Source organism: Euleptes europaea, chromosome 8 (assembly GCF_029931775.1).
Source record: "Euleptes europaea isolate rEulEur1 chromosome 8, rEulEur1.hap1, whole genome shotgun sequence".
Lineage (NCBI taxonomy): Eukaryota > Metazoa > Chordata > Lepidosauria > Squamata > Sphaerodactylidae > Euleptes > Euleptes europaea.
The window spans coordinates 25,930,809-26,033,855 of NC_079319.1; the positions used below are offsets into that span (position 1 = coordinate 25,930,809).

At 43.8% G+C, this 103,047-nt stretch overlaps 2 protein-coding genes and 2 non-coding genes across 4 annotated transcripts; 3 read left to right on the top strand and 1 right to left on the bottom strand.

The window, feature by feature from the left end:
- The first annotated feature begins 14,139 nt into the window (after positions 1 to 14,139).
- Positions 14,140 to 18,675, top strand: RPL30 (ribosomal protein L30). Its single transcript, XM_056854462.1, has 4 exons — positions 14,140 to 14,191; positions 16,359 to 16,504; positions 17,391 to 17,521; positions 18,599 to 18,675. The coding sequence occupies exons 1-4, from the start codon at positions 14,171 to 14,173 to the stop codon at positions 18,646 to 18,648; spliced, it is 348 nt and encodes a 115-aa protein (XP_056710440.1). The 5' UTR covers positions 14,140 to 14,170; the 3' UTR covers positions 18,649 to 18,675.
- On the top strand, positions 18,280 to 18,414 carry LOC130482206 (small nucleolar RNA SNORA72). Its single transcript, XR_008933497.1, has one exon. It is a non-coding gene; the product is annotated as a small nucleolar RNA SNORA72 (small nucleolar RNA).
- A 5,138-nt stretch (positions 18,676 to 23,813) lies between the features above and the next one.
- MATN2 (matrilin 2) lies at positions 23,814 to 82,891 on the bottom strand. Its single transcript, XM_056854885.1, has 18 exons — positions 82,779 to 82,891; positions 75,525 to 76,094; positions 74,804 to 74,926; positions 66,564 to 66,686; positions 54,456 to 54,578; positions 52,382 to 52,504; positions 50,287 to 50,409; positions 45,732 to 45,854; positions 44,280 to 44,402; positions 43,159 to 43,281; positions 41,545 to 41,667; positions 40,205 to 40,327; positions 39,303 to 39,425; positions 35,314 to 35,727; positions 29,612 to 29,764; positions 28,285 to 28,338; positions 27,038 to 27,148; positions 23,814 to 23,956 (listed from the first exon to the last, which is right to left on the bottom strand). Exons 1-18 carry the CDS (start codon positions 82,882 to 82,884, stop codon positions 23,814 to 23,816), a joined length of 2,904 nt encoding a protein of 967 aa, XP_056710863.1. The 5' UTR covers positions 82,885 to 82,891.
- Positions 33,060 to 33,128, top strand: TRNAA-AGC (transfer RNA alanine (anticodon AGC)). The gene has a single exon. It is a non-coding gene; the product is annotated as a tRNA-Ala (tRNA).
- Positions 82,892 to 103,047: the final 20,156 nt, after the last annotated feature.

The following is a 103,047-nucleotide window of genomic DNA, read 5'->3' on the forward strand; positions in this document are numbered from 1 at the left end:
AGTATTTCCCAAGTTTATTTTTCAGGAGAAGGGGGACCTCTTCTAAGAAGAGTTGGTCTGCAACATCCCGATTGCTTGGCCTCCACTATAAGCAGCTCCGGTAACTTTTATACAGTGATGGTCGTTTATTTTCATTGCTGTTGCACCTGCCGATTAATTGCAGGACCACTAAGGCTTTCACATGTTAGGTGCCCCAGTCCCCTACAACTGTCCGGGGGGGGGGGGGCTTTGCAGTATTTTAAAAATCAGTAATTGACAAATTGCTATAGCCCGGGATCAAGGCCCCATTAAACTCACTGGGTAACCTTGAGATCCTCATACGTTTGTTGTAAAGAAAAAAGGGGGGGCACTATTTACACTACAGCCAGCGTGGTGTAGCGGTTAAGAGCAGTGGACTCTAATCTGGAGAACCGGGTTCGATTCCCCACTCCTCCACATGAAGCCTGCTGGGTGACCTTGAGCCAGTCACAGTTCTCTCAGAACTCTCTCAGTCCACGTGGAGGCAGGCAACGGCAAACCACCTCCGAACGTCTCTTGCTTCAAAACCCTACAGGGTCGCCATAAGTCAGCTGTGATTTGACGGCACACACACACTATTTACACTACCCTGAGCGCCACTGGAAAGCGGGAAGAACAAAAATGTAATAGGTAGGATAACACTGTGTGTGTGTTAAGTGCCATCAAGTCACTTCCGACTCATGGCAACCCTATGAATCAATGTCCTCCAAAATGTCCTATCTTTGACAGCCTTTAACGCTATCTTGGCCACTTTCTGACAAAGGTCATCTACAAAAATGACCAAATGATTATCTGCAGTAATAGCAGGATAGTAGTGGATACATGGAGGAAAACCATGCTGAACACCAGCAAAGTCTGAAATGTAGAACAGGAGCCATGTAAAGGCTGCAGTGTTTCATTTTTCACTTTCCCATGGCATCATTTTATAAAGTTTGCAGATGACAGCAAATGTCTCATGGAGTGACATTAAATCAGAAGAGCTATTTCACACAGGAAGCACAGGCTTAGACTCTAATCAGACAAATACTTCAATCATGCAGCTGTATGGACCTCATGAAAATAAGCCAATATCTATGTAAGAAAATTACATCAACAATTTTTTTAAAGTCTTAAAATTTTGTTCTCCTAATGCTAAGATTGTAGAAGTGATAGTTATTGCAATATACACATAAAAGCACAGATTGAGACATAATCCTGCTGAATCATGCGTGTTGCAAAAAATTACCAGTTAGGCAGAAAGGCCAGTTAATAAAGGCATACATACACCCACCACGTAAGAAGGAACACTGAAACATACCTGAGATTATAGTTGTTGGAACACATAAATGAGAAAACTACATACAAGGCTATGTACAAGCTTGGGAAAAGCTAAAATTTTGTCCCAACAGTTTCTTGGTGATTAAATCCATTTGTGTGTGCGCGCTTGTGCACAACCTGCATACAATAACAACTGTCTTCAGTCCTATGCACACATCCATCGAAGAGAGTACCACTGGAAGTTACTGCCTGGGATAAGGATGAATGTTTCAGAACTGGTGGGGAGGGGCCGTGGCTCAGTGGTAGAGCATCTGCTTGGTGTGCAGAAGGTCCCAGGTTCAATCCTGGACATCTCCAGTTAAAGGGACTAGGCAAGTAGGTGATGTGAAAGACCTCCGCCTGAGACCCTGGAGAGCAGCTGCCGGTCTGAGTAGACAATACTGACTTGATGGACCAAGGGTCTAATTCAGTATAAGGCAGCTTCATGTGTTCAACTTCGGGAACAAGCCTTGACCTCAGATACTGGGAAGTAGGGCTTTCCTCTTCCCCCTCTGTCAGCCTTGGAAATAATAAACCAGGGGAATGGGGGGGGGGAGGACAAAAATAATAACGTCCTTGTACCAGCAGCTTGTGGTCTAGAAATAGCCTGCTAGGGCTTGTCCAAGGACCACAAGGCCAATAGCAAGAGAAAACAATAAACAAAGAGAGCCAGCGTGGTGTAGTGGTTAAGAGCGGTGGTTTGGAGCGGTGGACTCTGATCTGGAGAACCGGGTTTGATTCCCCACTCCTCCACATAAGGGGTGGAGGCTAATATGGTGAACTGGATTTGTTTCCCCCACTCCTCCACATGAAGCCAGCTGGGTGACCTTGGGCTAGTCACTCTCTCTCATTCCCACCTACCTCAAAGGGTGTCTGTTGTGGGGAGGGGAAGGGAAGGGAAGGTGATTGTAAGCCAGTTTGAGTCTCCCTTAAGTGGTAGAGAAAGTCGGCATATAAAAACCAATTCTTCTTCTTCAAACAGGACAGCCAGCTGCAAAGCACTATTACGTTTAACATCCCTGTGCATTGTGTGTGTGTGTAAAGTGCCGTCAAGTCGCAGCCGACTTATGGTGACCCCTTTTGGGGTTTTCATGACAAGAGACTTACAGAGGTGGTTTGCCAGTGCCTTCCTCTGCACAGCAACCCTGGTATTACAGGAGGGAATTTCCGTTAGTGCAGTTTGTCATGCAGGACTGACAAGAGACTGCACCTGCAGAAATTCTCTCCTTCATTAAGAGTTATGGAATGTCTGGCCCTGCTTCACAACCTGGAAATAACACTCCTCTGGAAGGGGAGTCAACGTGGCTAAGTGTTGGGTTAGGACTCAGGAGTCCCAGGTTCAAATATCCACCCTGCCATGAAACTTGGGGGGGGGGGACTTGAGCCAGTCTTCTAGCTCAGCCTAGCCTACCACACAGGGCTGCTATAAAGAGAAATCATGGAATCATAGAATCGAATCATAGAGTTGGAAGGGACCACCAGGGTCATCTAGTCCAACCCCCTGCACAATGCAGGAAATTCACAACTACCTCCCCCCCACACCCCCAGTGACCCCTACTCCATGCCCAGAAGATGCCCAAGGTGCCCTCCCTCTCATCCTCTGCCTAAGGTCACAGAATCAGCATTGCTGACAGATGGCCATCTAGCCTCTGCTTAAAAACCTCCAGGGAAGGAGAGCAAACCTCCAGGGAAGGAGAGCTCACCACCTCCCAAGAAAGCCTGCTCCACTGAGGAACCGCTCTAACTGTTAGGAAATCCTTCCTAATGTCTAGACGGAAACTCTTTTGAAGAACAAGGCAAGCAAACCTGAACTCCTTAAAAACACACACCATGCGAGCCAACCTGAACTCCTTAGAAGAAAATTCACAGTGGGTAGCCGTGTTAGTCTGCCTGCAGTAGTAGAAATGGGCAAGAGTCTTTAAGGTGCTACTTAAAGTCTTTAAGGTGCTACTGGACTCTTGCCCTTTTCTACTTCTTTAGAAGAAAGGTAAGGAAATAAGTTATAACATTCTTCCCTAAGCCCTATTGGCCATTTATGCATAGGAGGTTTTGCCGCTCCTTAGATGCACATTTCCCCCAACCGAATTCTCAGAACCCGGCATGGGGGGGGGGGGGCTTATTTTCCAGTTCCGAGAATTTGGATGGGGGAAAACGTGCATCTAGAGAGCGGCAAATCCAAGGCAAAACCTCCCGCGAATAAACGGCCATGTAATCGGTACAGCACGGACGCGGGGTGGGGAGTCCGCGCTGCACCCCTGGGCGCAAACGCACGGTGGCTTGAGCCGCCTTTCTTCCCTGTTCCAGCCGGGGTTCAGCCAGGATCGAACGCACGGCCGTGCGTTCGATCCTGGCTGAACCCCGGCTGGAACAGGGAAGAAAGGCGGCTCAAGCCACCGTGCGTTTGCGCCCAGCGAAGAAGAAGAAGAGCCCCGGCCAGGAGGGCGCTCACCGCATTTCTGCAGCCCGTTGGCGTCGGGGGACATGGGGCTCGGCCGGCCGCCGTCCTTGACTTGGGTCTGGGCGCTGCTCGAGCACCCCATGGCGCCGCGAGGGCCAAACCCGCGCTCGCGGCTGGGCGAAGACCTTCCCCGGCGAGCGCGCCCACTCCGCGCTGCGGCTGGCGCGAGGCGAGTGCGCGCAGGTGCGGTGCCTCTCCTGTCCTCTCCTCTGCCCGCCGGGCGCTGAGCTGGAGGGAGGAGGGAAGGCAGCCCCGGCTGGGCTGCGCGTGCCGCGGGACCTCCCTGGCCTCGCGCTGGAATGTTTACCCGCCGGCGCGCGCGGTTGCCATAAGAACGGCGCGGGCAGGGGGAGAGGGAGAGGTTCCACCGCAAACTTTTGGCATTCTTTGCCGGCGGCGCAGGCGCGGCAGGGGTGGGCCGCTGAGATGGATGGATGGATGCATGCATGCATGGGTAGGTGGGTGCGTGGGTGGGAAGGCGGGCCAGACAGCCGCAACCCTCTTACCCAACGCCGCGCGTTTACTTTGGGCTTCGCGTTGGTTATAGGGCAAAAAACAAACGAGAGGTTGGCCTTGGATTTGCTGCTCTCTATTTTTTTTTTAAATAATTTTTATTATTATTTTCTCATTTTATACATCCTTTCCCCATAAGACTTAACAATATAAGATTAACTCTCTAAAAATGTCTAATCTAAAAAAAATAACAAAGCGTCAATGACTTCCCCTCGCTCTCTTCTGCCCATAATTAAATTGTATATACTTTTGCTAACAGTTTAATCCCCCTACTCAATTGCTTTATAAGTATTTTATTATCTACGTGATAGGCCTGTAATCCTCCTTATGTTTTCATATACCAAATAAGTGTGAGGAATTAAATCAAAGAGTAACCTTTAAATTAACCCATCAAGAAATATTTTTCACAATAAATTTGCTGCTCTCTAGATGCACATTTTCCCCATCTTTATTCTCAAAACTGCATGGGGGGTTATTTTTGGGTTTTGAGACTTTGGCTGGGGGAATTGCGCACTTAGGCCATTTATTCCTGGAAGGTTTTGCATTGGATTTGCCACTCTTTAGATGCACTTTCCCCCCCATCCATATTCTCAAAACTCACCAATAAGCCGCCATGCAGAGTTTTGAGAATTCAGATGGGGAAAATGTGCATCTAGAGAGTGACAAATCCAATGCAAAACCTTCCATAAATAAATGGCCTTAGAGAGTCCAGACGAAGACACCGCAAAGGCTTTATTCCACAACAACCTGCTTCTTTACCGATAACATTCTTTGCACCAGAGTGTGCCTGCCTATAACCTGCCCGAATGAACAGAAGGCATGTCCAGTTCCAATTTTAATGGCCATGATTTTCTAACTTTCCATGCAACCCGTTTTAAAATGATTGCCGCCCAAAGCAGTGGGGAGTGGGGACTGATAATAAGCAAGAGAGACGCATATATTGCCCCAACCTGTTTGTAAAGTAAACAGCTTTAAAATGGGGGGGGGGTGTCTTCTGCTATATTAGGTAGCACACAAGGAGGGTTGCCAACCTCCAGGTAGTTAGCAATCAACAGCAGCACGCAGGCTCAAAAAAGTTTGAAAATCATTCAAACGTCAAGCAAAGTGTTCAAATATCCAACACGAGCAAAAGCAATAGTTCAAAGCAACCAGCATAAACCAACAGTTCTATAAATGTGAAATTTATCCTGCTATTACAACTGATCTCCAGCCGATAGAGATCAGTTCACCTGGAGAAAATGGCCGCTTTGGCAATTGGACTCTATGGCATTGACGTCCTGCCCCTCCCCAAACCCCGCTCTCCTCAGGCTCCGCCCCCAACCCCCCATTTTTATATGCTGACTTTAGCAACTGTTTAACTACAGGCAAAGCATTATTTGCACCATATGGCTGGATTGGTATGAAGCGTCCAGGATGCTAGCTGGTGGACAACAAGTTAAGTGTACAACTATAACAGCCATTTGTATTCTAGAAGCCTCTTTTCTAACCCACAAAGAAGCACACACACACACACACACAATGCTTAACACATATAAGAACTTCAAACCTAACATATTAATATAAACAAAGAAATCCTCAAAAAAAACTTCAAAAAACAAAATACTGTTACCACAGCAAATTATGTTAGGCCACTTGGGGAGATTTTAGTAGTAAAAGCTGCTACATCATTTCTGTTGCCTAATATGAATTCGAAAGATTGTGCCATAGGCCAGAATGGTTTTCTGAGAACAGAAGGATGAGAATCAACCAAAAACAAGTCTCAGAAGACAGAGGGTTTTTGAATGTCAGCAGCACAACTAGTATCTTAAAGTTGCAGGAGTACTGTGCTGGTAACAGTATATGTTGCCATTGGGCCAAAAGGGAAACCACGATTAGGGCAGATGCACAGTCTACAACAAGGATTGTAGCACAAAAGCATATGTTTGAACTGCTATTTGGATTGGACCGTGAGCTTCCAGCTCACATCTTACATTATGTGTGTGAGTTCACAACTCCTATGAGTGAAGAAAGCTTTTGAAATAAGCTTTCCAAAATAATAACACAAGCAAGGTTGCCAAGAGGTAACCTGGAAAAAAAGGAGCCTTGTCCCTTTAACAGAGGCTTAATGGGTGGGAATGAGAAGAAAAGTTGGTTTTTATATGCCAACGTTCTCTCCTTTTTTAAGGAGAATCAAACCGACTTAAAATCACCTTCCCCTCCTCTCCCCAGAACAGACACCTTGTGAGGTAGGTGGGACTGAGAGAGTGCTCAGAGAACTGTGACTAGTCCAAGGTCACCCAGCTGGCTTCATGTGTAGGAGTGGAGAATCCAACCTGGTTCACCAGATTAGAGTCCACCGCTCTTAACCACTACACCACACTGAGCAGCTGGATCTTTTAATGGCATGGAGGTAAATAAAACTGCTTGGGAAATAACATCCCATTAAAAATAAGGTCATGGGGGGAATGCAGTTGGCAATTCTGTCTGTGAGCAAACGATGCACCAGTCTTCTCTTGAAAGCAATGGGAAAGGTGATACCTTATGTAAGACTATAATGAGAATATGGAGAGGTCGCAAGACCTGGGTGAAGCAGAGCCATTGCTAGCCAGTGACCACCCAGATACATCAATGGTCTGGCTTGCTAGAAGGCTCCTTTGTAGGTTAAAACCTACACAAGCCCAGGACCTGTTCTGAGTAAGGTGGACTTGCACAAAACATTTTAACACATTCAATCCGATTATTTCCCCCCCAGATGCTACTGAACAACCTCATGTTATCACATTGAGAAAACATGCTATGCTAAAGCATCCTTGTCTAATTTTTGCCCCATCTCCTTTGCACCCAGTATCATTTTAGATAACAGACGGACATGACCCCCACTGTGAAGCAATATTACACAGAGAGGAAATAACCCAGTAGTTACTTCATACCAGTCAAAAGGCAAGCAAAAGCAAGAGAGGCTGTGACTGGAAAAGCAGCAGCTAAAAAAAATGGAGCTGAGATTTTGGGCAGTAGTGATATAAATGGGATTGAGGAGGTGTTAAATTGACTGGCATAGTGCAACCTATTGAAGGTGGCTTCTGCGATTGGGATTAGGGTTGCCAACCACCAGAAAATGGCTGCTTTGGCAATTGGACTCTATGGCATTGAAGTCCCTCCCCTCCCCAAACCCCGTCCTCCTCAGGCTCCACCCCAAAAACCTCCCGCCGGTGGCAAAGAAGGACCTGGCAACCCTAATTGGGATGCTGTTTACTTGATTTATACCCCACCCATCACCCCATCATTCTCCTCTCCATCTTATCATCACAACAAATCGATGAAGTAGATTAGGTTGAGGGTGCAAGACTGGAGCAAGGTCACCCAGCAAGCTTCCGTGGCAGAGTGCACATTTGAACTCAGGTCTCCCAGATCTTAGTCTGACACTTTTAGCCCAACACTCCCAGCTCCTAGTCCGACAGCAACCAACTGGGATGCTGTTGCTCCTTACAACACTAATTAAGGGAAGGGCAGACATTTACAAGACCTGTTACTGGAGGAATGGGGGGGGGGGTGTTCTAAAGAATGCGCTCTGATAAAATACATAATCTTTTTTGCAAGGCAGAAATACCCATAATGTCAGCTCGACTTTGTAAGCATGTTCAGGTTATGCTCTAATAGACAATTCCAATTCAGGATTTTCTCTACTGTCCAGCTGACAGCAGCCCTTTCTCTGCTGTTTTTTTTTTTAAACCTGTTCTTTGATTGGGTGGCTGAATGACAAGAAATGTGAGTGCCTATTCAGCAAATGCCTGCCTCATTAGTGTCCAAAATTCTTCATTGTGCTGGCTTTGGAACAATGAAGTGAACTTGTTTTCCTGACAATAAATGAATAGGACAGTGCATGGCCCAGGGAAAATTGGATGAGCATGTTTACACATGCTTTAAATATGATTGTTATCATAAAGCTCAGACTGCCGCTTTGAATAACCATCGAAAGGAAACTAATAGACGAGGATGCCCGAACAGCATTCTAAAAAAGCTCTCTGAGGTGTGTGTTGGCGAAAAACGTTCAAAAGGATTAACATTTCTGCCAGGTCTTAGTTCGTGCCAAAACAGCCTTGGAAGGTTTTAGAATATAGTTTAAAAATTAGAATGTTCACATTGATCAAATATAGCTGAACTAAATGGGCCTCTTAATTCTAACCACAGCATCTCTAACCATACAACGTTTTTAAGTTTGCTTTTCATATTTGGGGGAAAAATAGCTGCAGGATCTAGTGCAGACCAAGCACTCCTGACCTCTAGCCATGGGCATTTCTTTGTGGGGGTGGGGGTGTTCTGTCCCCATACTGCTTCAAGGTATCCCCTGGTTTCTGCACACATTTTTGTGCCATTAGTTTTCACTTTTGATTTTTTGTTCCCCCCCAAGGTTTTCCTGGTTCTTTTGAGACCACTTTTACCATGAATTTTCTGGAAGCTGATTTTGAGTCACTTTTTTCCTCATGCATAGTTGGTTTTCTTTGTCCCGTAGACTCCCAGCAACTTCCAGCCCATTTTTCGATGACTGGACTTTTGTCATTGCCAAACCACTCCCTCTATTCCCCCCTCCCTGAAGACAAGTAGTTTTGTTTTCAATTTTCTTTTTACAATTACAACCCTTGTATCATTGTATCAATATACCATTGTTATGATAGGTCAAGCTGATTCTCTGAATTCCAAGCTTTCGGTGTTTTTTTAAGTCAGCCTCTTCCCTTTCTCTAATGGAGATAGGCCTTTTCCCTTATATCACCACAAATGAAAGGGCTAGAGAAAAAATAAAGTTGGGAATTCAGAGAACCTTCTAAACCTATCATTACAACAATATATCGCTATAACAATATTTTTGGGGCATTTTTTAAATGCAAAAATTTAAAAGGGGGGAGGGGCTACTTCTGGAGCCAGAAAAAAGTGGCAGTTTCACATGCAGATCATAAACAGATGTGTTGCAGAGCTGATCCCTTTTTAGACTTCCCCATGAAGACACTCCTCAATATCCAGCTGCAGACCCCAGCCCAGCAGATGTGTCAGTGGAGTCCACCTGCTGTTTCTCTTCATCCCTAAGCATGTGTTCATTTTCAGTCTTTTTATAACTTCAGACATTATAGCGATACGAGCATGTGCAAAAAATAAGTGTGTGAGTGTGCTGTGACACCCTCCCTTGAAAATCCTGATTATTTAAGGCACGTGCAGAAGAAAACTGACTCTATAACTGAAAATGCAGAGGGAGGGCAGATGTGCAGAAGAACAATAACCAAACTTATTCCAATGCTTGTAAATTGACTGCCAAGAAAATCAGCAGTAAGTCGAGCGTGTGGAAAAAAACTCATAGTTAAGAGATTAGAAACAAGCCATTTGTGCAATCTGATTTCAGCCAAGGTCATTGTTAGCCTTCCTCATTAGGGTGGATGTAACATATCAATGTGGGGTTAGATGCCCCCCAACCAGTTTGCATTAGAGGGGGAATGATAATATCATTGCTAGGGATGATCTGGCCCTACCCCTGCTATCCCTGGAGAGCCCATTGTAGTGGTTAAGAGTGTCGGGCTAGTATCTGGGAAACCTGGCTTTGAATCCCCAGTTGAGCCACAGAAGCTCACTGGGTGATCTTGGGCCAGTCAAACTCTCAGCCTAACCTACCTCACAGGGATGTTGTGAGGATAAAATGAAAGGAGAGGAAAATGATGTAAGCTGCCTTGGGTCCCCATTGGAAAGAAAGGCAGGGTACAAATGAAGTAAATAATTAAAAACATGATCTGTAAAAGCAGTTTAAACATCTTGCCAAGTTCATAGATGCCTGCAAGCATAGTTCAAAAAGCTACATACTGGCCTCCTGGTAATAAGGAACCTAACAGCTCGACTACATCTATACCACCTGTATTCAGCAGAAACAAGTTAATTTTATTTATGCTGCTTGATGCATTACTTAATTTCTAAAATGGGTCAACTCTGCTTTAATTTCTAAAATGGGTCAACTCTTTGTGTGTGTGTGTGTGTGTGTGTGTGTGTGTGTGTGTATATATATATATACACATCTATCCATTAATACATAAGGTCCAATTTAAATGTGAGGCAGGCAGCCCATTTCTGAAGGGTGAGGTGAATCTGTTGAGGGGGAAAAAGGATTTTTATAAATTAAATTAAAAAGGGGGAAATGCCCCACAGCGAACAGCGAGGCTTCGCCACCCAAAAAGGTGGGGCAGCTCTGCTGCCACTCAAGGGGGTGTTCCCTAAAAGCAGCTCAAACCCGAGGAATGCACACACACCCCATCAGCAATGCCCAGATGCCAGCATGTTTGCCCCTGCACTGGCATAGGTGCTACCTTAATCCATGATAAGGTGGCACCGATACCAGTGCGGAGTCACACCGGCTCATAAGGATCTTCGCTCCCCCCCCCCTTCGGGAATGGGCTCAAAGAACTTCACAGTGTCTTTGCATAGATCAGGGTGTTGTCTAAACTGCACTGCAACTTTTGCAAAGTAGCTACACGTGCTTAGCTTGCACACTCGAGATTCATAGCACTGTGAGGAATCCCCATTGAGATGCACATCTCCCCAGCCCTTGCAGCATTCAATATAAATCCACCAGTTTTATGGATATCTACTTTATGCATCTGGTAAACACCGGCGGACAAAAGCTTATGCTGGAATAAATTTAGTTAGTCTGTTTTATTTTCCCACAGGGCTGAGACACTTATTGGATGACTATTCACAGCCTAATGTACCTCACAGGGCTGTTGTGGAAAAAAAATGGTATTACCATGAACGTATGCTACCCTAAGCTCCTTGGCAAAACTATGATAAAGCAAGAGACCAATGGAATAGTACCTGACCTGCCACAATAGCTCTTACTTTCAAGAGTAAATTATCTCAAAAGTAAATGAAACATTTTGTGTGGAAGAGTAAAATGGGCCTCAAATTCTTATTCGGGAGGAAAAAAGTATTTCTCAGTGTTAGAAGTTTGAAAGGTTGCCTGCTTTAAGGTATGTAAGGCACTGGTGGTGAGAAGTGTTGTCAAGTTGCAGCCAACTTATGGCAACTCCTTAGGGTTTTCAAGGCAAGAGGCTTACAGAGGCAGATTGCCATTGCCTGCCTCTATGTAGCAACCCTGGACTTCCTTGGTGGTCTCCCATCCAAGTACTATCCATGGCCAACCCTGCTTAGGTTCTGAGATCAGGCTAGCCTGGGCAATCCAGGTCAGGACATGTAAGACACTATACAGTACACATCTGGAAAATTTAAGAGCCAGTAATACCCATAGAATAGAATGGATATCTACAGGCCTTGAGTAGAGCTCCCTCTTTAGGTGCCAAAATGGAAAATGTTTCTATAACATGTTAACAGAAGGGAGACATTTCAATTAATGCATATTTCATGTCAGTTTCAAAATAACTTGATTACAGCTGTCATGTCTTCACAAAGGAAGGCATTCTGCACATGCTTGGGGTTGAGGTCCTGTTTTGGAATAGAGTGTACCTTAGGCACTTGGCCTAAGGTAGCAGAATTTTGGTAAAGGATACCACTCCGGAGAGGCAGCCTGTTAGATTGCAATAGCCAAAACAAGAGAGTCTTGTGGTATCATATAAATGCAGAAGCATCTGTGAGCCAGAACCCACTTCTACAATGTGTAAAGTGTTTAGCATTTAGTTAGCAAATACACACACATACGGCTACAGACAGAAGACAGGCAGGAAGAGGACGCTATTACCTAACCAACTGTGCTTCTTCCTTCTACAAACAGAAATCCAGCACAGCCACTAAAGTTAAATGTACGATTCTCCCTACTGTGCTATTTACAGGTAACTTTTTAATGCCCATAATTTGTAACTGAAATCTGCCACTTATTTGTTTCCAATAGTTTAATGCCGTCTTTCTACCCAAATAGGGTCCTCAGGTAACAAACATGAAAACATTTGAACATTAAAACAGCCTTTAAAATAATATATATACAGGGGTCCTCAACCTTTTCGAGCTTGGGCCCCCCTTTGGAACTCTGACACAAGTGTGGTGGGTGCAGCAGCCACTAAATGGCTGCCAGAAAATGGTATAGAAAATACAGCAATAGCAGGATCCAAGCAGCTATGAAACACAGGAGGTATGTGGGTGAAACGCAAATAGTTAAATTCAGATTTAATCAAGAAAAAAACCACTAGTTATACTTAGGGCGCTTTCACACATGCCGAATAATCCACTTTCAACGCACTTTGCAGCTGGATTTGCCGTTTATGCGTGGGAGGTTTTGCCTTGGATTTGTCACCCTTTACATGCACATTTTCCCCATCCAAATTCTCAAAACTCAACAAGAAGCCCCCATGCAGTTTTGAGAATTCAGATGGGGGAAATGTTCACCTAGAAAGCAGAAAATCCAAGGCAAAACCTCCCACGCATAAATGGCAAAATCCACTCGCAAACAATCATCAAAGTGGATTATTTGGCATGTGTGAAAGTGCCCACTAATTAACACCTGTAACGAGCAAAGGTAAATGAGTCAACACTTATACTAAAAAAGACAACTTATTTAAGGCTCTAGTCCGCAAAAGCCTACAATGGAATAAAATAATCGTATTGGTTCTCATAGGTTATCTGGGTTGTGTAACCGTGGTCTTGGTATTTTCTTTCCTGACGTTTCGCCAGCAGCTGTGGCAGGCTGGAAAGAAACGTCAGGAAAGAAGATACCAAGACCACGGTTACACAGCCCGGATAACCTACAAGAACCAATGAACTCTGAATGTGAAAGCCTTCGACAATAAAATAATGGTAGTTTTGTCGAAGGCTTTCATGGTCAGAGTACATTGGTTCTTGTAGGTTATCCGGGCTGTGTGACCGTGGTCTTGGTATTTTCTTTCCTGACGTTTCGCCAGCAGCTGTGGCAGGCATCTTCAGACTTTGATTCATAGGGTCGGCCATGAGTCAGAAGCAGCTTGACAGCACTTCACACACACAACACACAGCTTTGTGGCCACTTGGAGGAAACCACCATATGCAGAGCAGAAGGCGACTGAGAAAGCCCACCCGTTCTCGATCACGTTATTATTCCGCCTCTCTGTAAGGGTTTTGCAGCGGTGATGACCAATCCCCGCTCCCGTCCTCCCTCTATGTGTGTGTGTTAAGTGCCGTCAAGTCGCTTTCAACTCATGGCGACCCTTATGAATGAAAGTCCTCCAAAATGTCCTATCTTTGACAGCCTTGCTCAGATCTTGCAAATTGAAGGCTGTGGCTTCCTTTATTGAGTCCATCCATCTCTTGTTGGGTCTTCCTCTTTTCCTGCTGCCCTCAACTTTTCCTAGCAGGACTGTCTTTTCCAGTGACTCTTGTCTTCTCATAATGTGACCCACCCAAATACAATAGCCTCAGTTTAGTCATTTTAGCTTCTAGGGTCAGTTCAGGCTTGATTAGATCTAGAACCCACTGATTTGTTTTTTTGGCCGTACACGGTATCCGTAACACTCTCCTCCAACACCACATTTCAAAGGAATCTATTTTCTTCCCATCAGCTTTCTTCACTGTCCAGCTTTCACACCCATACATAGTAATAGCACGAATTAATCTAGTTTGGTCTAGCCTCCCTCTATGCATACCCACTATCTCTAGTGCGCATGCTCACCGCAATGGACCTTTCCGAAAGGGAGGGGCGGGGTTTCTCCTCTCGCGAGCGCAGCCGTTCGCCGTGGCGAAGCCGCGTGGTTAGGCGCGCTGCACTGTGGGAGCTCCTTCCTTTCCTCGTTGCCCGGCCATCTTGGAGGCTCCTCTCTGGTGAGCGGGTCTCGGGGAGTGAGGGGAGGGGAGCGGGGCCCGTGCGGGCGCGGGACGGTCAGGCCGCGGTTCGATGCCGTGTTTAACCCCCTTTCCTCCTTTCCCCAGGTAACGGCGGGCCCGACGTGAGCCGCAAGGATGGTGGCCGCCAAGAAGACGGTGAGTGGAGGAGGCCCGGGCGGAGCGTGGCGGAGCGTTTCGCGAGGAGAAGCTGCTCGAAAGCAGCTTTTTCTGCCTAAGGGGCGTCTTGTGGTTGGGGCTCCTGGAGGAGGGGCTGTGGCTCAGTGGTAGAGCATCTGCTTGGCAGGCAGAAGGTGCCAGGTTCAATCCCCTGCATCTCCAGTTACAGAGACCTGGCAAGTAGGCGATGTGAAAGACCCCTGCCTGAGACCCTGGAGAGCCATAGGGAGGGGCTGTGGCTCAGTGGTAGAGCATCCGCTTGGCAGGCAGAAGGTCCCAGGTTCAATCCCCGGCATCTCCAATTACAGAGACCTGGCAAGTAGGTGATGTGAAAGACCGCCCCCCCCGCCTAAGACCCTGGAGAGCCATAGGGAGGGGCTGTGGCTCAGTGGTAGAGCATCCGCTTGGCATGCAGAAGGTCCCAGGTTCAATCCCTGGCATCTATAGTTAAAGGGAGTAGGCGATGGGAAAGACCCCTGCCTGAGACCCTGGAGAGCCATAGGGAGGGGCTGTGGCTCAGTGGTAGAGTATCCGCTTGGCATGCAGAAGGTCCCAGGTTCAATCCCTGGCATCTATAGTTAAAGGGACTAGGCGAGTAGGTGATGGGAAAGACCCCATGTGTGAGTCTGGGAGTCTCTGGGCGGATCAGCTGGCGGGTCGTTAGTAAGAACAGAACATCGTGCCCAAAAGACCAGGACACCAGGCTAAAAAGGTGGATTAGACGAATTCATGGAGACAAGGTCCACCAATAGTTGTAAAGCCATGGCGACTAAAAGGGGCCTTCGTGAACAGAGGCTGCATCGGGGGAAGGCCTTGGCCGCTGTGCCCTGGTTGTGGCCGCCCAAAGCAGATGTGTGAAGTGTGTGCTCAGTTGTATTCATATCGGTGTGGCGTGATGCAAGTCAAGATGCTGTGACTTGTAAAAAGCAGACTATGAAATATGAGGTCAGGACAACCAAGAGGTTGAGTCTTATGGTGTTTAGTTGTGAAAAGGAAATAGCACAGTCTTCATGTAGGGCTGGTTTGTGGTATCTCCTTGACAATGCACAATTTTGCAGCCTCTAGAGTTGAAGAATGTTTGCAGTGACGTTATATATATATAAAAGGACTAATGAAATATTCAATGGACAGAAACATTGGATTACTCTTTTGAGCTCAATTTTGGTACTTGATCAGGGAAGGTGTTATCTATATGTATGCATGAGCGTCCTTTCCCCCTCGCATGTGAAAGATTGTGTTTTGAAAGTCCTTAGGCATGTTCTGCCCTTTACTGAGAAGTATCTGTAAGAAGCACAGTCCTGCTTGTTAGGCAGATGGCACTATTCACTCAGTTATGGTCACGTTGTCATGATATAGACGTATGGTTGCAGTCTTAAGCATGTAAGAAACTTTTAATTTAAAATGGCCTTTCAGTTAATTTCAGGTTAAGGTATAAAGTAGATAAATGTGTTCTGGGGTTTTCATTTTAGAAAGCAGAGTATTGTGACCGGGCAGAGAACATAATTAATGTCTGGATTTGGATAATTGGGGTTCATAATTGCCTTAAATATTTCTGCATATGGTATTTGGCAACAACTAGTTCTGAGAACTAAAGAGTGTTTTTCAGTTGGGGTGCAGCTTTGGATTTTTACTGTATACTTATCTTTCTAAAACCAGACTTTGTGACTATGTTCAAACAACTCTTGAGGTTTTTAAACAAAATGGGGAGGTGATTTTAAAAGTTCATATGTGAACTAATTCTCATAGTTATAAAATATATTAAAAATGCATGATAGAATAATGTAATTCTAAGTTTACAAAGTGTTAGAATATTGAGGTGCTGTGGCTCATTTGTAGGACCTCTGCTTAGGATGTAGAAATTCCCAGGTTCAACCCCTAGTATCTCCAGCTAAAGGATCAGGTAGTAGGTGATGTGAAAAAACTCTACCTGATACCCTGGAGAGATGCCGCTGGTCATATTGCTGATAGTCCAGTGGTCTGATTCAGTATAACAGTTTTGTGCGTGTGCATGAGGCCAAACAATTAGACTCCAGGAAAGTTAAGCAGTCTTGCTTGTTATTAAAGGTATTCTTTAATATATACAAATGCACTGTAAAATGCTGAAATAATTTTTGATCCCTGTAATTTTCTTCATGTCTTCTTATAGAAAAAGTCCTTAGAGTCCATCAACTCTAGGCTTCAGCTGGTTATGAAAAGTGGTAAATATGTACTAGGGTACAAACAGACTCTGAAAATGATCCGGCAGGGCAAAGCCAAGTTGGTCATCCTTGCCAACAACTGTCCCGCTCTGAGGTAAGTGAGCATTTATTGAAAACAGACTTTTTGTAAGTTCAGCAGGCATGTTGTTTATTATGGTATAGTGATTCATTAAAATAAGAGAACTTACTGTATGGTTGAAACAGGATTTCTTAATATTCAGTATAACCACTCATTTTAAAAAAGATGAGCTGGTTCAAAATTTTGTACTACCAAGTTAAATATGCTTAACGTATCTAGGTTAGAAGCCATATTAATGTAGCAGAGATAGAGTGATCTATACTACACAAAAGTAATGGTTAGGCAACAATCTTTGGCAATTAAATCTCAAAGTGTATCTTGTATTCTTAAGTCTAATTCTAAAGAACAGGGCTCCTCAGATTTTCCTTTCCAAATTCTCATCAGTCACTGCTTTCCCAGTTTACAAGGAATGCTTCAGTCTGAGTGAATTAATGGGAACATTTTCCTTGTTTAGAGCTCATGGAGCCCCAGTACATCAAAACTAACATAATGTTTTTTTGCAACTTAGTACCTCAGTATCTGTTTGGCAGAAGATTGCTTGTACTAGAAGAGGTCATTAACATTTATAAAAGATGCTTATGCATAACATCTCTTTTAAAAGGAGTTAAATTTTTTCTTTGACAGGGCTGTCAAAGATAGGACATTTTGGAGGCCTTTCATTCATAGGGTCGCCATGAGTCGGAAGCGACTTGACGGCACTTAATACACACACACACACACTTTTTTTCTAGGTGAATAGAATGGTCTGTACCATAAAGTGATGCTGTTAAAAGTTGCAGGGATGTATCACTAAAGCTTCCCACCTAATTACTACGTTTGTGCCTCGGAAGCCAGGTTTCCAGCATGTAGAACAGATTCATGATTAAGCCAGTATGAATTTCATATGTGTTTAAATTCACAGAAAATCAGAAATTGAGTACTACGCTATGTTGGCCAAAACTGGCGTGCACCACTACAGCGGCAACAACATTGAATTGGGTACAGCTTGTGGAAAGTACTACAGAGTATGTACACTGGCCATCATTGACCCAGGTATGTAGACTGCCTTTTAAACTATACTTATTTTATTTTCTGTTTATTTGCATTATTTATAGTCTGCTTTTCTCACTGAGACTCAAGGCAGATTTCACTGTGTATCTTGGTCATCTCACTGATGTTCTCTGAGAGTGGTACTGATTTCAGAATTAATATCTTGACCCCTTTCAAGTCAGTAGGTAGCAAAAGTAACAGCACAGTTGTTGAATGTGTTTTAGCTTAGATTCAGCAACATGGCCATAGATCACTCATAGATCTCATTGGCTCTTGCGATACACTGAAATCGGCCCTGTGATTTCTGAAGATGTGACTTGCAGTTAACTAGTGTTTGATTTAGCTGCCCATCTAAATTGAGTAAATAAAAAGCAAAATAAAATGGCTACAAGACTTCAATACATTTCTGATCTATTCAGGAGAAATTGATTTCCTTCTAAGTGCCTCATATGAACTAGATACTTTAGGAAACACGTTTTTTAAAAATCAGTGTAGCGTTGTCTGCTCTAATAAAAATCTGAAGGGGCATTCTGGATCGAGTGCCTGGCTTCTATAATTCTGGGTAGTTCTAAAATGAATCACCTGGTAAACTTAGTTAAAACACTTGCTCTCATTATTGCCTAGAGGTTCATTGGAAGTCACTTGACAGGGAAATGAAGTCATAAGTTTTTCCTAAAGCATTTCTGAAAGTTTATATTTTGCTATTCATAGGCCGTTACACTCCAACTAGGATTCTCATTGTGATACCTGGAAAAGCATAAATGCGAATATATTCTCGCTGTCCTGATCGTCCAGTGGTCAGGGCAGGCTAGACGTTCGCTATAGCAACACTATGCAGTGTGTCCCCAGGGCTAGTTTGTATCCCTAGCTCTGGTTTTTAACTGCTAGTGACATTCTGGAATAATATATGCTAATTGGGAGTCTATAAATGTTTTGCAACATCAAAGGAAAATGTAAAACAAGTGGAACTCGTGTAGTGTGGGTTACCCTTTAAGAGAAAGGATTTAAATATATACAGGTAAAGAAATCTTTGTACCAACTTTCTTGATGTTAAAATGCGGATTTTTTCTCTCTCAACAGGTGATTCTGACATCATTAGAAGCATGCCAGAACAAACCAGTGAGAAGTAAAATTGCAGAACTTTCATTTTTTGTGTAATAAAACCTGGTTACAAATCTACTACTAGCATGAGCTTTCATAAAATGGATACAAAGTGACACCTTAAAAAATTGAAGTAAGAGTACTTGATCTATTTGGAACTAGTTGTCAGAAATACACTGCTAAAATGCCTGAAACTGGTACATTTTATTGTAGCTTAATCTTGGTTTATATTACTTGAAATTCTGCAATATTCTTTTTGAGATATGGCAACTAGAACTTTACACAGTATTCCAAGTGAGGCTGCACCACTGATCTATACAGGGGCATTATAATATCAGCCATTATCTTTTCAGTCCCTTTCTTAATAATTCCTAGCATTGAGTTTGATTTTTTTATGACCGCCACATTAGGTTGACATTTTTATGAAGCGTTCTTCTACAACCCCACAATAGCTTTCAATATCAGTCTCAGCCACTTCAGACTCCACCAACATGTACTTACAATTTTTTTGTTTCAATATTCATAACCTTACACTTACTCATGTTGAATTTCATGCCACGTTGTTGCCACTCTCCCGGTTTGGTGAGATCCTTCTGTAGCTCTTCACAATCTGCCTTGGTTTTTACCATCCTGAGTAATTGTCGTGGTGCAGGCGAGGAGCGAGGGCTGTAAGCTGTAAGCGTAGTCTGGGGAACAGTTCAAGGTCATTCACGGTGAAGGCAGAGTCCGAGATATCAATACAGGCAAGGGAAGTCCAAGGTGTTAGAGCCAGTCCAAGAAGTCAGGATACCAGGAATCCAAAGGATAGCAGCGAAACAAGGCCGGTACACCAGGAGGTTGGTGACAAGTTGTTTGCACAACAGCCAAGCCTAACTGATGGCTTAAATCCCTTCCCCTGCTGCTGTAGCAGAGCCAGCTGATGCTGATGAGGCTGAGTTCACAGGTGGTGCTTCAGCCCTGCTCTTCCTCATCACTGCTACTGGGGAGGTTCCTGTGTAAAGCCTTCAGTCTAGCACTCTGCCGTCTCTGCTGCATTGCCAGACGAACCTGTTTTCTGCTCCAGTGGCCTTGGCAAGGCCTCTGGAGACACTGCATGTTGCAAGGTGTCAGGTCCAACTGGAGTCCTTGAGCTGGCAGGCTGCAGGCATGGTGAGTCATCTCCTGACTTTGGCTGATCCTCTATTCTGGCCTCTACTTCCTCTTCGTCAGAGGAGGTCTCTGCAGGCTGACTCATGACAGTAATTTAGTATCATCTGCATACCTGGCTACTACACTGCTCGCTCCTGGTCCTAATACTGATCCTTGCAGGACCCTACTGCTCTTCCTCCATTGCTGTCTGCTGCTTGCCATTTTACCAATTTTTAATGCATAAGAGGACTTGTCCTATGATTGCTAAGCTTAATCGTGAGGTACCTTTTGGAGTATGTGATGTCTACCAGATCACCCTTATCCACATGCTTGTTAACCTACTCCAAGAACTCTAGAAGGCTGGAGTGATCGACAGGTTAGGTTCCGCCTCTCCCTATGAGCAACCAATGGGAGCTGATGGAATGTTGGTAAGAGGGACAGTTGAAAACAGCTGTTAAGGCAGCTGGGAGTGAGACTGGCTGAGTGAAGCTGAGGCAGAAGGGCAGCTTAAGGCTGGCTGGAAAAAGGTCAACTTGTAACAAAGAATCCCAAATCCTTGAATAGGGAAATAGTTCACAAGTTCAATTGAAGAGAAACTTTGTAACATCTACCTGATTTCATACAATGTTAAGTTCAAACCATAAATAAAAGTTAACTCCTTTTTTGTTTAACCCTGAGGGCTGGATGTTTATGGTCTGAGAAAGAAGCGCTCACACACACAAGCTAAGATCTTGGCCTATATATACATAAATATATATTAGGATATGAATAAATGGTGGTAGTGTGTGCTGTTTCTAAGTGAGGGGTGATTATTAAAGGGGGCTGGGCTACTCCGTCTGTTGGTGTCTGTAAGTAAGAGGGACGACCTGGGGTGTGAAATGGTCATGGCTCTCTTAATGTTTTAAAAGAGGCAAGACTGGTGGTGAACTGTGACTGCCTGCTCTACCCATAGCCCTGAATGTGGGACAGGTTGTGGAGGGTGACAGAGACTCGAGTGAATGAAAAAGGGCATCACAGTTGATGATGCAGGACTTTCCTTTGAAGAAGCCATACTAATTTCCCCTCAGCAGGCTTTGGCCTTCAATGTGCTTAATTCCCTCTTTAATAACAGTTTCAGCTAATTTACCTGGCTAATTGGCCTGCGATCTCTGGATGACCTTTGGACCCCTATTTAAAAATTGTGTCGACCTTTGCTACTTTTCAGTAATCTGGCATGAAGGTCAGTTTTAGCAACAAGTTACTCATTAGATCAACCATTTCACATTTTAGGTCTTTAAGAATCCTTGAATGTATGCCATCTCGACTTGCAGACCTATTACGTTTTCACTTTGCCACATAGTCCTAGAACTTCATCTCTTATCACCTCAATTTGGCTCAGTTGTTCAGACGCCCGCCCCCAAAACCACAGCTCTGGCATGGGTATATGGCCCTGCATTTTCCAGAGGGAGAAGAGTTTGTTCAAGTTTCTCTATCTCCCCGTCTTCCTTAAGCCATCCTTTTATTCCTTTGTCATCCACAAGCCCAACTCGCGCCCCCCCCCCCCCCGGTTTCCTTCTGATATATTTGAAGAAATGCTTATTTCTGTCTTAACGTCTTTGGTCTTCCGCTCCTCAAATTATTTTTTGCTTACCTTGTCGACTTTCATTTGTTTTGCCAGAAGCACCTTGGATTGTGGAAACCTTCCACTTTTTACAGCAGCTTCAAGTGAAGTTGCTCTATGATGTAGTTTCCAGCTGCGCTTTGCAGGTTTCAAAAGTCTTGTTTGAAATGCTCACAGCACCACTTTTGATTATGTTCTTAAAAGCACCATTTTATTATATAGCTTATTTCAATTGAAAACAATTGTATAAAACACTGGATCGTGCATCTCCTATCTGCCATCAATGCAAAAATGAAGTCTGGTATGGTACTTTGTTGAAGTACGGGAAGCATAAATTTCTCCTTTCTCCTAAGAGCATGTAATGCCTTGGATACATTACCTTCATATGTATAAATGTACAGCACAACACATGTTTCTGTTAGCATTCTTCAGTATCTTAATCTGTTTTCCAGGGCTTCCATTCTTTTCGTCATCTCTTCTAGTAATCATACATTAAGGAAAAACATTACAGGGCATTTAATAATGTTTCTTAGTATCGTACATGAGGGGTTTTTAATCCTACAGTTTATTTCTGCTGGTGCAAGAGCTCTTCTGGAAGAAGAGGGTGATTCTGTTAACTTCTCTTCATTGCAGGACCCACCCCCCAATTTATCATGCTTAACTCTATTCCTGGGAGTCCTCAGAACTCAAGGACCAAGTTTCATGGGATGTGGGGATTTACATGGAGGGGATGGGACAGGAAAGTATTATTCCACAAAGTCTGCTCATGGATCTTTGGATCTACCCTAGCAGCATTTACTTAGAAGATTTCTGGCCTGCCTTTCAGCCCAGTCAAGGCGATAAACTAAAAACAAACTACTATAAAAACTCATTATAAATCCAGAACTAAAATGGTGGTGGAAAGTGCATCAAGTCACAGCTGACTTAGGGTGACCCCGTAGGGTTTTCAATGCCTGCCTCTGCATGGGTTGAGAGTTCTGAGAAAACTGTGACTGGCCCAGAATCTCCCAGCGGGCTTCATGTGGGAGAGTGGGGAATTGAACCTGGTTCTCCAGACTGGAGTCTGCCGCTCTTAGCCATTATACCACACTGGCTCTCAGAACTAAAATACATGAATATAAAAACATAGACATAAATTTAAAAGGCAGGGCCTCAGAAGATGACTAGTGGCCAGGTAGGTTAATATGGGAGTAGGTGGTCCTGAAGGTAGTCCTTAGTAGTGTTACCTGACTGATTATAATGTTACGATCCCACAAACTGCATATAACAACTAGAGACACCTCCCTCCCAAGAAATGCACATCCATCTTCAGCAGAAGGTATGTGCAATCATTAACTGACCACAGTTGCTGGGTTGGGGTAGACAGAAGCGCTGTAGCTGCTGTGGAGCCCTGCCTGATGCAGAAAAGAAACCTGATATACAAACAGCGGCATACAGTGATCCCACTGAAAGAACTTAGCAACCGTGACTGTTGCCTGTGTATTTGTGCTAGCACAGCTGGCAAGAGGAAGAAGCTACAGAGACAGGATGGATGGCACTTAACTGATGTCAGCTATTCAATCCCATGCTGTGTAGCAGCTGAGCAACTGAAGTCGTTACTTAGCTTCAAGTACTTCAGTAACTAGCCGCTGATAGTGTCACTGAGTTCTTAAATTTCTTAAAAAGTAGGTTCTCTGGTTGTGCAATAATAGGCAGCTTGGACTTTTCAAGATTGCAGCTAGAGGGCGTCTGTTCTTCATACTGCCACTACTAATCTTTGTATAAAATCACAGTATGTACTGGCAGCCTCACTGATGTATTGGTGCCAATGTGCTAGAAATCATACTTCAGTATTATGCTAAAAGCATGCCACTACCACTGAAGTAAGAACATAAGAAAGGCCATGCTCGATCAGACCAAGGTCCATCAAGTCCAGCAGTCTGTTCACACAGTGGCCAACCAGGTGCCTCCAGGAAGCCCACAAACAAGACGACTGTAGCAGCATTGTCCTGCCTGTGTTCCAAAGCACCTATTATAATAGGCATGCTCCTCTGATCCTGGAGAGAATAGGTATGCATCATGACAAGTATCCATTTTTACTAGTAGACATCAAGTAAACATCAAGGCACCAGAAACAGGTAATGTGCTTTCAATGTAATCTTACTTCTTTGTCCTGCTTTTAATCAGTTGCTCCCCCTTGTCCCCCTGTATGTATTCATCAGTTAAGGGGATTCTGTACATCATGTCCATTTTCCAGTTCTCCCTACTTCAAGCATACCAGAAGATCGGGAAAAACTGCCCGGGTGCAACAGCTTTCCTTTTTGTTCCTTTTCAAGGTGTGCAGGTACATGCCATGGAGTTATCAGGTGTGCTTGGTACTGCCAGTCTTTAGATGAAACTATTGTAGAACTCCTTCAAATATGCATTTATTTTTTAATGGTAAACTATTCTCTTATTAGAAGGGGGTTTAATTTTTAATCAAAGAACCTAAGGATTCACTGAAACAGGAGCAGGTATGTAAAAAAGGATATGCTGTCGTGTTAGTTTTTTAACTTCAGCATTTGCCAAATTCTGGAATGTCATAAGGCTTTCACATTTGCATGGATCTTTCTTCTCTTCTGAAGGATTTCCTGAACAGTAAGTGGAAAGTGTTCATAACTCATAAGCTAAAGAAACAGAATCATCCTTAGAACGAAGAGACACATACATTAACTGTCATTAAAGTAATTAACAATGTAGTATGCAGGAAGCAATGAAGAAAGACATGAAAAAAATTTCACTACTAGATTTAGTGTATACATTTAGCAAATCTAACACATGACTTGAAGTCCAGAACCTTTGCTGAAACAGCAATGAGTTGTGCAGAACTGCAGTCTTGATCACAGTCAACTGTGAGAGGCAGAATACACAGGGGTGAGAAACTGCATCCATTACACTTTTATCTCACCTATCCTCCAGCTCATGATTCTCCCCTGCATTCCATTTTACCCTCACAACAACCCTGTGAGGTAGGTTGGGCTGAAAGAGAATGACTGGCCCAAGGTCGCCCAGTGAGCTTCCATGGCATATTGGGGACTTGAACTCTAGCTCAACACTAACCACACCATCTGTCATGAGTCAGCCTGCAGAGACCTCCTCTGAGGAAAGGGAAATAGAAGCCAGAACAGAGGGACATCCTCAGGCAGAAGTCCCACAGTAACAACCACAGGGCCTACAGCCTGCCAGAAAAGAGGATCAGCCAGTCAGGAGATGCCTGCAGCCTGCCAGTTCAAGGACTCCAGTTGGACCTGACACCTTGCAACATGCAGTGTCTCCAGAGGCCTCGCCAAGGCCACTGGAGCAGAGAAGAAGGTTCGTCTGGCAATGCAGCAGAGACGGCAGAGCGCTAGACTGAAGGCTTTACAGAGGAACCTCGTCAGTAGCAGTGATGAGGACGTGCAGGGCTAAAGCACCACCTGTGAACTCAGCCTAATCAGCATCAGCTGGCTCTGCTACAGCACCAGGAGAAGGGATTTAAGCCATCAGGCTTGGCTGTTGTGCAAGCAACTTGTCACCAACCTCCTTGTGTACCGGCCTTATTTCCCTGCTATCCTTTGGATTCCTGGTATCCTGACTTCTTGGACTGACTTTGACTAACGCCTCAGACTTCCCTTACCTGTACTGAGATTTTTGACTCTGCCTGAACTGTGTATGAGCTTGAACTGTTCCCCAGACTACACTTCCAGCCCTTGCTCCTTGCCTGCACCACGACACCATCAGTGCTGTCAGAGATGTATGTTCCAACTACATGTTCAGCAGAGGGAAGATTCTTGTGAGAAACAGCAAGCGTACAGCCTCCCCTGCATGCTCAGACCCCAAGATCAGGGACATTTTCTGTTGAATCTAATGTCTTACGCTGACAGGACTGATAACATCTAATGTTTAACTAATGCCTTTACATTTCTCCTGAACTGGAACAAATCCTGCAGAGTTCAGATTCAGAATGTTGTTGGGTGCACAAGAGAAAACTGCAGGGAAAGAAATAGGAGGAAACTGAGGCCTAGTCCTCAATGATGAGCCTATGCAGCATTTACACTGTATCACTAGATAGCAGGTGGATAGGGTTGCCAGCTCCGGGTTGGGAAATACCTGGAGATTTTGGGGGTGGAGTCTGAGGAGGACGGGGTTTGGGGAGGGACTTCAATGCCATAGAGACCAATAGCCACTTTCTCCAGGGAAACTGATTTTTATCACCTGAAAATCAGTTGAAATAGTGAGAATCTCCAGCCACCACCTGAAGGTTGGCAACCCTACAGGTGAAGCTACCCATGATTAGATGTGTCATATAACAAACTCCCTCCACACTGAAAACCAGATGTCAGGGAGAATACCTGCGGTCTGAAGTGCCAGCACATTACTCCCTTGGTGAGAACCTTAGGGCTGGAACCTGTACTTATGCTATGAACTCTTTTAATGCAAAGCACTTTCCTAATGGTGCAAGAGACTGACATGATGCTGGAGGTATGTGCTAGTGCCAGTGGATCCAACCCTACATTCGACTGCCAAACCAAGGTGTGCTGGTGGCAGAGCTGTGTTTAAAAACAATTATGTAGAAAGAACGATCAGGATCCACTTTTAATAGTGAGGGAAGAGGGCTGAACCCTCTCCCAAGTCTGTAGCAGATCCCTCCCAATCTATTCTTGGCGATTTGCTCCTTAGTTTGGAGTAAAGTTCTTGGGGAAAGGGAGCTACAGGGAGTTAAGCTGAAGAATGTAGTATTTCAGACTCCTCGCTAGTGTGGCCCTTTTGTGAATTTAACTATCATGAGCACTTTGATGTATAATTTTGCCCTAATTTCCTCCCTTTGGGAGAAAGGTGGGACTGAAATGACAACAGTATGACCCAATGCAGAGTTACTCCAGTTTACTCAAGTCAATGTTAATTGCTCTCAGCAAAAGCCAAACATCTGTGAAACTGCAAACTGCATTAAAGCAAGTCTTTAGAATGCCAGGTTGCCTCCCCAGATGCAGGATTCTTCTTGGGGGCTTCTTCACGACACCATTGACTGCTAATCCCCCTGTGCAGTTTTGCTGAGGCCGCTGAGATTTTCTCCAACCTGCTTTGATATAACCTTTCCTAAATATTGTACTCAACGTTGAATTGGGCAAGTGTTGAAAGGAAGGTACAAATTTCCATGCCTCTCCACCCACATTCGGTGCCATTTTCCTTTCCTCCACCACACCCTCCTACCGATAAGTTTTTGCTGTTTTTAAAAAATTATCAGTAATAAATACATCAATGTGTTGTTAAATTATGAATTAAACTATTAAAAATAATAGTGGCAAAAGCCGGTGGGGCGGGAGGAAATCACTCTGGTCAGATGCTCCCAGCAGTGAGAGTAAAATGTAGAATCACTCCCATCAAGAAGCAACCTCAGACTGTGAATTGGAAAGCCCCACTCAACTAACTCCCTGGGTGATCTTGGGCCAGTCACTGATATTCATCCTTACCCATTTCATTGGGTTGGGAGGATAAAACAGGGAAAAGGAAAAACGTACACATCCCTGTGTTTCTTGGAAGAAGTATAGGATAAAAAATGAGATTAGCCAAAGGAAAAACACTGACATTTCCTTAACCCTGGAGAATCAAAAGAGGCGGCTAATACCAGCACATAAGCTAGATGATGAATACTAGTACTAAATATTACCTGAGCAGAACACAAACAGATTTACCTGAAGCTACTTTTGATCGCAACTGTTTTTCTTCGAAAAGATATTTGTGGTGGACTGCAAAATTGGAACAGGCAAGAACATCTTTGATTGCTAGGGTACCTGCTTCAGGTTCTGCAGGGGAAACCAGAAAGAAAGAAGTGGAGTTAAAATAGCTAGCAAGCCTTCTCTGTTGCACTTTATACAATATCTTATTGCACTTTATTTAAAATATTTCCATCCCACCTTTCCACCAATTAGGTGGTGAACGGACATTGAAAACTAAATGGCTATAAATATAAAACAATGTAACAAAACTATACAGGCAGGAGGATCAGTCAGGGAACACAAAACGAAAAGGTCTTCACCCACCAGTGGAAGTTAATGATAGAGAGGGACAGACAAATCTCCTTGGGGAGGGAGTTCCACAGTTTTGGTGTCACAACCAAGAAGACCCTTTTTGTCGGTTGCCACCATCTAGTCTCACATGCCAGGGGTACTCAAAGCAGGGCCCCACAAGGATTATTGTAATGGTCAGGTAGGTTCATATGAGAGTAGGCGGTCCTTCAGTTTCATAAGCAATTTAAAAGGAATTATTTTAGAGAAAGAGATCAAACTAAGATAGCATCCTTTCTGTGAAAGGTTTCTAGATTAATCCAGCACTGAGGCAGAATATATATCCTTTATAACTCAGTTTAGGTTTTGTTGATATTGAAGCATGGCTCTAGCTGAAAAAAGTTAATGTAAACAAAAGAATCCCCTTATGTGTCTGAACAAACAGATCAAATTATGAAGATGGTCATACAAAATATTGTCGAAGGCTTTCACGGTCAGAGTTCATTGGTTCTTGTAGGTTATCCGGGCTGTGTAACCGTGGTCTTGGTATTTTCTTTCCTGACGTTTTGCCAGCAGCTGTGGCAGGCATCTTCAGAGGAGTAACACTGAAGGACAGTGTCTCTCCACGGTCCTTCAGTGTTACTCCTCTGAAGATGCCTGCCACAGCTGCTGGCAAAACGTCAGGAAAGAAAATACCAAGACCACTGTTACACAGCCCGGATAACCTACAAGAACCAATGGTCATACAAGTTTTATGGATGTAGTTCAAAACCTGGGCGGATTTGCACCTGGACATTTGTATTGACAAATCCATGGACAACATTACAGTGAATGCATCCCAGTTTTACTTTCCTTGGAGAGGAAACAGTACAAAATTCTTAGTGAAGGATCAGCTGAAGTGGAAACCCAACATATGCAGGTTGAAAATATCAGACCTTCAGAATATGAATCCATTAACCCTTCTGGTAAATCCTGGTGGTCCTTCAGAGCTGAAAGAAATATTGACAAAAAGAAGTAAGACAGTTCTACAGTAGCATTTGTTGCAGATATCAATAATACCATCATGAAGATTTACAGTGCAAGCAAACTTTGCAAATAAAACATTGTATTAAGTAGAATACTGCTGCTGCCAAAGCCACATTAAAAAAATCTGACTGTATCTCCAATAGTCAGATGTAAAAGACTGCTCGGCAAAAGCCCTATCTGGACCCATCGGGACAAGGTAGGGCAGGAGAAAATGGGGAGGACAAAGTGGAGCAGACTGTCCTTCCCTCCATTGCACCTACCAATTTCCCAAGAGGTGGGTCAGGGAAAGGAAAAGAGAATGTCCTTCCCTCCTTCAGTATCGTTTCAATTAATGAAAAGCAGAAGTATGCACCGCATTGGAAACTCAATGGCTTCCAAAATCTATGCAGACTTAGTTATATCCATGACTCCTACTCAAGTTTCATCTGTTTTAATATGTGGCAGTTAAGAAGAGCAACTGATTATTATCTCTAGGACCTCTTGTGTTAAGCACACATGTTGTTTATGAATGCAGGAGATAATTTGGAAGGGCTGTTGAAAATATATCCCAAACAGTGCAGGTTTTACATTCACATTAGGAATTGACCTAAGAGTATAGTAAAGATGTTTAGTCTTGCTGCCAGTGGGGAAAAAAAAAAAGGAAACAATAATTTTAACAACACTTGGAAGGCCAGACCCATGGATCATACAACTGGAACGAAAGGCTATGACTTCACAGGCATTCCGTTTCTACATATGACTTTATTTCTTCGATTCTAAATGCTATTAAGCATGAAAATGAGTCCGTACAAGTGATTTCATTTACTGCCACACAGCTTGGAACGCCAACTTGCTTCAAGTTCCTTGCAACTCAAATGTGACTAATTCGAACGCACCAGGCTGTCCTAACAGAAAATTGTCTAAATTTCCGCCCAGGGATTTTTTGAATTTACTGTTGATCTTACTGCAGCCCATATGAAGGGGAGGGCGTTGCCAGTCCTTCTGGGCTTTTGTAATTGTATATTTCATACATGACTTATTAAACTGGCAGAAGTAGTAGAAATGATTATATATGTCCTTGGCCTTAGAATAAAGTTATATATTCCCCAAGTGAAAAATAGCTGAAATATTACTCTTCCCAGTGGTTTACTGCTCAGCATGTTTTACGCGTATCCCTGTGATTTTGCAGATGTTCACACCAAATGGCCCGATTGCTCATGATAGAATTTTGGGACTTATCTGCATTAAACTTAACACCTTCACAGATTCTTTGTTGGAGCTTTCCTCTTATTCCTTCCATGGCACTAAAATTCTCAGCATAGAAAAGATGTTTGTCCGGAGGGTCAGAAGCAATTTCTCGCAATTCTTCTTCAATTGCTTTCCCTACCCCAACAGCATACATGGTGATTCCTAAGAAAGAATTTGACTGATATCATTATGATAGCATTATGATATGATAAGGTATATTTCAGTATTATTGTTTCCGATAGATAATACTGCAGGGTGGAAGGGAAAAAAGTTTTGTGTGGATGTTATTTTTTACAAACAACTTGAGGGAATCTGTACTCCAAATTATTTGGTATATTTATTTTTATTATTTCCTACTTTTCTTTCACCACAGAACTCAGGTTAACATAGATAAGGCATTGACCAGATCCAGACTTGCTAAATTTTAGCAATGTTGCTATATCAGGTGCCTTCCAAACATGCTCTGGAACCCAATTTTAAAATCAGCATGGTAGCAGACCTTGTACTACAAAGAATTCCCAAACAACATCTTTTAAAAACAAAACAATGTATGCAAAGACCTTAATCACAAGAAAGTCAGTTACATTTGTTCAACTGAAATCAACAGGAAACACTGAAATCCATGGGAAAGAACCATTAATCTCAAGGTTGACTGTTGCGGACTGCAGCCACACATGGCTGGGTAGTGCGCAGCAACTGCACAACAGCAGTAATTCATCATTCAACTGCCTTGCTCACACTGGAAAATCCAGTTGCAAAAGACTGCTATATGTGCAAGGATAGCACAATATTCTACAATGTGTTGCATGCAGCATGTCTTTGGATCATGGGTGTTGAACATACGGCTCATGGGCTGGATCCAGCCCCTTGAGAGCTCTTATCCGGCCCATGAGGCAGCTGTGGCAGCCACTCCCCTACTCCCAATCTGGGCTGGCAAGACTGCTGCAGGCTCGCCAGCCAAGGCAGCCATCCCCCCCACCCAGTCTCAAGGTGTCAATGATCAAACACTGTTAAATAAAATAAAATACCGTAAGAGTGTTATTCATTTAAGCGTGTTTGTATTTTAAGTAAAAAAAATAAAGAAAAAATAATATCATTAATCAGCTTTGCCCATGTCTTCTATAGTTTGTATCTCTGGTATCTGGCACTAACTTTTATAGTACACATGACCCAGCCTGAACAAGTGACATTTATATAATATCTGACCCTTGTAACAAATTAGCTCGACACCCCTGCTTTAGATTGAAGCTGAAGCATAGTACTCTTTATAGTCCTTATTACAGCTGCTGGCCACAGGTGTGTCCAACAGAATGTGACTGACATCCCTGTTTACTCATTACAGTCTACCCTTTCATTCAAATTCATTTTATACCCACTACGTTCATTCTTTCCCATTCACTTAAGTACACTATCCATGTCCCAAAGGCAAACAGAGCCAGCACTCCAACAACTGGGGCTGCAAGGGTAATGCATCCCACACAGGTAAGCAAAGGATCCCCTTCATCCTTCAAAAGCATCTCCCACACAGGGTAAGTATATGCAGTGCAGAAACAGTGGATCCCTTGCAGATACTCCTGCAGTACATCACCATGCTGCCAGTACAGTGTCATGCTACTGTAACCCCACATGCAGGTGTGGGACACAGGGGACACAACCACAATCCAGAGTGACAGCTAGCCCCTCCACTCTAACCTTTCCTGCTCCTCGTGAAATGGTTACCTTACAGAATCAGAGGCACTTAGAGCTACCCCTGCAAAGAGTCCAGACAAGAGTTCCAATGTGATTCCCTTCAAGAGATGAGTAAGTACCGGCCAAATGGCCACCCTGTGATTCCAACAGGTGACCATGACCAGATAGTTAGAAACCTACTTCAGAGTGTGTGAGCTGTGTTGTCTTATCCTCCCTCTTTCTTCTGTTTTTGCTGCTGATCAACTTTTTTGCCAACTGAAATGCAAGATTGCCATTTTATTAGCATCCCCAAGCGCATGACTCCTGTACGGGTGCTTTCCCCCAGCAAACCATTGGGAAGGTGACAGGAACGCCTTCTGTGAATATGTGGTTGTGTGTCTTCTTGTTACAGTCCTGGTGTCTACGTCCCCTTCGCCTTGCAGAAGGCTGGTATTCCTTAGCCTCCTGCCCTCCCACCCCAAGACCACAACTTTTGGGCAGGAAATGTCTTGGACGTACTTTTGGGGCTGCAATGCACCAGCTTCCAGGTTTTAGGTTTGGGCCACCCATCTGAATATTTTTTGAAGACCATATAACATATTTGCATTTGAATATTTTATTAGCACTTATTTATCTCATCTAGTCTTCTGTTTTTCTCATTTAATCTGTTTTATAGGGGCTGTTATCACCCCATGGATGTTTATGTCCCATAAATAAAGTTTGCCCTGCCATCAGAAATTCTCTTGGGAACATGCTAAATACATTTAAAATATGATTTTGAGTTGGATGCAACCTGTTTTCCTACTGTTGAAAAGGCAGGAGGGATTTCCTCTTGATCACAACCCCAAAGCTAACCTGGTGATCATGACACAGCCATGGGCAAAAGCCACATTGAATGGGGGCTGTAGTAAGGATATGAGTTAGGTGAGATGGAGTGGAAAAGCCAGCTGGATCCAGCCCTCTGTTCCCTCTATGTAATTTTATTAAGGATTCCATGGTATGTTCCTGAAGACAAATAGATGCAAATTTCCTCTTTAAGGGGATGCTTGTTACTGAAGAAGACTCCAAATATCTGTAAAAACAGCTGCTGTTTTCAATGTCTTTATCCCAGTGGAAACACTGGGGAAGGGTGTGTATATTCAGCAGTTACACGCATGTCTACTCCCTTCTGCCATATTGCTTCTGTTCCAGGAAAACTAACAATTTAAGCCCTTTTCATTTTGAATTCCTACATCATAAATTGTCTATACAGCCTTGTATTTAGCCAGGAGAAAAACCGCAGCTCTTATGTCAGAGATTTGTTTTGTTTTCATGAATGAACCATTCATACTAGAGGCTGTTCTTTAAGCAGATATTACAAAATCCCATAAATTAAATATTCAGGAGCCAAATGCACACTCAGCATAACTCTGTTGGCTATTGTGGGGTTGAACTGACTCCAAGTACTCATTCTGGCATAATCATTGGCATGTTTATCAATGGGGAAAGAAGTAGTGCAGGTCACATTCGACTCATAACTCCACTGCAAGCCTCTGGATATAAACCTGGGCCTGGCATCTCCTCAACCCTGCAAGGGCCTAGTTCCTATCAGTGTACAAAAGAACACTGCTAGTTTCAGGCACCCTTGTTGTAGCCTGAGGTGGACTGGCCATTTGACTGACAGGGAAATTTCCCAATGGGCTGCTGCCTTAGAGTAGGAGTTCCCAAAACAGTGCTCTTAGATGCCATGACACCTGCTGACACCTTTCTTGGTGCCCACCAAGTATTTTTAGAAAGTGAGTGGGGAGGGGCGGTGGCTCAGTGGTAGAGCGTCTGCTTAGCATGCAGAAGGTCCCAGGTTCAATTCCTGGCATCTCCATTTAAAGGGACTAGGCAAGTAGGTGATGTGAAAGACCTCGGCCTGAGACCCTGGAGAGCTGCTGCTGGTCTGAATAGACAATACTGACTTTGATGGACCAAGGGTCTGATTCAGTATAAAGCAGCTTCATGTGTTCATGTGAGTGGAGCCAGGGGGGACTCCTGCCCAGCAGGGCTTCTGATTGGCTGTGCAGATTAAAACAACATTTCAGAAGCAGCTGTCACTACAGTGTTGGTTTTACTCTCTCACTTTTCTTTCCCAGTGTATCTAAAAAAATTACTCCTCTTGTCCTCTGCACTTGTGCTTCCTTTGTGTGTGTGTGTGGCTCTGTCTCCCATGGTGGTGGCCATTTTGTGGCCCACGTCCCATAGAAGCCTTTTCACAGTCGCACCCATGTCCTGTGCCACAACTCCAAAGGCGCCCACAGGCTCAAAAAGGTGGGGGAGCCCTACCTGAGAGAGCCACTGGCAGCCAGAAGCAAGCAGAGCCAAGCCTCAGCAGCCCTGCCAGCACCTCTTGAGCCTCTTGGCTCAGACCCTTCAGCAGCCACACTGATCCACGTCAGCTGCCTCTTCCTTCACCACTGCTAGTTTGCGGGAGGAGGCAGTTGGGTGACCTGATGATCACTGTTGGTGCCATTCAGGTCTGAGGTGAGAGGCCCCTACTCTGAAACACTGCAGGGACCAGTCAACTTGGCTTAAAAGGTAGAGGTAGTCCCCTGTGCAAGCACTGGGTCATTACTGACCCATGGGGTGGTGTCACATCATGTTGCTATCTGGCCCACGAGCCAGCTGAGGCAGCCACCCCCTCCACTCTCAATCTGGGCTGGCGAGGCATGGCTCGGCCCCCACTAAGTGACATTTATGTCATATCCGGCCCTTGGACCAAGTGAGTTCGACACCCCTAGTCTACACTTTACCCCCAGCAAGCTGAGTACTCATTTTACCGACCTCGGAAGGATGGGAGGCTGAGTCAACCTGAAACTGACTTCTATCGGGATCTAACTTGGGTCGTGATCAGAGCTTTGACTGCAATACTACAGCTTACCACTCTGCACCACAGGGATCTTCAATTTGGCTTACTCTTGGGGTAAACTCTTAGCTTTCCACCCCTGGTTATAGCCCTCCAAATGTGCACAGTTCATCAGCACCAAGGGATCCATATGCCTCCACATCCTCAGTGCCTAAGCAGATGCACAACATATAATGCAAACAGCATTTGCAAGTTCAAACTTCACAGGGTTCAAATATCAGCAACAGCAGCCAGGGCAGCATTTTTTCCTTAAGAATTAAACGATTCTGCTTTGCTTTTCCTTTCAGCTTCCTAGCTTCTTGGGCCACAATCCAAAGAACTTCATGTGCCAGGTCTTGTGTATATGTCCAGCAGGATTTACTAAGAACAGCAACCACACAAGCTGCCTTGAAACTGATTTGATACCTTCTCCCCCAAATAGCTTGCATGCAGTGGAGTTCAAAAAAGACAAGTTAAGAGCCCTGTCAAGCACAAGAAATTAGAAGCCCGATTCTCCAGATTTTGGCACTGCTGTCTGTAAATATCTATTTTGACAGTTCCTTTCCAGCTTTTTGTTCTAGGATATATTCTTCCAGGATATGTCAACTTCTTTGAATTTTAATAGTCTTAAAATTAACAAATTAATGGCAGGCCTTTGAATGCAAGTGGGTGTTGCCACTTCTTAAGACTGGGTCCTGATAATTCTAGAGGTTTTCTAAGTTTGCACCTTTGGCTGTGTCCACCCATCAGAGGTTGCTTCGCTCTCCCTGCATGTTTTGTCTGCATTTTCCAGATTCTGGCTAAAACAGCATCTGGAAAACACGGGTAAAACATGCAGGGAGAATGAGGCGGGCGGAAAAGGCATGCATAATCAAAAGGAAGCCCCGAAGCAGTCGGTGCGGATTGACCGCGAGGAAACGTCCCTGCATAAAAGGTCCTAGATTGTAAAGTTTCTCATTCTGGAGAAGGATCTGAAGCATCCAAGCTCACTTCACTACTTAACAAATGTCTGATTTCATTCTCAGAGACTGTGCAAGATCTCTCTTTTAATGCAAACACACAAAGCCCTCAGGACTGGGGGGAACATGCATGCATACACAAAAGGAACCAGCTTTTCAGGAAGTTTCTTATCGACTACTCAGATCTGATAGTTCTAAGTAAACGTCCATCTTACCACTGTGCTTTGCTTTAGCTGCCCATTCAGAAACATCATCTTGGGCCCGTCCGTCCGTAAACACTACAGCCACTCTGGGCACTCTGGCTGAGAAGCGTCTGGCCCCTTCCGCTTCAGTGAAGCTCCTCTCGGTCATTTGCTTCAGGGCAAGTCCTGTCATGGAGCCTTTCCCCATATATTTCATTTGAGATACTGCTTTCATCATGTCTTTGGCCGTGCTGAATTGTTTCAGCGTAAATTCTGTGCGAACCTGAGTGGAATACTGCAGCAAACCAACTCGTGCAGCTTTGGGAGATATCGTAAGAAAGTCCAAGATTCCAGTTACGAATTCCTTGACAATTTCGAAGTTATTTTCTCCCAGACTTTTTGATCCATCTATCACAAATATGACATCAACTGGGCCTTCAGTACATTCTGTATTTTTAGAAATACCAAGATTAAACATTCTCCTTGTGTAATCATGGACATCTTATACTATTGTAAAAGTCATATACAACAAACAAGTAAATTGAAAGACCAGTAGGCAGTCAACCTATAAAACATCATGGAGAACTAAAGATGTAGAGGCAGGCCCTTTATGAGTGGCTGCTTCCTTCGCAGTCACCCCTCCAACAACCTTGGGTCTTTATTTTGATTATACTCCACCTCTCCAAAATCTGTTCAAGGAAATTACTACCTTTTATGCATGGCTGTTTCCCTCACCATCACCCCACTGACGACTTCAGGTCTTTGTTTTGATTATGCATGCCATTTCTGACCGTCAGAGGTCGCCTCGCTCTCCTCCTGTGTTTCCCCATATTTTGCCGGCATTTGCATATTTGAGATATAACAGGTCTCTGAAAATACAGGCAAAATGTGGGGAAACTCAGGAGGAGAGCAAGGCGACCTCTGATGGTCGGAAACGGCAGGCATAATCAAAACAAAGACCTGAAGTCATCGGTGGGGTGATGGTGAGGGGAACAGCCATGCATAAAAGGCAGTAGTTTCCTTGAACAGATTTTGGAGAGGTGGAGTATAAATCTCATTATATAACTGCAATTACATATATTGGTTTGGTTCCTAAGTTACACTACTGCAGCAGTGACCTCCCCTGCCCAGCAAAAGGATGAGAAGTGATGTGGGAAAAGGGGAATCAACTATCTTCCCCCCTTCTGCAGGCAGAAGTCCCTTACAGTGAAATCCTCAGCAAGTATACTCAGAAATTCAAGAAGTGAAGTCAAGAAGTGAAGGAAAATTGGTATAAGACGTTTTACAGGTGGTACATGACGCCCAATATGATTGCTCAGATGGCCACTTCGAAGGGAAAGAAAGGGGCGTGTTGGAAATGCCAACAGACAGATGGTTCCTACTTTCATGTTTGGTGGACCTGTCCGAGGCTACAAATGTACTGGAAGAAGACCCAATGTGAACTACAGAACATAACTAAAATAAAAATAAGACTGGACCCCAAATTCTTTCTACTAAGTATAACACCACCTGATTTACCTATGAGATTCAGAGATCTGTTCAAATATGCTACAACGGCCGCAAGAACTGTGTTGGCAAGAACCTGGAAGCAAGCGCCTACACCTGACATAGAAGAATGGAAAGACAAAATGCTCGACTATGCAAACATTGCCAGAATGACTTTTATGATGAACCGTACCCACAATGAGTCAATAGAACAGTTTAACGAGATATGGCCACCACTTTACACTTAAATGCTAGCGAACTAACAGATAAATATATTATAAGAAACCAGAAAATATAATCAGTTAAATGTAAATATATTAGATTAATGAAAATGCTTGGTAACTACAGTCTGAAATTGTAAAATGCTTTCAAACTTATCAGACCAAAAAATGTGTTTGTCTACATCAGATGGATTCCCCATATCCCCTCCCTTTTTTTCCGTTCTGTATCCTGTACTTAAATCAAAAATAAAAACTTTTAAAAAAAAGTATACTCAGAAATAAATCCCAATGGGTTGAATGGAACTTACTCCCTAGGAAAGGTGTTTAGGATTGCAGCTTTACAGTGCCACCCTAAGCAAAGTCATGTCCATCTAAGTCCACTGAAGTCAATGGGCTTAGAAGGATGTATCTCTGCTTAGGGTGGTATTGCAAGTTAAGCAGAAAAGAGGGTAAGGAATGTTTTTGAAGTAAAGGAAACAGTGAGTGTGGAATCACTCAAAATCCCATCTCCTCTACATGCGCTCTTTTCCTTTAAAAAGAAAGGGTGCCACAACAATGTTACACTTATGTGTGAGTAACATATAAGAAAAGGTGGGGAACAGAAAATACGTATCACAGGCATTGCTAAATACATTATTTGCTGAATGTATTACTTGGCTTTAAAACAGTATTTGGAACCAGCTGTGGCTGAATGTCACCTATGCACTGGGATTTCATGCGCAAGCTCCACGGCCCTGTGGTTACTATATTACATGTTATAGAATCAAATTCTGAATCAGCTGTATGGGGTTTTGAGGTCACTTATGTAGCTCCTGAAAAGCAGACAAGGATGATATGTAGTCTGTATCCTTGGATGATGAAAGATCCATATCAGATTTAAAATACAAGAAAAACCCTCATCCCCCTTTCTAAGAAAAAAAACACATGGTTGTACCAAAATAGGAAATACCCTAAATATAAAAACAGCAAATTTGGTCAGCATTAAGGGAACGGTTAATGCTCGAAAGGTATGAAGGATCTCTATGCCTTGCAAGCAGAGCACAGCTGAAGCTTGGAAAATGCTCATGTTGCAGAATTCTTAATTCCATGAACTGAAGTAGCCACAGTGCCAAGAAAGAATTGTAGGTGTATATCAGTTGATAAGGTCAACTACTTCTTGGTAATAATGCAATGGATCCTATCCCAATCCTACTACTCCACTGAGCAAAGTTTATTCATTTATTAAAATATTTATAACCCACCTTCCATTTTGGCCCCAGTTTGAGGTCTTCCTACTGTCTAAGGAGTCTTCCTCCAACTTAATGGCTCTTCCATTGGAGGAAGAGTCACTTAGAGGGTGGTTGGATCCACCTCGTTATTCCAAACACATTTTACATCTTTCCAGCGTAGTTACACAACTTCAGATTTCATAACACTTTTGTTATGAATTATGTTTTAAAGCCAAGTAATACACTTCATAACACTTTTGTTCCTAGAGGCACCTGGTTGGCCACTGTCTGAACAGACAGCTGGACTTGATGGGCCTTGGTTTGATCCAGCATGCTTTTTCATGTTCTTATGAATGCAGTATCTGTCAAGATCTCTCCTGGGCCAGACTCAGACCCAGGAGCAGACTTTGAGGTCAACCGGGGGGGGGGGGGGGGCAAGGACAACACCCAGGGAAAATCAGGGTCTCAGGGGACATCTGGCACTCCAGGACTTCCCCCAGAATCAGAGCAACAGATCCCAAGGCCTCGGATGAAGGACTTGCCTCTGAAGCCTCAGCTTCTTATGTTCTTATGTTCCAGATGATGCTGACAACTTGCCAGACACCTGGGGAGCAAGCCCCCTTTCTTATAGGCCTAGGACCTGGATCATCAGTCTCCCAGTCTTTCCCCCAACATGGAAGAAACAGAACCAGCAGACCCACAAGATGATGACAGCGCCAGGGTGGCAGCCCTTGTTTCTGATACCCTAGGACTGGGGCTCAAACAGGTCCTGGAACAGGTGTGGGTTCATCCTCTTCAGAATATTTAAATCTTGGGTTAATCAGAGAACCTTGCCAGTCGAACCAATTCACATGGCCAACATTCCTCTGCTCTACCTATGAATCTGGACCCAGCTAGACCAAGACTGTGACCTTGACCTCAGGTGTTACTCTGTTGCTCTGAAGGCCAAACTCTGCCACCAGCTACTGTGCAGATCCTTGCTCCTGAGGAACCTGTAGTCCACCTCAGAACCCTGGTGCCGAAGTCAGAAGAGTATCAATTCCTTTTAAGAATCTACAGACAGCAGCAGGAGAAAGAAATGTAGTACTATAAAGATGAGGCTGCTTACTTCTGCATGCCTTCCCATTCTCTTCTAGTATGAATCCCTCATGGCATTTACAGACATATGAATTGTTGTTATTCATGCAAATATGTTCACAGCCGTGCTCAATGGACTTGCAGAGGTCTTTACCTAAAAAGAGATTTAAAACCTTTAGAAGAGTCTATCAGTCAATATTTTTCCCATCATAAAAACAACAGCTAGAATGCAGTCAGGTCAGGTGTATCAGATCTTTTAACAGGAGTGGACTGGTAGCTTAGAAGAAAGGAAGATCTATCCACTTGGCTAGAGGTGAAACTATCTTGACTCTAACTAACCTCTCAACCATTTGGATGCCCTGTAGACTGGTGACTCCCATCAGGTGTTTGGCAAAAACTTGAATGGTGAATTTCAAATTTCTCCACTGTAATAGTGAGGAAGTTTCTCAAGCCCTTTGTGATTCCTTATAAACCACCTGACATTTGAATTAAATTGTCAGAGCTGGACCTGAATATCTGGAGGTACTCAAACATAAGGCAAATGACAGCGGAAGGAGAAAAGAAGAAACACCCAAACTGTTTTAATAGATTTAGAGATGTTTAATTATTGTGGCTTCATACACCCACCCAAATCCTGGAATTGTAGTTTAGTGATGGTGATTTGCTAGAGATCTCTAGGTCCCTTCATAGAACGCTGGATCCCAGGGAAGAGGGAACAAGTATCAAATTAATTTAAGTCTTCAAGAGCATACTTGGAACACTCATTGCAAATAAAGAGTTTCAAAGTTATCTGTTTACATCAGAAAGGTCTTATTTATATCAGCAACACTATTTATTGTAAGCCTCTTGGCATTTCTAAGTGAACACATCTTCTAAACAAATAAGTATGCAATCACATGGCTTGCAGGGAGGAGAGTAATTAAATTTTCTTACTTCTACATGTTTTCTTATCCTCAGCCAGCAGAAATCCCTCACGACATTTGCAGACATATGTATCTTTATTATTGACACAGATATGCTGGCAGCCATGTTGAACCGACTTGCAAACATCTTCATCTGGGTAAAGGTAAGAATGTGCTGGTTAAAACACTTCTACGAGACTTGAGCATTTCTTTTATTGTTAATTATAATAATTACAAAAATTGGGTGTTTTGTAATTATTATAATTAATTAACAAATTCCTCATCTAAACAGCTTATAACCAAAAAACAACAACTCCCCATGATTTTTTTTGTTTTGGTTTGGTTTCTTTCTGTATTGCAGTCTCTGCCTCTATTGGTTTCTCTTTTACAAGGCAGTCAGCATATTCCTAATAAAGGCATAGACTGAGACCAGTGTTCCTTACAGGAAGTGGGGAGAGAGGCTCTGTGTTTTCTTGATTGACTGAAAGCTGTAGCCACTAGCATCACATACATGTGTGAGGCATTCCAGTCCTGAAGGATATGGGATGGGACTTTGCCGTCCCCTGTCTTCCCAATGACTTCCCTGTTGTGCCAAATTTTCCATTGTAGTCTGCACGCCCTTGCTTGCCTACTGATCTCCGAACGTTTAACCCCATCCAAGCAACTCTACCTCAGAGTCCTCCTGCTGCCTATCTGCCCGGATTCCTTACCCTCCTTGTGCCACCAACTGCTCTCGCATCTCCCTTGTGCTACTGCTTTTCAATCCAAGTGGCTACAGTGCTGTGTTGCTGTTTGGAATCTTTCCTATTATGAGCGGCGGAGGCTAATCTGGTGAACTGGATTTGTTTCCCCACTCCTACACATGAAGCCACCTGAGTGACCTTGGGCTACTCACAGCTTTTAGAGCTCTCTCAGCCCTACCTACCTCACAGGGTGTCTGGTGGCGAGGGGAAGGGAAAGTGTTTATAAGCCAGTTTGATTCTTCCTTAAGCGGTAGAGAAAGTCGGCATATAAAAACCAACTCTTCTTCTTCCTCATCAATTCTTGCATAAACTTATATGTTAATCATGGGTGCCTTTCATGGCCTCAAAATGGGGAGCACCTTTATTCTATCTATCTGAAATTTGGCAATGTGGCTGTCCTCATGAAATGCTACAATCCCCCTGAGTTTTGTACAGTTTGAATGGAAAACCTTGAAGGTACGGACCCAAGAAAACAATAATGACACAAAACCATACAAAAACAACCCAATAACGAAACAGTCCCTTGTGGAATTAATAACAAAATCAAAAGAAACAAAATGAACTCCCATGTACGTCTAACTTCTACAGATTACAAGCCCTATCTTGCAATGAAGACCAAAGAGCTTACATCTGCAGGTGTGTCCATCATCCCTCAGTACAAATCCTTCATGGCATTTGCAGGTATAGGAGAAATCATTGTTGACACAGAGGTGTTCGCAGTCATGATCGATTGATTTGCAGAGGTCTTTACCTACAGGTAATTTAGATAATTCATGCAGCTCGTGGCACAAAACAAAAGGCAAAAAAAGAGGCCCAAATCATAGCCAGCTTTCATGCAATTGTTAACATGAAATTACACAGGAAATAGCAAGGCTGTATTTACCATGTAATTTCTGGAGGTTTCCCCTTCCTCCTTCAATAGGAACCACTGTATTTTTGGCACAGGCATTTTTACCACAGCAATGTCACATTCCCCCCTTATTTTTTATTAGTTTGTTTTGTTTAAATTGCTTTTCTTTATTGTATTACATGTGTTTTGTGTTCTTTATTTGTTTCTATTGGTTTCAACGGGGGGTGGGGGGAATTCCAGTTATGATTTTTTTCTTCACCTAATGGAGATGAAATTCTTGGGGATTTTACCCATCACCCAAGGAGTACTTCCCAGCAAAATTTAGGCAGATGGGTAAAAGGTAATCTGTTTTATAAGAAATTAAAATTCTCACTCACACTGTGAGCAAAAGCAGACATTTGGCAACATGAGAAAGGAAGCTGTGGAGTACAAATAGCATATAATAATAAATAGATCCTTGAGAGTGAATGCACTTCCGCATATGCCGAATAATGCACTTTCAATCTGGTTTCAATGCAGTTTGAAGCTGGATTTTACTGTGCGGAACGGCAAAATCAACTTGCAAACTGTCGTTAAAGTGCATTGAAAGTGGATTGAAAGTGCATTATCCAGCATGTGCAGAAGTGCTGTGAGTCTATCGAGTCAGGTAAAGAAAGTGAAGTGGTGGTAGATTTAATCAGCAAATGGAGCTTGCAGGTGACGGGAGCGAAATCCTTCCCTTCCCACATCTTACCTTGCTGAGTTCCAGTGCTTTCAGCTTGTTTGTCTCTTGGGCCAGCCCTGATACTGCATGTGAGCTGCTTTAGAGAAAAATTCTGAAAGAGGAGCCCAGTGAGGTTTGATGCAGAATGGGACAGGTCTGTTGGTTCACACGCTTTGTCTGAAAATAGGCCATCACCATTCTCACCTTCTTTACACATATACGATAAATTGTGTATCTCGGACATACTAGGATTAATAGTATTTGGGGTGGATTTCTCTCAGGGGAACTGCAAGGTAGCTTGAGAGATCTCAGATCTATGCTTATCACTGATGGTGTGCCCATAAACCTCTTCCTCCTCCCTGCGGATGGAAGTGTTCTTCCGCTGGCAAAAGCAAGTGCTGGATGCAACTCAGAATCAGACCGACCAGAAGGGGAAGATTTTTTTAACCCCTCCCTACTGCAGACCCCCCACACCGCACCCGGCTCTGCTCCTGGGAATTCTCTGAACCCCAACTGCAGCATGGCAGAGGTCATGGGGGGGTGCAGTGGGAGGGAGGAGGTGGAAAAGGTCTATTCTGTAAGGGAAGTTCATGGTTCATTGGCTACAACTCACTGAGTACACACATACTGAGACAGCACAACAGATGCTGATTACTGCTGCAGGTGGAAGAGTGGCGTCTCTCGCTTACTTCTGCAGGTTTTCCCATCCTCCGTCAGTATGAACCCCTCATGGCACCTGCAGACGTAGGAACTGCCATCACTGACACAAAGGTGGCCACAGCCGTGGTCAACCGATTTACACACATCTCTACCTGAAAACAGACAATGCGTTTTTGGTAAAATATCTGTAGCCAGGACAATGTTTGAAAATCAACACAAAGACTGCAAGTTCTTACTGGAGGGGGAGCATCCGCTATGCATGCAGAACAGGGTTGCCGATCTCCAGGTACTGGCTGGAGATCTCCTGCTATTACAACTGATTTCCAGCCAGTAGAGATCAGATCACCTGGTGAAAATGGCTACTTTGGCCATTGGACTCTATGGCATTGAAGTCCCTCCCCAAACCCCACCATCCTCAGGCTCCACCCTAAAAACCTCCCACCAATGGCAAAGAGAGACCTAATGCAGGAGGTTCCAGGTTCAAGCCATGGCATCTCCAGTTAAATGGCTCAGTACCAGCTGATATGACAGCCCCTCTGCTTGAGACCCTGGAAAGCTGCTGCCAGTCAGAATCGACAATATTCACTTTGATAGACCAATGGTTTGAGTCAGCATAAGGCAGTTCCATGTGTTCAGTCTTCTGCTCTCTTTACCAACAGCTTCTCCCTCACCGTCCCAATCTGGTTCTGGATCTCCTTACACACAGTCCTAAGGAGGGCTGGCTCTGGTTAGTACTTGGATGGCAAGCCCTGACCCTGGACAGACCAGTCTGGCTCAATCTTGTCAGATCTCAGAAGCTAAGCAGAGTCAGCCTTGTTCAATATTTAGATGGGAGACCACCAAGGAAGTCCCGGGCTGCTATGCAGAGGCAGGCTGTGGCAAACCACCTCTGTTAGTCTCTTGCTTTGAAAACCCTATGGGGGGGGGGTCACCATAAACCAGTTGCAACTTGATGACATTTTCCACCGCTGTCATTTCATAGTAACGCTTACAAAAAAAATTTACGAGCCAAGTCTGCAAATACCCCCTCCTCTTTCACAAATGGTAGATGTAAGTTAGTCACAGTAACAGTTTTGTAATTAATTACGCTTATACAACCTGCTTATTTGATATAGAATCAAGTTAACGGGGTAGAGAAAACAAAGCTTACGTTTACAGGTTTTCCCATCACTACGCAGCACATATCCTTCAAAGCACTGGCATATGTAAGATCTGTCACTATTCACACACGTATGCTCACAGCCATGGTCACTCAGCAAGCAATAGTCTATTCCTGAGAAGGAAAGGAGGTTGTCAGTAGAAAAAAGTATCCCATTATTTCAGGTTGGATCCAGACTGAATTGTTCCATCAGCAGAATGGAACTCCCCCTCCTCCCACTGCAGCCCACTGATCTCCATGAAATGCTACTCCTGGGGGGTGGGGGGTAGGAAGTAGTAGTAGGAAGGAGAACCTGAGGATTCATGATTTAGCCTTCACTGTACAGAATGTGAATAAACTAGAAAGATTTTTCCCCCTCCAGTACATCTCATTTTACAGCACGTGAAATTTCTCCTGATTTAGTGGTAAAGTGCCAGATGGATCAACAGGAAGATGTCGCATACAGATGAACCGTGTCGCTCTCAGGCAGAACTCCAATGTACACAGTTTATCTGCTGTGAAGTACCACTTGATTATTAGATGGCAGATTTGCCACCAAGATGTTCCAGTAACTGATGAAGGATGCTTTGCCTGCATATAGTTACAGACACTTGCGCCCTAAGCATTTTTATGCTAGCACTAGAATAAAGTATTTTGATTCCGCTGCTGATTTGAGCATCTACTTTCCTCTGTAGCAATTAAGTAATATGACCCATGAGATTTTTTTTAGCAGGAAACTCCGAAGTAGAACAGAGCCTGCTTCCAAATAATAAGTGGGGCGAACTGGCAAGCAGAAGCGGCATCCCAGAGGGATAATCATAAGATCAGGGCTTAACAGACACAAGTCCAGAGTTAATGTAAAATGTTAGAGCTTTTGATGGAAATCCCAAGTGCTGCCTGAAGAAAAATAAAACCCCATGAACATTTTCCCTGCTACTCAGGAAAAAATCTTTTTCCATTTGGTAGGTTAATAAAACTATTTTAAAAGGCCTGTTGCATTTTTTCACTAGCACAAATTCAAACAGACACCCTGGATTGGATTAGAACAACCAGCACCAACCCTTTCTCCTAAAATGCGCTGTTCCTTAAGCTTATGTTTCCTGTTTTTCCCCCCCTCTGGGTTATAGCTTTACATTTCCTCTCTGCTCAGCTGAGGGTCTTAACAAATGACTCAAAAACAAATCAGGATTTTATCTTTAGCTGTGTGCTCACCTAGTTCTGGTATCACAAGAACCTACCCCAATGGGGTAACAGCACTGCTGTAGCAGACATTCACATGGATGTGTTTATTAAAATAATGTGTAGTCTGGCTTTCTGCTTTGTTGATATCACAAAGTAAATACAGTTTTTAATCTTGAGCTTTTCCAATTAATTGGCATGAACTATACAAAGCAAAATGAGTACCTTAAATCAGCTTTCTTCTCTCTGTTTAATTCTATAGAGTACCCCGATCAAGAGACTCACGTGAACAAGTCTTTAGATCCTCATTGATGATGTACCCTTCAGAACACTGACAGACAAAGGACTCCCACGTGTTCACACACAGTTGCTCACAACCATGGTTGTTCTCAGCACAGTGGTCCACTCCTGAACCAGGTGTTAGCAATGAAAAAGAATACAGTGCAAGTTTAAAATCTCCCAATCCAGATATGTAAAAACCCAGCAAGAGCAAAGAATAAAATATTTTAATAATTAGACTGTTAAGTCCGCGTGGGAAGGATTCACGAGATCAGATACGGAGTTCAACAACACAGCTTTATTTGATTTCAGCACAGAATTAACTTACACACTGAACGTGCCCTGCTTATATGCCCCCCTGGCTGCCTGCGGCCACTCCCCCATGATCCATGATGGGACATGCTGGCTTAGGGCCAATAGGATCCGTTTGCTTAGCCAATAGGGCGAGCAGGGTTTAGGATCCTTCATGCGGAACTCAAGCTCCTAAGTCTCCCCTTGCTTACTACCCTACTAATACATACACAACATAGACATTCCATATAACTACTGCTTTAAGTTTTTTGAGCAGGAGTTCAACTTGACAAAGTCCTTACCACGTAGCAGTAGTGGTAAAATTTGGGCTCAATTAAAGTCAAAAGATTTGATGGCACAAGGGCTACAATTTCAGTGTCAAGTGAGGAAACGCAACACCACCGTTTTGCACATTATCCCGGTTACACAGCTCTGAAAGAGGACGTTTCCAAGAGAAGAGAGAAACGCCAGATACACACACACAGTACAGACTAATTAATCTTTAAAGGCTGGACTGTGGTCTCATGAGAAAGAACAACTGGGAGGCGCAGCTGATACGTGCTTTTATGAATGTACAGCATAACTGTGCTGGCTCTGGTAATACAGAGCAAAGCACATTTTTGGAAAGAAAAACAGATCTGAAAGGCAAGGGGAAAGACTTCTCTCAGTCAAGTTGCCCCTTTAGTTTACCGCTCGTGGACGTTCTTCAGAATTTTTACAGCTCAGTCTCAGGGCCAGTTCAAATAGTAAAAAAGTCTCAGGCCATTTATGCAGGATCAATTTTGATGCTTGCTCAAAGCTGCTTTTTTAAATCCACCATTTAAAATGACTATTCACTGTCCCGATGCAAGAGGAGAAAGTCAAACAAATTCCACCCCCCACTCGCCGGCTCCTTCATTCCTTCGTTTGCATAGTCATTAGCAATGGTCATTTGCATAGCTAAGCTGCAGCTGTGATTTTTCATGGTTCCTTCAGTAAATGCTACAATGCGGGGGGCGGAGCAAATACAAACGTTCGCGTTAAAGGGGCTCTCAAGAAATGCAAAACAGGTATGTGCAGGCTACGCGGTGATGGATGGAATGACGGTTCAGCATGAAGAAATCAAAAAAATATGCAGGGCACTTCAGCCTGGAACAAGCTGCTAATTACCAAGCATAAACAGCCTCAGTGTTATCCTTTTGGACCATCCCTGGTTATAAAAATGGCATGGAGAAAGGACCTGCATAAGCTGGCCCTTATACAGACACACTGGCATTTGTGGTTTCCATGACTGCAAAAGAGGCCATTCACTTATGGAAATGCTCTTGCTCAAAGGTGTTATGTGAGGATATTTGAGTACTTATTTTATTTACTTCATTTTTATCCCACCCTTTCTCCCCAATGGGGACCCAAAGCAACTTACACCATTCTCTTCCTCCATTTTACCCTCACAACCACCCTGGGAAGGAGGTTAGGCTGGCTGAGAGTGTGTTACTGGACCAAGGTCACCCAGGGAGCTTCGGTGGCAGAGTAGGGATTCGAACCTGGGTCTCCCAGATCCTAGTCTGGCACTCAAACCACTACACCACAGTGGCTACTTCTTTTATTATCAGTCACGGGTACTTAAGTACCAGCCATTACCTTCCGTTTGTACTGCAGTGCAATTGTTACATTGTTCAAGGAGGAAAGGCACCCACAGAGAACAGTGAAACACATACTTGATAGATTAAGAGTCAATCTTTAAGTTACAAAGTCCTTGTGTTCGTTGGGGGGACAATACTAGGGCTGAATCATACATGCCATGGGAGTTTTGTGCCATCCAGATATATTGGCACAACCGCTTACAACTGTAGTATGTGGTTAAAAGCAGCTTCAGCCTCCACCCGGGTTCAATCCCCGGCATCTCCAGTTAAAGCAGGGGTGGGGAACCTTTTTTCCACCAAGGGCCATTTGGATATTTATAACATCATTTCCGGGCCATACAAAATTATCAACTTAGCCTGCTATATTTGGTCAAACATTTAGCCAAGAGGCACAACTGGAGATGGCTCAGTGTCTGCCACATGGTCAGGGCCGGATTCTACAGCCAGCTCCTGCTACCTCCGCCTGCAGGGATGAAATGAGGACACACTGGCTAAGAACTCGTCCCTGCGCATTTTGGCCGTGCCCCCTTTAACCCCTGCATTGTCCCCACTTCCGCCCCCAGCCCTCTTGTAGTACAGAGGGAGTACGTTTATCCATGTCACGGGTGGGAAAGGGCTAACACAGTTTCTTGGGCAGCCCTAGCAGCTCCATAGCTAATGACTCTTCTGCAAGGGGGAAAGAAGGTTCCTTTTCTCAGCAAAACAAAGTCACATCTGCCTTGAATAGAGGCTATTCCTGTCTGCAGGAGGGGGTGGATCGCCAATCTTAGATCCTTCTGAGCTAGAGATCTGCCAGGACCTACGAAGGGCCAGACCAAATCATTTCGCGGACCTTATACGGCCCCCGGGCCTGACGTTCCGCACCCCTGAGTTAAAGGGACTAGGCAAGTAGGTGACGTGAAAGACCTCTGCCTGAGACCGTGGAGAGCCGCTGCCGGTCTGAGTAGACAGTACTGACTTTGAAGGACCAAGGGTCTGACTTGGTAGAAGGCAGCTTCATGTGTTATTTTAATGTCTTCACACTGTCCCATGGAATTTCTTTTGGCTGCACTGAAAAAAATTATCCATAGCCCTGTAAGTAGCAGCTCCTCTGGACAGTCTGAAGACTCTCTCTGTCTGTCTGTCTGTCTGTCTGTCTGTCTGTCTGTCTGTCTGTCTCTCTCTGTCTGTCTGTCTGTCTGTCTCTCTCTCTCTCTCTCTCTCTCTCTCATTTTTTTTTTAAATAAAGCATACATTTTCAGGAATCATTCCCAAATTAACATCCTACACAGTTACAAATACTGTTGGCTTAAACAAGTGAGATTGATGCTGAAATATCTGTTGGTTTTTAGTAAGTTCCAGTTGGCACAGTCTCCATTTTCCATGAGTTCATTTATCACAAACAGAGCAGTTCTCAGAGACAAGTAAATTGTGCAAAAAATCCACCCAAACTCTTAAGATAAAGAAACCGCTACACATAATGGTATTCTGCTTGGAAAATAGAGCTGCAGGAGAAATAAAAATACCAAGTTCGATAACACAATTCTGTAGTGTTTATGCTGAAGCAGCATAATGATAACTCTGTAGATAAGCAGGCTTTTGCAGTTTTGGACCCTTCCCTTGTTTTGACACATCAGCAAGCAAATTAAAAGCTCTTAATAGTAAATGAGAAAGACAGACAAAATCTGCAGTTATCTAGATTCTTGCACAATTTAAAATAGCAACCCACTCTCTGAAAATCAGGTCAAGGTATTAATGATTATTACAATATAGTGCAGTTTTCAAGTAGATTACTGTGAACTAGATCCTAACCATGTTTTCCATTGGTGGCAGAAAAAGAAGGCACTTTTTGCTGATTCCTTCCTCCCCCCATTGCAAAGCTGCTCTGCAATATTGTGATCCACAGAGGTACAATTCTGAGGGGCAAAGTAAGTTGCAGCGGGAGAATAACCGGGAAGTTCTCTTCCGCATGTGCTGCTCTGTTCATGTTGGATTCACCCCTCTGTTTTTTACATCAGGTGATTAAAAAAAACGTATAAAAGGAAAAAGGAAATAACAAAATCGAAATAAAATATAACAAGATGTGCATTACCCGTGCTTTTTTTTACAAGTTTAAGCGCAGTAGACTGCTAAGGAAATTAAAGTATTTTTGAGAAGTACTTTTTCTACTAAACTGCCTTTGTATGTGAAGTTGCAAATATGGATCAACAGCTATATTCAGGAAAGCCCGAACAACAAAAAGTAAACAGATAGGCCCAGATACAATGCAAAGATGCGCCCATTCTTATTTTTTTAGTGACTGTATAGATGTTTCACACACACCTTGGATTATGCACTATCAGTGCCTTTTCAATGCTCTTTAGCAATTGTTTGCAACTGGATTTTCTAGTGCTAAGGTGCACTGAACGTGCATAATTCAATGTGGGAGAAAGCAGTCTAAACTGTTTTATTATAGGAAGCACTTTTAAAGATGAAGACCTCAACAAGCATTTGCAACAAGCATTTTATTCACTAGGTAAACATACACAAGTCACTAATACTATCTCAGTACCAACGACTACTGCTGGACTTACAAAAGCCCATATTTACAGAAGTTCCAGCATGCTTGTTTTTTCCAAAGCCCAGTCTTCAATACAAAGCATCTCCACCAGATGGTCCGACATACTCACTTCTGCACGTCTTACGGTCACGGTTCAGAGTGTAACCAGTTTGGCATCTGCACGTATATGAGTCTTCAGTGTTAACACATTCATGTTCACAGCCATGTTTTCCCAAAGAACAGAAATTTATTCCTACAGGGAAAGGAAAGATAATGCTTTTTAAAACAGAAATTAAATTAATTAAAACGAGTACATAAAGCTATTAACATCACATCTTCCAATTTGGTCTTACCAGCCAATGAAATAAATAATTATTTCTAAGCTTCTAAGTAATCACGGATTTGCAGGGGTGATTATTTGAAAGATTTCTAGACCAAGACACCTATTCTATAAATATCTGTGTACTACAGATCTGGCATAAAAATGGTATGGCTTCTGCCATTTTAGAGTCCTTTGCCTTTTGTATTATATTCTCCAAAGTACACAAATCTCATTTCTGACAACAAAGGTAATTTTTGCATGGGAGTTTTACCTGAGGTTCGTTGCTTGCTGGACCCACACTTTCTTGTTGGAAATCTATGCACCAGTAGTCTGCAAGCTCAAATCAAGTCCTGCCCCTTTAAATGCTGCTTTGTAATTGGCTTACTTTGTAGTGCTTACTGTGACAGAAAATTTCCCCAGAACACACAGAAACCCAATTGCTGCATAAAAAACATTTTAAGAGCAACAAGAATAACAAAAAGAAGGAGCAATCTGAAAGGGGGGGGGGGAGAAATCCAAGCCTCAGTTTTAAAGAGTTTTTCTTCTGCTCAGAGAGAACTCTGAGGAAGCAGGAAGTATTTGAATCCCCGTCTCTTTACACGCTACTTTGTAAGTGGCTGTGAGCGAAACCAAGCTTATGTGCTCCGCACTTTACCTTATGCATGGGGATTTCACCTGGGCTTTTTTCAAGGAAGATGGATTTTATCCTCACAGCAGCCCTGTTAGGTAGGTGAGGCTGAGCGTGTTTGACTGGTCCAGAAACACCCAGTGAGCTTCCATAGCAGAGTGGACATTCGAACCTGACTCTCATATTCCATCCCCACTTGCATTGCAATCCTAAACAAATCTAACCCTTCTAATCCAATTGACTTCAAACTGCTAGTTTTGCACTCCTGAAGCCACAGCAACATTTTAAAAGTTGCGCAATGCTTTTGAAAGTTGCCTAGGCTTGGAAGATCAACAAGTGACCAGAGTTCCACAAATGTGAGGCAGAAGCCAAGGAACCTTCCCTCTATATACATAATACTCTAATCTTGGTGTTATTTGGTGCATGGAGGTGGTGGTTATTTCAGAGATCACAATGGAGATGTGGGTCTTTTCAATCTTGTCTTGGATTGCCAAGGCTAGCCCAATCTTGGAAGCTAAGCAGGGCCAGCCTTGGTTAGTACTTGGGTGGGAGACCACCGAGGAAGTCCAGAGCTGCTATGCAGAAGAAGGCAACGACAAACTACTTCTGAACATCTCTTTCCTTGAAAACCCTACAGAGTCACCTAGGGTTGCCAACTGCCAGGTAGTAGCTGGAGATTTCCTGCTATTCCAACTGATCTCCAGCCGATAGAGATCAGATCACCTGGAGAAAATGGCTGCTTTGGCAATTGGACTCTATGGCATGGAAGTCCTTCCCCTCCCCAAACCCTGCCCTCCTCAGGCTCCACCCCAAAAACCTCCTGTCAGTGGCGAAGAGGGACCTGGCAACCCTAGAGTCACCATAAGTGGGCTGTGACTTGACCACACTTTCCACCACCACCTGGTCTTTTCAACATATCCAAAATTAGCTTGTAATAGCACAGGGCACAGATCAGCACAGCCCTGACCTGGATGGCCCAGGCTAGCCTGAGCTCGTCAGATCTCAGAAGCTAAGCAGGGTCAGCCCTGGTTAGTATTTGGATGGGAGGCCACCAGGGAATACCAGGGTTGCTGTGCAGAGGAAGGCACTGGCAAACCACCTCTGTTAGTCTCTTGCCATGAAAACCCCAAAAAGGGGTCACCATAAGTCGGCTGCGACTTGACGGCACTTTACACACACACACACACACAGATCAGCATCATCGAAAAAAGGTTGTGACAGTAATGGTGAGAAGTAAAAGCAGATGAACTTACTATACACTTTAGGACAACATACTTTTGCAAGTTCTTTTGTCGGTGTTGAGGGTAAATCCTTGCTGGCACTGGCAGAAGTAAGATTCATCTGTACTGACACACTCTTGCTGACAGCCGTGATTCTGTAAAGCACAGTGATCTGGCCCTGAATACGGGGGGGGGGGGAATGGGGGGGATGACAGTAGTGATTAGTCTGTAATCAGTGCAAGCACCTTAAATCCTTAATTTAAAAAGTCCTAATATTAGCAACATTCTTCCCTGAGTAAAGACTGCTTCTCTGGAGGTAATCATCAGGAGGCCTCTTGCCACAGCAGGAAGGACCAGTTCTGTGTTTTTAAAGTGTAAATGTAAATAATCTACATGTTTGTTTCATTTAAAATCACTCCAATTTCCAACATAAAGTTAATACAATTAAGTAGAATAAAACAATCAATGCAATTCCATAGCACCAATCAACTGCATTAAAGGAAAATTGCTTAAAATGGATTAAAATTGGTTTTAAAAGCACCCTATGTCTCTAAAAATCCCACAGAAAAGCAACTAAAGCACTAATAAAATATCAGTTTCATCAGCAAGTTTAAGATAGTTTAAAAAAATTAAAAAGTAATGTAGCATGTTCAACAAGCATGTACTTTTCATCATTTTTATTATCATACAGGTATATAAAAGTGATGTTATTTGTGAATATATATATACATATACATATATATATATATATATATACACACACACATACATATATACACATACATATATATACATATATATATACATACATATATATATACATACATATATACATACATATATATATACATACATACATATACATACATACATACATATATATATATATATATATATATATATATATATATATATATATATATATATATATATATATATATAAAGTTGTCTTATACTTCGTATTCTTTAGAGCCAGTGTGGTGAAGTGTTTACAGTATGCTATTGTAATGGGGTGTTCAAATCCCCTTTGAGGCATAAGTTACTTTGAGACAGTCATTTTGTCAGCCTAACCTTCCTGACAGGGTTATATCTGAGAGAGAGAGTAGAGAACCATCATCTATACCACCCCAAGGACCTTGGAGGAAGGGCAAGATAAAAATGTGATAAATGGCTAGATTCCTAGTGTGTCTACTCTGACAAGCCAGCAGGCCTCCAAGGTCTCAGCCTGAGATAGTTTGCAGTCTTTGGGCTGGATTCAGACTAAATTTTCCACTGGTAGGATGGAAATCTTCTACCACCCAACTCCAGCCTACTGATCATCATGAAATGCTGCTTTTGGGGTGGGGGGATGACCCTAAAGGATGCTCTTTTGTGGAAAGAGGGAATTGGTGGAAATTTTATCTATTTATTTACTCACTGAAATTCAAGACGATTATAAAATTTAGCGATGCAATAGGAATAGTGTAAGACATATAATAAATCTTGAATAAGACTGAATTACAAGTTAGAAACCAGTGAAAACAAGAAATGGTGGTGGAAAATGCTGTCAAGCCATGGCTGACTAATGGTGACTGTAGGGTTTTCAAGGCTAGAGGTGTTCAGGGGTAGATTGTCATTGCCTGCTTCTGCATCACAACCCTGGTATCCCTTGGTGGTCCCTCATTAAATTACTAATTAGGGCTGACCCTGCTTAGCTTCTGAAATGTGACGATATCCGGCTAGCCTGGGCCATCCAGGTCAGGGCAAAAACAAAAATTCATAAAATAATAAGTACCACAAACTACAGCCCTCATCCCTTTACTAAAACATCCTCCTTAACAATTCCAGTTTCACTACATATCATCTTTATAAAAGTACCTTCTTGAACAGCTCGATTTTGCACATTCTGTAGAATGGTAGAAGGGTAGTAGCCTTTCAGCCAGATTTGCCTAGATCCAACCTTTTGTATCTAATGTCCTTTTGACTGGTGATGTCAGTCATTGGATCTAGGGCCTGGTGCTTACAAAACATGAGCTCTTTCACTGCGCTCTGCCTCGTGAGATTATGAAACATGCATAGGCCACCCATAATGTATGAAGTCTTTTCAGCACAGAAATGGACAAAATTCAGCACAGATACGGACAACTTACGCCTGCACGTCCTTTTATCTGGATTTAGAATGAATCCTTTACGACACTGACAGTAGTAGGAGTCTTCGGTATTGACACACTCGTGTTGACAGCCTTGGTTAGTCAAGGCACAGTAATCCACAACTGAAATACAAACAAAGGTACATTTTAAGCAAGCTCACCAGGATCCAGTGGGAAATTTCCACTGATGGAAGGAGAGGGTGATATTCGCCGATTCCTCCCTTCCACTTCAGACCTCTAGCTCTTTGCTATACTGTGTCTGGGGGGGGTGTTTCCCCGTACCCCCACAAACAGCATCTCAGGGGGCATTTTGGGTTGCAGAGGGAGGGAGGGAGCAAGTAAGCAAGCCTTGCTATGCTGATTTTCTTCAGAATCTGAGCCACCTTTGCTGAATTGTACACAATATTGGCAGTTCCTCATATCTCAGTCAGGTGTTGTTGAAACAGGTAGAGTAGATGATGTGTGCTTTTTGATTTAGCCACTAGAACTGAAGTCAATTGCAGGTAGGGTTGCCAAGTGCCAGGTGGTGGCGGGCAAACCCCCGCCAATCCACCTGGCGGCCCGCCGACCAGCTAAGGGTCGGCGGGCAAGGCCTGCACTGAGAGTTTGAGTGGTAAATGGCCCCTTGTGATGCAGTTACACCCGGAAGGGCCTCATCGCAACGGGCCTTTTACCACTCAAACTCCTACCATGGTCTTCATTCCTATAACGCCGTGTTGGCGAACCTATGGCACGAGTGCCGGACTTGGCATGCCGAGCCCTCTCTGTGGGCACGCGCAGGTAAGTTGAGCAGCCCTCGCGTCTGCCTTCCCTGGACTCCCCGCCGCCCAGCTTAGGGGCTTTGAACAAACATTAATTGTTCAAAAGCATGCCAAATGCAAACTTTTACCTTTCAATAAAAAGTTGTTTGTATCATTGAAAGCTCTGTTATTGTGTTTTTCTTTTAAAGCAAAAGATGTTAATGTATGTGTTGTTTTTTCTAAACTAAAACCTCAGTATTCAGGTTAAATTGCCGTGTTGGCACTTTGCAATAAATAAGTGGGTTTTGGGTTGCAGTTTGGGCACTCGGACTCTAAAAGGTTCACCATCACTGCTATAACACATTTAGATGGTGTTTTCTGTCCCTCTGGCTCAGCACAGTTTGGTGCTACATAACTGTATTTCCAGAAACTGGAAAAACAGGAACTTCCTCAGTGTTTCTCTGGGGAGAGGGAGACACTCCACATCTCCCAGAAGTCAAGGTAGGAAAGCAATTATGTGAACCACATATCCACACACACGTGAACATCCATATCCTGTGCACATCCCTGCCAGCTGTGTGGACTGGTGAGGGGCAACTGCAAACTGAAGGACATCTGGATAGGAGGAACTGGAAACATTGAAATAGTGCTTACAGTTCTGAGAATAAGAGCTTCCTGCATGAGCCCTTAGGTCAAACAAAGTGCATAACTTCAGGAATGGTGTCATACCCTATCTGACATGTTGTAAACCTAACACCAGCCACCACAGAAATCCAAGTACTTAAAACAGCCAAGGAGTTGTGTATTGACACCCGCTCTGTTCCTTGAAACTAATAGTGCGGCCAAAATCAACTTGACTCTAGAAACTGATGCTAAGACTGAAAGTTCCTTCCACTTTGGTCACCATGAACAATTTAGCAGAAACACAGGACTAAAGGAACTAAAGAGACAGGGGTATGGAGCAGTATTTAGAAGTAGGAATTACGAAGGAGCAGTGTGCTATCTCTCATATAATACTGGCTGTTTGGAGGGCCCAAAATATTACATGCAACATGAGGCTGTTGGGGGGGGGGGGGAATGGCATTTGTGTGTTGAGTTCTCCCTCTGTAACTTAATCACTTGTGAAGAAACAAACATTGGGATGATGCCACAGCACCTTTAATTACTTACAGAAAGGATGCAGCTTTCCGGCTTTTTGCAGTATTTCACTATTAATTTCCCTTACCAGTTCTGGCCATCAGGAGAATGTAATTTTACCCAGAGCAACTGGCAGACTAGTAAAGAATTCACCAACTAGGGCAGCCCACTTCTGAAGGGGGGAGCAGTTAGGCAGCGGGCGGGAGCGGCGCAGCCACGCCACCTCCCCAGGGGCTTCCTGGCCGCTGAAAAGAACTTTAAAACGGTTTTAAAAGAAAACAAAATGCCCTCATTGATTGAAGCGAGGCTGCAGCACCAGAAAAGGTGGTGTAGCAATGCACGCCATGAGGGGGCGTTCCTGGGGCGAAAGGGGTTAGGAAGCTGCCTAAAGGCAGCTCCACCCCCAGGGCCCCCCCCCACACACGCCAGCGTGGGCTTTCCCTTCCAGGAGTTCCCTACCGACGTGGCTGCACTGGCAGTGGGGGCCGACATAGCTCTGACTCCCCGATTGGCATGTTTGCCCCTGGGATGGCATAAGTGCCCCTTATCCTGGGTTAAAGGGGCACTTGCACCAGTGTAGGGTCACGCCAGTTCCTAAGGAGCTTCGGACCCCCCTTCAGGATTGCAGCCTGAGTGTCTCACAATTAGGGTTGCCAACCTCCAGGTACTAGCTGGAGATCTCCCGCTATTACAACTGATCTCCAGTGATCAGTTCACCTGGAGAAAATGGCGGCTTTGGCAATTGGACTCTATGGCATTGAAGTCCCTCCCCTCCCCAAACCCCGCCCTCCTCAGGCTCCACCCCAAAAATCTCCAGATATTTCTCAACCCAGACCTGGCAACCCTACTCACAATGTAATCCTAAGACTCCTTTTCTGGGAGTGAGTTCCACTGAATAGACCTGAGTAGGATTCTGAGTAGATCTGCTTGGGACGGCACCGTCAGAGAATTTTGAGGTTTGTGCAACTATCTCCAGCTGAGGACTGGGCAACTCAACAGAGGGGAACCGTTTGGTGTAGAAGAATGGTGGGAAAGAAGCATTTGGTTTGTTTAAGATACGCAGTATGAAAAGATTAATAGCATGGCTTAAGAGTTCACACTGACTTGTTTACTCATTGTCTTTTGGCAGCAGCAAGAGTGTGTTATATTTATTCCAGTGATTTATATTCTCTGCATATAAACATATAAATATTTATAAGGCATGATAACAAACCAACTTTGTAAAGGCTGATACAAATGTCTGAATACAAATATTAAATTATGCATATTCTACATTGTCCAAGGTCAATTTCCCAAAACTTTTACTTTTGTCAGATGCCTGCTATGTTTCCCAGTGTAAACCTAGCTAAACACAATTCCTGCTAATCAAACCATCTTCAGTACATTCAGAACTACTTGGATTCTTCCAAGACTTTTAGGTTAGTGAGGCGGAGCTTAATTTATCTCAACATGGCTTCAAACAGAATAATTCTCAACTCAATAAAATCTCAACCAGTCTTTTCTTCTTCTTAATTTGTTCTGAAAACAGTAATTGAGTCATAAATAGCAAGCCAGCACACATTAAAATGGAAGCCGAACGTTTACTACCTGAGCTACGTGATTTTACTACAGCTGCCAAAAGGTTAGCCACACACAAAGTTGTTTGTTGGTCTTCATTTCAGGCAGTCCAATTCTGAGGTGGGGGGTGGGATAGATCCGCTGCGGCCGGGACCAGCGCAGCTGTGCCGCCGGCTCAGAGGTTTCCCGGTCGCAAAAAAGGGATAATAAGCAAAAGGAAAAATTAAAAAAACTGAAAATCAGCCCATTGAAATCAACGGGGCTACAACACCCAAAAAGGTGGTGTAGCCATGCTGCTGCGAGAAGGGGCGTTCGCAGGGCAGAAGGGGTTAGAAAGCTGCCTAAAGGCAGCTCCACCCCCAGGAACGCTTCCCAGGGCGCTGGTGTGGGGACTTGTGCCACTGGAACACTGCCAGGCGGCAGCGCTGGCACCTGAGCCCCATGCCGCTGAATTGCGTCCCAGCATGGTTGCCACCTGACAGTAAGTGCCCCTTAAAAAGGTAAAGGTAAAGGTTCCCTGTGCAAACACCGGGTCATTCCTGACCCATGGGGTGACGTCACATCCCAACGTTTACTAGACAGACTATGTTTTATGGGGTGGTTTGCTATTGCCTTCCCCAGTCATCTTCCCTTGACCCCCAGCAAGCTGGGTACTCATTTGACCGACCTCGGAAGGATGGAAGGCTGAGTCAACCTTGAGCCAGCCACCTGAAACCGACTTCCGTCGGCATAGAACTCAGGTCGTGAGCAGAGCTTTTGACTGCAGTACTGCAGCTTATCACTCTGCGCCACGGGGCTCCTTAAGTGCCCCTTATACCAAGTTAAATGGGCACTTACGCCGTTGTGGGGTCCTGACAGCTCCTAAATAGCTTTGCCCCCTGCCCTGAGCCTGGCTTTGCTGGGAAAGGGCGGGGTATAAATCAAACCAAATAAATAAGGATTGTAGCCTTAGTAACCAAGTAGATTTAGCTTCTAGAAAGATAGAGTCCTGTTTAAGAATATGAATCAGTCAAAACACCAAAGTTCTTCTTTCTGCCCATGAACACTGTGTTCTGTTCAGATAAATACCATAGAAGGAAGTCTTTCTGTAGTTTCCAGCAAAGCCATTATGAGGTAACGGATAGACACTATTGCAGTTGTTCCTGTACTTCTAATTTATATCCCTTATAATTTTTTTAAAGTGCAAGTTGTTTGGATTAATGTATTCTTCCACAATCCCACAACCATAACTTTGCCATGATCTATGCAACCTTGGGGAAAATGTCAGTGAAGCAGATGGTAGTATTCTTTCATGTTATGGGAGTTTCTGCTTACACTTGAAAGCAGCTGGTTGGAATCCAGGCAATTTAGACTTTCCATCATGTAACTTGTATAATCACTTCCCTGGCAAATGCCTTCCTGTTCCAAAACTGAAGAGTGTTGCATGAAACGTTCATTGAAAATGTTCATTAAAGCAATAATCAGCTTTCTCTTTAAAAAAAAAACAACAAAAATTTTCAGTTGCCCCTTGAGGGATAATGATGTTAACACTAATCTAACCGCAGTACATTTTAAGAGATGATCATTTATAGTAATAAAGTACCAATAAATGGGGAACATATATCACATAGGGTTGGATTCCATGAATTTGGTGGCGTTTTCCTCCAGCACAACTTCCAGAAGAAGTGGTGTAGCCCAATGGAGCAAAGCTCCTGGCACCAAAGAGGCTCTGCTGCTTTATAGGATCCGGCCCATTGTTATGATTCATGGATTTGCTCCAGGAAGGGCTTTTGCCCAGCAAGGCTTCTGATTGACTATTGGAGATTTCACTGGCTGTGCAGATTTTTAAAATGTTGCTTTTACAGCAGCTGCCACCACTGCACAAGGATCTACATTGTGTTACTGAAGTTAAGCTGTGGCAATCATTTTGTGGCTGGCTCCGCCTCCTGGGGTGGCCATTTTTTGACAGCCATTTTATTGCTGCAACCACCATGCTGTGTTAGAATTCCAAATGTGCCCGCAGGCTCAGAAATGTTGGGGACCCCATTCTAGCCAATATGAAACTAGGTGATAGCAACCTTGTCAGGGTTGCTCTCTCCCTCTCTCTCTCAATTAAACATTTACTGGAAATGTTTATTAAAGCAATAATCAGCTTTCCCATTAAAAAAGCACGGATGGCCCTTTGAGGACTGTAACACCTGACTGCTCGAATAACAGTAAATTTTAAGAGATGATTCTTTGACCACTGACAATACCAATGCCTGAGAAAATGAAAGTTGGACTTATTGTGAAGTTCCCTTCTATTTAGTACCAGGCTAAGGTTAACTCCGGGGAGGGAAGGTGGCATGATATAGCTCAATCTCATCAGATCTCAGCTGATAAGCAGGGTTGGGATTTGGAAGACAATTCCTCTTCTTGCTCAGGCAGGGCCAAAAGTAATCTAGGAATGGAGAACTTCCGAGATCTTAGAGATAGCATGTTGCTTGGTTTTTTGGGGGAAGCTACTAAAGAACAACTGTAAACTTTAATGCCAGAAGAACACTCAACTGAAAAAAACCAGGCTGCTCTTTAGGAATGGGTGACAAATATGTAATAGTAGAAGCTGAGTGAAATGCAGTGTGTGAAAAAAATACATGTGAAATGCAAGGCCTCTCCCCACCCCCTCTAGCCCCACTGTCGGAGCTTATCTCTCTCTTTCAGGGAAGAGTCTGCTTGCTGTCACGTTAAAGAAACATCACATTAAGTTTAACTTTCCTTTCTCATTTGATTTCAGGCCTGCAGGCGGGAAAGGAGGGATATACTGCAGCACCCCCTCCCATCCCAGGCAGGGAAAAAAAGACAGGCTTTCCCCACTTTGTGTCAGGAATGTTATCTGACTTGTTGCAGTAAATGGTAAAGGTAGTTCCCTCTGCAAGCACCGGGTCATTACTGACCCATGGGGTGACGTCACATCACGATGTTTCCTAGGCAGACTATGTTTACGGGGTGGTTTGCCAGTGCCATCCCCTGTCATCTACACTTTAACCCCCAGCAGGCTGGGTACTCATTTTACTGACCTCCGAAGGATGGAAGGCTGAGTCAACCTTGTGCCGGCTACCTGAAACTGACTAAATTTGTAAACCTTTTATCCTGTGTGGCTAGATGTAAATTAATAACACCAGTCATAGGTCTTTCAACATGGTAATTTGCTCACATACGTATCTGGTGCAAATATTTTTATGTCTCCGGATGCAGCTATAACATCAACAAGTGACAAAATCTGATGGTAATAGATAAAATACCTGGTAAAGTGATTTTATATGTAGCCTGCAGTCCAGGCCCAGTGTTTTTATCCATTTTATTGTGTATACAATATAATACTTTTAAAGAATTTTTAGTTCTCGGCTCAACCCTTAAAATTCCCTGTATATTTTTTAGGCTGAGTTCGTTTCCCCCCTTTTTTGGTTGCCTGTTTTACAAGAAACAAAGAGGAATTCAATCTGTCACAAGGGTACTATTCCCTTAACATATTCTTTAGCATTCTTCTCAAAACCAACTTGTGCCATTTATGGGGTGAGAAGGCTTGGGTCAAAATTTTTAAAGGATCAGTTCTTGGGATCTATGCAATAGCAATATATAAATACTGGGGTTGGTCCTAAGGACTACTCAACCTGAGAGAAAAATATAAAGGTCGTTTATGTCTGATTGAGCTCCTTGTCCCCTTCCCTTTCTGGCAGAAGCAATAAGTATCTTCTAAGGTGATTCCTAAAACGTTTTGGGTGTGTGACTGTGTTATAAAAAAATGTGTTTTTAGAATAACACAAGCTTATATGTGGGGAAGGCACAATTAAATCCTGGAAGGGAGAGATGGGTTTAGAGAGACTGATTAAACTTGGAAAGGGAACCAAATCCTAGTCTTAATTTCCACCATTTGGCTAAACTCTCGGTGGGGCGGAGGTGAGGTGGTGACAGATCATTGCTGGTCCCTCCTTTGTGCCTTAAAACTCCTTTAATCTAGATTTTCAAAGTCATTGGTCAAGAGTCAAGCTTGGAGGGAAATATTGAATGGGCACTCTAAAGTATGGTTGGGTTAGAAAGGATAGAAAGAAATGTTATACAACTGTTAGCTTGGATTGGAATTCTCTGTCCAGACTGGACTCTGATTTCAAAGACATGCCTTGTCAGGTTGCACCAAGATGCTCCATCTTGGAACCATTCCTAGGAAGAGAATGTAGAGGCTCTTTGTAGCTACAGGATTAGTTAGCAAAATACCTTTCGTATTTCTAATATTTTGCCTCATTGTTTCAAAGTATTTGTGCCTTCTAGGATTTCTGTTTAGTTATTAATGTTTTGTTACAACCTTTCTTTGTGGGTGTAAACTGACTGCTTAGAGAAAGTTAACACCAACCATATTGCACAGTTAGGGTTGCCAACTTCCAGGTAATAGCTGGAGATTGCCTGCTGTTACAACTGATCTCCAGCCGATAGAGATCAGTTCGCCTGGAGAAAATGGCCACTTTGGTAATTGGACTCAATGGCATTGAAGTCCCTCCCCTCCCCAAACCCCACCCTCCTCAGGCTCTGCCCCAAAAACCTCCTGCCAGTGGCAAAAAAGGGACCTGGCAACCCTATGTATAGTGGATCAACAACAAACACCCAGTTTCCTTTAACTTAATGGCAGAGCAGGTAACCTGGCTTGAAAAAGAAGATATAACATACTTAACTAGTTTCAGGAGGGAGCTTTGAGTCTTGAAAGCTTATACCCCAAAAATCTTGTTGGCCTTTAAGGGGCTACTGGACTTGAATCTAGAAATGCTTAACTAAAAGCTGTTTCTTGCCCACTAGGCCCAGGATTGCCTTGGCTTGAACAGTTTGTGAGGGACCAGTTTACTAGCAAGGAAGTGAAACCGTGTCCCTCCTGCTCTCCCACTTGCCTTGAGGCCTTCTGGGTTAACCACGTAAAGAGGAAGTACACAACAAACCAAGCTCAGACAATGATGAAAAGGAGTGAATTGGCTGACAGGTATAGATGGAGAGGGCAGTCCACACACTTCCACTTCTCTCACAAAACAGAAGAAGAGTTGGTTTTTATATGCTGTCTTTCTCTACCTTTTAAGGAGAGTCAAACCGGCTCACAATTACCTTCCCTTCCTCTCCCCACAACAGATACCTTGTGAGGTAGGTGAGGCTGAGAGAGCTCTAAGAGAACTGTGACTAGCCCAAGGTCGCACAGCTGGCTTCTTGTGGAAGAGTGGGGAAACCAACCAAGTTCACCAGATTAGTGTCCGCTGCTCATGTGGAGGAGTGCGGAATCAAACCTGGTTCTCCAGATTAGAGTCAACTCCTCCAAACCATTACACTATGCTGGCACAGGTGTGCACACAGATGTTCTGGCTTGCAAAAGAGACAGGTTCAAAAAAAATCTTTTTCTTGGTGGCCACTTGCACCGAGAAGAGATTCCAAAGTGATGGGAGTAGAAGGAGTTCCTTGTTTTCTGGAGGTTTAGAAACTAAAGGTTAAAACACTAGACACCTTGATTTTTGGCAAAACTTGGCACAGGGCAGAAACCAAAAAGGCAGAGTGCAGTGAGGCAGGTTTATTTGGAAATTACTCGCTGAGGGATGAATTTTCGAAGTAAAAGTGCTGAACAGAATATAACAGGATGAAGGTGTTGCAGGTATGTTTTGAAGCCATTTCTACTTTCTAACCCTGCTATTCAGACAGAGTTACTATTCTAAAATAACAAATATAAAATATCCACTGAAAACCTCTTATAAATAATAGTTTGGGAGGTGTTTTCCAACTTCAGTTCCACCTGCCTCCATTCTTCCTCTCTAGGTCTGTGCATCAAGGCTGGACTGTCACCTGGAGAATATTTTAATTTGCCACGAGTGAACGCGTTGTTAGAAGCCTATATTTATAATACGAATGGAAAACATTACCTTCAGTCAGTATAAGTTATGGTTTCCAAAAACAAGCTCAAACAGAGAAGTTCTAAACATGCCCAAACAGAGAAGATAACTGGGATATAAGAGAAGTCTCCTTTTCCCAAAATGGGGAGAAGAAAGACCCACTGAGAACAATTGCCTACGTGTTTGCTTTTCAGTTATTACATTTTTGGCACTTCTGCCTTGCATACTGGGAGAGCATGCTGCATTATGCTCTCGATACATGTGACCATCTTGTTCCGTAAATAGGCTAATGCAAATATTTCCCATTTTCAGTATGTGTGATCAGAAACCCCGCTTTGTTGTGGCTATGTGTTTATGTATATCAAAGGCTGAAAATGCAAATGTTGCCCTAATATAAAATGGCAATCTCACCTATTGGAAGGATTTCAGGTACAACCACTACACAGGGGAGTAGCACCAACACAGTAACTGAAAAGGGCTTATGAAAACAGTATATTAAAGTATATGTTCTTGGCCGATTGTGGTGATCTCGGCAGGATGCAGGAAGGGTGATTATTCAAACAGTGGAAAATATGTAAATAAAATAAAAACATTGTATGAAAATGCCTATGTATGCACTCCTATAAAAAGAATTATTGTGCATCCTGCTATGAAAAAGTGCATATAAAGTATTAATTAGAATAGAGAATTATCCAGTCCACATGCAAAGTGGTAACATTAAACAGCTGTTATTGTAACAGCAGTAAGTCTGTGGGTTTCCAAACTGTCAAAGTAAAGATAAGTAGGAAGAGAATGAACAGCTGTGGGGAGCCTTTTTTGCTTACAACTGAAGAAGTACTGGGGCGTGACTTGACCATATGATAAAACCAGTGTGTTTTACATAATCTTTAGCAAGGTTTTTCTAAACTGGAGGAAAAGAAAGGCAAACCTACAGCCTCCAGTAGTGCTCCCTGATGAAATATGACTTGAACAATAGTAAGAGGAAGCCTACAGAAACAGCTGGATAATCATAACTTCAGGAACAACCTCCCGCTGTTTATCAAACTAACTGTCCTAACTAGGTGTTCAAAGACCCTGGACCAGGACAGAATACTAGTCTGGTGATGCTGCTGAGAGTTTTGCCCCACCACTGGAGTTTTCCTGCTCTGGAAATTCCCCCTGCTGCATCACATAAATGTCTCTTTCCCTACATCAGCCATAAGAGTAACTAACAGCCCATTCCTGAGTTTTTGGGAGCAGCAATGCTGGCGCAGCAACGCTGTTGCTGGAGGGGGCATTCCCAGCCTGAAAGGGGTCAGGAAGCTGCCTACTGGCAGCTCTGCCCCCCAGAGTACCCCCTGAGACGACGGTGTGGGGACTTGCACCGGTGGGAGGCAGAGCAGGGAGGCCAGCGTGAACACCCCAACCCCAGCGTCCGTGCCACTCTCAGTGGCGCAAGTGGCCCGGGCACCAGCGCAAGCGGCCTGGATGCTGGCACAGCCGCTTGTGCACCTCTTGAGCTCTTTCAGCCTCAGAGCTCAGGAATGGGCTGTATGTCCAGGCTTCCATTGTTCCTATATATTTCAAATGTCTTCATGGCACCTTGAAGACGAACATATTATTGTGCAAGATTCAAGTTCAGTAGCACCTTACAGACCAACAAGATTCCCAGGGTATAAGCTTTTGAGAGTCAAAGCTCCCTTCATCAGATACAAGTAGAAAAGGAGATCCCTGAGCCCTTATTGCCCGATATTTATTGTGGTATAAGGTTTTGTTGATCTAGTCCACTAAAGTTTACTCTACAGGAAATCTATTACAGCGCATTCCTGACCGGAATGCCTGAGCCAAGCTTAAGAAGCAACGCAGCGGTGCTGCCTCCTAAGGAGGTTTCGGCTTGGCTGAAACCTCTGTCCGGCGCCAAAAATCCATGCAACCCTCATAGGGTTGCACGGGAGATAAAGGGGACCTTCCTGAGCTGTAATCTTGGCCGGGGAAAAAGGGGGTGTTCCTGAACCGTAATGGCTCAGGAGGCCGCCTAATGGCAGCCCCGCCCCTGACCAACGCTGTGACGCCCTGGGAATGCCTCCCGGGATGACGACGCGGCCTTTGCCGGCATCTGGACACCAGCAGCAGGCTCTGTTGGTGTTCGGGCACGATGCTGCTGCGCCAGCTGCCGGCGAGCGGCATCCAGCCCTGCACACCAGTGCTGGGGCCACAAATGCCGACGTGTGCCACCTGTGGGTGCTGTGGGCCCTTGGGCCAGCGGAGGCCTTTGCTGGCCTCCAAAGGCCTTTGGTGCAGGCCGCTGACACATGTCAGGAATGCGCTGTTGGTACCACAAGAATCCTTTTGTTTTTGGCAGAACAGACTAACAGTGCAATCCTAAACAGAGTTACACCCTTGTAAGCCCATTGACTATAAGAGCTTCCTGTCTGGAATGTTTCATCCAATGCAGACTGCTATTCCCACAAGTAATATAAGATCTTACATTGATAATTTATGGATCTCAAGCACAGCAACTTTCATGGTTTATGATGCTCCAAAATGTACACTGGAGGCTAGAGAAGATACTCCAGCGGAAATGCACACATTCTAACGTGTGCCTTATATTGCCTGCGGGAATGAAAACTTCCCCATGGTGATTAATATAAGTAACCCTATGGTAATAATAAATATATGCTCTATCTCCATAGCACATTGTTGTTAATAATATTGTTTGACTGGGTAAAGAAGTAAATGAATAAATCAGAAAGAAATCCCAAAACAGTTACAATAATGAGAACAGTTGCTTTTTTTTTAATGAGCAACAGAAAGTAAATACGTACTGAAACATTTCTTCCCATTTTCCTCAAGTTCATAGCCATCATAACACTGGCAGACATAGGATCCGGGGGTATTTACGCATATCTGTTCACAGTCATGTTTTTCGACTTCACATAGATTCTGAGCTGCAAAAGTTAAAATTAATACAATGTTATTGCAATCATAGGAAGGACTTCTTTTGTATTCTGTTTTGAGTTGCAGATTGGGAATATAGTTTATAAAAGTATATCAAACTGCAGGATAATAGATGCATTAAGTATTTGGAATTATCAGAATACTATCCATTAAAAACAGGAAAAGGAAAATACTGATTTTGGTTTATGATTGCATATCAACAACACTTCATTTAATGATTTCTAGCCATGTCTGCTTCTTTGGATTGTTTTTACAACCACAAGTACTTTGACCCAGGGGATTTAGTCAAATCTGAACATGAGACAGAAGTAAAAATAAACAAATACATTTTAACCCAAGTCCCATATAAACAATTTTATTATTAACTTCCCATACACAAAAATACGAATGGGACACAGATAGATTATGCTGATGTTTCAGATGCCTACATATAATTATGAAAATGTTAATTCATAATTTGGTATAAAAAACATGAACTACATGTTCAGCATGCAGCGTGAAAGATGCATGCTTTTCCAGAGCATGATATGCATACTTTCTTTACCAATGGAAGTTGTAATGCATAATAAAATCACAAAATTAAAAATAAAGGGCTCAGTTAATCCCTTAGCCCTGTGGGCATAGGACCCAACAGTGTTCTGTCCCTCCCTTCCCTAACTGTCTTTTGGCAATGCCATTCAATTTTCTATCTATTCTAGTACATTCTAGTATTCTTAATCCCACCCTTAACTCCAACAAGATTAGGGCAGCAAACATGGTTCCCCATGTTATTCCCATAACCACTATCAGAAAGGTTAGGCTAGGAGACAGCAAGCTTCAGGGCAAAGTGAGGATTCAGATCTTGGTCTTCCAAATCCTAGACTGGCATTCTAACCACTATAACACACTTCCTGTTGTTCTTAGTGGGAGCCTGTGTGCAGCCTGCCTGGACCCTGTGTGCCTGACACTGTTACTCCTCTGAAGATGCCTGCCACAGCTGCTGGCGAAACATCAGGAAACAAAATACCAAGACCACGGTCACACAGCCTGGATAACCTACAAGAACCAATGAACTCTGACCGTGAAAACCTTCGACAATATACTGGCCTGAAAGTTACTCTAAAGGAGTCATTACCCCATAGGAATATAATATAAGTTATTCTGCAGGCTAGACTAGGGTTGTCAATTCGGTTCGTCCCGAACCGAAAAACAGCCGAATTTCCCCTGATTTGGCGGTTTTTAGTTCGGATGGAACCAAACTCAAAAAAGGCGGGAAAACGGGGAGCCGAATTCAGCGAGTTCGGGGTGTTCGGCGAATAAATTCAGCAAATTCAGGGTTCAGCGCCGCAGCATAACCGTCAGTTAGTAAGCAGCATTCTCCCGCGGCCAATCGGTGGCCAAGCTGGGTCTTCTTCTGGCCAATCAGTCACGATTGAGTGCATGAGCCCAGCTGCTGCGCGGTCCGGGGAGAGAAAGAGAGAGTATCTGTTTGTGTGTGAGAGAGAGATCCCCCTTGGGGGGGGGGGGGTGCGTGTGCACATTCAAGCCATTCCGTGGCTGCAGGGGGCGCATTTTTGGGGGTAGAGCCCCCAAACTTACAGCATAGCTTCAGAGGACCCTTCTTGCAAGAACCCCCAAGTTTTGTAAAGATTGGATTGGGGCCCCCGAAATATGGGGCCGGGAAGGGGTCCCCCCACCCTTAATGTGCATCTCTGACAATGGGGGTTTGCAATTAGCAGCGCTTGCCTCCCATGCCCAAAGCTCCTAGCCCTGACAAACAGCTGAGCTGCGGGGAGCAAGGGCGGGGCAGGTGTGAAGAAGATGGAACAGAAGACATCCACAGTAAGACCCATTTTGGGGCTTTTCTCTATCATTTTTCTCCTGTGTGTGTGTGTGTGGGGGGGAAGCAGAGTCTGTGTGTGTGTGCGGGGAGGGAGCAGTTTCTGTGGGGGGGAGCCAAAGGGGACTTTCGCCCGTTCTGCCTGGGGGTGTGTGCCCCCTCGAGTCTCTCTCTCCCTGGTTTGAGGGGGGGGCTTCAGTTGTGTGTCCTCAGGTTTTCCCTCATTCATAAGATTGGTTAGGTCTATTTTGATGCTTGCTCAAAACTGGTTTTCAAATTGTTACTTAAAGAATGCATTTGCCTGGTCCTGAGTCCGATGCAAAAGGGGAAATTCCACCCCTCCTGCTCCTTATGCTTAGCTAGCGTGCCTCTGTCCCTTTCCATGGTTTGCAAACTCCCAGGCGTCACGCCTTGCTTTGCATGGTTGCAAACGTGTTGCTTTGCATGGTTTGCAAACTTCTTCACACCTGCCCCACCCTTGCTCCCCCCAGCTCAGCTGTTTGTCGGGGCTGGGAGCTTCTGGAGTGGGCGGCAAGCTCTGCTAATTACAAACCCCCATTGTCAGAGGTGCACATTAAGGGGGGGACCCCTTTCGGGGCCCATATCTCAGCCCCCCTGACCCAATGTTCACAAAACGTGGGGGTTCTTGCAAGAAGGGTCCCCTCAAGCTACGCTGAAAGTTTGGGACCTCTACCCCCAAAAATGCCCCCCCGAGCCACGGAAAGGTGCTATTGTGTTTTTAATGGCTTTATTCGGCCGAATTTTCCCCCGAACTCCAGATCTCATGCCGAATTGCACAGACCCGAAGCGGGAGAGTTCGGACTTCGGCATTTCCTGAATAAAAATGGGCCGAATTTTGCCGAATCCAATTTTTTTTTTCAACAGCCCTAGGCTAGACACCCTAGAGAAGAGCAGAATATTGAAAGCGGATCACACTTTTTAAAAGAGATATGCATGTACACAAACAAAACAACAGTAGTTAAAATCCATAAACCCCTCCCCATAAGTTCCAAGCCAACCAACTGCACAAGTCAGCAGTAAAATTTCAATCACTTTCAATAATTCTTTCTTCACACTCTTATTGAAAAAAGGAATGGATGAACTTTAGCAGATTTTCCTGTGGAGGAAATTCCATAATACTGGCATTGAGAATGAAAATACATGAACACATGAAGCTGCCTTCCACTGAATCAGACCCTTGGTCCATCAAAGTCAGTATTGTCTACTCAGACCGGCAGCGGCTCTCCAGGGTCTCAGGCAGAGGTCTTGATCTCCGCTGTCAGTGGTTTTATCTCTAGTGGCAACACTTTGTTCTCACTGTTTCTTTGGCTTTTATTAGAAATTAAACCAGTTTATTCCAGCTCTTTGCACATCCTCTCACAGGTGTAGAATGAACAAGATGGTACTGAGGAAAACGGCATAAAAAGCTATTTCAGAAAACCTAAAACAGATTTTTGAAGGTACTGTACAAGAAAAATCATGCAGAATTTGGAGTTGATGCCTTCAAGTCATTTACTCACGAACACTGCAATCCTAAACACGCTTTCCTGGGAGTAAGCCCCATTTTATAACATGGGATTTAGTTTTGAGTAGACCTGTTTAAGATTGCTCCCAGAGCCTCCTCAACTGGTCCAACTTACTGCACACATCAGAGAATGCTAACAAAAATTAACAATCCTTCAGTAATAGTGGCTACATCCGTTGGATATAGTCCATAACTATTACAATTAATGAGAGTCCTGCCACTGATTTCAATGTTCTGGATTGCAGCCAATATTTTTATTAAGAGATTACTGAAATTATCTGTGCACTACAAAGTTTGTGCATAAATTGGCTTTGAAATAATTAATTGGAAACTGATCTTAGGCCTTAGACAAATACATCTGGAATATGTTGACAATGTATTGTCAGAGAATATAAACATGTCTGATTTATTTCTGCAGAGACTAGAGAATGACTGAGGAATGTGTCTTTGGCTTTATTTGCTTTAAAAAATTCAAGAGCAAAGGCACAACCTAAAGCAATCTACAGCGGCATTAACCAGAACCAAACTCCTGCTAAACTGTATCTGTTGTTTTACTATATTCTGTGAGTTGGATTCAGACAGTTTTTTCACTCAATCTCACCTACTTCCCCTCCTTCTTCCAGCCCCCCCCCCCCCGTCACACATGCCCTTTGTCCATGAAGGTTTCATGAAGGAACACCCTTGGTGGGGGTGGGGGGAGAGTCAAAGGGGACCTTCCCCTTCTTTTTTCACCAGTGGAAAAGGTAGTTGGATACAACCCTATGTACACAGAATGGGTTGGATCCAAAGTGCCACAAGCATAGCTACAGTCACAGAACTTTCCTGACTCCCCATTCCTGCTGCCACCCATGTCCTGAAATACTGCCTCGAGGTGTTTGGGGGCACCCTTGGAGCACAATGTGGGGAATCTGCAGTGGGAGGGAGGATTGGCGAAAACCACTCTCCCTCTTCCATTGATGGAAGTGTATTTCTGCTGGCAGACAATGAGGCTTGGATCCAACCCAATATATTTCCCAGGTCTATGGAACAAAAAAAAGGGCTCATCTCACCATCAGCATAGCTGCTGAGCCTCCTTGATTTATCAAGGAAGGGCAAAATATTCTGGACCAACCCACCACAGTACTTGCTAGGAAAAGAACATCTTGATTTAGATAAGGATATCACAGAATTGTGCCAGCTTTTACATGTGGAGAGCAGAAAAGATCTTTAGGATGGTGCGAAACCAGACCATTCCTTTATTCATCAGCCTTCTCTTCCCCTCACTCCAGTGCTGTGAGCTATGCATAGTATATCCATGCTGTATTAGGAGGAGGGGGTGATAGGTCTATTAATGAATGAGGCTAATGCACCAAATCTGGGGACTGGCATGTTCACTAGTTGTGGTGGCAACCATTATACGCTTCATTACAACTATCTTTTTGCATTGCAGTCTAAAATCAGAATCTCACTGGATTCTATGGCATGAGTTAGGGGCATCTGCTTTTGGAGTATGTTCCATTCCATGAAATTGTGGTCACTTTTGCTTTCAGTAGCTAGAAGTCAATATGCTAGGACCTGTGAGCAATGTCAGGGTAGGGGTCAGGTTAATGGATGGCCTCGTTCTTCTAGTTTCCTAATTAGTACAAGCTACTCAGTTTAATATTTGATATAGTAAAGATAATTATGATGACTGTAATAATGTCATATGTATATCTGAAGGCAAGAGGATAGGTAGGCATGAAGGCCATTTTGAATACCCAATTGCCATGTGTTAGTATCCTACATTGAGTTTTCACACTACATATTTTGAATATAACTGGAGCAAAGAGAGCAACAGGATTCTGCTCTGATGGTTTTTGCTACAAGAACAGTAATACATTTTCTAAAATGTTAAGTGCCAAAGTGCCACATGGATCTAGTTGACATACACATGCTAATTATTTGTTTGTCACTCTCTGCAGGGTGACAAAAAGCAAAAGATAAACCTCCACCTAAGATTGCAAATGTATTTTTATCACTTATGCTAGAAAACAGCTAGCAATTTAAAAAAGACAGCAAACACCATGCAGTGTTGGGATGGAATGTAATTGTCAAAGAAACAATATGCAAATCCTACCCCCAAACCCCTAGAAGTGCAAAATGTTTTTTAAAAAAAGTTTTGTAGGAGAGGAGATTAGGGATATGACAGGGAAGGATACTGAACTAGATACATTAACTACATTACCAGTTTCAGGTGGCGTATTTGTTTGCAGTAGAAGAGCTGACCTGACCCTGACCTGGACAGCCTGAGGCTAGCCTGATCTTGTCAGATCTCGACTAAGCAGGGTCGGCCCTGGCTAGTATTCAGATGGGAGGCCTCCAAGGAATACCAGGGCTGTGATGCAGAGGCAGGCAAGGGCAAACCACCTCTGTATCTTCTCTTGAAAACCTCTGTGGGGTCACCATAAGTCAGCTGTAACTTCACAGCAGAAAAAAAGAAGAAGAAAAGAGCAAGATTCCAGTCCAGTGGCACTTTAAAAACCAGTGAGATTTCCAGGCCATAGGCTTTTAAGTGTCAAAGTTTCCTTTATCAGAACTTATACCTTGGAAATCTCTTTAGTATTTAAGGTGCTGTGGTGGTGGGAAGTGCCATCAAGTCACAGCTGTGTGTAGCCTCTTTTTTTCCTCTACGAAGGGTGTCTGTGTTGTGTGTGTGCATGTGCCATCAAGTCACAGCTGACTTATGGTAACCCTTTGGGTTTTCGAGACAACAGACGTTCAGAGGTGGTTTGCCATTGCCTGCCTCCGCAGGCAATGTATCAATGAGAGAGTATCTGAGAGAACTGCGACTGGGTCAAGGTCACCCTGTTACCCCACGCTTGCCATCTCCCGGACTGGATACATGGCAATCCCAAAAGCTACGTGTTGCCACCATCCCAGACGTGCAGCAAGCCCCAGACACCATGGAAAGGGCTCCCGCACCATCCCGCAAAACAGGCATGAAGGACCCACGGGCAGGACGGCCCCTCCAAGTGAACCAGAGGGAATCCATTTTCCTGTGTCCCCGTTCGAGTGTCCAGAAGAAGCCATTTCGCAGAGAACAACCAGACACGTAGCCAGCACCCACCTGGCCATCTGCATAATTAACGACCCATCGGAAGCCTCCGTGATATCAGCAATTAAGAATTGCTCATCCAGCATTGCGAAAGTGCCTCGCCCGGGCACAGCTGTTCATGCCTTTGTTTAAACCCATCAGTGATCGTCTCCTGACCCTCCTGGAATTGCGCAATCCATAGGTTTTAGCTTACCTGTCTCAATTGCCCCCCTGACACACCTTAGCAGCCGACCATTAAGGTTTCACTCACCTTTTGTGAATGAATGGGAACCACAAGGAGATAATCCCATCATCCCCCACTCCAAAAAGAGTATAACTGGGGTCACTGTCAGCCATAAGAAAGCTAGCTCTCTCTCCCTCCCGTACTTGCTGTCACTCTGTCGGAGTGGGATGCTTGAACACGCAGGGGACTCCCCCTGCCCCCTTTTAATTCCTCCCTGCTGCACGGAATCTAGGATGCTGTCTTCAGGATCAGGTGTAGTATTACCGCTCTTCAAAGGAAAACCGGCCACATTGGCAAATGTCTCTATTTTACCACCTTTATTCCGTAGGCTCTCTCTGTGTGTTGTGTATATGTAATTTTGTGTGCATGTGTACATACAATCAAGTAAACACCTTTGAATTTGAATTCCATTGCCTCTGCCTTATTCTTTGAACCACGGAATGGACTCTGGTAGACACAGGCTTAGATCCTGCAGTTATGCCCATTGCCAGTTATTGATTTGCTCATTCCCCCATATAAATATTCATAACCGAGCATTTTGGCTAACAACCCTGCAGGCTTCATGTGGAGGAGTGGGGAATCGAACCGGTTCTCCAAATTAGTGTCTGCTGCTCTTAACCCCTACTGGACTCAAATCTTACTTTACCAGTGTTTGTGTCTCTGTGGGCAGAACTAGACATTCTAAGGGCAAAGGGGCTGCCATTAAAAATGCCAGCAGTTTCCAGATCAAAATGTTGAGTTCCCCTCTCCCTCTGTAAAGCACAATACAGATTACAGATAGAATTGTACAGTAGCCAATGTTGTGGAGCAAACAAAAACATCAGGACGCTAGTTGCTCTACACATTACAGACCGCGGAGGGATCAACACAGGGCTGCCATTTTCAGTGGCATCCCCGTTTTTCTTATACTTCCATTCTTTGATGCTCTGTTCCACATTTTTAGATGTACAGAGCCCTGTGGCGCAGAGTGGTAAGATGCAGTACTGCAGTCAAAAGCTCTGCTTACACCCTGAGTTTGATCATGATGGAAGTCAGTTTCAGGTAGCCGGCTCAAGGTTGTCTCAGCCTTCCATCCTTCTGAGGTCGGTAAAATGAGTACCCAGCTTGCTGGTGGTAAAGTGTAGACGATTGGGGAAGGCAACGACAAACCACCCCATAAACATAATTTGCCTAGTAAACGTGGGGATGTGAGTCACATCACCCCATGGGTCAGGAATGACATGGTGCTTGCACAGAGGACTACCTTTTTCTTTTAGATGTTAATGCACTAATGATATATTCAAACAGGCATTTTACTTTACTAGTCAGTATCAGATGAGATATTAAATATCCTGGTTTTCCAGAAAGAAACTATGAATACATTCATATCAAATGCCCTCTCACATTTTGAGACCTTATATTCTATACCACCCCAAAAATATATTTAAGAATGTGTGAGATAGAAGGAAGATAAAGTAGAATACTCACTACTGCAAGTCCTCTGGTCTGAATTGAGAATATATCCCTGTTTACATTTACATACATAAGAGCCAGATGTGTTGATGCAGAAATGGTCACAACCATGTTTCATTATGTTGCACATGTGTTGGACTGAAAGAGAAAGACAAAATATTAACTAGCAATTGCATGTTTAAACAAAATTTTGTCTCTGATAAAGGTATATAGATGAAAGAAGGACTGTCCAAAATACTTTTTCAGCAGACAAGGGTAAAAATATTATGAAAGTTATAAAGCACATACCAACATGTTATTTTCTATCAGAAAACTTTTTATAGAGAAATCAAAATGATAAGGAGCGTACAGCAGTTAGACAAACAACTGTTCTCCAATATTACAATGGTTTGAATCCTGCCAAAAATCTCAGCTGACTGAAGACTTTCTATGCCTTCCCCTCCTCGATACAGCCCCCAACACCCCCACCCCCCAAATATGCTCCTCTAGATGGCAGGCAACCCTCTGGAAAAGCATGAGAGGGAAGAGGAAGTTCTGCTTTAGGAGGAGAGAATCAGTGAAAATCCCCCCTCACATGCAATGATCATGGGATCCAACCCAAGTCATCTTTTATTTGTATATATGAATATAGAGTTGATCTGTTTGTTTTATTCAAAATCTTGCTTAAGTGTATAAACGGGCACTTCTTTTTAAATACTGAATATTTTCAATAAAGCTTGTAAAATGTATATCTTACCACAAAGTTTAGTCTGGAACACGGATGTCAGGGTTTCAATCTGGCTGAAATTTGCAACCAAAAAGACGTGCGCTTCATAAGGCTCGCTCCCAATTGACTTGAGCGTGTTCATATCTACCCTACCCACGCCAATAGCAAAAACAAGGATTCCTGAATTCCGGGCTTTTGCTGCAACCTCTGCCACAGGATCCTGAGGTCTTCCGTCTGTCACTATCATGATAATTCTGGGTACATTCTGGCTGAGTGGCCGAGCCCCTTCCGATTCCGAAAATGCAATGTTCATTGCGTACTGAATGGCTAATCCTGTCATGGTACCAGTAGCCAGGTGCATCATTCTTTTCACTGCTCTCTCCACATCTTGTTTCCTCCTGAAGGTCTTCAGGGAAAATTCGTGTTTAACCGTGCTGCCATATTGAATGAGACCCACTCTGGTGACGTCTGGGCTGATGTCCAAAAACTGCAAGATGGTTAAGATGAATTCTTTAACTTTCTCAAAGTCATAAGGGCGAACACTACGAGAGCTGTCAATGACGAACACAAGGTCTAGCTGCTTGTTACTGCAGGAATTTTCTAGAGGAGGAAGGAAACAGAAAACAAGACATATGCAAATAGGTAAAGGTAAAAGTAGTCCCCTGGGCAAGCACCGGGTCATTACTGACCCATGGGGTGACTTCACATCACATTTACTAGGCAGACTATGTTTACAGGGTGGTTTGCCATTGCCTTCCCCAGTCATCTTCCCTTTACCCCCAGCAAGCTGGGGACTCATTCTACCGACCTCGGAAGGATGGAAGGTTGAGTCAACCTTGAGCCGGCTACCTGAAACCGACTTCCATCAGGATCCAACTCAGATTGTGAGCAGAGCTTGGACTGCAGTGCTGCAGCTTACCATTCTGCGCCACAGGGCTCTATGCAAACAGCTGTATATCAAAAACCATTCCCAAATTAAAATAGATTGGTGAAGTACAGCACAACAATTTGGAATGAGAACTAGGAAACAAAATATAGTCTAAAAACCAGAGGTTCTGCTCTTTAGTAATTTAACTACCCTGAATACAATTGGAGATTAAGGGTTGTATTCAAAGGCGCTGTTCCACCACTAAAGCTAGCCGAACAGCACTTCTCTTGGTGGAGGGGGGAGGTTCATTTTTTTACTCCTCCTCCTCCCATTGCAGAAACCCATCTCATCCCCCCCACTATTTGTGAGGGTCCCCCGTCCTCCAAACACACTATTTTGTGGGTCCCAGCAGGCTGCAGCAGAGGGAAGAGGCAGGAAAATCCCATACCACTAACTTTGTTCAACCCGCAGCACTTTGAATCCAGCCCCCGAATATTGTGACTCTTATAGGAAATTAGACTACGTTGCAGTTAGCAGTAGATATTTAATGTTATAGGCTCTTATCCTCAGACTGCTTATTATGAGGTTTTTGAAGCCAATACTGTATCCTATAAGGTTCAGGGCATTGCGGAGTCAAAGGAAGTTGAATAATTTACTTGATCTCTTATTGCATTCTGAAGAGAATTGCTGAAGGATACAAACCACATGTTTGTGCAAGTAATTGCGGGGCAGGAAATGCCCCTATTTCCATTTGGTTCGTGACAGACCTTTTGTCAGCAATCAGAAACGTTTGTGGGCATGGAACAGCGATGCTATTTGCAGACTATGAAGTAACTGTATGGTTTTATTCACTTCAAGGCTACAGTCTAGCTTTCTTCACAGACCCAGAATTACAGAAAGGTTGCTCAGTTTTTCAAAATTAGAGGATGCTGAACATGTGCCAAAAATAAGCAGAAATAGCATTCCATTCCTAATGGGATGCAGAAATGCTGGAGCATTTATCCACTTTCCATATTATTATCTCATTTCTGTAGCTAATTACAGTTTATTTCTTGACCAGAATAAAACCCTAATAATCATAGTAGAATAATTACGTCCAGATAAAGTGAGAGATATTTGCAGAAATGACATCAGAAAGAAAAGGGCTAAATTTAGTCTGGCCACCACTGGACATGAGCCCAAACTAGGAATTCTGGCCCTTGGACCTGAGAAACTGGGTCCACTTCACTGTTTTTTCTTCCAGCTGTACTGTGAAGCTGTAATTCTCTAATGTTGATTCAGATGTAGTTGGGGGAAAAATCTTGTAAGATGCTTATGATTTGGATTAAAATTTTCATGGTAACTTTTTTTGACCCAAGTAAAAGGAAAGATAAAATGGAGAAGGGGAGAATGTTGTAAGCCTCACGGAGGAAAAAAGTAGATTATAATGAAGCAGATAATGTTATGTGAACAAACGAAGCTGCCATATATGGAATCAGACAATCAGTCTATCAAGGTCTGTACTGTCTACTCTGATTGGTAGCAGCTCTTCAGAGTCTCAGACATGAACACATGAAGCTGCCTTATACTGAATGGTCCATCAAAGTCAGTATTGCCTCTCAGACCGGCAGCGGCTCTCCAGGGTCTCAGGCAGGGATCTTTCCCATCACCTACTTGCCTAGTCCCTTTAACTGGAGATGCCAGGGATTGAACCTGGAACCTTCTGCATGCCAAGCAAATGCTCTACCATTGAGCCACAGCCCCGCCCCATCATCTACTACCTGAACCTTTTAATTAAGGTGGAGATCCCAGATATTAAACTTAGGATTTCCTGCATGCAAAGCAGATACTCTACCACTGAGCCACAGCCCAACTCTGTGCCACAGGTCTTAACCTGGGAGATCCATGCACTGACTTCTAACTCATCACATGAGACAGCTGGCTGGACTGGAGGCACTTATTTATGTATGAATTAAAATATTTATGTGCCACACTCAAATTGAGTTTTTGAAGCTGCTTCAAACTAATTAGCAGAAACCTCTAGAGAGAGACCTTCCAGTCAGGTAACCATGGGGAACCGACGACCTTCTATTTTTTCCTGTATAACCACAAGGCATGCTTATATTTTTCAGTAGGAGCAACATGTTTCTAAAGGAAGCTATTCAATTCCTTAGTTACTCCTATGCAGAGTCACTCCAGTCTAAAACCACTGAAATCAATGGGCTTTGGCCAGATAACTGTGCATAGCAATCCACAGCTCACCCCCCACGGTGCAATTATTTTTTTCCCCATTGACAAATTCAAAATTATATTATAGAACTGGGTGTATTTATTCACTTAACTTTCTGAATCAGTACTTTCAAGGAAAACAATATTGTGTGTGTGTTAAGTGCCATCAAGTCACTTCCGACTCATGGCGACGCTATGAATCAAAGTCCTCCAAAATGTCCTATCTTTGACAGCCTTGCTCAGATCTTGCAAACTGAGGGCTGTGGCTTCTTTTATTGAGTCAGTCCATCTCATGTTGGGTCTCCCTCTTTTCCTGCTGCCCTCAACTTTTCCTGGCATGACTGTCTTTCCCAGTGACTCTTGCCTTCTCATAATGTGACCTAAATATGATAGCCACAGTTTAGTCATTTTAGCTTCTAGGGTCAGTTCAGGCTTGATTTGATCTATAACCTACTTATTTGTGTATTTTTGGGCAGTCCACGGTATCCATAACTCCTCCCAACACCACATTTCAACAAAAACAATATTAAGTGGCAAGAATCAAAACAGCAGTTATAAACCATGCCATTTTTTGTTGTGTTCTACTGGGAAACCAGCATTCATAATTAAGACCTTGCTTTAATTCATAAGCAATGGAAATAAAAAATATACATTAGATCATCTGGTTGAACTCCTAGCAGGATAGATTTATTGTAATAGTTAATTCCAGGGTACTATTACACATGTCCAGCAATAACCTCATAGTCTGCATTACATAATTTGAGACAATCTCATCGTTAACAGAATTTTTGTGGCATGTATGTTCCATTCTAAGGGCCTACCTAGACTTTACAAGCAAATGCATAAACATTATTCAGACAGCCCTTTCGAAATAGAAGAACAGAATGGAGAAGCAGCACATACGTATGTGTTTAATTCCTTCTACTATTACCCAGATTTCTTCTAGGGATGTGCACTTGGATATTAACTAATGAAAACCCAAACAAAAACTTCTCTGTTCTTTAATACAGTTAATATACTGCATTGCTAAAAATTATGAAGATTGGTTATTTCCAGAAACCTTTAGAAATATCCATTGTGACTTTCAGTGCATATGCTGTTTGCTTTCCACAGCTGCAGAAGCAAGAAGGTTGCAAGAGTTACTCAGCAGATAATTTGATAGGGGGTCTTCCTACCAGAAAAGTTTGAAGATGTTTCCATCAAAAAGGGTTGTCCCACAGACTTTTTGTAAACACATGGCCACTATGGGGTCCCCGCCCACTGCTTTCCTGGTGCCTGCTAAGGTGCATAGAAAGGGGGCCGGACCATTGCCCAGCAGGTCTTTTGATAGGTAGTTCCTGCTTTGACACAGCTATTGTCAGACATCTGCAGCAGCTGCAACCCAAGGTACTGTAGGATTGCAAGTAAGCTGCAGCCTACCTTGGTAACCACCCTCTCCCTGGGTGTCCTCTCCTTCTTTGGCCATGCCGTAGGGTGCCTGTCCTGGCTACCACAGCAGGCCTGCAGTGGAAGTGCAGCATGGTGTAGTGGTCAAGAACGGTGGTTTGGAGCGGTGGACTCTAACCTGGAGAACCGGGTTTGATTCCCCACTCCTCCCACATGAGCGGCGGAGGCTAATCTGGTGAACCAGTTTGGTTTCCCCACTCCTACATGTGAAGCCAGCTGGATGACCTTGAGCTAGTCACAGTTCTCTTAGCACTCTCTCAGCCCCACCTGCCTCACAGGGTGTCTGTTGTGGGGAGGGGAAGGTGATTCTAAGCCGGTTTGATTCTCCCTTAAGTGGTAGAGAAAGTCGGCATATAAAAACCAACTCTTCTTCTTCTTCTTCTTCTTCTTCTCCTCCTCCTCTCCCAAACACCCCAGCCTGTACTCTTGGCAGCTCACTGGCATCTTGGACTCAGTATAAAGTACCTTCATGTGTTCAGCATGGTGACTGCTATGCAGACGGAGAGAGGGTTATGCAAAGGTAGCTATCAATGAGCAAGATGGTAGTCAGCAGATGAGCAGAAGTGAAATAAAACACAGAATCAAATGAGACAGAGAAGGGGAGAGCAGGATGGCGAGTGAGATCTGTGACCCAACCAACCCTTCTCATGCAGGGAGCTTTGGCCCTGTGTTGCAGTCTTGAGGGGTCCTCATAGTGGGTAGCTGCCTTTAGGCTTGGGGGTCACAAGCTTGAGCCCTGCCCCCCCACTCTACTCTGGTCAAGGTACGAGCCAGAAGAAGAAATACTCTCTCTTCTCCAACAGATGCATAACATATATGTATGTAACATATACACAGACACAAACATATCTGTGGTTAATGAGGAGCTGCTACCATCAGAGTTCTATTACAACTCAACTCCTTGACATTTTGTGCTTAGCTCCACCTCCTGTGGCAGCCATTTTGTGGTGGTACTCATTGTTAGAACTGCAGAGTGCATACGGCACAGGGGAATTTGAGTTGATTGCTGCTGAGGAAATAAAGGTCGCATGGAACCTTTTATCTCAGTAAACGAATATGTCCTTTATTAAGAGGAACTCCATTTTAGACAGGATAGAGTAGAGATAACATTCTAAACTAGGGCTGCCAAACGTCCAGGTGCTGGCTGGAGATCTCCTGGGATTACAACTGATCTCCAGGCAGCAGAGATCAGATCACTTGGAAAAAATGGCCGCTTTGGAAGGTGGAGTCTATGGCATTATACTTTATTGAAGTCCCTCCCCTCCCAAACCCCGCCCTCCTCAGGCTCCACCCCCCAAAATCTCCAGGTACTTCCCAACCCAGAGGTTCTTTACCTCCCTAACCTCCCTAGGCTCCTCTGCCAAATCTCCAGGAATTTCCCAACCCGGAGCTGGCAACCGTAGTCTAGCTAGCTAAACTAGGATGGATGGTGATGCGTGTCCTGGTCTCATGTTGCAAGGTGAAGTGTGGTGAGGGGAGAGAAGGTAGGTAGATAGATAGATAGATAATTTATTTGTGGCACTTAGCCAGTCAAAACATGATAAAACGGAAAGCATGGACTAATAGATTCTTATAATCAAAGAATTACAATCCGAGTCTTAAAACATGTTTAAAACATTTTAAAAAAGAATTACAGCTGGGACACGTCTGTCAATTGCGCTGTTCTAAGGCGACGGATTTTCATTGCTGCTAAACAAAATTTCGCAACCTGAAGAGTGGTTGAAGGATTACCCCCTTGTAGGAGCATCTCAAACCTTTCATCTGGGAGAGAAGGTATTAGCTGGAAGGAAGACTCCCTGAGAGTAGACATCTACACATCAAAGTGACAGCACCAAAGTAGTAGAAAGGAGGGATACACAAGTCCTGACCTGTCTATCTCTCTATAGTCCCCCCTCTGAAGTCTGAGGATAAGCGCCGAAGTCCTTCACTTCCAATATCCATGACCCTCTCTCAAAATGCCAGAAAATTGCTCAAAAAAAATTCTTTCACAGCCTGGTTCTGATTACAGCATTTTTGACTAGTCCACTGGACTGCTGCCATTATCTGAGTACAATGACATTGACATTGAAGGGGAGTGGGTTAGCTCTTCATACCTGCATGCTCTATTTGTGTTGAAAAATAGACCTTCACACTCCTTAGGGGCCTTGGGAAAGGAAGACAAACTTTTATATCAAGGTTGTCATACATCCTTCTGCTTGCTCTGCAAGTGAGAATTTTAATTGCCTATAAAACAGGGACCTATTCCTCCTATCTATCTGAATTTTGGCAGGGACGGTCCTTGGGTGATTCAGTATTCTAAGCAAAAGAGAAGAACAAAACAAATTAAAAATTCTGTGCATGTTCCTAATCACCTTTCTAGGTAGCATTTCCTTCATAAGGCCTGACTGATTTGCATTAAAAGCCCCATGGATAGAAATACAGTTTTGGTGCAAAGGAGAGTTGTGAAGTGGAAAAAAATCAAAAGAAAAAAACAATTAAATGCCCTTTCCTCTACCACTATTAGTATCCCCCTGGAACCATTTCCCCCCCTATTTTGACTTAATATCTCTTATATAAATCCTTGTTGTATCTCCTTTTAACGAACCAGTTTATTTGTATTCAAAACCACACTCCTCTTCTCCCAAACCTTATTTTGTTAGTACTACACTACCTTTCACAAAAATCACCCCCTCCTCGAAAGAAGCTCTGTTATCCTACAAACATTTTGAAGTGTTGAGATGTGTACAGTTGTTATGCCTGGCATGTCTTCATTAGCAACTCACCAAGTAAAGCAGCATCATTTCTTTGACTTAAAAGTGTTCTTGGAAGGTGTTTTTCTCTGGCGGAGGCAGGCATAAGTCCAGCCAACAAAAAGAAGCATAAGATCATTTTTTCCCTATTTTTTCTCCCAGGAAGAAGATAGAACAGAGCACGATAATCAGGGCAGAACACTATAAGAAAAAAAAGAAAAGAATTTTATAATTAGTCAACCAATAGCAAGAATGTGGTATTTTGTTTCTTTTTAATTAATTAACTGATTAGGGCTGCAGTCCTAAATACACTCAAAAGAGAGTAAGTCAGATTGAATTCAATGGGATTTACTTCCAAGTATACATGTTTATGACTGTACTGTAGATTGATTTAAAACGTTTTGATTGAGTAAAAAAGTGTACCCGATTAATCAGAGACCTGATTTTACATTTTAATTATTCTTTTTAATACACGTTCTTATTAAAACTGAATCTTAGAAAATACCTTTCGTGCTGTATGTGAGATAAGGAGCAACGTGCTCAGCATCAGCTCAGCATTTAGCTCTATAATTTCTCATATGCAAGTTTATGCAGATTGAATCAATTCATTAATCGGGTAACTTGAATGACTAACATTTCTTTAATGATTTGGCAGTGTGTTTGCAGATGTGCACACTCATAGGCATATATACACCTTATAAGCATAAATATGTGAATAGCAGCAACATTCACATTAAAACTTGAAAAAAGGTTTCTGGTGATTTGTACCTATTATTATTCCAAGGCACTTCACCACAATCATACAAAGCTGGTCAGATTGTCACAAATGGATGGATCCTGTGGATCTTTTTCACTAACGGAAGTGCCTTTTTCCCAGCACAAAGCAACTTTCCCTGACTCTAACCCAAGAAAACCAGAAGATTCTTACCCAAGAAAACCCCTTGCATGGGAGAAAGGCACCATTGTTAGCAGAATGGATCCCCAGGACCCAGCCCATAGTGTGATTGCCAGGCTACAACATAATAACAGGGCTGAATCAGACATGATGGGGAATCCATGTGTACTTATATTCCTGTCCACATGTAAAATAAGGCATGGGATGTTTTTTCTTAAAAGAAAAACATAGCACATCATTGAGAACACCCTGGCAATGAAACAGGGTGGAAGAAAAAAAAACGCTTCAAGCTACAGAGCATTGCATGGTAAGGGAGGACAGGAGAAGATAATTTTATTTATTTGCATTATTAACAGTCTGCCTTTCTCACAGGGACTCAAGGCAGATTACACATGGTGAGTCACTACAACCAACAAAATGGGGCATTCAATAAACAATGCAATAGGATTGTAGGAGTCTGGAAGCAACCAGAAAGAAACAAAGCATAACATAAATATTAATACAACACATTAAGTGGTGCAAAATTTACATAATTGGATCCTACTTACAGTAAGCTTACTGTAAGCATAGCAGTATGGACCACGGTCCCTAATCATTTACCCAAGTAAGTTTGTAAACCATTTTGTACAGTGCAACCCTATTACCTGTGTAGAACTATTGAATAATTTCATTTTGCATCGTTTGTGGAAAGCCAGGAGAGCGGGAGCCTTCCACACCTCTGCAGGCAGGCCACTCCATAAGGGTTAAGGGGAAGGGTTAAGCTCTCATTTATGTGCTCAGTTTTGGGTAAAAAATTGATTCCCCCACATCCCCACTGAATGGGAGGATGCATGAATAACTATGCAGGGATCCTGCCCATCATAAACATCAAAAACCACTTCAGTTTCACTAGAGAAACACAGGGTATACATTTGTAAACAAATAAATACAGAATACGTAACATATTATACACTTGAAAATATACTCACACAGCATAGTGAGATGCATTATGTTAAGTGGGTTGAAGTCCTTTACTTCTGGGTGACCACCAGGTGCTCCAACTTCTGCAGCTGTTCTTAGCACCTTTTGCCTTCCAGGATAAGAGCCTCATGGAGCAGCCCAAACAAAAACTGCCAATAGAGTTCCACTTCACCTCTCTATAAGGGATGGGTAAGCACTGGCCCAGTGACCAACATCTCACCTAATAGGTGAAACTCACCATGTAGAGACTCCCAATAGAAGGAAGGATGTATAAGAACCTGCTTGCTGTCTGTTCCTATGAATGGACATGACTCATTACTATCCTTATATTTTCTTTGGCTCTTTGCAAGAAGCTCTCCAACAAGAGTAGAGCTCATGGTGGACTCCACAGTGAAGTGCTTGGCTGTTCCTTAGATCTACGCTTTTCCCTGCAGTTTTTTGCTACCCTGGCTCCAGTGAAAGATTTCAGATGCTCATGATGGGTTTCTTTTCCCTATAGGTGCAAGTGTGTGTGTTTAGAAGAATGTGTGAGGTGTGGATTCTAGCCTGGTCTCCTTCTATTTTGCTGCTGATTGTCCTTTTGCTGGACAAAAGGTGAGCTTTAGCTTTGCCTTACTGCCAGCTTCCCTTTTGGCAGGATTTCAACTTCTGTTTTCTTCATGAGCGCTTTCACCCCAGCAAGCTATTGGGGAGATAACAGGGATACCTTTTGTGAATGTTCTGTGCGGTGTCCTCCTCCTCAGGGCATTATTCTTTCTTCGTCAGGACCCAGGTGCTGATGGGGGATGGAGGACTTGGCCTTTCAGTGAGGGAGTTCTCATTTCATATATTCTTACTTTATAGTGATTCCCACAAATGGCCTGTGAGGAGTCTGGAGGAAATGGTAATGCTGACCAGGCAATCCTTCCCTATATGTCAAGGAGGAATGTGTTTTGCTGGAGAGGATTTGAAGAGTTTTAAAGGGGTGGTAGTTACAAGGATCCTATGATGTATCCCCTTAGGGATATGTGCCATATTTCCTTCGTTCTTCCCTTTTTGAGTTCTGGGAATACAGTGAGGGCATAATCTCTCCAGGATCTCTCCAGAAGAGGATACCTATTATATTAGGTGCTTTGGAACTCAGGCAGGACAATGCTGCTGCAGGCGTCTTGTTTGTGGGTTTCCTAGAGGCACCTGGTTGGCCACTGTGTGAACAGACTGCTGGACAAGATGGACCTTAGTCTGATCCAGCATGGCCTTTCTTATGTTCTTAATGGCTCCTGGGAGGCAAGCCAGCATCTGCATGCGTTAATTGGCTGCCTCCATATATAGCTGACATAGAGGTGACACTGGCAAGCTGTTCCATGATTGCTGGACGTTGGCAGGGTCCCTATAGACTCTCTGTGAAATTGCTAAGCTTTCAGTTGGATCTTTTTGAAAGTATCTTTCCTCCATTGAGACAGCATAGGATACTGAATACTTACATTGGTGAGATACTGATGCTGGTATTAAGCCAGCATCCAGGGCTCAGGATGGTGCTTCCTTTTTCCTCAATAAGGTTTTGCATTTTGAATGTGGATGAAATGATACTTTTCCCCTTAGCAAAAGCAGTCGCTTGATACATCTGAATCATTCACAACCGTTGAGCAATAGGAACCTTACTTTGAGTAAAGACGTTGGTAACCACCAAGATACAGAAGCACTTTTTTGGGACACTAAAATACAATAGCATGGAAAGGTTCTCATTTGCCACAAACAGAAACTGTAGTGTTGCTCACCAACATTCAACCTACATTTAGAGGCAGTAAAAAATTTATGAACCTTAAATCACATCTGAAGCTACTGGTATATCTCCATGGCCAACGTTTACCAGAGTACCAAGGGAGCCATTAAAAAAAATGTATAGTGATGTTTGAACAGAAAGCTCATAGTTTGGTCAGCTCTGCATAATTTCCACGGGATGTGGGGAAACTGGATTTACCAAGGAAGATTTTTGTAATGACAACATCAACTTCCTTGTGATCTAATAATATTCAACTGCTCTCTGGACAAAAGAACTTTTCATCAAGCATATTATCTTGGGACATCTTTTATCTGATCTCCTTGAGTGGAATCTGCAGTTGGCAGTTATTTTATATGACTCAAAAAGGCCTTTAATTTTTAATGTGGTAGAGTAAATTTTTATTTCTCATACACTGAGGCTTCTTTATTGCCCTAGCTATGGGCCACCAATATTGGAGCTCCTATATAAAATAACAGAGGCATGCCTCCATAGGAAAAACATTATATGCAACATCACTTTCTTTAGATATTTGGAGAGGGGCCATGGTTCAGTGGTAGAGCATCTGCTTGGCATGCAGAAGGTCCCAGGTTCAATCCCCGGCATCTCCAGTTAAAGGGACTAGGCAAGTAGGTGATGAGACCTCTGCCTGAGACCCTGGAGAGCCGCTGCCGGTCTGAGTAGACAATACTGACTTTGATGGACCAAGGGTCTGACTCGGTATAAGGCAGCTTCATGTGTTCTCTTAGGTTCTGTTTACAGATAAAACTGGCACAGTTGCATGGATGATTAATGCCAATCTGCGGCCACCAGACCACATTAGAAGGTCCAAGAATGAGCATGGAGTATTAGTTTGGAAATTTATCTGATATATTAAACACAATAGTTTTAGCCATGTCTGCTTCTATTCAAGGGCATTTTCATAATCTCTTCTTACTTCATACATTCCGAGACAGGCATTGAAAAGAGACAACAACTGAGCCTCAGCTAGACTGGCACTAATTAAGCACTGCACATTACTAGAAGATAAAGCAGCAAGGGACACAATCTGCCTTTCCTGACATTGAGAAAAGGAGACCCCCAAAGAAGTCCAAAACTCTTCTAGATTTAGAGTGCAGTCAGAAGTCAGTCCCAGGGCTGTCTGAACAGCATTATAGACCCCCAGGCAAAGCAGTGCACTAGGGACCCTCCTACACAACCACTCACAGGAACAAAAATGTAAATGGTCGATAAAATTAAAGACATATTTATTGGAACTTTCAACAAAATCAGTGTTTAGTAAAACACATGCTAAATATGCACTTTCTGATAACAAATATTTATAGTTTAGTATAGTATTTATTTATTCATTGACAGCAAGTCACAACATACATAGATTAGCATGGGGCCACTATGCTCATGGGGCCTTGGGCAACTGCCCAGCGTGCCCATGCGTTAAGACAGCCCTGGTAAATCCCATTGTATTCAGTGTGGCTTCCTCCCAGTCTTCTTTGGATTGACACCTTACAGACATAGGATTTCATGGGCTCACCAACATTCAGCCTACATTTAGAGGCAGTAAAAATCGGATATCATGGGCAAGAACCCCCTGCAACTCTACACAAGACCAACATGGATATCTGCCAAGAGGGATGCATCTGATGAAGTGGCCTCTAATTAAAAAAAAAAGCCTTATGCCATGATAAATAGGCCAATCGATAAAGTGCGACACAAATTACACCTCTCGTGTTTGTTCGATCTAATCCAACCACCTCTCTGAAAGCCTCATGAAGAGTTCTGTTCAAGAGACAGGAAGGGGGGGCGGCGGCGCAGGGCCGGTGCTACCATTAGGCGAACTAGGCGGGTCGCCTAGGGCGCAGACCTCAGAGGGGCGCAGAACTGGCCCGAGGGGCGCCGTTTTAAAAATATTAGTATCTTGGAGAGAGAAAAAGGCAACTGACAATTTATATATATATATATATATATATAATTTTACAATTTAATTTTAAGGTAAGTACCACAACAGTGCTATGGAATATATATATAACAGTGCTATGGAATATATATATCTATGTATCTATTTATATTTATATTTAATTTTAAGGTAAGTACCACAACAGTGCTATGGAATATATATATAACAGTGCTATGGAATATATATATCTATGTATCTATTTATATTTATATTTAATTTTAAGGTAAGTACCACAACAGTGCTATGGAATATATATATAACAGTGCTATGGAATATATATATCTATGTATCTATTTATATTTATATTTAATTTTAAGGTAAGTACCACAACAGTGCTATGGAATATATATATAACAGTGCTATGGAATATATATATCTATGTATCTATTTATATTTATATTTAATTTTAAGGTAAGTACCACAACAGTGCTATGGAATATAATTAATTACAGCGTCTTATAAAAAGTTTTGCGCTTTTATTCTCCCCCCCCCCCCACAAGACATCCGTTTCTGAAAACTGGTTAGCAACGGTGTGTGTGTGTGTGTGGGCCACAAGTAGTTAGCCTTGCCCAGGGCGCAACAACGACCGGCGCCGGCCCCGGGGCTGCGGACACTCCACGCCGCCCAGCCAGCCAACCAAACCTCTCCGCCTTCAACGTGGGACTCCGGCCGCCTAACCTTGCGCGGCAAGTTTCGGCGCCTCCGCCCCGGGTCCGGGTCCGGGCCGCCGCCCCAAAGGCGCCTCTTACCTGCCGCGCAGGCGTGCCTTCTCCGTCCCCAGATCAAGCCGCCCCAGCCAGGAAAGGCGACGCGCCAAAGGGAGCGCGAGGCGGTGGTGATGGTGGCGGCGGCTCTTTGGCCACCCTTGGCGAGGAGGCGCAGCCGCTTCTCCGAGCGCTCCGCTGGGTGGGAGGGGAGGGGAGGGGAGGGGGCGGCTGGAGAGCCCAGCTCGGCAGCAGCGGTGGGAAGGGAAAGAGGGTGGGGGGTGCTGAGGGGCGCCGCGCAAGCCGGGCTCCGCTCTTCTGCGGCGGGAAAGCTGGGGAGAGCGCGAGCGCGCGGGGCTCAGCCGCTCGCCTTGTTTGGTTTGGGGCAGGGGCGCGCAGCAGGCAGCGCGGGGCTCGACGTCTCCCCCCCCCCTTTATTTTTTTTTTAAAAACAACAGCAAGTGATTTCACGTGATGACGGTTTTGTTTCCGGGATTGTTTTGTGCGGCGCTTGGAGTCTCCTTCTAGGAAGGCGCGTGATTGAACACAGCTGAATATGAAAAGAATAAGAGTCCAGTAGCCCCTTAAAGACTAACTGGAGCGCTGCCGGACTCTTGCCCTTTTTGACTACTGCAAACAGACTAACACGGCGACCCGCTGTGGGTTATCTTTATGAAAAGGATGTCATCGCTCGCCCCTGTTTTTGGCGACTGGCAGATTCTCGTTCCGGAGAAGAGCAGGAGTCCCGGGCCGCCTTAAAGCCTAACCCAATTTCTGGCGGGACGGGCGCTTTCGTGAGCCGCCCGCTCGCTTCAAAAGGTGAAGGAGTGCGCTGTGGCTCGCCGAAGCTCGTACCCTGCCAGAAATTGGGTTAGTCTTTAAGGTGGCCCGGGACTCCTGCTCTTTTCTGCTGCTGTGGACGGGCGAACACGGCTCCCCGCCGTGATCTGTCGTTTTGGAACCCGCCTCTTGGACGTGCCAAATTTGCATTCAAAACTCTCGCGTTTTGAAGGCGGGAGGAGCAGGACGGCTGCTACCAGTAGGCGGACTGGGCGGTCGCCTAGGGCAGGGGTCAGCAAACTCATTGGTCGAAAGAGCCCAATATCAACAGTGCAACGATTGAGATTTCTTTTGAGAGCCAAATTTCTTACACTTAAACTATATAGGTAGGTACACTGTTTATTAACTGAATAAACTTTAATTAAAGTTTTAAGTCTTAATTAAACGATAGGAACACTGCATAAAACTTGATATCACACTTAATAGTGATCTTATTTATTGATTAAAATTAAATTGTAAGTCCCTGCCATTTCCCCCTCCCCGTCTGGAGTCCTCATCTGGAGGCCTGGTCTACCGCCATAAAAGCCTATTGGTAGACCTGGCCTCCCGCTGAGTCCCATTGGGAGGCCAGGTCTACCCATTGGCTTTCTTGGCAGTAGACCTGGCCTCCGGAGGACCATAGAAGCCAATTGGTAGACCTGGCCTCTGAAGGGGGACTTTCCCCCCCTCCTTGGAGTCCAGGTCTACCGCCAAGAAACCCAGTGGGTAGACATGGCCTCCCGATGGGACTCAGCCAGAGGCCAGGTCTACCAAAGGAAGCCCACCCTGCCCAACAGCTGATAGGCGGGGGGGCAGGAACCACCGAGCCGCCCACCCAGCAATTGCACGGCTAGAGGGGAGGGGAGGCTTTAGCCTCCCAACCATTGAGGGCAAGGGAAAGGGGGACCCGGCCATTCTCCACGGCGTGGGGGAGGAGAGACAGCGCGCCCGCTCGCCTGCTCTCTCGCTCTCGCTCTGTCTCTCAGGCGCGCCAGCTCCACAGCCGGCTGCCGGCGCGAGCGGGCGCGAGAGCAGGGGCTCCGAACCAAGTTTGGAGAGCCGCACTCAACGGGCCAAAGAGCCACATTCGGCTCGGGAGCCGCAGTTTGCAGACCCCTGGCCTAGGGCGCAGACCTCAGAGGGGCGCAGAACTAGCCCGAGGGGCACCTTTTTTAAACAGATTAGTTTCTTGGGAAAAAATGCAACTGAAAATTTACAATTTGTACTTTAAGATAAGTAGCACAACAGTGCTATGGAATATAATTAATTATAACATTAAAAGTTTTTGCTTTTACTTTTTTTCTACAAGACATCTGTTTTTGAAAATTGGTTAGCAATGCGGGGGGCACAGAGATCTGTGCCATTAACAAAAGCCTGGGCTCAAATGGGGGCAAGGGCACCCACCCATCAGTAAATCAGCTCTCTTGCGCTCCTTTGAGGAGAAAGACCTAAAAGAAAGGTGTTGAATGATCTGGCCAAAGCAGTTTGCCAAGGGGGAGGGAGACCCTGCTTTCCACCTGACAAGCATTCAGCAACCCATCAGTCACCCATCTTCCCAGTCATACAGCACAGTTCTTCCCTTCATAATCTTGCTTGAGAGTTTCAATCTATCTTGTATTTGCTATTCAAATGAAAAAGAAAACCTGCATTGTATTTTGGATGCATTTTCATTTGTAAAAAATGGTTTACTTGTGCTTTCTATGAAACATTTAAAACAAGAGCCCTGCTGGTTCATTGAGTCCAGCATCCTGTTTCCCACAGTTGCCCACCGGTTGCACCGGAGGATCAACAAATTGGGCATAGAGACCAAGACCTTCCCCTGAGTTTGATTCGTAGCACTGCAATTTAGAGGTTTACTGCCTCTGAATGTGGAGGTTCCCTTTAGCCACCATGGCTAGCAACCACAGATAGACCTATGCTCCATGAATGTCTCTAATCTCTTTACAACCATCTATGCCCATGGCCATCTACATCCTCTGGCAGTGAATAAAACATTTTAATCACTTGTTGAGTAAAGAAATATTTCCTTTTGTCCATCCTGAATTTACTGTCCATCAACTTTATTGGTTTCCCCATGTTCTAGTATTTTGGGAGAGGGAGAGTTCTCTGTCCACTCTATCATGTCCCCTCCTTAGCTGTCTCTTTTCTAAACTGAAAAGTCAGAAGACAAGGAAGTAGGAAAAGGGAAGAGGCTATGGGGGCTTTCAGAGAAGTAACAGAGAAAGTGGTAGGGGGGAATGAGATGAACCCTGTAAGTCCTTGTGGGTCCCCCACTTCGTGTGTGTGTGTATACATGCACACTAATTCATTTATATCTCACCTTTCTTTCCAGTGGCCTTGTCCCAGTGGGGACCCCAAAGCAGTTTACATTGTTCTCCATTTTATCTTCACAACGACCCTGTCAGATAGTTTAGACCAAGAACGTATGACTGGCCCAAGGTCATCCAGTAAATATACATTTCTGGAATTTATGACAGTGCTGTGTACTTACAGGCTGAATGGACATTTGATGGTTAGAAAAAAGTGATGTCTACCAGCACTCAGGCCCTCCAAATGTAGTATGGGAAAGCGCCCCCCCCCCATAGCAACACATTCAACACCAGCATGGTGTAGTGATTAAAAGTAGTGGTTTGGAGCAGTGGACTCCAATCTGGAGACCAGGTTTGATTCCCCACTCCTCCACGTGAGCGTTGGAGGCTAATCTGGTGAACCGGGTTGGTTTCCCCACTCCTACACATGAAGCCAGCTGGGTGACCTTGGGCTAGTCACACTCTCTCAACCTCACCTACCTCACAGGGTGTCTGTTGTGGGGAGGGGAAGGGAAGGAGATTGTAAGCCGGTTTGATTCTTAAGTGGCAGAGAAAGTCAGCATATAAAAACCAACTCTTCTTTAAAGGATGTACCCAGGAAATGTTGAATCCTGAAAATAAGAGACTGTAGGTTTGGATTCTTTGGACATTCTGCAAGTGTGTCAAGCATCTCTCACTGATTAAACTTCAGTCTGCAAAAAAATGATGATGATGTGCTAATTTAAATATTGTACAGTCTACCTTACTTGGCAACAGAGCTGTGTGTGAGAGAATACCTGTCTTTGAGCTCCTGTGTGCCACCTCTGCCCAGTCTCTAACACTGCCTGGCTGCCTTCTTGGGCTACCGAAAGCTTCCCAGTATCTGCTTTCCAATCCAAATGTCTTCCTATGCACACTAGACTCATAACAATCAAGTGGAGGAACAATCACAGGCTCTGCCAAATAATAATGCTCAGAGGCTGAAGGCATTATCTTGTGAGTGATCTGAATTTATTATAATGCCATTTCGCTGAAACAAATGTAACTGCAAAGAGAAAGAAAAAGAAACTCAACTCATTTATAATCTCCAGAAGGATTCCTGACATTCAAAGTATTACAATAATTAATTCCCTTGAAATCCAGCCTCAGCTCACGTAAATCTGTTCAACTTGGGTTTTTTCTCTCTCTAGCAAATGTCATAAATATGCTTCCGTTCTTGCCAACCTGGATTGTGATCATAAGCTGCTTGCTGGATCTCCAAGGACACAAGAAGAAAGGGGGAAAGTTACTGATAACAAATGATTATTTCCTTAGAAAGAATGCTCTCTTAATTCTGCGAAAAATTTTTTAAGAATGTCTTTACAAGCTGTACTGGAACATATTTGCAAAATCTGCTTCAAAGCAAAGCTTATTGCTTGCAAACTATAGCCAGTATTTTTTGGGGGGCAGGGGGTTTAGTGGCTAGAGAAACCCTGGGAAGAGAAGAAAGATGCCATAATTTTGCTCCAGTGGAGTAGCTGAGTTAGTCTAATGTTTTTGCTGTTCAGGAAGAATCTTGTGGCATCGTAAAGACTTATACATTTATTACATAAAAACACAAGAGGAGCCATCCTGGGTCAGACCAAAGGCCTATTTAGCATCCTGTTTCCCTCAAACATTTAGCATCCAGTTTCCCTCAAACAGGGATTTAACAACTAGAAGAAAATGAACCTGGGAGATATCAGTTGGTACACAAGAGCCCTGTTCACAAGTTACAGTGAAAACATATACAATCTGTGTACAGAGTACACTTAATATGCGTGCTGAGTAATTCTCATGTTACACTTTGTACAGCTGAACATGTGGTACACGCCCCACATTTATCCAGATGCTGGTACCTGGTTTCAGTTGTAAAATGAGTGTGCATTGGCTCTTTCTTACACAATGTATGCTCATACATGCAAGATTATGAAGAAGAAGAGTTGGTTTTTATACCCTTCTTTTCTCTAAGGCATCTCAAAGCGGCTTACAATCACCTTCCCTCCTCCTCCCCACAACAGACATCTTGTGAGGTAGGTGAGGCTGAGAGACAACTGTGACTAGCCCAAGCAGGCTTCATGTAGAGAAGCGGGGAAACAAATCCAGTTCACCAGATTAGAGTCTGCCACTCATGTGGAGGAGTGGGGAATCAAACCTGGTTCTCCTGACTGGAGTCCACAACGCTGGCATGTGTGTGCTTTCACTGTAACATGTAAACAGGGCTAAGGAAGTCAATAAACAGAAGTCAAATTGTATAGTATTACCTCATGTTGTGTGAGAAACCATAAGAATTGTGTTTAATGCCCATCATTACTAATGGATGGACTACAACATTCTTCCTCTGCTCTCAAGTCTTCTAAGGGATCTCATCTGTATGTCCTGCCGGATGTTAGTTAAAGAGACTGCAGTTTTATGCTTTTTTTCAATGGGATGCCTCCAGTTCTTTGTTCCCAGCACAGCAGGGGTATAATCTGATACCAGGTAGCCATAGCCTGGCCCCAGTTAAGTTAGCTAAGCATCTTACAGTCATCTTATGGCAGGGGTGGGGAATCTTTTCCTGCCAAGGGCCATTTGCACATTTATAACATCATTCGGGGGCCATAACCAGGTGTAGATCTCCCTGCGGGGGGGGGGGAAGGCTAGGGTTGCCAGGTCTCCAGCCACCACCTGGAGGTTGGCAACCCCAGGGGAGGCCACGCAGAGAAGGCCTGGAGGGTGCCCCTGCTCCCCCCATCCTCCCCCCATCCCAGGCAGGAGGGCAGCCAGCGGTGGGCCCTAGCAAACAAGGCGCCAGGGGTGCGCAGCCCACAGCCGATCCACAGGAAAGGAAGGAAGGAAAGAAAACAGAGAAAGAGGAAAAGGGAGGGAGGGGAAAAGAGAGAGAAAGGGAGAAAGAAATGGAGGGAGGGGGAGAAAGAAAGAAAAGGATGGAGGGAGACAGACAAAGAGACAGAAAAAGAGGGAAAGAAAGGAGAGTGACAGAAAAAGAGGGAGAAAAGAAAGAAAAGCCTTCCCCCACACACACATAGCCGCACACGCCAGCCCCATGTGACCAGGCCCCAGCCTCCATGCCTCCCCCCCACACACCCCTGGCCCCGAAGCTCCCGAGGGCCATGGAAAATGTCCACATACGGCCCCCGGGCCTGAGGTTCCCCATCCCTGTCTTATGGGATGCAGACAATCACAGGCTCTGCAGTATATGAGCATTATGTGTGCCTGGGGGCAGCACACTCCCTGGCAGCACAAGGATTATGAAGTTATTATTTTGGTGAGGTTTTTAAAAAATAAATATTGTAACATGTATTGTTGCATTTAATTGCCCTTTAAGAACTATAAAACAAACAGCTGTTTCAGGTAGTTGTCAAGATAAGATATGTGTTTTGAACTGTCATTTGGCCTTCCAAGTTAATTTTATATTTATTGGCTGAGTGACAAGGATGTTCTTAGTGTCTGGAGATCCCGGATCCTATCCACAGAACACAGACATAGCTTCTGCATGCCCAGCTGAATTAAGAAACTGAAAAGCTGGCCAGATTTTGCAGAAGCATGTTGGTGGCAATCCAGGGGTGTGCAGACAGTTCTGGCGAACTCTAATCTCTTTCTCTGGCAAAATATTACTCTTCGATACATCGGAGCCAAAATGTCCTTTACATCATGTCACAAACTATTTCAGGCCTTTCACAATTATGAGCCAGAATAACAGTATTGCCTCTATTTTCCTTTTTGGGTTGAGAAACCAGGACACACGAGAGCCAGCATGGTGTAGTGGTTAAGAGCAGCAGACTCAGATCTGGAGAACCAGGTTCGATTCCTCACTCCTCCACATGAAGCCTGCTGGGTGACCTTGGGCCAGTCACTGTTCTCTCAGAACTCCCTCAGCCCACGTAGAGGCAGGCAATGGAAAACTACCTCTGAACATCTCTTGCCTTGAAAACCCTATGGGGTCACCATAAATTAGCTGTGACTTGACAGCACTTTCCACATTCAAGCACTCAACTAAATTCTCTGGAAGCATTTGAGGAGTCCACCAGCATAAGCTCTTATCTACACAAGTATTCAGATACTTGTACCGTGTTTGATATTAAGGCCAGGGAGTTAAGATCAGGCTACTGCAAAAGGAAGTAGCTTGATTCCCACAGAATTCTTACCCTCAATCAAAGGATGCCTTCTGTGTCCTTTTGAGACACCTCAACCTTCTGGCTGTGAAAAATGACCAGGGCTTGCAGGACAATAACCTTCCCTCACAGGCCACTCATGGATCTCCCTCACAATGGAGACTTCTTTTGGGAAAATAATCAAATTGGCTGACTTTGGGCCAGTCATTCCCTCTCAGTCTAACCCACCTCACAGGATATTGTGAAGATAAAATGTAGGAAAGGAGAATGATATACGGCACTTTGGATCCCCATTGGGGAGAAAGATGAAGTACAAACGAAGCGAGTAAATAAATAATTGCATCTACTCATCGCCTGGCCCATTGTTGCCAGTTATTAGTTATACATGCTGCCCATGTGATTCAATCATCATAGCCAAACTCATCTTCTTCTCCAACTACATCATCTAGACATACCCACAATTACAAAGAAAAATCAACGTATTTGTAATAACAGCTCATATTTTTGGTCTTCCCCCCAAAACATCACAGATCCTTGTATTTTTCAGATCACAGAACACCCCCAATTCCTCCAATGATAGGCCAGTTCCCACCCATAGCACTTGCAGGATGTGAGGCAAAGCTTAGTGGTGTGGGGCTTGGTCCCACCCCCAGGATTGTTCACCCTCCACTTCCCCAGGATAAGGATATTCTCGCCCAGATTGTTTCCTTGCCATTTTGAAACTCCAAGGCTATATTCAAAATGCAGGATCAGGCAACAGATGCAACTGTATGCATTACTTTGTTAATCTGTCTCCACTTCTCCCCAAATTCCTTGCCCTGTACTCCAGATCCCTCCACTTTCTGAATTTTGCCCAAAGAAAACCTCAATTACATGCCCTGTTCCTCCTCCCAATCTCTCCCCCAACAAAGAGTTTCCAACTCTGGGATCATGGGATCTACCGTAAAGGAGCCATTTTCACTAGGAACTAATTTGCCAATTTATTTTATATCCCCCCAAACGTTTTGTGATTTCGCATTTATTCTTTAAGATAGTATATTTCCAGATGAAATGTACCCCACTGCCTTTTCAATCTACCTACTCTTCTTTACTTTTTCCTCTATTTTATATGTCCAATAAAGAGTAAAACCCAGTTTTTGTCTGGCTTTCCCCATGATTTACACATATCATTTTCAGTTTATGCTCCTTGAAAATTAGTCTCAAAGGACCCTTACCCTGGGATGTGAGAGGGTGCATGTATAAAGGTCATGCATGTGAAGCCATCCTCACTTCCCTGGTAACAGGAGAGGGAGAAAAACTTGGATTATAGAACTGGGGCTTCAAAGCCTTTTCTTAGCCATGAAGATGGTTTTTGAGCTCTCCATCCAATAAGAGGAGGGGTAAAATGTACACTTCTTGGATGAAGATATGAGAGCATTTAACAGCCTCACAACTGTTGATACACTGGGTACAAACAAAAGAGACACAGTACTGAAGCAATGTTGAAATTAGGTGCCTGGAGAAAAATAGCTCCAAGAACAACCTGCAGTGAAGTAGGTATGAATTTGAACATTTCAAGAAAGGGAAAAAAAGGGTGTAAAATGAGTGTGTTGAGTACAGGGCAGCTCTGGGCAGCTCAATAACAGAAAAATCAAGGGCGATCATCAGCCAGATGGATACTGTTGCTTCACATATAAAATTGCCGGCTGGAATTTTGGCACATTTTGTGTGTCTGTACTTAATTAGCAGTGGTGCACATACTGGCAGGTAGCCTGAAAAGGTGTAGACCTGTGGACACCTTTCCTGGCACCTGCCAAATGTTTTTAGAAAATGGGTGGGGGTAGGTGGGGATTCTGATTGGCTATTAGAGATTTGATTGGCTGGGTAGATTAACATAACATGGTTTCAGTGACAGATGTCACTCACCAGAGTGTTGGTTTTATTTTCTCTCACTCTTCTTTCCCAGTGTAATTTTTTTAAAATACTCTTCTTGTCTCCTGAACTTGGGCTTCTTCTGTAGTTGTCTCCACATTCTGTGGTGGCCATTTGGTGACTGGCTCCTTCTCCTGTGGTGGCCGTTTTGTGGCTGCATCCACCACCCGGTGTCAGAATTCCAAAGGGGTCCACAGGCTCAAAAACATTGGGAACTCCTGGTGTCGACAATACTCAAAGAAGGAGATAAGTGTATGCATGTGTGGTGCTGAGCAGATCTCCTAGAGACCAGGAGGCTGAGCTTTGTTGTCCTGCACAACTCCTGTAGCTGTGTCTGCTGCCTCACCTGAACTCTGGATTAAATATGGTCCCTAAATTTATATTAGGAAATGAGGACTATGGTATGGTTGCTGGTGCATTAGATTTCAACCTGTTGGCCACGAGGAGACCAGAATGGCCAAACAAGCCCTGCAGTTACAACATATAACATCTGTCACTGGCCCCTACTGGCATTGAACCCTACTGGCATTTGGTCTCTCTCCTTCATGCTCTTCATCAGCTGTACCAATTCAATATTTCCGGTTTACAGACCATAGAATTTTGATTTCTGTGAGATGTCACACACGGGTTTGCCAATACCCCAACATCCTTATCTCCATGGCAAAGAATGACCAATCTCCCCCCCCCCCGCCCCCCAGTATATTGGAGAATCCAGATTTCTTAACTGCAGTGGAGGATTCTGTTAGCACTCATGAGCAAACAGCCATGTTAAATTAGGTTTTTAAAGAAAAAATGTCATGTTAGTGGAAGTGCACACAAAGAAGGAATGTCCACAGGCATGAGGAAATGTCCTTTTTATTATAATCATTTGTTTACACAGTAGATTTGAATGAGAAGTATGTACACACACGTATCTTCATACTGATGTTTTAAGAATTGCACAAAATCAAGTAGAGAAATGGAACACATACCTAGCATGATGTCCAGTCCAGTCTAAAGAAAATCCTACAATTTAAACATGGCTAGGTCTACTCCAGACAGCATGATTACTGTCCTACAAAAACGTGCAGCAAGAAAGTTGTACGAGAATGCACTGATTTTAGCAACTAATTCGGGAAACATTATTTGCCCAGCTGGGCTTTATCAAGTGATTATCAAGCCATAAAGGCTGTGGGGGACACCGACAGCTCAGCCCCACCCATAGCCCTTTCTATCAGTGACCTAGGCCGGGAGAGTTACCCCAGCACCTCCACTTCTTTCTCCATGGGACCATTATGACAAGTCCTCACAATCCTCTTGAGCATCTTCTGGAACTCACTAAGCAAAACCAGCAATGGGCTCAGAAAGGTGTAACTCTGATTATGATTGCGCTACAAATGGATGAAATGGAGCTATTAGACAGATGGATGCCCTGTGCATCCTTCAGTCAGGCAAATTGTCCCACATGGTGCAAATGTGCAGTTTGACTTTTACACAGAGCACTTCCAAGCGCATGAGGTGGCATGAAGGCTCTTCTTTCCCTCATGTGGTGTGCAAAAGAGCAGAGTTCCTAATGGCAGGAATTGTTTGCCTTTGTCTATTCTATTGACTGTCTCCCCATTTTATCTCTACAACCCGTGAGGCAGGTTACAGTGAGAGACAGTGACTGGCCCCTGGTTACCTAGTGAGCGTGATGGCTGAGTCTTGATTTGAACCCAGGTCTCCTTGACATTCATCACTATACCACACTGGTTATCTGGTAGCTCACTCAAATACTTTCAATATAAAGCATGCCAATAAAGATGACGGAAACTTTCAATATAAAACTACTGGCCTTTAAACAGACCAGTGTCTATTCCACACTGAAAAATCGGTAACCAAAATTCAACACTAGGTAAAGCCAGGAAAAGCTAGACTCTGGATGGTGGAAATTAGGCTGCTGTTATTTTTGTATAATTTATGTGGTCCCACTTGCATTAATCACAGGGAAAAGCAAGGGTGTAGAAGCGACAAGGATACAAGAATTCTGATCCATCAGATCAACTGCCCCTCTAGATCAGCATCCTTTTTCCCTATAGTGGACAGACATATGCAACGTGATGTCTACAGGCAGGGCACAAAGGCCAAAACCTTCCCTCTACTGCTACCATCTAGCAACTGGCATTTAAAGATACATGGCCTCTGAACAGGGAAGTTCTATTTATCCCTCATGGCTAATAGCCACTGAGGGATCTATCCCCCGTGAATTGGTTTCTGGAAGGTCAATGAAGGTACACATCATTCCAAATCCAACTGCATTACAAGCCTATTCCAGGGCAATACAACACTGTCTTCTTTTCAACCACTTTCCTAACAATCCCTAGTGCCGAATTCTCCAATTTTCACCACTGCCACAGAGTTGACCTTTTTAATTAGTTTCCTACCTTGATGCCAAGATCTCTTTCCTCGTTGGTTACCAACAGTTCATCCTCTATCAGTGTAAAGTTAGGATTTTGTTTTCCAAATTTATTTATTTTTCAAATTTATAATCCGCCCTCATCCCCAGCAAGCCAGGCTCAGGGCGGATGTCCCAATGTGCATCATTTAATGCATTTTATTGCTTCCCACCCCCACCCCCAATTCCAGGTCACTGATGAAACAACGCTGGTCCTAATAAAGCCCCCCAGGAAACCTCAATGCTTTATTCACTGGAAATCTTGTTCAGGGATGGATGCCTTTGCCGTTTTTTTACACTCGACATGCCTTGACAAGCACTATGGTTAGAGTACCAGTGTAGGACTGAGGAAACATGGGTTCATCCCCTCCGCATTGTGACATGAAACGCACTAGGTGACCTTGGCCCAGTCATCGACTTTCAGCCTAACCAATCTCACAGTGTTGTTGCAATGACAAAAGAGGAGTGAGTTGTATGGCGCCTTCAGATCTTTGGAGGAACTGGGATAGCTTTTCACAACCGTAAGGGCTACAGACTTTTTTTTAAAGCTGTGATTTTTAATAAATTGATCCATGCAGCCAGGATCACAGTCTGCAGGTGTGCTGTGGAAACCTGGCATTCAACTTCCCCTGGAACAGAGTCAGTGCTCTAGGGAAGGTATCTATACCAAACGCAGAGTGGATATTCCAAGGGGAAGCTCTGCAGGGGCATTTGATTGATCCAGTTCTCAGACATTTCCACCCAGCAATTCCCTTCCTCCATAAAACGCTGTTTGCACAAAGCCAGCTTACCATGTGCCAACACGAAAACAGTTGGTTCTGGAAGCATATTTTGAGGCTTACCATTTTCCTGCTGCCTCTAAATCTCCACCTCCCCAGAGAGCTTAAAAAAAGAAAAAGGGTTTGGTCCCATGCAGTGGGTGGCAGATTATTTTGCTGTATTTGTATCAGGAGTCAAAATGTCTAAGGCCATCACTGTTCATGTAGAATCAAAAGAACTGGAGCACTCTCCCCCCCACCTCCATCATCAACCAAAAAGTGAAAGAGGGGACTGTTTTTAAAGGAATGAGAGGTACAAACCAAATATTTTCATATTACTATAAAATAAAACATTAGAAGTTTTTTTTAAAAAACCAAACACCACACCTACATGTGCAAGAGGCACTATTATTGTTCAAAGGGAGTACTTCACACATTTATAAATTAACAGGGAGCAGGTGTAGCACAGTGGGTAAAAGACTGAACTGCTGATCGAGAAATCCTGAGTTTGAATCTCGCCACTGCCATTCACTAGGAAATCGTAAACGCATCACTATTTCTTAGCCTCAGGCTCCCACCTGCAATGGACACTTATACTGACCTTCCTTACGGGGTTGTCATAAGGATACACAGCAAAACAATATAGGGGAAGAGTTCTGAACACTTTGTAGTGCTATAGAAATGCTCAATATTATTAACAACAAGACTGAGCATTAAGAAGTGAATCCTTTTAAAAGAACAATTTTGAATGAAAACAAGAGGACCTACTAATCTCACACTAAAGCAGATATCAATGTGTGTGTGTGTGTGTTTGTTTATTTCTTGCCAGAAATTAACAGAGAGTTCTATTCCCAAAGATGCAACTGGAAGAGAGATTTTATCTCAGCACCTGCATAATGTTGTGTCTGGCCCTACAGGAAGAAAGCTCCCATGGTTGGGGGGGGGGGGACTTTCACAGTTTTAGATACCAAGGGGTACTTATTATTTTCTTCTACACTGCATGACTCAAAAAATGCAGGGCATAATCTTTTTTAAAAAACAAAACAATCCAGAGTAATCACTAGCCACACAAAGCTAACCGTTTAAAAAAACGCCATTGAAAAGATTTAAGGACATGTTGGACTGTGAAACCAGAGGGATTTACAAGTACTTAACTTTGCCTGGCTTGAGCCCATTGTTTGCAAATGTTGGATGGGATTATATAAGAAGGCGTTGCCAGAAACTTGGCAGTGTTAAAAGCAAATCATATTCTCATGTGAAACATGAACCCTGATTCATTAGTAGATTGGGGGCTATGCTCATTTTCCACTTAAAAATTCCACTTGCCATAAGGGTGATTGTATTTACTATCTAAATACATTGAAATATACAATTCCCCATATAAGATGAGAAGGGCAGGGTGATGCTTCTGTTTCTGCTTCCCATGATACCTTTAACGGCTCCTTCACATTATGTAAACACGTTTGCCATCGCAGGCAAGATGTCCTGGAGGATGTACCTGTTGAAAAGATACCACGCCTACCAATGAAAAGATACATCTCTCCTTCCCCACGCTGCATTTTTGAATATACGTTTTAAAAACGCACTGCCTAAAAACAGCATGTGTGAAGTGGTCCTATTGCAGACGAGGAACATTAGACCCCCTCATTGCTGAGAAGAGCTGCTGCATCACAGAGAACAGTGACAGAACTTGTAATGCGATATTTCC

What these genes read in the sequence shown, in the direction of transcription:
- RPL30 (XM_056854462.1), top strand. Translation starts at nt 14,171, where the DNA reads ATGGTGGCCGCCAAGAAGACG. An exon ending in AACAACTGTCCCGCTCTGAG is followed by an intron (nt 16,505 to 17,390) that starts GTAAGTGAGCAT and finishes TTAAATTCACAG; the next exon opens with AAAATCAGAAATTGAGTACT. An exon ending in ACTGGCCATCATTGACCCAG is followed by an intron (nt 17,522 to 18,598) that starts GTATGTAGACTG and finishes CTCTCTCAACAG; the next exon opens with GTGATTCTGACATCATTAGA.
- MATN2 (XM_056854885.1), bottom strand. Translation starts at nt 82,884, where the DNA reads ATGATCTTATGCTTCTTTTTGTTGGCTGGACTTATGCCTGCCTCCGCC. An exon ending in GTTCCAGACTAAACTTTGTG is followed by an intron (nt 74,927 to 75,524) that starts GTAAGATATACA and finishes TTTCTCTTTCAG; the next exon opens with TCCAACACATGTGCAACATA. An exon ending in GGATCTAAAGACTTGTTCAC is followed by an intron (nt 44,403 to 45,731) that starts GTGAGTCTCTTG and finishes TTTCCTTCTCAG; the next exon opens with GAATAGACTATTGCTTGCTG.